Source organism: Polypterus senegalus, chromosome 1 (genome assembly GCF_016835505.1).
Source record: "Polypterus senegalus isolate Bchr_013 chromosome 1, ASM1683550v1, whole genome shotgun sequence".
Classification (NCBI taxonomy): domain Eukaryota; kingdom Metazoa; phylum Chordata; class Cladistia; order Polypteriformes; family Polypteridae; genus Polypterus; species Polypterus senegalus.
Window position 1 is genome coordinate 133,071,117 of NC_053154.1, and position 144,179 is coordinate 133,215,295.

Here is a 144,179-nt window from a genome sequence, read left to right on the forward strand (position 1 = left end):
TGTGTAGAATTCTGAGGAAAAAAACGAATTTAATCCATTTTGGAATAAGGCTGTAACATAAAATGTGGAAAAAGTGATGCACTGTGAATACTTTCCAGATGCACTGTATGTGTAATCCTGTCATGCAGAAAATTATATATATACTAGACATTAAGCCCGTTACAATAACGGGCGCTAGAGCAGTATTGCATAAACATTAGTAGGAACAGTCTATATTAAATGGCAAGGGACCTTGACCTCATTCTGTTTGTTGTCTTCATTTTTTTTGTTAAAAATATTTTTGCAAGAAGCCTAAAGTAAAATATTAAAAAGAAAATAGAAACATATATGACAATACAGTAAGTATAATTAATATTGCCTTAGTGTAAAACTTTGTAACAATCTGTAATACACAATATCTGAAGAAGATATTTAGGAAAGTATTTTTTTTACCTCATGAAATTTTTTAATAAAATTTCATTATAGACAACATTTTTTGTAAATACTCTGTCTGACTTTGGCAACAGTTTGCCTTGTTCAGGACCATCTATAACGTTGACAACAACATCTGTAAAACTTCTAACTCTTGATAATGCAACATATAACTGACCATGGCTGAATACTGTTTCTGGCAAGTAAATGCCAACTTTTTCTAAGGTTTGCCCTTGAGCTTTATTAATTGTTATGGCAAAGGCTAATGTAACTGGAAATTGTCGCCTTCTTAAGGTAAAGGGTAAATTAATAGAGGATGCAGCCAAATCAATACAGGGAATATTCTGATGCTCATTTTCTTTTTCTTCAATCGATCTATTTGCTCATGTTTTTGTTTGTCTTTCAGCCTTTCTTTTGTTGATGTTTACTTGCTGAGCTGACCGTTCTTCCAGGAGATGCTGGTTATATGCGATTTGAGTGTCGGTGTCTTTTGTCCTACTTGACGTGTCCTTTTTTTGGGTGGCATGTTGTTAGTAGGTAGTTAGTAAACATGTGTGGGGCAGTATGTGTAGCGTCTCTCCAGCAACGGATTTTATGTGCTTGGCCGTGACTACCCAATCAGCACTCTCCCCAGCAATGATGTTCTTTGTTTGCTTATCATGCGCGGCCACGGCTACGTGATTGACTGTGTGCCCAGCTTCCAGTGCGTGTGCGTGCATGGTGCCGTGCGCATCTCACCGAGCCCCGCGCATGAAGACACACACACGGACACCTGGACGCACACAGGGGTTTTATTAAAGAGGATATATGAGAGTGAAAGATAGATTTTTTTTTTTTAAACAAGGCCTTGGCAGTGTTTGTGTGGAATTGGACTTGCATTAACAACTGTGGGGGTGTGTGAAATGTGATCATTTTTAAAAGTATACAAAACATGTTCTAAAAAATAAAACGCTATATGCTGGAAATAAAGAAAAATAAATGTAAGAAAAACACCTATAAGAAATATAATTATTCAAAATGATTTATTTTGTTGGCCTAATGAATTTTAATTGCATTAGGATATAATATAATAATTCTGCAGATCTGTCACTTATGACAAATGCACTAAATATCTTCTCATATTAATGCACATACTAAACAATTTTATCTCCTTTTCTGCTTTAATTAAAACAGCACATGTTGATGTGGGAAGATTCATATTATATCATGTATCAAGAATATAAATGAAGACATATTTACTTCATTGCACAGTCATTTAGCCTATAGGCTTATACCTATTTTTTCTAGGTCTATTAGAACCTAGTTATAAAGATTTTCAAAACTGGACCAGATACATTGAAAAGTAAATGTAATGTGATTATACAGGAGGATAAACATTATTTTACTGGATTGGAAATCAAGCCAATAATACAAAAAACAATAAATAGGCAATGTGACCAAGGGATGACACTCCTCTTCCCTTCGTTTCCAAACTTGCGCAGGACTCTACTGTTGTCTCAAACCAGCATATGGAATGGTAAGTGCTTTACTTCTTCCCTGTACCACTGACCAGTGATAAACTGAAAAAAAAGAAAAAAGGATGTAAAAAAAACCACAAGCATTACAGAAGATTAACTTTAAAGAAGTCTGAAGTATAACCTTTATTCTATTCATACATATATCAGTTTATACCAACTCACAGTCAGAGACACGCTCTAGAGAACCACCCTAGGCATGACAGCACTCCAGTACAAGGCCCAGACTAACTCAGCCACATTATCAATAATTATATTTACACGGTTATATTTTTTTTAGTCAAATAACATAACTTACATTTTTAATAATTAAAACTGTCTCATATTGTTACTGGGTGTAATATTGGGTTGTCAATTCTTATGTAAAAATCACTATATTTGCAAACATGTATAACACTAAGCCTGTCAGTGTGAAGGGAGTTATAAAAATGCAAATTGAAATTATTTTTTCACAAGAATAAACTAAAAAGTTGTTTCAATTTAAAATAAAAAACTACCATATTTCATGAAATGTAATGTGTTTGTGGACCAATCTTTATTTATAAAACTGTGAACAGATGATCAACTGATGCAGCAAACCACCCTATTTTTCATTTTAAAATGCTCACAAAATAAATTGACATGGTACAAAACAAAACAAATATTTCATTTTTTAAAATATGAAGAGCTGGATGGTATGTTGATACTTCGCAATGGAACTGCAAAATGCCTATAGGGATTACTCTAAGGTTAGGTTTGATATTTTTCCAAGTCTAATTGATTTCTTCACTAGTCTAGCAGGACAAGATACTATTCTCAATCAAGAATACACTTCTGGGGACCAACTGTTAAAAAGCCTCTAGTGAATAATTGCAAAATCCTTTGCTGCAAAGGCTACATCCATAGGACTCTTCCTGAAACACCCTCCCACAATTTCTCCAGGCAATGCATTTTAAATCGACGTTGCAAAAGATGAACAAAACACTAGACGCTGACAGGAAATAAAGAGCTAAAATTGCGGTTATCCATTCAGGACCTCAGTAGTACAAGGTATCTGAAGATTAATTAATTTGTACATTGTAATGAGCGCTGTAACAGTGGAGACAGACACACACACACACAGAAAATCACAGCTACTGGGGTCCACATCTTTGAAAGGTGCCTCTGCTACGATATCTTTCTGTCATTTTAACTACTGCATCACTATATGACATAACAGCAGAAAATAAAGAGTTCAGGGAAGCATTGTGTTTGGGTATGGAATGTGTTAAAACGCTGCTTTAGTTATTTGTTTGGACGTGCATCAGAAGGTGGGCACTGTGCAGCCTTGCCCATGCAGATTTGTTGATTCAGGTGTTTTGAGTACTGAAATCTGCATCTTCTGTTGCTCTTCATTATCAGCTCTCTTAACAGCAGTCCTTTTGACAGAGAGCAACACACTGTTTACTTCAAAGGCATATTTTGCAGTTAATATTTTCACAAATATAGCTACCGATTCTTTCAAGCTGACATCAACTCCTACAGTATCATCATAATGCTGAACAATAGCGAGCAAGTATGGTAGCTGCAACAATGTATCGTTCATGTTTTCCATTCATCTCTTGATGCCACCTAATGCCAATATATAAAATCTCATACTACAGAAAGTTTTTGCACATGCAACACACATGTATATGTCTAATGAGTTTTTTAGGAAACATTTCCGCTGTAGACTGTTCATCGTAAACAGAAGCCTGTTCTCTGTTAGACCAGGTTAATGAGAGCATCTCTGATCTTTACAGTTCAAAATCACCACCTCTGCTTACAGCCCCACCTTCGTGAGGCACCAGATTAGTTTAGAAACTTGACACTCAGTGAGCTTATCATGTTTTAAATCATTTAAATCATCAATTAGAACAAGCATATGTTGTCCATGTTTCTGAAATATGTTGAATTTCATTGTTGTCTGTAAGGGGATATTTTTCAAAATACTTCTATAAAAATTACATTTACATTAATACTTCTACAGTATATTGAAATGACTTTCAAGAATTCCTTTCTTATTTTGTTCCTTCAGCCACTTGTGACATGTCTTATTGCAGGTGTTGCACTAACTCATGGGTGTCAAACTCCAGGCCTGGAGGGCCGCAGAGGATGCAGGTTTTCTTTCTAACCCTTTTCCTAATTAGTGTCCAGTTTTCACTGCTAATTAACTTCTTTTCCCTCTATTCTAATAGCCCTGTTTTTAAGGATTAAGTCTTCTGAATTGATTTTCTTCTTCATTAAATGACAGCCAAGCAGAAATGAGACATGAAACGAGCCAACAGATGACCTGCTAAATTGGGGCTTCAAACTCCAACCAGTTCCTTCATAAGAAGCCGATTCTTGCTGTTAATTAAACCCGTTATTCAATTTCATGGCTTGTTGCGGCTCTCTTTTTGCCACAGCAGACATTTCCAAAACTGTTGATATTCTTTTTTTTCTAAGAACTCCTAAAATGTTTTGGCAACCTGAAGGATTAACCTTACTGAGACCTTCATCTTTATTGTCAGATTTTGCTTGATGTGTCATTACCGTCCGGCTGCTAATTAAGGAAAAAACAACTAAGGGGCCTGAGTCAAGCTAATTAAAGCCAAGGCTAAAGAACTTAATTACCATCAATTTCTGGTCACTAATTAAGAAGATGGTTAGAATGTAAACCTGCAGCCACTGCTGCTTTCCAGGACTGGAGTTCGACACCCCTGCACTAACTGTATCAACAAATTCACCCAGAAGACACACTACAATATTTTCACATTTATTAAGGAATGGCTGATCCCAAACCACTTCATCATTGAGCAATGTGGGTTGGGTGTTGTGGTTGTAGAATTAATTCAGTCAAAATAAATGCTTTATTTGATTAGTCAGAGACTAAAAACAAAGAAATAAAAAATGTAAAAATTAAAGCAAAATGTTTTTATTATAGGTCTTACTGTGGAATTCAACATAGTTTCTCAACTCAGAAGTGTTGTTGTTTATACTTATTAATTAAAAGATCCTATATACAGAATCTGACATTGACACTGAAATGGTCTGCATATTTAAACAGCTAACAAAAACAATGTCATATGCAAAAAGGTTTGGACAGGTACAGCATCTGCCCTTTCTATTACTGCCAGAACACTGCTGGAGTCTGACACGTCTTCTGTTTCTTTAATGCAGAATTACTCTGTCATGCTTTTCTCTCTTAAATTTACTACTGAATTTTACTTTTCAATGTCTTCCTGTTCAAAGCATCACATATATACTCAGAATGCTGCTTCCACAGGAATAATGTGAACCAAATTTAACAGGCAAACCACAGATGAACTATTCAAATGATATGCTAACTCCTGGTGAATGCACATTTAGCTTTGTGTCAGTTCACAAAGCTGCATCAAAGCATGCATTCTTATGATTCTTAAAAACTCACTCTTTATGGGTTTTAATTCATTACACCTGTAACTGAATTGGCTAATTTGAAACTTTTGTATCAGATTCTGATTGTACTATACCATCATATTATACTTATTCACTCAGGTACCAATTAGTTCATCTTTAAGTATTACATATTAAACAGATTATGAATTCAGATATTCTGAACTGCATTCAGTTTGTGGCAGGAAAAGTGTGTAACTCTAGTTTACTTACTGAAAGTGAGTCACTAAACATTAACATTTGATGCATACAAAATACAGATTTTAAACTTCATATGCATTGTTCTATCAAGGTGTGGATGGGATGAGAAATGGGTTAGGGGTTACTCTGAAGGAACAGTATGTCAAGAGTGTTTTGGAGGTAAAGACAGTGTCAGAGAGAGTGATGATTATGAAGCTGGAAATTGAAGGTGTGATGATGAATGTTGTTAATGCATATGCCCCGCAGATTGGGTGTGCAATTAAGGAGAAAGGAAATTTCTGGAGTGAGTCGGATGAAGTGATGTACAGTGTACCCAAGGGACAGAGTGGTGATTGGAGTGGATTTCAATGGACATGTTAGTGAAGGGAACAGAAAGGATGAGGAGGTGATGGGTAGGTATGGTGTCCAGGAGGGGAATGAAGAAGGTTAGATGATAGTGGATTTTGCAAAAAACATGGACATGGCTGTAGTGAATATGTAAGTTTAAGAGGAGAGAGGAACATAGGGTGACACACAAGAGTGGAGGAAGATGCACTCGGGTAGATTATATCCTATGCAGGAGGGTCAATCTGAAGAAGACTGAAGACTGCAAAGTGGTGGCAGGGAAGTGTAGTTAGGCAGCATAGGATGGTGGTCTGTAGGATGATGTTGGAGATCAAGAGGAGGAGGAGAGTGAGGGCTGAGTCAAGGATCTAATGGTGAAGTTCAAAAAGGAACACTGCAAGGTTGCGTTTAGGGAGGAGGTGAGACAGGCACTGGGTGGGATTGAAAAGAGTTACTAGACAGCTAGGCAACTACAGCAGAAGTAGTAAGTGTGACAGCGAGAATGGTGCTTGGCATGACATCAGGACAGAAGAAGGTGGATGAGTTTAAATACTTGGGATCAACAATACAGCGTTACAGGGATTGTGAAAAAGAGTGCAGGCAGGACGGAAAGGGTTGAGAATTGTGTCAGAAGTAATGTGTGACACACAGTTATCAGCAAGAGTGAAAGGGAAGGTCTACAGGATGGTAGTGAGACTAGCTATGTTATAGGAGTTGGAGACGGTGGCACTGAGCAAAAAAACAGGAAACAGACCTGGGGTTGGCAGAGTTAAAGATGCTAAGATTTGCATTGGGTGTGACGAGGATGGGTAGGATTAGGAATGAGTACATTAGAGGGTCAGCTCAGGTTGAACGGTTTGGAGACAAAGTCAGAGAGGCAAGATTGTATTGGTTTGGACATGCGCAGAGAAGAGATGCTGGGTATATTGGGAATAGGTTGCTAAGGATAGAGCTGCCTGGCAAGAGGAAGGCCTATGAGGTTTATGGATATGGCGAGAGAGGACATGCAGGTGATGGGTATAACAGAGCAAGATGCAGAGGACAGGAAGATATGGAAAAAGATGAGCAGCCAAAAGAAGAAGAAGATTTTAAATATAATTCTAAATCTCAGCATGCCACATTAGTATTTATGTTTTTATCAATGACAATATGGGAGATTCCGACTTAGGACTCAAATGGCTGGCTGCACTAGCTAGAAACAACAATCAGAAACAGCAGTTGGCAAGGTTTTACCTAAGTTAGAATATACCACACCATAATCTTACACATTTGATCTCTGGGAACATAATGGTTTCCTTGTTGATTACCATAATAATGGTTAAGGGCATATAGAAAATGTACCATACTGTGAACCATAAACTGACCTATTATGAAAGCAAGTTTAACTTATAAGTAAGCAATTGATTTAATATAAGGCATTTATCCAGGTTAAGCCATAATTATACAAAAACAGTGTGACCAGCATTGCTTGAACAGAGCACAGACTGAAAAATCTTAAATATTCTGAAATATGTTGTGGTATTTTCAGGTATTTCAAGGAACAAAATTCAATCTACAATTTTTCTAAAAATGATTGGGACTCACTTGTTAAATGAATCATCCTGTAGATTCAGAACCAGGCTATCTGCATTCAGGTAAACCTTATTCTGGGATGATGAAATCTGCAGAAAACACAAAGCATCACTTTTCTGAAATATGTATACTATTCTCCCCAAGAAAGCATTAATCTTATTTTAATATGGAAAATCAAGCACATGTCTGATCCCCCAAAAAAAAAACATTCTTGCATGTCTTAAGGTCTTTTCACTTTGCTAGTGTTTGTTCTCCCTTTCTTCCTTTTACTTCAAATAGAAATGTTATTTTTCTTTGACATAATGTGAAAGCTCCCAAAATATTCCACTTCTTTGAGTTGTTTGAATCAAAATGAACTTAAGACATATTCCAAGATGGAATCTACTTGCTTTTAAGGGAACATATTGTTTGTTGTTTTCAGCTTTAGTATGAAAAGTGCAAGCCAAAATAGAACCATTTTCAAAAAATGAAGATGAACGAGATCTGAATTGTGAAATTGTTGTTCATTTAGGAATGAACTCATTTAAATTCTTCTAAAATATACATAGCTCTTATTTAGCAGTATGTTTCTAAAAAAAATAATGAACATCTTAAGCAAAGGAATACAGTTTTACCAAAGAATACATTGTAAAATAAAATTTTAATAAGATCAACAAATGTTTGTGCATGAATGCAGTAATTATGCTATGTAAACAGATTTAAAATACATCAATTACAGTATTTCAAAATTAAGTTGCCTTAGAATTATGACATCACCATATTACTTGATGCATATATAGTTGGAGTATCAATGTTTATTTAAAAAACACCAATAAATAAAAACTTTCAAATCAGCACCTCAATCTTCAAGATGTGTGTACATAATGTGTTCTATAACAAAAAGAGTAAACTGGCCCTGAAGCTGATACAGAATATGTAATAGTCAAAATACATACAGTAAGCTGCTAAATTCAAATAAATCAAATTAAAAATTAAATCAAACCTTTTCAAAGAAAATCAACCTTATCACTATTTTTAAATTAGGACCTAAAAGCAATCTTTCTCCTTTAACAGGTTGTATGTTCCCGAGAAACATTTCAAGCAAGAATGTTAAATATTTTTACACTTTTATACTTAATATTTTATTTTTTACACTTAAAATATTAAAAAAAAAACCTGTTGAATAAAATGATTTGAACACTTTCAAATTTTTTTTTTTTTTTTGCAGTTTCTAAAAATGTCTAATCAGACAATGAAAACCTGTGGACCTTTTATTTGTATTCTTCACAAACTAGACAATAAATCACAACAACTGTCTACATGTAGATAAGTTACAACAGTTTATAGCTTGTGTAATGATTCAAACAGTAGCACTTTAAAACATACCGTCTTAGCAATGTTCTGGGCAGCTCGGATCCGTCTCAATTTCAAATATCCTGGGTTTTTAGTTACTGCCTCTCCAAGCTATACATCAGAATTAAAATGCAAATAGTCATTAATTTTCACTGAAATTAATCTGAGTACCAAAAAGGAAGATTTAAGCACAGCCAAATCACACTAAACGAATGAATGAGACAATGTTTCCTAACTACAACAGCAATGAGGAGTGTGTACATACTTTTAATTCACTTTGAGAAAATAAACCTATCGCACTCTATATATTTTAAGCACTCAGCTTACAAACTGCAAGTGATTTGAACTGATCTAAACAAGTAAGAAAATAAACACTGCTAAAGTTACACTATGCAGTGTAACATTTGTACTTTTTCTTAAAACTACAGATTTATTTTGATTTTAGATTCAGGTTTATTACTGTGTGTGTGATATAGTGGTGCAGCATTGTGAGTTTGAATCCATGATTAGTTAAGTTATATTTGGAATCTGCACAACTCCGTTCGTACATCTATTTTCTTCCAAGTGTATGAATGTGGATTCTGAATTTGTCCTATATTAGTATGCACATCAGTAGACCCATGACAGATCAACATCCCTCTAGGGCTGGTCTCCGCCTTGCACCCAATGCTGTCAGCACTGGCTAGAGACGTCTGCAAACCAGATTTGAAATAGGTGGGTTCGCGGTTTTCTGTTATACTCCTATATAAATATAACCTGAATACTATTATAAATATTATGAGATACAAATATCTTAAAAGCTTCCCCACATAGGATTGAGTTAATAGCAAATATTTTGAGTTAGTTAAGTTATGCTTCCAGATTCTTTTACAATACATATACATGCATAAATGATTTTGAACTAATATGATCATGGATGTAGTACAGTGGTACACTTTGTTATAATTTAGTATTTCTGAATTTACATATAAACCTTTACCCATTGTCAGGTTTCTTTAAGACAGTAAACATTTGCATTTTTTTAATTTATTTTTTAATCTGCTTTTGAAATAAAAATACATTTGTCCTACACAATTCATGCTTTTTTCCTATCCTACTCTTATGAAATACAAGAAAAAGAAAGTGTCATATATGTTAATAGTTTTGGAAGTGTGGATAAGAATGCAAGCAACTAGTTGTCGTAGACCCTAGCACTGTAGGAGAGGATAGGTTAATTCGTTTCTACACCTTATATATGGCTGACACAATCCTGAACCATATGATAGAATTGCTTATTAAACTGCACGACTGCTTGGGTAAGGTTCTCCAACAATAGGAAGCAGAAAACACCGCTCATATTTCAGAATTGTTCTGAACACAACAAGTGTGGCTCAGGCAAGGAATAATTTTATAGTCAATCCAAGCCCAGGTTAACTTTTTACAAGTTTTTTTTTTTTAAAACTACTTAGGAACTTAACTATGTTTATTAGCTCAATGAAGACCAATGCTGATCCTTCCCAGAGCATGTAGAACTCATTCAGCAAAATTAGAAAATGGAAGTTGTGTATTCTTTAATCAACTACCTGAAACTGAATGACAAGGTAATTTTAAATTTTTTAATCAATAACAATTATAAACTATACTCTGTATTGGACATACAGTAACATATCTGGAAAGGTCTTATCTAGAAAATCAATCATCAGTATCTGTTCAACAAACAAAAAGGCAGCAATACCATTCTGGCAGCTTCTGCTTCTCCTTCAGCTTGGATGATTTTCTGTCTCTGGTCCTGTTTTGCCTTCTCCACATAAAACTGAGCTCTCTGTGCCTCCTGTTGAGCTTAAGTTGCAATGAAAGGGAAAAAAAAGCAAAAGACCAGCTAATGTAAATAAAAACAAAATGTTCACTGTAGATACCACCAAGGTTTTTGTTTTGTTTTTAACCAGGATCACTAATGACCATTTAACCTATTACTTTGGGTTAAGAAGCAACACGAGATCTTCATATATTTCATCATATAACTGAAGAGCACAAAGCTCCCTCAGGTGCTTAATAAATTTTGCTTTTGTACTATTTAAAAATACTATACAACCCAAAATTATAGTGCCTTTTTATGTGTTTAAATAAATTTTGCAACAATGCAACTCTCTGTAGACACTGTCTAACTTTTCATACAGGGAAAAGTATTCCTTGAGCTGGACTTGGAAGCACTTACCAACTTGTTTAGCTTCAACAGCTGCCGTGTACTCCTTGCTGAAGCTAAGCTCTGTGATTGCCACATCATCAAGGATAATGTTGAAGTCTTTGGCCCTCTCAAATAACTCACGGCGTATCAGCAAAGATACCTAAAAGAAAAATGTAAAATGTTTAAAACTAATGTACTGTTATTGTTTACATTTTACTTAAACTGATTACAGTAATTAGGAGATCTAAAAATGACAAAATGTACACTCGAGTTCCAAAAATGTATGCATTTAAACAAAACATTAATTTTAATTCTGAAATAACAAGTATTACAGATTCAGCTTGTCTTGTGCGCAATTTCTGTTTTTTACATAGCCTTTAAAATGAGAGATAGAGATGTATATATATACTGCATATATGTGTATATATATATTCATATTCACTTACTTTTGTTTGCTGCCCCTTTGTAACCATATTTGATTTTTATTATTCCTATCAAAATGATTTTATACACACTGCACTAAAAAACTAATTTAAAATCACTTTGTCAAAAACATGCTTACAACTATTCAGTAATCCTAAAAGGAATACTGACACTCAAAAGATTAATGGAAATTATTTTAACTACGTGTTGATTGTTGCAAGCTACACAGATATCAACAGACAGGCACTAAATGGGGTTTGAACACATTAATAAAAAAAACTGAGCAGAATGTTAAGTAATTAAATGACAGTAAAAAAAGTCTGAAGCATTTTTGGAACTTTATAATCATCTAGTTGGTCTCATATCACTGCAAAACAGTCTTAGTAGGGACATGAAAAAAATTCTCCAAAATATTAGTGAAATGATGCATTAAATTGACTATTAATAATTAACTGAAGTAGTAAATATTTCCATTTTTCAAATTGCCACATTTGGAGTGGGCAGTATGTTGAAGAATCTGTATTTAATTTGGTATACTTTTTCCTTAATACTTAAGGGGAAATTGTCTTTTTGTATGACGTATGGACAGTATAATTAAAAACTCTGTTTTGGTACATACTGGTATAATGTATTTGTATATATTTTTCAGACTGAAATGTATTTTACAAAAGAAACATTATTTTAACAAATAAACACATGATAAAGGTATGTACAGGAGCGCACCTCTTACCCAACAAAATGCTTATTAATGCTCTGCTACAAAAATGTACATAAAATCACTTAATAACCTCACCAGCTTTAACCAACTGAAAAAGCATTTTGTCTCTCACACTGTCACCAATGCCTGCTTCAATCCACTGGCTATAAATAAAAAATCTAACCAGCATAATCCAAGGTATAGTCGCGGAAGTCCAGAGCCAAGATCAGGTCAAATCACATATCACTCTGGACAATATTCTTAAAATATGCACACTCACTTATTATACATAATTTGCATACAAGTACATATACAAATACATTACCTATAAATCATCAATACACCAAAATAGTCATATTTTCCATTTCCTTTTGCATGCAAAGATTTACACATTATGATAGAACATGTTTTACATTTAAATGCGTTTACAATTTATCCCCCAATCTTTAGTATCCCGGGAAAATGAATTTATAAAATCTATACAGCATAAAGACTTTCACCTTGTATACCAGATCAACCAGGATATCCTCTGCTTCTAAGTTACATAAATTAGGTATTCAATTTTAAACCAGTATATTTAAGTTACTATATGTAAAACAGTACTTAAGCAAACATACACAGTACCTGGGCTCTCTGTGTGATGAGCTGGGATGCATTAAACTTGGCAACCACACTCTTGAGAACTTCATTTACAATAGAAGGCAAGACCCGTTCATCGTAGTCTTTCCCTAATTGCTGGTAAAGAGTTGGTAGATTTGTTGCAATAGGTCTGGACAAAACACGAAGGGCTATATTCACCATTTGGAGATCTAGAGCAGAAATGTTAAACAACAAATATGCTTACATTTTTACACTCACAGTTCGTACTTTCAGTTTTACACTGCTGCACCATTTGCACACTGAAGAACTATAAAAACACAACAAACCTTTGAGCAACATATTGGTTTTATACCTCACAAACATATACCCTCCCCCCACCAAAATCTAGGTATACACGGACGGCCAGTATAGTACAACATTTGTAATAAAAGTGGAACATTCCATAGTAAGTGAAATATACCACTGGAGGGTGTTCTTTCTGTGATGAGCAGCGCCTTCCTTGTGAAATTCACTTATTGAAATGACATTTGCTTGGAAACTCTTTTTCTCATCTCCTAGCCAATTCACTATGGCCAAATATAGAAATTACAATTATAATGGTACAAAAAAAATAGTGTTCAATTACATACTGTAATTCATACAGTTTGTACTTATATTTATTAAAATAATAACACTGCAGCACCAATTGCCTTAAGAATAAAATGAACAGGGTTTATAATCTCTAACTTTGCAATGAAATCAGATTTGGTTCAAAAAAGGTTTGATAAAAGTCTGATACTAAACATTGTACAGTTGTGGTCAAAAGTTTTGAGAATGACACAAATATTAATTTTCACAAAGTTTGCTGCTTCAGTTTCTATGATGGCAATTTGCATATACTCCAGAGTGTTATGAAGAGTGATCAGAAGAATTGCAATTAACTACAAAGCCCCTCTTTGCCATGGAAATGAACATAATCCCAAAAAACCCATTTCTGCTGCTGTTGTGAAGATGGCTTCTGGGCGCCCAATAAAGTCCAGCAAGCATCAGGACCATCACTTAAAGTTAATACAACTATGGGATCAGAGCACCACCAGTGCAGAGCTTGCTCAAGTATGGCAGCAGGCAGGTGTGGGTGCATCTGCACACACAGTGAGGCAAAGACTTTCAGAGGATGACCTGGTGTCAAGAAGGGCAGCAAAGAAGCCATTTCTCTCCAAGAAAAACATCAGGTACAGACTGAGATTCTGTAAAAGGTACAGGGAATTGGACAGCCGAGGACTGGAGTAAAGTCATTTTCTCTGATTAATCCCTTTCCGATTGTTTGAGGCACCCGGAAAAAAGATTGTCAGAAAAAAAAAAAAAAAAAAAAAGGTTGAGCACTACAACCAGTCTGGTGCCAAACTAACAGTAAAGCATCCTGAGACCATTCATGTGTGGGGTTGCTTCTCAGCCAAGGGAGTGGGCTCACTCACAATTTTGCCCAAGAATACAGCCATGAATAAAGAATGGTACCAAAACATCCTTCAAGAGACACTTCTCTCGACCATCCAAGAACAGTTTGGTGATGTACAATGTCTTTTCCAGCATGATGGAGCACTGTGCCATAAGACAAAAGTGATAACTAAGTCTAAGTGAGTTGGCAAAACAAAACAACAAAATTTTGGGTCCATGGCCAGGAAACTCCCCTGACCTTAATCCCATTGAGAACTTGTGGTCAATCCTCAAGAGGCTGGTGGACAAACAAAAATCCACAAATTCTGACAAACTCCAAGCATTGATTATACAAGAATGGGCTGCCATCAGTCAGGATTTGGCCCAGAGGTTGATTGACAGCATGTCAGGGCGAACTTGCAGAGGTCTTGAAAAAGAAGGGCCAACAGTACAAATATTTACTCTTTGCATAAATGTACCGTAATTGTCAATAAACTTTGAAACTTATGAAATGCTTGTAATTATAAATACTTCAGTACACCACAGAAACATCTGACAAAAAGATCTAAAAACATTGAAGCAGCAAACTTTGTGAAAACCAATATTTGTGTCATGCTCAAAATGTTTGGCCACGACTGGGACTTTTTCACAACATTCCATTTTATGTTAGATGCATTAGGGGCACAAGGTAGAAACCTATCAGTACCCCAGTCTTCACAAGGCACATTCAGATACACCAAACCAATTTAGACTCGTCAGTCAACTTAACATACATACCTGAAAAGACCCCTGAATAAACTGAGAGAACAGATTTGATCATGATGTCAATGTTCTTTTTTTGCTCACAATTGTTGTGCTTTGTTGTTACTTAGCATCACATGTATAAACCGATAGGACAACTAAGAAAACAAATTTACTTTGAAGGTAAAACTAAACTTTTTGAATGTGTTTTTACAAGCTTGCCAATGACAAATATGCCAAGGGTGATTGTTAAAGTAAACATATATTAAGAGCTAGCTGTGGAAAAACAATGTTCAATTTAATTTACGATTTGAATGAAAGAAGTTCATAGTTAATTCTGGCCTGACGTTATCATAAGTATATGTAACGGCATTGTTTGAACATACTGTTTACCAATTATACCAGGTTAATGCAAGTTTTACAAAAGGTGAATCATCTTAATATAGTGATGTGAAAAAATAAGTATATCCCATGAGAAGACAAGTATTATTCAATGTATATACATATTCGGACACGAGTTCATTTTAACAAAACTGATAGAGACCTGATTTAACAAATAATAATGGAAAGAATTTTTTTCCAGTCGTTTATTCAACAAAATGTAAGAAATACAAATGTCTGCTGTGGAGGAAAAAAAAAGTACACTCCTAGATTCAATGTCTGCTGTTACATACAGTCATGTGAAAACATTAGGACACCCTTTGAAAGCATGTGGTTTTTTGTAACATTTTTAATAAATGGTTATTTCATCTCCGTTTCAACAATACAGAGAGATTAAAGTAATCCAACTAAACAAAAAAAACTGAAGAAAAGTCTTTTCAAGATCTTCTGTAAATGTCATTCTACAAAAATGCCTATTCTAACTGAGGAAAAAGATAGGACACCCTCACATGTATTCCCTCTTAAATTGGCTCAGATCTCACACAGGTATATCACACCAGGTGCACATAATTAGTAGATCGTTACTCTGCATGTTGAATGAGGCTTGCCCTATTTAAACCTCAGACATTTAGTTTGGTGTGCTCCTGACTGTTGAAGTGAGAGTGAGCACCATGGTGAGAACAAAAGAGCTGTCAGAGGACTTCAGAAAAGATTGTAGCAGCCTATGAGTCTGGGAAGGGATTTAAAAGATCTCAAAAGATTTTGAAATCAGCCATTCCACTGTCCGGAAGATAGTCTACAAGTGGAGGGCTTTCAAAACAACTGCCAACATGCCCAGGACTGGTCGCCCCAGCAAGTTCACCCCAAGAGCAGACCGCAAGATGCTAAAAGAGGTCTCCAAAAACCCTAAAGTGTCATCTCGAGAACTACAGCAGGCTCTGGCTACTGTTGATGTAGAAGTACATGCCTCTACAATCAGAAAGAGACTGTACAAGTTTAACTTGCATGGGAGGTGTGCAAGGAGGAAACCTTTGCTTTCCAAGAGAAACATCGAGGCCAGACTGACATTTGCCAGAGATAAAGTTGACAAAGACCAGGACTTCTGGAATAATGTTCTTTGGACAGATGAGTCCAAAATTGAATTATTTGGACACAACAGCAGAGGACATGTTTGGCGTAAACCAAACACAGCATTCCAAGAAAAGAACCTCATACCAACTGTGAAGCATGGAGGTGGAAGTGTCATGGTTTGGGGCTGCTTTGCTGCAGCAGGACCTGGTCAGCTCACCATCATAGAATCCACGATGAATTCTACTGTGTATCAGAAGGTGCTTGAAGAACATGTGAGACCATCAGTTAGAAAATTAAAGCTGAAGCGGAACTGGACCATGCAACATGACAATGACCCAAAACATACTAGTAAATCAACCAAAGATTGGCTGAAAAGAAGAAATGGAGAGTCCTGGAATGGCCAAGTCAAAGTCCAGATTTGAATCCCATTGAGATGCTGTGGGTGACTTGAAAAGGGCTGTACGTGCAAGAAACCCCTCAAACATCTCACAGCTGAAAAAGTTCTGCATTGAGGAGTGGGGTAAAATTTCCTCAGACCGATGTCGAAGACTGGTAGATGGCTACAAGAACCGTCTCACTGCAGTTATTTCAGCCAAAGGAGGTAACACTCGCTATTAGGGGCAAGGGTGTCCTATCTTTTTCCTCAGTTAGAATAGGCATTTTTGTAGAATGACATTTACAGAAGATCTTGAAAAGACTTTTCTTCAGTTTTCTTTGTTTAGTTGGATTACTTTAATCTCTCTGTATTGTTGAAACGGAGATGAAATAACCATTTATTAAAAATGTTACAAAAAACCACATGCTTTCAAAGGGTGTCCTAATTTTTTCACATGACTGTAGGTAAGAAACAACTTCTTGTAGATGTTTCTTGTAATTGCCCATCTGGCTCATAGCATCAACTTTTTCTGTATGATTGAGGATTTTCTTTCATGTGCTGTCAACTTCAAGCTTCCCTTGTACTGCATTTTTTGTGGTTAAAATCAAAGCTCTGTTATGGTCACTCCATAACTCTTCACTTACTATTTCTGAGCCAATCTTTTGTAAAGATGCTTGAGTGTTTTGGGTCACAGTCTTTTTACAAGTTCATCTTCAGCTTTTTCACAGATGACCTCATTTTTCTCAAGTATACTCTGATAAAATATGGAATTCACTATGACTATATAACAACAAGCTGCTCAGGCCCACAGACAGTAAAGCAGTATCAAACGATAATATTCTCCTACCAAGCTTTTACAGCTTTCATGAAGTTCTTTGGGTCAAGTTTATGGCTTTCTCCAAACATGACAATTCACATTGTGTTCAAGCACCTCTACCTTTTGTTTCATCCATCCAGGGAAAACTGTTCAAGCAGTCCTGTTGTTCATCTTGGTGTTGTCCGAGAAACTTTAGTAGTGTATGTATTCTTTTTGTGACAGGAAAGGCTTCTTCCTTCCTGACCTTGCATGTAGAGAAAGTTGTGAATTCTCTTTCAGATGGCTGACTTATGTTCTTTGACAATGATAGATAAAGACATGTCACTTTTAGTCAGCTCTTAGTCTAAATTTGGTGGGATAACTTGGTCATTACAGATATCCAGTGGTTTAAAACGTTCTGCATTTGAAGATTTTTTGGTTTTGGCAAGATGCAGCCACACTTCTCAACTGTTGAGATCAGACCATGGCACAGGTTTCTGATATTTATATAAGGTAAAGCTCTCCAACTTTTTCTCTAATGATGTTCTAATCATTTATACCTGTGTTGGTGCACTCGATACTAATTTTAAGAATTTGATACAGTGATAGCAATAGTAATAGTGCTGTCATTTGACAGAACCATCTTTAAGAATATGGAATCCACAGAACAAGCACAGAAAGGGGGTGGGGAGGGAGACTTTGGGACTGTAGTTAATCTTCCCTTGAAGAGACTGGCATATTAAAATTAATTCTACATTATCTTCTATAGACCTACAGGCATCACTTTCTTTGGCTATTCATGAGTAAAACTACCGGAATAACACCAGGGATCTGCACCGGCAATCGGAAGGTTGCCGGTTCGAATCCTGTAAATGCCAAAAGGGACTCTGCTCTGTTGGGCCCTTGAGCAAGGCCCTTAACCGGCAATTTCTGATTGCTTTGAGTAGTGAGAAAAGCGCTATATAAATGCAAAGAATTATTATTATATGATGCCTTCTACCTAATAAGACTAGGAGTACTCATTTCTAACTAGCCAAAATTAACCTGGACAATCTTCATGAGTTCTGGAGCAAAGATCAATGGACAAATTGGCATAAAGTGGTACTCTGGGACAACACAGAACAAGTCTACTGAATTATAAACCAAAAAAAACAAAAACAATTCCAACAAGTAGGCATGGTGCAGGGAGTGTCAGGGTTTGGGGAAACATTTCTGTATAACAAGCAGGATGACTTGCCATCACTGAAAGAACATTGAAGTCTGCTCTAAGATTTTTATCAAAAGCAAGTGAGGCCATCTGTGTGATCTTGGGCTGATATGCCACAAGAGAATAACATAAAACAAATATATCGATTTTGCAATTATGAAAGGGCCTAGTGACAGTCTATATAAACCAGATGTTCTGATGGAATTTGAAATGAGAAGTTAATGTTGGAAAATTAGGTCAAGTAGGTCTACGAAAAGAAGTGGGCAAAATTTCAAACCAGCATCGTGAGAAACTAATTATTAACAACAATGAAAGTCTTAATGCAGAAACTGCTGCTATTCATAGTATAACAAATCACCAAAGTCAAAAGAAATATTTTTTATGAACATCACTGGGCATTGTATTAACATTAGTAAAACAAGTAAACAGTGACTTAAGTATAAAAATTCTATTTTCTTTTTGAAGAACCAGGCATTTAAATTGCCCAGCTATAATCTGAGAAAATTATTTTTTTTTAATCACTTCCTGTGGGCAGCTTGCACATTCATCCATGGTCTATACAAGTTTCCCCATGGGTACAGTTTGAATATGCACAGGTTAATTGGTAGCTCTAAGTTTGGCCCATAATGAGGGAGAGTATAGTACCCCATCCTGTGCTGGTTCCAGTCTTGCACCTGTTGTTGACAATACATATGCCAGAAATTGGATGAAAAAAAAATTTACTTAGGAAATGTTTACCAAAAAGGGATTAAACATAAATTATGTTTCTTGCTTTGCGAACCTACAGAGTTGCATGAAACATCTGCAGGCTGTCTTTGAAGAATTGCTGTTGCACACAGAAAACTGTATTATGTTACATTGTAAACAAAATACATGATTTGAGATATTTCTTATGTGCGTACAAGGTTCTATACTTTAAGACAATAAAAGCCAAAACTACTACTAAGCAAATACCGTACTAAATAGGCTGTGAAAAAAAGACTCTCTTTAAAGAGAGAATTTCCAAAATCTTTAAACTTGTAATATCTGCTAAAAAACATAACACTTTACCTTTGCTTCCGGTAAGAGAGGAGATCTTTCTTGGTCTAGCTCTTATATCATAAATGATGGGATACTGGAACCATGGTATCCTGAAAAATACATTAACACACTTAAAACTGAATGCAAAAAATAAAGACTTTCATTTGGTTATTCAGTATAAAAATAAGTAAATAGTTTAAAAAGGTTTTATGCAGAGATATTCTGATCAATTGGCCGCCAATGAAAAATCGACCGATTTTCATAAAAAAAGACTCGACCACTTATCAGTAAAACAGCTAATCCCAATAACATATTTTCAGTACTTTAGTTGCAGTGCTCTTTTGTGCAAGGTATTATAGTAGTTGAGCCAAAATGTCTTTTTTTTCTTTCTGTTGAAGCAAACTTAAGGCAAGTAGTAGTTCAATAAAATGATTTGAAACGTAAGTGCATGTATATTTTCGCTTAAGCAGCGATTAATTGCCAATATCAATTAATTGATCATGTCCAAATTATATATATATATATTTTTATATTTGTTAGGTAAATGGTGAAAACAACTGGTTTTAATTAAGACTTATTTCAAATTGGTTCTTTACAAAAAAAAAAAAAAACTAAGACAGCTAGCAAATAACAGTAGCATTTTATTTTCTTTTATGTCATTATGGATAAATATTTTGTACACATTTATTAGTTGAAGCATGCATTTTAAGGAAAATGTATTTATTTTAGCATTTTATGGTCAGTGGACAATAAGCATTCAGAATTTTATTTTGTTAATACAAAATGAACAGTTAATATTATTAATAAAAATACATTTTAATATAGGAAATTAAAACTTCTATTTGTCTGGATATGCACGAGACTAGTGTAAAAAGTTTTTTTTTTTAAAGGGATAAAGAAAAAAAATATGGATTGGTATCGGCCACTTAAGTAACATGAAATCAGTGATTGCTATTGTCCTTAAAAAAACATGATTGGAGCATCCCTATTTTTATGCAAAAGTCAGTCTGATTGCAGGCACATGAGCAGATTGTTTATCACTGGCGTTTACTAGAAATCACTCATTTTACTTTCTGTCCACTAAATACACAAAGGCTGGACGTTAATGGTAGGCATTGGCCACCATATTGATGCAATTAACAGCCATTTTTTAACCTCTGGTTGCCAAGAATATCAAACTAATTTATCTATCGCCCAGTTTTCAGCAGTGGATTGGAAATGGGACAGATTTTGCTCATTATGCATGAACGGGAGATCGGCATATAATCTGCTAAAATAAAAAATATAAGCTGTGCTTCATTATGCAGGTAAAGCAAATTAAAAACTGTGGTAAAGATGTGCCACTATGCAAGGGTGTGTGCACCAGGTGTGCATAGCAAGAACATTAAGTCTTCTTTAGACTAAGCAGAGAGACGTGAAAAAAACAAAAAAACAAAAAGCCTCTGCTGCTATATCTGTTATATGGAAATACGTTAAAATGAGTGAAGATGAAAGATACACTAATTTTAACATTTGCTATAGAAAAGGCTGGCATGATGGAACTAACACAAAGACAGTTGGTGCTAAAATGGGTAAGACATTTTAGATCACACAATAGAATACACGGACTCTCAACCACTTTCATTACACACAAGGTAAAATAGAACTCTTTTGACACATTTGTTCACTTCCGTTTTGACAGATTCTTTAAAGTACTGCAATGTTAATGAAAAGCATTACATAATTATACATTTCAGTAATAATGCTTTATTTGAATACAAGGATTGATATTTTAAAATCCAATAAGGGAACAAGAAAGAAAAATTCTGCTGAATTAGGAAGCTTATACTGGCCACTTGGAGGGGGAGAGAGAGAGAGAGAGAAAAAGCAATATTTAATTTAAAACTGTATTATTTTGCTAAATATACTGCCTGGCACGGAAGGTATCATTGCGTATGAGCATGCACTAAACTTCCTGGGACAGATAGACTAAAGTTGTGCAATCAAGTGACAAGAAGTGAACAAAAGTCATAGGTATGACTCAGTTTAGGGTCACAGGGAACCAGTGACTAGAACAGCAGCATGATGTGTAAAGCAAGAAGCAGCCTACTGCTGCTAACATTGGGAAAGCACATATGTGATAGAAGGTACGTGGCGAAGCACGGTTTTAAATAATCAAGTACTAGAGCATGCAGGCTCCAAATGGGCACAGATGCAAGCATGCCAGCACTTACTCTGGGGTTGGTTTGGGGTTCTTGGTTGATCATGCATTCATGTGCAAATGCAAACAGATCAGTCAGGTGCCTGATTCACACCTTGGAATAGGGAAGAAAACTACACCTGCACCCAGTCGGTAGTATAAAGGAAGCCTGCATGTGGAGAGAAGGGAGAATAAAAAGATTGAGAAGAAATCAGATCCAAGAGAGAATGGAGGTTAGGGGAAGAAAGAGTGGCAGGGTGGTGAGAAGCCCAGTCATCAGGAAAGGATGCAGGTGGTCACGAGTATATCCTGGGGAAATGAACGGCAGACCTGTGCTCAAGCACAAAGATGGAGAAGTGGCATTCTTAGAACAATGCAGAGCAGAGTAGGAGCCACAGATTGTATAGTATCTCCGACTTGATGTGGACAGACTGACTGAGGAAGACTTGCCTGGGGTTCAAGAGGAAGTCCTAAAGACATTTATGGACTGGCGGAAGGACCCCGAACCCAGGAATTAATGGATGACTACACCTGTTGGCACCAACCTCCTCAGGCTGCAAATCTTGGGATAAGCTGAGGAGGCGCCAGATTTTAGAAAAAGGTATTGGACCTCATGTGTATTTTTATAAGAAGAATCTGCCTGGGATTTTAACCTCATTAAGATTTATTTAATTTCAATCTCTGCTTTACACCTTTTAGATTGTAAGCATTAGTAATTAATTGAATAACCTGCACTGCACCTTGGACATTTATATATTTTTTATAAAAGCACTGAACACTTTCGCTTCAACTCCTTGCTGAGTGTGTGTGACATCATTTGCCTAGCTCACCTCAATTCATGAATAGACAGTTCCAGGTTCAAGAGGCTCAAAACTGAACTGAACAAAAGTCATAGATATACATGTAACCTTGCATGTGCTGAGGGGTAAGTTTAACATATACAGGTTATGGTCAAAGGGAGCCCGTGATCATTGCTGCTGCCTGTAACATCAGGCATGTTTATTGCAATCAAGGGAGAACAACCGAACAAAAATTATGGGCCTACATTTAATTTTATTTAGAATAAAGCTTAGTAAACTTGTTATAGATATTTTAATACAGGCAGAGTGGTAGCACAGAGCAGGCATGTCATTAAGATTTGCAGAGATCAGGGTCTTAGCAGCCCCCTGCGAGTGTTGCACACAGTCTTACTTGGATATCCCAGACAGTTGAGGGTGGTGTGGCATAGGGCTTCCTCCTTGAAGCGGCACAGTCTTAAATCTAATATATAAATTAGAAAAGCCTCCCCATTTGCCTTTCATGCTATGATCAGGGACCGAATCAAATAAAACATAAAAAGTTCAGGGAGCTTAATCTTATTGTTGTACATTCTTGAAAAGAACACTATGGTTTGGCACAACAGATCATGGACTAAAGGCTCTAATGACATATCCACAACCCATCCATTTATCAACTCCTCCCCCACATTTCTGACTCATGGCACCAGGGTCTGCTTGGGGTTTGCACATTCTCTTCCCATGCATGTCAGTTAATGACAAGCCACGGGCACACTTAAAACTTTCCAAGTGCATGCCTGATGCTACCAGCAGCTGTAGGAAAGATGTTTGAATACTGGAAATGTCTCAGGAATTCTTCTCAAATGAAGTAAATAACATCATTTCACCATTTTTTTTATATCACCAACCCAAGCCACTGTACAGTCAAGGAATAAATACTAGCCACTGCGCCACCAGATCACACTGTTTAAAGCAGTGTTTCTCAAATAGTGTTTGGCGCGTTTGACCTCGGGGAAGATGCTTTTTTATTTTTCTTTTAAATTTTTTTTGAATTTAGAATGCACTTTAAATCTTTTCTGTTACATTTAATAAAGCTATTCTTTGTTGTAAATTGGTCCATATTTCTTTCTTTTTTATTCTCTTATACGTTAATAAGGATACAGTGTTATGCAGAGGTGTACTTATAACAATTTTATAGACAAATGATACTATTTATAGTCGCGCGGGGGGCTCGAGATGTTTTCTTCTTCCTAGGGGGGGCATGACAGAAAATAATTGAGAAGCACTGGTTTAAAGTATCTATAGTAAGTAGATTAAAACTAAATATATACTTTATTTATAGATTTCTGTTAGTGTATTGAACTTGGCTGTGTGATTGTGCCCTGCAAAAGACAGGAGTATCTTCCACAACAGTTGCTTCTGGTCTTATGCCCATGTAGACACTGGCAGCGCGAGTCAGGAACGTTGGCTCTGCACTACCACTCTACCAATTTTAAAGCATTTCTACCAAACTTACTAAACTTTAATCTGATTAAAATTAAATATATGTCTATAACTTTTGTTCAGTTAATTTCCACTAATTGCAAGCTACATGCTTGCTTCATCTCTTCCTCAATGCATGCCTGATGTAACCGTCATCAGCAGGTTGCTTCTTACCTTATGCCAACTGCCGCTGCAAAAATCACTGGCACCCCTGCGACTCTAAACTGTTCAGGTTTAAATGTACTTCTCAGCAGACGCAGAATTAAAATGTATACCTATCAAGGTTATTATAATTCATGAAAACAAAAATCAAAACTGAAACTATTATTAAAAAAACATTTTCGCAAACTGAAATAAAATAACCTGCGGTGGGTTGGCACCTTGCCCGGGATTGGTTCCGGCCTTGTGCCCTGTGTTGGCTGGGATTGGCTCCAGCAGACCCCCATGACCCTGTGTTCGGATTCAGTGAGTTGGAAAATGGATGGATGGATGGAAATAAAATAAAACGAAAAGGAAAAACTAAAACTAAACAAAACAATTAAAGTAGCTGGAAAGACTAACTGAAATAAAAAATAATTTACTAAATAATTTGTAGCTTTTTACTCTAAAACACAGCATTTGCGGTGACTGAACAAGCTGAATACAGGCGCATAAGGAATGTGAAATAGAAAGTGATTTACATGCTGCCTTTCTTTGCACTTATTGTATATCAAGATGTAATTCAAAAATGTGCTGGTCAACAAAACCTTTACCGTATGGACAGAAAAATCACAACTGAGTAACATTTCAGTTTATTTCTCAGGTGACTGCTTTTCATTGACAGTAATTCACCTGCCACTTTGCACAAGGAGAGATCGTTTTTACTTTCTCATATACGAAGTATACAGAAAGTATAGTAATCATGAAAAAATTCAACCTCAAGATTTTGATGAAACTTGACGTTTTAGACCTCCCCAAGTTTTTTGGAATTATCACTGTGTGTGTGTGTGTGTATATATAAACACAATAACTCAAAAAAGGCAACAAGATAGATGGATGAAATTTGGTAAGTGGTTGTTACATCAAAATTGTAGATCTGTATTAACGTTTGGTCCAAATCCATCAACTGGAAGTAGTACTTTACCTGAACACATACTCTTTTTTTTATTCATACAGCTGTAGAATCTAATTTATTCAACTTTACTGTCATAATAATTGTTCAATATATTATTTTGATTTGATTTGCTGTTGATGGTTCTTTAATGTATATAATATAAAAATAATCATTGTCTTGCAGTTTACTCCTCAAATATCCATCCCCATAACTGAGTAAATAAGAAAGTCTATGGGAGACCAATCCCGATTTTTGAAAATAAAACGACACTAATTGAGAGACTGACTAGGTCATCATACAAAATCAGTGTGTTGTTAATGACCAATAACTTTTGTTTTAAAAACATCATTTAACAATGAAGCAATATAAACTTTGTAAAATTCCTGAGTTAATAACGTCTCTACTGAACTACAGGTAGGCAGGCGAAGAGAGTCTGCCACATGATGAAAAACTAAACATACTATTGTTTTTGTATTTATTCTATCTTTTATTAATTTATCTTTTTTAGTTAATATTTACAGCTCAAAATACCTGACATTGTGTAAATAATTCAGTAGCAGAATTATACTTTAAAAAATGTGCTCCCCTTTTTTCAATGTTTCTCAGTCTCTCCAAATAGATAGTTGAAATATCATTCTTTTTGTTCTTAACATCAGCCATATCATACATATTGCATACCAGGAATTTTTTCCTGCCTTGCATCCAAATCTGCTGGGGTAGGCTCCAGGTTTCCTGTGATCCTACTCTGGATAAACAGGTTTAGATAATGTATATATTGTTCTTAATCTCAGATGCTGTCTATGACGTTTTGTGGCTGTCCACACACCTATTACCTCCTCTTACTCTGCTCATTAAGGGTTTACTTTTCTTAATCCATGGGCTATTCAAGTCTCATTAGCCCTAACATTCACACTACATGCTTGTTTTTCTTTGTCTTTCTCAATACAATTGCACACTGATTCAAGCCTGAGTCCTGATCTTCATCAGCCCCCATGATTTTCATTATCACATCTGTCAGAACACAGTAAAATCTGTTTTCTGATTATTGATGTATTTTCAGGCCTGCAAGTGGCAAAATTCTACCTGTAAATTGTATGTATCTAAGATGGAATCAGATCAATATGGCTGGTATAAAATAAAGCCCAGTTTGGGAGATTTTTAAATGCAATACTGAAGGCATTCATTATAAGCACATTATCTTGGATCAGGATATGTTGTGTACTGTAGACATTGAGTAAAAAAAAAACCCCTCAAACTTTAAAATTCACCTAAATTTAATTTCATACTGGCCCATTCTGGGCAATAAAAGGAAAAGATAAAAAGTGCCAACAGTCGGCGCAGATTTGTTCAGCACAAATGACATAGAAAATATTTAAAAAGTGTAAAATTGTTCATATTCAGCATCTCGTTTTGATTATGCTCGTTTTTACCAGACAAAAACAAAACCAGATAGTAAACCATGCAGTAAGATTCCATAACATTAAACTCATATCCACTCGTCAAGTGTAGAGTTTTGTCTGATTGTGACACAAAACTAAACTCCGTAGGAGCCCCATGCCATAATTACTAAAACTGAAATAGTTATAAAAATAAAACTGAAACATCTTTGTGAAATAAAAACTAAAACAACATGATTAATTAAAACTAAAACGAAACTGAATTTCTAAGTAAGGTCAGAAAAAATATAGAAATAAAAACTAATATAAAAAGGCAAAACCATAATAACCTTGATACCTATGACTTCTGTTCACTTCGTCACTTGATCGCACGAGTGCACATCCTTAATGTATCCCTTACTAGCTGTGTGCATTGTGCACGATGACCCTGACATCATCATACAATACTTTTTGCAAATCAGTGCAGTACTTTTTGGAAAGAATTCTTACAATTAGTAAAATATGTTAAAAGGTACACATTACTTTAGTCTCCACACTCTGCCACCTCCTCCAGCCCATCACTACACAACTCTGCATCTTCCACTGGTACAAAAGACAAGATGACACTCATCTATATTTTATATAAGTCACGGCATGATGAGTTTGTATTTCATAAAAGAAGCTAATGAAAGTACTAAATGATGTATGATGATCTTTAAGTATACCCTTATTATATTTTTTTTTATTTGGTATACACATTTAATTGATAGCAACTTAAAACATTCTGCTACTAAGTAAAAAAGAAAAAAAAAATACCCAGAAAACTTTGAAAAGAAATAAGAAGTGCAGGCTATAGTTTAAAAAACAGTTTGTGGAATGTACTGTAGTTTAAACCTGCAGAGCTGCCCAATTTGATAATTTTGCTAGACAGGGTTCTGGTAGTCGAAGAATAACAGACAGAAGCATATATAAGCTTAAATTTTCATTTCGTCTTTATTTTAGGAATTATGCTCAAGACTCAAAAAGACACGTTTGTTGAAATAGCTAAGTATGCTTTCTGGACACTGAAAATGCCATTTAAAATGTTGATTTTAAAAACAACAATAATAAAAGCAAATTTTAGTAGTTGTTTCCCATTATGTTTAATGAGAAAAGAAATTGACTTTGTTTGCAATGATGAATGCTTCACAGTTTTAATATAAAACAGAAAATCAGATTCAAGAGTGAAACGAGATCAAAAGCAAGATTGTACTTCTTGGGTGCTATACAGTAGAAAGCTTAAGAATGTGTTGTTAGAACACCCATAAACCAACAAGCAGAGCAGTAATGTAAGAAAAAATCTTTCCAAACTAATAATTAAAAATGGTGAAAACACAGATTGTAGAAATGTGCAAAACACATCCAAAACACAAAAGTATTGCAGTATTGCACAGGACTACCTGGCACAATACAAATCCAAAAATAGTTTGGGAGGACTGCGCCTTTACAATTGAATCAGACTTTGCCATCAAATAAGGCTTTTTTTTTTTTTTAAATAGAGACTAGCAAAATACACGTGCTTCGCAGCGGAGAAGTAGTGTGTTAAATAAGTTATGAAAAAGAAAAGGAAACATTTTAAAAATAACATAACCTGATTGTCAATGTAATTTTTTGTCACTGTTATGAGTGTTGCTGTCATCAAGGATTTGATTATCATTATTTCTTTTAATCAGGTTCGTATTTGGAGGACGTGTTGTTTTGAAGTTACATTCCGTGTTTGTCAACCGTTGTAAAGATAACAGGATTCATTCATCGAAGTGCTCACTACACAAATCACTACTCGTGAATGTAAGATGTTTAATAGGCATTCCCGGTATTAACTTGTAATAAATGTACCATGGTGTGACATAAGGGGAGCTGACTGTAAAAAGGCTAGGAGGCGTGTATTTTGAATGAAAACCGAGAAGACAGTGAAGGAGCGGAAAAGTGAGAAGGAAAACTTAAAATAAAGAGCTAGGAAGGTGAATGGAAAGAAGCAGCCAGTGGTAAAGCAAGGAAGGCTTCGTAATAAGGATGGTTTGCTGCACGTAGAAGGTGTAACAATAAGATTGTTAAGCCTTATGATAATGTTCCCGCACAGAGGATTTAGAGAGATGCACCGGGAGAAGTATAATCTGAACCTCTCTACAGTTTTGTTTATTTTCGGGTTGTAATGTTCATCAAATTTACGTATCATCTGGTCCAGTGGCGGACCATGCATTTCACACATAGGCCTTCAGTAGTGCTCCGTCTGAAACAACCCACCCCTCAAACTAATTTATGGTTATAAAAACCATCTTAATATGCAGAAACACAGTTTTAAGAGCCGCTGCATTGCAGATAGATAACTCCTGTAGCCACAATAAATGCCTTTATTGAATAGACAAACCAGGGGTGAACAAGTTCCTTTCTACTGCAGCTACAGCCGCAACACACATAAAAAACATCAATAATAACTCATAAACTTGCAATATTATTTAGGAAATTCGCAACATTTTACTTACCAAAAATTTGAATTTGTAAACAAAATCCAATCTCCTCTCTTTCCTCAAAAACAGTTAATTACTCTGTCATACAGATTATCCGTGCACTTCAGTTCTATCAAAAGGTCACTTTCTATCCCCATCAAAGCTAATGCTGAAAGTCGAACCTGCCCTGTCGTATTTCTGGCATAAGTTTTAATTCGCTTTAGGGCTGAAAATGTCCGCTCAACAGAAGCAGTGGACATGGGAATGGTCACCACCAAATATACCAATGTGTACAGCTGCCCCATGCTCTCATTCACATTTTTCTGACAAAGAAAGTCAAGGAGATCAGTGGGAGATTTTCCTGGCAAAATCATAATGGCATAAATTACAGTCAGTTCTGTTTTTAGCCGAGACAGATCAAAAACTGCACCGTGGCTCTGTGTTAAACTGGAGAAGGCTGCATGCGGGATATTTTTCTTGTATTCCCGAAACTTCTGGGGGTCAAGGAGCGTGACAAACATCAGTTTTCCGTGGTCTTGAAATCTGGTCTGTGTCTGGCAAATAATATTGTCCAGAATCCTGCCATGGAGTTGGCAGTAGTGCGCGCGAGGATCTTGCGCTCGGAGCACCTGCGGTGCGTTCAGTGGCCTCGTAGAGTTCCTCATATCGGCTTCTATCCAATGAATGGGTCTGAATACGTTGCCGTACGCCTGCTAGAGGGCCCTACTGACACCAACTCAAAATCTGATTGGTTAAAGCAACAGTTTAATTGACATTTATTCTGTGTTAGAGGGCCTGCAGAACAGATTGTGAAGGCCTCTCTGCCTGGCAACAAATAATGGCTGAAATGTGATTGGTTAAATGCTTTAATACAAAAATACATGCCTGGAAGCAGCACAATCATCGGAAAAGCTATGAAAGGAAGCGGACAGACTATTTGGAATTATTTAATAAGTATTCATGGACAAAATATAATTAACATCAGTTTGTGATTCAGATATTTTTTTAGGCCAAAAGAGAAGGCCTTGCAGGCCATGACGGCCCACCACTCAAGCTCATGGTTAACTCATCAGATCTTACATCACCGGTCAGTGCCTGACACGATTATCTGCCGCTCTCTCCAATAAGATAACGGAATAATCTGACCTTAGTGTTTTCCTATGCCTCCGGCATTGCAAGTTCTGTGTATAATGTGAACTTGTCCTTCCACATTCTCCATGACTTCGCCAGGTCTTTAGCATCGAGGCTTTATACCCTGCGTCTTCATTAAACTTGTATCTCGCGAATATCTCGTGCGATCTTGCGATGTCCATGGCTTTATTTAATTTTAGCTCAGACCCAGCACTTAAAAGTTTCTCTCGCACTGAAGGAGGGTTTCCGCAGTAGCTGCACTTATGAATATGCTAAGCACAGTCCTTCACCCGCGAATGTTTACCTAATATGGTCAGGCACTCAATTATGTGGGAGGCGTGATGATGCGAGACTCAAGTCCATCTCACACGGCGACCGAGCTGCAGGCTATGGCCATATACAGTATATGTACGTAAGTAGGTCCCAGTTATGACCGTTACACATAGAATTTCGAAATGAAACCTGCCTAACTTTTGTAAGTAAGCTGTAAGGAATGAGCCTGCCAAATTTCAGCCTTCCAACTACACGGGAAATTGGAGAATTAGTGAAGAGTGAGTGAGTGAGTGAGTGAGTCAGTCAGTCATTCAGCGAGGGCTTTGCCTTTAATTAGTATAGATTCAAACTGTGATATTCTAACAGCAATAACTGTGGCCATTCTAATTTTTGGAGAGATGCAATGTACCTATTGAAATATAATTCCATTGCTGACATTTTCTGTAATAGAAGACCACAATAACTTTACTCATTCACTAACTTCATCAATACTGGATGTTGTTGGTAATTAAAGTGATTTCAAGCTTTTCTTTATAGCTCTTACAATATTTAATTTTCAATTCCTCCAGCCAGTGCTAATTACTAAACATGGCAGTGGTTTCTTTGTCAAGTTATTCTGAATTCCTATGTCCAATTTCTTTGATACAATTAAGATTTTTTTTTTCTAATTTCTATCAGCATCCTAATGGTTGATCTTTCATTAAACATACTCATGATTTCACACTAAATATAAAAAGCTAAATCCAACACCTAATCTCTTATATTCCCAAGTCATCAATGCAACATAAAAATCTTAGCCCTATTAAGTTAAAACATAAATGCAGAAACATAAAAGTAAATATTCTTGGCTTTTGGCTAATATTGGCTTTTCTATATAAAAAGAAAATGAAGAGAAATAGAATAAAACAAACAAAAGAAATTATTTGATACCTGTCGGAAACAGTTTCATAGTCCCCCTGAGGCTAACATGGCATGTAGCTTTTCAATTAAAATCACCTATAATAAATTAAAATGCCAGAAAGACCACCAATTGTAACAGAACTGAAATCACACATATGTAATAAAGGAAACTCTTCAATGCACAGTCTTAACATTTTTCACCATACCTGAAGTGAAGACCTTCTGCAAGTACTGTATCCTTCTGAATTCCTCCAATTCTATTGAATATAATTGCTCTCTGTCCACCCTCAACTAAAAAAAAAATGATTATAAAGTGTAAAATTATGTGTTTTGTGAATGGTTTAGGGATACATAAAGAATGATGCAACCTAGAAAGACTTGCATAAATTAGCACAGGAGAAAAAAAAATGTCTTCCAGGAAAATGTGTTATTATAGCAAAAGAGAAATCAAGATTCAGCCTGAAAAAATTTTTACAAAAATATTGTGATCAAAGCGAAGTTTTTTTTTTTTTCTTAATTACATGAGACTGATCAAATAGGTATTTACTGGGGGCAGAAACTGACCTTTGCATATACAATCAGCAGGAAAAAATAAACAGTAGCAAATGGACACTCCGGGGCAGAGTCTGGGAAGCATTAACCTAATGTATTTTTTCAAGGCGAAGTGATAGAAGTGAAAAAACAGCTTTTTAACCACTTTTGCATTATTATTATATAAAAAAATACATTTACTTTTATAAAAAATCACACAACTGACTTATTTTGTGGCCCTCAGAAACAAGTATGGTAAATTAGAAACTTACTGCATTTCATATTAAGAGATAAGAAACACTAAAATAATACAATTATCTAATAATGAAAGCAATTACTTTTTTTTCTTTATATAAACCAGTAAGACATTCTTTCTGGTACTATGAAAATAAATAATTCTATTCACTATTTGAATCCAGTTATCATGGCCACAAGAAGGCCAAAAGTTAAAAGTTGAGAAAGTCTGATAAGATGTGGGTATTATGTTAAATAAGAACAGTACACCATGCATTAACATAGAACTACACTCAACATGTAAAGTTAATGTGACCTGGGCTCTTTTTATCTTAGGATAGGTGCTGCTGGAAAGATTCATTTAGTCTTTGTACTTGGGGCTGGGCGATAAAACAATAAAGATTATTATGGTGAAATAACTTTTCCTCAATAGAAATACAAGTAATGGTCAATAGAAAATCGATAGAACTCATTCTGTCCATGTTTTGACAGAAAACACGAAAAATCATTGATAATGAGAACAGCACTGCACCAAACTGTAGCTGGAATAAAGTTATAGCCAAGTCAGGTTAGGCTGACGATACAGTACTAAACGCAGTAGCAGCTGACAGCTGCACGCGTGCTAATGTTTGGGCTGCACTGCACGTACAGACGTCCACTATGGAATTAACTTGCACTTGTAAAAGGAAAATGCATTTTTTAAGCACGACTGACAATTTGAGCTCATTTACAAGACCTTCTGGCAGAAATCTAACTCCAAGGTGCACGCCAGTACGTCAGGTGTAGAAGCAAGATAAAAGAGAAAATGACAACAGAAAATGTTAAGAAAACCTAGAAAGAAAAAAAAGTGTTACCGATGAAGACACCCCAAAAGATATAGTCCTAGGCTCAAAAGACAATAACATTATTGAAAAGAAGGGTCAGAGGATTCAGTAGTGTGGAGATATTTTGGCTATTTAAAGTCTGACAAGAAGCAAAGTAGCGTGCATTCCAAATAGTTTCAAAAGAATGTTCCCACAACGACAGTCAATACCACTAATCTTTTCTTCCTCAGTCATTAATAGTCAATTCCGAAAACTCTTAAATTACTCAAACAGTGAAGTGCGAATGTTTTCACCTGTTTTAACAGTGCTTGCTTCAAATGGGAGCACAAAAAGCATCCTTGACACAAAATTGTTGCTATTATTAATATAATGGATTGTAGCAGATATGACAGAGGTCTTCTCAGAGTTTTCGATTCAAACATCAGTTATGACAGCACACCCATAATTATTAATGGTCTCTAGAAAGTCACATACAATATCCTCTCTCAGTTTTTGGCATTTTCTACCATGTGCCACGATACAGTTGTTGGTTGTGTCAGTATCTCGTTAAACTTCAGACTTTTCAATTTTGGCAGCCGTGCCAACCAGGTACTGCTCAAGTTGAATATAGCACTCACCAGACACTGTATCTAAAACCCCTATATCCTGGCAAACAAAATCTGCACATTTATCCTGTGCTTTGCTTTTAGTGTTAGTTGCGATTTTTAACAGGTTTGGCAAGAATGGTGGTTCAGTTTGACCCTTCACTACTGCACACGTGTGGCACTTTAACCTGAGGTGAACTGTACATATAACATTTATCACAACAAACAAATGGCATTTGGTTGCCATAGCCATCAATAACAATTGAAATGACTGCCAAATGTTGGAGTTCCCTTTAATGAGTTTTTCAGTCTTATACTGTGCTTTTTTTAATACTGCCTGCTGTGGATGTAAGACAGTCTCCAGGCTCTATTCACACACACACATACTGTCAGAGATGGTTGGGATGGCAACCCGGCCGGGACACCCAGGAGGACCGGAGGAGGGCTTGCGCCTTCCCCAGACCATGCGGGGGCGACCGAATCTACACAAAGAAAAGGATACAGTATACAGTTGGTTTGGTTTTTTTTTTTGAGATTTTGTATTAATACATACTTTTTTTTATTTGGAACTGACCAAAGAATTCTCCTGTGAAACTTGAACACTAAGATTTCAATTTTAGATTTAAGGTTTTAGAATTGAGATTTCATTTATTTGGAATTGACAAATAAATTCATTGTGCTCTTCTGTAAATCCTGAAAATCTTTTGACTGGTCAGAATTGAAACTTTTTAATTTGTATTACCTTTTATTTATTTGGAATTGACCAAAGAATTTAGTTGTGCATTTTGTTTGTGTTGGTCTGTAAAACTTGAAGCTTTTGACGGGTCAGAAGTAAGATTTTAGTTTATTATATATACTTATTTTATTTATTTTTAAAATAGACTTGCATAATGAGTTGCATCATTTGTCATGTTCAACTTGACAGAAAATAAATAATATTAAACCAAAATTAACCTTATGATATCTTCACATCTCACGTAGGAGTAAAAAGGACCTTTAAGCTTGACAGAAATAGTGGTTGGATTTATATCGTGATATATATCAATATTGACTTGTACGAAAAAAAACTGACAAGATGTTTTGCATATCGCCCAGCCCTATTTGTGCTGTATAGTTTTTGTGTAATGACTATTAAGAAAGCATTATTTGAAAGGGATTACCTGTATATGTTGCTTCTTTAACACCATAGGCAAGTGCTCCTGCACCCAACAGTAACTTCAAGCCAATCCCAGCTCCTCTCTGACCGGAGGACATACGACTAGCAATGTCCCGTAGCTGCTGCATGAATCTCTAAAATAAGAATAAACAAATTAGCCCCTATTCTTATGTCAATGTCAATTTATTTACATAGCACATTTAAAACAACATAGGAAAGCTGTGGCCAAAGTGCTTTACAATAAAAAAAAGAAAAAAACATACAATCAACATAATTAACATAAATAGAAATAAAAGAAAATGAACATAAATAAAATAAATAATAAACAGAAGTCAGATTACATAATCACAATGAGGAAACCATCAGTATTACTGAAGGTCATGGAAAGCAAGTGAATAGAAATGAATCTTTAATCTTGTTTTTAAAAAACAGTTCAATTGTAGATGACTCCTTTATGTAATGAGGTAAAGAGTTCCACAGGCGAGGAGCAGCAGCTGCAAAAGCACTGTTACCCTTGGTTTTATACTAAGCACTCTAGATGGCTGGTATAAAGCACACAACTTCAGATAAACAGGCAGGAGCTCTAAGCAATAATCAATTCGAAAACTGACAGGCAGCCAGTGTAAAGAAGCTAATATTGGAGAAACAGAATCAGACTTTCTTGCCACAATGAGAAAAGCGAGCGGCAGCATTCTGAACCAGCTGTAACCTGCATATCAGGGATTTGCTAATCCTAGAATACAGCGAGTTGCAGTAATCTAGGCGAGAAAAAATAAAAGCATGAGTAGCTTTCTCAAGATCCCTAGAAGATAAATACGGCTTGCTCTTACCTAAAAGACGAAGCTGGAAAAAGCGACTCTTGACTACACAATTTACTTGTTTCCCAAAACAGAGGTTACGGACAAAAATAACACCAAGATTTTCAACTTGAGGTTTGCAAAAGACAGAGAAAGAGCTGAGAAGTCCAAGACCAATTTGGGCTTTAGCTGATGGACCCACTATAAACACCACTGTTTTATTTTGATTCAGATCAAGAAAATTAATAGCCATCCACGATTTTGAAAAGGCCATACCGACCACAAGAGGAAAGTGCAAACTTCATTGTGACAACGACCTGCTCCGTGAGGGACCAGCAGCAGCACTCTTACCATGGCCTTACTAAGCTGCCTTAGACCAATTTAGTATCAACAATTAACATAACATTAAATTTGACTGCCTCAAAGTGCTAGACCACCACAATACCCATATGAGGGGACCACCAAAAAAAAAAAAACCTGAATGACCCAATAGCCACGAAAATCTAATTATTTAACCTTAAAACAACAAATGTAGGTGCATTATTTAAAATGAGGAACTAAATGTCAATGTTTGTGTTTAATTTAATAAACTGAAATAAAAACAATGTCAATTCCAAAGAATTTACCATTTTAAATTGCATTCTGAAACCAAGGCTTAACCAACATTTAACTAACCCACTTAAAGGTGCAGGGGCCGAACCCATCCTGGAAAAATTATGGAAGATATGAATTAACAACAGACGAGGTGGAAATGACTAAAAATCCATTGCAAGGAAATCATTAATAGCACTACATACAGCAGGTTCACGTTTTAAATGCCTGTGCCTAATATGCAAACAGTAATAATAATTGTAATGTGTACTTTCAAAGATGCCGATGGAATACAGTCCCCGATTTGTAATTTTTAAATTAGAGATCACTTTTAAGATAATTTCAGAACTATACTTTAATTGGACTTTGAGGGAAAGTCAAAGCAGTGGAATTGTCTAAAAAATGAATTGCCGTTCAAGAAGCTGAAAAAAAAATGGGAGAGGTCCCCAAATGTGAATAGCGCTGCTTCGGCTAGTCGCTCAAGTGAAGTCCCGCTCTGTCTTAGAAGCTTGTCGGCACATCAGCACACGAGCTCTCAAGGCCGACTATTGACCTCACTTCGGCCTGCACTCATAAACTCATTTGAGTTCTACAAATGTTTTGTACAAACCCCCGCATTCTGGGGTGATGTAAGCTTAAAACACAAACTCATGAGAAACTAATAGTCGTTAATCGAAAAACAAAAAACTTTATATTTATATAGGTATGAAGGTTCATCAGCAGTCCTAGGTATTCGGCAGATTAAACGAAAAACGCGAGACGCATACTTAATTCCTAAAAAAAACTCAGAATCATTTTAATAAATATACTATCACCTTGACTCCCACACACCAAAATGATATATTACTTTATATGTTCCTGTTTATGAAATCCATTTTGAGCACTTACACTAGGCTCCTTATTAGCCATGCTGCCTTTCTCTTCGTAGAGTAGTAGTGCACAAGGTCGTGCGTAGGAACTTCCTGTTCTCTATGATGCAGGATTCTGGGAGTTGTAGTACGATGCCGCCCGTCTTCATGAATCGATCTGCGTTGTGCATGTGGTGTGATTTTTTTGTTTCACATATAACATAAACAATGAAGATGAGGTTTCATTTGGCAAATGATGTATACTAATTAAAAAAATATAACGAAAGCGAAAAAATAATTTCCATGATTCTTGTTCCTGCATGGCCAAAATGTTTTCGTCTTTCGACTCTAGTAAATCTAAAGTGAGTTAAGGTGCGAAAGTGAACCCAGTAATTGTACTTTGAACAGACTGAGCACCTGGGCTGTTTACTTAGATACGTTTTTCGTACCGTGTTTTGACGTAAATGAAAATACAAAGTGCATCGAGGCCTTTAATTCGGGCTATCTCGGCTCAGCCTGTCCAGACATCCTACTACGGAAGGTGGTGAACCCATTAATATATATATTACATAAATTAATTCTGAGTGGAGTGGTAAAATGTAAAAGGGGCAATTTGGTATCTGTCAGGGTCGTAGAAGGCACTTAACAAATAGTGTTTCTAGTATGAATAGCATACCAATTTTGTAGTACACATAATTACTGGGTGGGAAAGCATTACATACTTTTTCTTTCTTTCTTTTTTTACATTTTATACAGGATTGCTGAAAAGCTTGCAAACACCTGGCCTTTCAGATTAAATTTAAAATGGCTGCAGAAAACTATAGGAATATAAATCCTGTAGCAGCTGGCAAATCCTCTATGACTTGAATGGCATTTTATCTTTAAGTAGGAAGCATGACTTTCAGGTTCGAAATTAAATCAAGAATAAAGTCAAAAAGGGTTCCAGTAAAAGTTGTTTTAGCATTTTAGAATATTAGGCAAATGTTTAAAGTGATTAAAGTCGGGCAGCGCAAAAACACATTGGTAGCGTGCAACAAGGAGACGGATGTCTGCTAATGTCCAGGCCCAGGATGAGTGCATGATCAATTGCTTTATGAAGAATTGATGAAAAAGGTTGAAGATCTATGAATGTGTTTATCTCTTGACACGGTTCACACAGTCTGAGAAGAAACTTTTATGAAAATGATTCAGTCATGCTTGAGCTTAAAAATGAAGGTAAGGTATTTTCTGTTTAAAAAACTTAAAAATTCACAATTCAAATACAGTATAGCTGTGTGTATTGTTTTTCTTAAAATTAGGTGAGTAAAAAGTTTTTGTTTACTTTAAGACCCCAAAGATTTGTTGCACCCATCTACCGAAAATATAAATTCAATTAAATACATTCAATATTGAAGTACAGTACACTAAACACGTGAAGAGATGGATATTTAAAAGAAGCTTGGAGTGTGTATGTTTGCTGGCTTTTTGATTTTTTTCTTTGTATAAATGTGATGTTGGGTTTAGTTTAGAGCACCTGTGGATTATCATCCCTAAAATTCACAAGAATACATCATCCAGTTCATGATGGGGTAGCACCTATTCAGATAGCACTAGGCAAAAACTAGGAAAACAACCTGTACAAGGTGCACACCCATGCACTCCTACCAATTTACAAACACCATTCAACATAAAACACATGTTTTTGGGATGTGAGAAGAAATCCCATACAGACATTAGGAGAACATGCAGACTCAACACATACATAGAACTGATGCAGGATTCAAAGTTCTTGTTATTATTGAAAATTAACTCTGTGCATGTATGGTACAGTATATGTATATTTCTGTGTGCATATTGCCCACTGGCTGTGCAGTCAGCAGCATAGTGTTTTTGTGTTTCTGTTGTTTGGAATTTTCACTTTTGATTTAACTATATTGTATTTGTAATAGTGTATGTGGTACTGCACTTATGCATATAAATGTGCTTTATAAAAAATACATTGAACAGAATAATTCTTTTTTTTTAAATTTTATTGTAATCATTCCCTACAAATAGATCAATTTTTACAAAAAAATAGGATTGAAAACAAATTAACTCCCACTCCTGAGAAAGAGTGCATGGCCAGTGGACTAAAACTCAAAAATAGTAAAAATGAATAAATTGATGAGTCTATTAGGCGGATACAGGTAAATGGAGAAGAAAAAGAAATGGGGAGAGAATCTATTTCCTCAGTGCTTTAAGAGCTTATTCTAAAATATTATTGATTAGATCCTGCCAGGTTTTGAAAAAGTTCTGCACAGATCCTCTAAGTGAGAATTAGATTTTTTCCAATTTCAAATAATATAGAATATCAGTTACCCACTGACTTAAAAGAGGCAAGTTAGGATTCTTCCAATTTAGCAAGAGAAGTCTGCGTGCCAATAGTGTAGTGAAGGCAATTACAGTTTGTTTGTTCTTCTCCACTCCAAACACAGCTGTTAGTGGCTTAGTTTGTGTTTGTGACACCAAAGCTGTCTGAAGGGCACTTAAAATTTATTGGCCATAATAATGTTAATTTGGTGCAGGCCCAAAACATTTGACCCAGTGAGGCTGGAGCTTGACTGTAGCGTTCACAGGTTGGATCTTGCCCTGGAAACATTTTGGACAATTTCAAGTGAGACAAATGTGCTCGATATATAATTTTGAGTTGAATAATTGTATGCTTTGCGTATATGGAGCTCGAATGAATTCTCTGCATTGCTACTGTCCACTCTTTTCTGATATGTTGAGTGAGAGATCCTTTTCCCATTGTCCTCTTGGATGTTTGAAAGGGAGGGACTGTAAAATATTTTTATATATTGCAGAAATGCTGTCTGAGTCCTCGAGACTGAGCAATATTTTTTCCAGCATAGTGGCAGGTGGGAGATTGGGAAAATCGGGCAGGTTGTTTGACAAAGTTTCTGATTTGAAGATAGTGAAAGAAATGTGCTGCTGGAAAATTAAATTTGGAATGTAATTGTTCATAGGATGCAAAGATGTTGTCTATATAAAGATCTCTAAGCAATTTAATCCCAAATGTTTTCCAGATATTAAAAACTGCATATGTTTGCGGGGGTTGAAAAAAGTGGTAAACAGAATAATTCTATGATGTGCACTTATATGTAAATGTGTTTATACAGAATATCATTCATTGAACTATGGGTTTATGATGTTACAAATACAGTAACTATTTGAATCCAGTTCACTTTTTTGCTTGTTCAGTAAATCCATGCCATCTATGATTTTATACATATGTGCAATATGCAAAAAAGTTGTTTCTGTGATGCAAATAAAATTTGAAAAAGATTAATGTCACACTTTAACAATTTTGTAAACCTGCTGTGCATTAGCACTTGTGGAATGGAGTCTCCTACACAAGTAGCCAAGTGTAGGAAACAAAGAGTTCATTTTGTAGGAACAGAACAATGCCAAAAAGGAATAACTAGTCAGATGTTTTAACATTCTGGTTTTGCTTCATTTTCATTCTGTGTTCCAAAAAATGGCATATTAGGTTGATTGTCACCTTTAAATTAGGCAAGCATTGCCGAGTATATATATGCATACAAAGAATGAACTGGTGTAATTTCAAAGGCTGGCTTTGCATCCAGTGGCAGCAGGATAGGCAGCAGCTTTCATTAACCCTTTCTATAATTCCCTGTAATGGGAAAAGCTAGGTCAGAAATCCAGTTTTGGAAAGAAACCAGGGCTGATTGGTGATTGCTGATTAATTTGCTGCAGCAAATTTGCTTTGAGAGATGTTATTTTTTTGTGTGTATTATGCATACTGTCTGATAGCTATTCCTGACAGCAACAAAGATTTCCAATACCAGTTATTGAAATTCTAGCAGAGTTGCATGCAGATGAGACCTCGCTGTCGCATCGATGGCTTGTGAGTCTCTGCAAAATAAACTTAGTTTTCCTGCTACTTCAGATCTTACCAAATTAGCTAAATGATCTTCATAGCCATAAAATTAAAATATTTATTAAATTAATAAAATCAAGCAAGGAGAGCAAAAAAAAATATATAACTTATCTGCAAATTAATACAAGACCCTAGTACACAACGTTTCTAACAATTTCAAGTTGTGGAACTCATTTACATAATCTTAGTAATGTAGTTTGTCATCCCCAGCAACTCAGCCTTAAATTATCGGTGGGCTTGTGTGTGAGTGAGAGTTGACATTCAATGAACCCTGAGCCTGAATTACACTGCATGCAACACACCTGCAAGTAACAAGGAAACCATGGGTGTTTTGCACTACACAAACAGAAGAGAGGCTCATTTGTCCAACGTTTTGTGTTTTTAGTGTCACAACAGAATGGAAGAACTAAAAAGATTGGCCAAGATTGTGTCTGAATTTGCCATACTTGGGAAAACAAGTGTATAGCCACTGACCTTGTCAGGCAGCACAAAATGCAATAAGCTTGTGATACTCTGTAAATTAGAAAATTTACTGAACATCCATGAGGCAGTCAATTAATGTTTCACACTGCAATTCCTAGTTGTGAAATTTGACATCCTCTAGGCAACTGTAGTCGCTCAGACTGATGTGTCTTCCAGCTAGAAGTCGTGTAGTGTTCTGTCAGCCTTATGTGTAGCTATGTAATGCATATAGTGAATAAACATGTACTTAGTATTAACATACTTTTCGAACAATTTTATGGCTGTTATCTGCTGAATCCTATCAGCAGTCAGGTTCCACCCTCACTACTACCCATTATGCCTCCTTCTCGGCATCACCCAACATTCTCCACATTCTCTCCCATTGATGTTTCCAACCTCCTCTCCAATCAGCCAACTACCTGTCCAACTGACCCTATCCCCTCACATCTCCCCCTTACTCATTCTACACCTCACACATTACACATCATTAACACCTCACTCAGCTCAGGCACATTTCCTACCATCTTTAAACATTCTTTAATAACCTCACTACTCAAAAAACTAACACTCGATCCATCCCAAGTTAACAATTACTGGCTTGTCTCTCACATTTCCTTTCCTTTCTTTCCAAAATACTTGTTTGTTTTTTTTTTTTTTCTAAATAGGTCTCTTCCTTCCTTGCACAGAATTAATTACTCGATACCAACCATTTCAGCTTCAAGTGGAATTACTGATTGTGGTTGACCAAGTACAACTTGCTAGAGCTTCCAACATGTTTTCAGTCCTGTTTCTGCTAGACCTCTCATCTGCCTTTGACACAGTCAACCACGACATCCTCATTGCCACCCTTTCTGACCTTGGCATCACCGGGATGCTCTCAGATGGGTTGAGTCCTACATCTTGGGGAGATTCTACAGTGTGTCCTGGCAAGGAGAGTTGTCAAAGGTGCATCAGACATGCACAGGAGGCCTCCCAAGGATAGGTGCTGGGTTCTTTGCTTTTCTCTCTGTACACCACCTCACTGGGCTCCATCATCCAATCCCATGGGTTCTCTTATCATTACCATGCGTGTGATGCACAGATGTATCTGTAGTTCCCTCCTGAGGATAACACAGTGCCAGCTAGAGTCTCTTTGTGACTTACTGATATCTCAACCTGGATGAAGGACCACCATCTACAGCTCAACCTGGCAATAACCAAGCTTCTTGTGATTCCAGCCAGCCAGTCTGTTCCAATCCCCATCTCTGTACAGCTTGGCTCACTATGACTAACACCTGCGAGGTCAGTCCACAGTCTTGGGGTGATGATTTATTAGCAGTTATCTTTTTCTGAACACATTTCTACTGTTTCCCTTTCATGCAGGCTCACATTGTACAACATCCTGTGACGATGTGGGTTTGGCTCCATGCTCCCATTGCTGTTCATGAGCCCTTGAACCCAACACGGTCAATAGTTATAACCGAGATGAGCTAGACAGTGGAGGCAACAACATAGCAAGGGGATGGTTCAAAAAGTGCAAAAGTGCTTTTATTTAAAAGATCAAAACAAAAACGGTGTTCAAATAATAAAGTGCAGTGATTCAAAGTTCAATAAATAATCCATAAGAAACATGTGGAGGTAAAAACAATAGATAAAACAATCCTTTAAAATCAACGGGGTTCAAATGACGCTGGAAGCAGTCTTCTAAAAACCAATGACAAGTCCGGTGCTCTTTCAAACTAGCGTTAGCGTTAGTGTTTGTGTCTCACCTGCTTCTCCCGTTTGGGCTTTGCAGCAGGCGAGACGCTCTCTGAGCAGCTGCCCTTTTCCACATCACATCCACATGGGTCTAGAGACCTCCCGATCCCTGGCTTCGGTCTGGCATTCATCCCAGTCCTGAGACTTGGTTCACATCCAACGGCCAGGACGCTCACGTTGGGGAATCCACCACCATGCCTCCCGACTCCAGCTGCCTTTCCAGCCTTCCGCGGCTAGTCACCTTTGCCTGGTCACCTCCCGCTACCTGATCACTCAGCGGGAGTGACTTCAACTCCAGCTCCTGGGTGTCGGCCCAACACCCAGGCTTCCTCGCAGCTGCTCACAAGCACTCGTTTGCCCACATGCTCCGTGTGTCTCTCTTTCTCTCTCTTGCACCTACTTGCTCCCTCACTCTCTGTAACCTCCGTCCTCTCTTTTCCTTTTTTCTCTGATCTTTCTCTCCTCCCAACCGACTTGCGCTTCTTTTTATATTGCGAGGGGCCATAGCAGCTGCAGCACATTAGCCACGGGAACAATCACGGATGTGGGCAGTTCCTCACCTGTGCACTAGGTAAGAAATGCCCACACCGAAGATCGCCCGGTGGCTTGCTATGGCCACCACGCCCCCTCACTAAGCCGCCGCGAGTGCGGTGATTATTTATTTTAAAAAAATGGCCTTTGCTAAGCAAGCTGTGGAACCATAACACCACACACCCACAATATCAGACATATCTGACGGAATATGCAGCACACCTTCTGGTCCGGGCTTTGGTCTTGTCATGTCTGGACTACTGCAACTTACTTCTACATGGAGTATCTGCATGTGCTATCAAGCTGCTGCAGATGGTCCAGAATGCAGCAGCCCATCTTGTATTTAACCAGCACATGTTACTCCTCTCTTCAGGATGCTACATGGGCTCCCTGTAGCAGCACACATTATGTTCATATCCTTGTTGCTTGTCTACAGATTAGTCAGTGGGTCAGCACCTCAGTATATGGACACACTGGTGAAGTTCTATGCTCCTTCTGGCCCACTCAGGTCTGCCAGGGAACAGTGTCTAGTGATGCTGCCTCTGTGTGGTATCAAGTCTCAATCCAGACTTTTTTCCTGTGTAGTTCCTAGTTGGTGAAATGAGCTGCCCACCTCCATCTGAACTGATGACTCCCTCAAGAAGCAACTGAAAACCAATCTGTTCCGTGAATATCTGTCTAATTGATTGAGGAGAGGAAAAAAAAAAGCTTGCTCTGTGATCTTTCATATTGTTGGCTGTTTTATTATTACATTATGTTTAATTGCTTTATTAAATTGTTAATCTGCGTTTATAAATTTATTAGTAATTACATCTTTTTCACTTGTGGCAATCAACTTTTGTTACCTGTCCTACTACACTTGCTGAACAAACAGTCCCTAGCCAAATGTTACTCAGTTATGTTTACCTCTTTTGTAAGTAACTTTGGATAAAAACATTTACCAAGCAAATATATGTAAATGCTATAATGATGCATTATTTCACTGACAATATAATGCATTGGCAATGAGCCAAAATGACCGTCATAGTCCATCTCAGCTAAAAATCTTAGCTTGAGATTTTGTAGGATACTTCTAAAAACTTTAAGAAATATGATCTGCAATTTGCCATTGACCCACTACAACTTACACAAGTGCATAAATCTAACAAATTTTTACTTGACATATTTTAAAAACTGCAGTGTATGAAAGCTATTTAGGCCAAAAGGCAAAGCATTTTTGTTCTTTACTAATAAACATAATTATATTGTAAGATATTACTTTATGATATATTGCATTGTGTGTGATTCACCTTTGATAAAATCCATCCATCCATCCATTATCCAACCTGCTATATCCTAACTACAGGGTCACGGGGGTATGCTGGAGCCAATCCCAGCCAACACAGGGCACAAGGCAGGAAACAAATCCCGGGCAGGGTGTCAGTCCACCGCAGGACACACACACACATCCTCCAAGCACACACTAGGGACAATTTAGGAATGCCAATGCACCTAACCTGCATGTCTTTAGACTGTGGGAGGAAACTGGAGTACCCGGAGGAAACCCACGCAGACCAACCCAGGTCTCCTAACTTTGAGGCAGCAGTGCTACCTCTGTGCCACCGTGCCGCCCCTTTGCTAAAATAGGGAGACAAATACTTAAGCAATTAAATTATTTAGAGATCTGTTTTCACTTTCCTATTAAAGACATTTTTTTCTATTTGAGCAGTATCAAAAATGGCACATTAAACCCACTGTGGTTTGATGTTGTATAACAATAAATTGTGAAAACTTCGAAGGAGGTGAATCCTTTTTCTAAGCACTGCAAGTAGCACATTTTCCAATTAGGAACATATGTATCAAACAACAAAACTAATTAATTCATTCATTATCAAACCCAATTAATCTACTTGAAGGCTCAGAGGCCTCTCACACAAAAAGGGCCAGTTTAAAAGTTAACAATTAACCAAAACATATATTTTTGGGAAAACCCTCGTAGACATGTTGACAGTATGCACATTACACACATGGCTCAAAATGAAATTTGAACTTGGGGCTCTGGAGTTACAACCACTATAAACTACAGGAACAATTTGTCTAGCTAGCTAGGCAAGTCCAAGTCTCCAGCAACTCATGCGTAGTTCATCTCTATTATTACTTTTCACTCATTGGAAGGCTTTATTAAGTTTGAAACTGCAACATTTTAAACATGAACTGAATGTTTGTTGGTATGGCACAAATCAGGGATCAGGGAAATGAAGACTTTTCCCCCCCAGAGGCTTTTCTCAGTTGCCTCCATAACATAATTAAAGAGATAATTATTAATTGTGGGCCATTACAACATAACAAGGATGTTAAAATATATGCACTTGTAATAGTCATTCAAATATTTAAAGATTTATAGAGCAACCCTGAAACTTCCATTGGGCTTAAAAATTGCATATGCTAGCGCATGGTCTCTTTGTTACCTTCCACATCTTCTGGCGATTTCTGTTCTGTTGGGAGAGTGACATCCTAACACATTTAACAGAACACAACAACCTCAAAGCTGATTAATCAGTTTTAAAATTATGCCAACCTGAACATGTTCTGGCAACATTTGCATGCAAGTCTGGAACCAACCCTGGAGGGGTCAGTATGCTGATGCATTCACCCACTCTCACACTTACAATGAATTGTTAATCTAACCTGCACATCTTAGGGATGTGGGAGGAACTCCAGTGCACTTGGAATAAAATGCACACAACTCGCCAATGGGTATGTGCAGACTCAGCAGAGGAAAAGAACAGGGTGCTCAGGATAAACCCAGGATGCTGGATCTGTGAGACTACAGTACTAACCACTGTGTCATTCTTCACAGAATAAGGTAAAATATTCTAAAAATAATACAATATGAAATAAAAATGAGTTATTTAGCATGGTATCATTTCACCTATGATTAGAAGAAGGGAAAAAAAAAACAAACAGGAAATATACAATCATGGCCGAAATTATCGGCACCCCTGGAATTTTCCCAGAAAATGCACCATTTCTCCGAAAAAATTGTTGCAATTACAAATGTTTTGTTATACACGTTTATTTCCTTTATGCGCATTGGAACAACACAAAAACAGAGGAAATAAAGCCAAATCTGACATCATGTCACACAGAACTCCAAAAATGGGCCGGACAACATTATTGGCACCTTTTCAAAATTATGGGTAAATCGTTTTATTTCAAGCATATGATGCTCGTTTGAACTCACCTGTGGCAAGAAACAGGAGCTGGCAATATAGCAATCACACCTGAAGCCAGTTAAAAGGGAGAAAAGTTGACTCCACCTTTCTGTTGTGTGTCTGAGTGTGCCGCTCCAAGTATGGAGAACAGAAAGAAGAGCAGAGAATTGTCTGAGGATTTGAGAACAAAAATTGTGGAAAAATATCAACAATCTCAAGGCTACAAGTCCAACTCCAGAGATCTTCATGTTCTTTTGTGCAGCTTTGCCAAGCTGTTCTGCATACTCAGGGTGCAACAGTGTCAGCTCGAACTATCTGTCGACATCTGAATGAAATGAAACGCTATGGCAGGAGAGCCAGGAGGACCCCACTGCTGACACAGAAACATAAAAAAGCCAGACTGGAGTTTGCCAAAATGTACTTGAGGAAGCCAAAGTCCTTCTGGGCGAATGTCTTGTGGACAGATGAGACCAAGGTAGAGCTTTTTGGTAAAGCCCATCATTCTACTGTTTAAAGAAAAAGGAATGAGGCCTATGAAGAAAAGAACACAGTACCTACAGTCAAACATGGTGGAGGTTCTAAGATGTTTTGCTGCCTCTGGCACTGGATGCCTTAACTGTGTGCAAGGCATTATGAAATCTGAAGACTACCAAAAGATATTGGGGCGCAATGTAGGGCCCAGTGTCAGAAGGCTGGGTCTGCGTCAGAGGTCATGGGTGTTCCAGCAGGACAATGACCCCAAACATACCTCTAAAAGCACCCAGAAATGGTTGAAGACAAAGCGCTGGAGAGTTCTGAAGTGGCCAGCAATGAATCCGGGTCTAAATCCAATTGAACACTTATGGAGAGATCTCAAAATTGCTGTTGGGAGAATGTTCCCTTTAAATCTGAGAGACCTTGAGCAGTTTGCAAAAGAGTAGTAGTCGGAAATTCCAGTTGAGAGGTGTCACAAGCTTGGTTATAGGAAGCGCTTGATTTGTTATTTTTTTCCTCAAAAGGGTGTACAACCAAATATTAAGTTGAGTGTGCCAATAATTTTGTCCAGCCCAGTTTTTGAATTTTGTGTAAAATGTCAGATTTGGCTTTTTTTCTGTGTTTTTTTGTGTTGTTCCAATGCATATAAAGGAAATAAACGTGTATACCAAAACATTTGTAATTGCAACAATTTTCTGGGAGAAATGGTGCATTTTCTGGGAAAATTCCAGGGGTGGTGATAATTTCGGCCATGACTGTACAACCTAAAGAAAAAACTGTTACATTCTTTACTTTCCTTTGTGACCTGTAGGGACACCACTGAGCTGACTGAAAAAAAACAAAAAAAAAAAACCCCTCAAACACACCAAAACAAGTTCTGGTTTAATTAATTTCATTTAACAGATACCTTCACAGGACTTCTTTGTATCATTAATAGACTCTCCCAAGCACAATGTTTTCCTCTCCCTGTCTTTATCCCTGCAGCTCCCCCAGTAGCACCCATGGAACCCAGTAGGACTGTCTTAATGGGACTGCAACTCCCAGCCTGCCCTGCAGGTACCATGCAGGAACCACAGCCAAGGGAGACTGTCAGCTATTTTATCGGGGGAACAAATAGTTAATGCTGGTGATCTCCCCATCTCCTTGCATTAAACTGGCCTCCCAGCCAGGTAAGGACCCTTGCACCATCCCTGCCAGAACATAAGCCAATGCTTGGTGCCCATGAAATACCCAGTGACATCTGGATACATTTAAAACATTAATATACCTTGTAGGCATTGGATGTACATTTCCAGATCCATGTATTTGATCTGATCACATTGTGATAATTAACTTTGTAACACTCTGTCTCTTGGAAATCATCTTAACTATGTTCAGGTGACTTTAGTGTACCGTTTACCGTTTTGCATTCCAGTCTTCTAAAATATAATCACAATATTTTAAATTAGTTATCTGTAGATTCTGCATCACTGATGCCACTGACGTACTCTCACACACAGTGCCTTTCATTTAAGGGATTACTTACATTAACATGGATCGACCTTGGACTGGAGTTCTGCTTCATCATCAGTCTTTGTCTTTGCTGAAAGATGCCTTATGCTACTGCACCCAACTTCAAAACAAAATGTCTTGTACCTACACAATGTAGACTCATTTATTATATAAATTTAAACTTAAATGTAAAATATACTTTTTTTTTTTACACTCATAAAGGATGGACTGCTGCTTTCATCTGCGGAACTACAATGCAATGTTATTAATTGATCACTGAAAAGCAGCATAGGACCAACAGGAGATCCAACTACATAAAGGTGACTCTCTCTTCCTTTTGCGTTGCTTTGCTTATGTAATTATATCTCTTGATTATTTTCAAATAGTGCATTGTAAAATTGCTACATAAAATAGACAGGCAGCCACAAAAGTTTCAACCTAATCATTTATACTTGGATGTGTACTTATTTATTGATTTACTTTAGCCACTGGCCAGTTCAATGATTCTCTCGGTGTCATACAAAGAATCAGTGAAGATAAACATTTCTGGTTATGTACTTCCAGTAAAAAAAAAAAAAAAGTTACAACAAAACTGTAGGGGTAATTTCAAAATATTAAGGTACTTGATATATTCCAAAGAACGCAGTGTTCAAAGATTAAAAAAAAAAATTCAAACATAAGGGCGTCATTGCATCAATAACCAAAGCGTCCCAAGCCTGATCCCACAAGGTTTGTTGCTAGGGCTGCCAGTTTGCTTTGTTAACTGACTGTCAAGAGAATGAGCTGTGGAAACACCACACGTATGTCACAGATTCCAGCTCTGCAGAGTTTTCCCATCACTATTAAAACTGCATCTATTGAATCATAGTTTTCAGTAAATTATCTATAGAGAAACACACATTCTCAAGAATAGAATTCTTTAACTTAGAAATGGTAATGCCACACAAACTGGATAGAACACAAGATGCAGTGGCTATGTCATATAAAGCTAACCATTCAGATTTATTGTACTTTATTTTTTGCTTGTTAAGATTAACCAACCAAACATTCATATCCATATAGTATTAAACACCAGGATCATCTGTCCTTAAAACAGAACAGTAGCAAATAAATGTTATACCACTTAGTATCATAATATCCTGCATACAACTTTATAAAGTTTTTTTTTTTTTTTTGAGTATTAAAAAGTAATTAGTGCTAACTAGTGCATAATAAAGGAATGCAAACAAGCTGTTGACATTAAATGCTGTATTTTAAGTTAAATATTACGTTTAGCATATATTTAATTGGTCACCCTGGGGTTTATGTAACAATTAATTAGCTACTCAGGAACAGTTAGCAAGGTCACTCAATACTATTCATAAACATACGAGGAACACAAAGCTATTTTGATTTTTCAGCCAACTCCTTTGTATGATATACTTTTGCACTGCTTCCTATTATTATCTTCACAATAATTTCCTAAACTGGTTTTTATAAGGTTCCTGGAGCCTAATTGATGTGTGTCATTACTGTATAATGTAGCACATGCAGGGATCTAACAATTGCTGCCTGGCTCTTTTACAATTGTATCACTGTAATGGCAAATATTTGAGTGCTACAGTGAGAAGAATTGATTTCCATTTGGCAAAATATGCTTCAGCAGTTAAAAAACAAAAATGTACTATAAAATCACTGCAGATTTTGTGAAGGTGTTATGAATGCGTACTATATGCCGCATAACCAAACAAACACTCACAGGCATGTATCCGAGTTAAGTTTTCCTCCTGAAATTCCTTAACCCACAATACTGTGCACTGCTTTTCTAAACCTGTATATCCTAATCAGGGTCCCGACATGACAGTGCGCATCCCAGCAGTAACAGAAGCAGGGAAGGAACCAACTTGACTGGAATGCTGGTCTCCATATAAACACAGCTACAGTTACTGACAGTGGAAAAGCTGTGGACAAGATGACTTTGGAATAGGAGTTTAAACTAGAATTGCTTAAAGAAACCATTGTGACCAAAGTGCAAAGCACATATAAATCACAGAGAATGCCCTAAGTCAGACTGAAGGCAAGTCCACCCAAACTGAGGGAGAAATACTGTGTAATCCCTTACCCCTGATTAAAGTGAAAACACAGAATTGTACACGAGTCACAGGGGATATGTTTTGTCACATTACATGAGCAAATTCACTTGCTATCATTCTAAAAGTTAGTTCTTTCACATTTATGAGCTTACTGCTGCACCATTTATCTAAAAACATCAAGAGCATGACCAACCAAGATAACATGTTTAAATTAAAACAAATCAAACAGATGCACTAATGGCAATTAGATATTTAACAGAATATCTAAAAACTGTCCAAAGTTTTATCCTCACCTTTCTGGAGCAATATTCATGTTGCAGTGAATTTTGATTGTATTAAAGTTGTGCCTGGGTATTTGAATTGCATGTCTCACTTCAGTTAGTGATGGAGCTTTGTAAGGAAAATGTTTAGTGTGTTACTTGTTGTTTCTATAGGTGGTTCAATAATCTGGTACTAGAGAATGACTGATAAAACAACACTAAGTTTTATTATTCCAAGAAATGTAAAATCTGTTATGGCTAAAGTGTGTCCAGACAATCCATGGTAAGATAATTAGCTGAAAAATATTTTCTGTACAAAAAAATGTAACATTTGGGGCATCTATGATAAAGAATCAATACAATAATTTCAGCAAATATGATTAATGGATTCATTATTCCTGCTTGGTTCAATTAATCCCAATTTTTTTTCCCCCAAAACACTATACATGAAATTAACATGAACAAGTGCAAATGTGAATGTCATACCATGTAGAAAAGTTTAAAGTATCTGTTCTTTGATTGAGCAAATAAGGAAATGCTCTTTATTCTGCATTCCAATAAAAGGCAAAGACTTCCTCTGTACTAAATTATTTGTTTATCGACATAAATGATGAAATAATTTAAACATTTCCATTTTCAAATCATAATCCATTAGAAAATATTATAAAATGTATATTAAACAGCACTGTTTGTATATGCAATGACAAATCCTTTCAGGGTTCTTGCTTGTCTATTATAAAGAAAAAACAACTGTTTGTTTCTCTCTGAATTGTTAATTCATCATTACTTACATTCAATGATAACACAAACTAATTTACAAAAAGTACAACTAAGGAGTGTACCACATTTTGCAGGCCAAAGTAAAGCTGCGACTGGATGCAAGAAAAAAAAAAAAATTAAAAAAAATGGAAAAAAAAAAAATCTTTAAAAATATTAGTATACGCAATGAAGCAGTGTAACTTGTAAGCTGGGAATTGAGCTTTAGGAAAAAAAGGTGAAAAAAGTACAAATACAATAATTTACAAGGTTGGTCATGATGAGCAATCCTGCCTGTATATACAGAAGTCTCTTTTGCTCATTTGGTTCTTGCTAGTTATTTCCATATGGAAAAAATGGTAGCATGCCAGTGAAATCCTCCTCAGATTGCTGATCACAAAATCAAAGCAAAGTCTTGCAGACATGAGATGGGTCTTCAAAAGGAAAAGGAGGAATAATCCCAAAATAAAAGAACTCCCAAGATCCTTCAGACGTAGAAAAGTCGCACCCTAGAAGTGCTTACAAGGAGATCATCATCAAAAAATTTGGTCTCAATGACAACATTACCACTGTTAAAGAAAAATAAAGATAACGGTTATTATACTGTTAATCCATTATTTTGTGCAAGTGGTCTACAAACAAATTGTTACAGCAACAGTGTTTGAAATTTTTCCATATTTTTTGTGCTTTTTACATTATATACCTTTTTTTAGTGTCATTAAGATTAATTTGTTAAAGAAATGGTCCATCAAAAAAATTATAATTTTTGTTTCTGCACCCTGTCCAATTTGTATTGATAACTAAGAATAAAATTTTCTCTCTTGTTTTCAATGGGTATGGAGGTAAAGTTCCTGATACTATGGGCTGTCGTATAATCCAAATGTCAGGTATCCAGTTATGCTTACAATGTTCAAAATGCATGTATTTTTGCCAAAATATTAAGCCATTTTCAAGACAACCTCTCATGCATGAAAATGAAGCATGCTCAAGTAAGACTGTGTCCTCACTCACGGGTTCGTCCAGCCCACTGATAGCTCAATCAAAAGCTACCATGGTGCTTCATTCATTATCAGCATTGTACGCTGTGGTCTGAGTTGGGCAATTAGAGATTACAAGTTAAAGAAAAGCAAGAGGCCACTTTTTCATGTGAAAAATATGCCCTGTAATTGTCGAGTTTTGGTTCAATTTAACTACTGTTGAATAATTCCGAAGTACTATAGTTTCGGAGTATACAAAGTAGCACAGCAGCCAAGTAGCAGGTCTTTACTTTTTAAAAGCTTGATCTTGTTTGTGCATGCTTCATTTCGAGTTGGATTGATACTACAATTTTGACTTTGGTATCGATACCAGCTTTTAGACCCCAGCATCGGTAACAAAATGGTTCAGAAGCAAATAATGGATAACTCCCAAACCACCCCCCATCTTAATTCAGTCTCACTGGTACACTCTGCCTAGCTGCATGCCTCCCTGGTGGGCTGTGCCAACGCACCACACTGCGCACCACTTCCATCTTGATATCAAGTGTATATCAAAGCAGTGGGGGGTTGGAAATTGCCTGTGAAGTCTTAATCTTGTTGAAGAAAAAAGTGGCTGGTCCTCCACAAAGTCTCAGTGGTATGGGTTTGAGTGGAAAGCTTTACTTACAGTACCGAAGATCTCCAAATGCTGCTACCAAACCATTTTACATTTTGGGGTTTTTCTCTACTTATACCATACAACACTAGTTTCACTGTTGTGCAATGGTAAGATTTTCTGGAATTTATGTTTTGCTAATATAATGTCAAATAAACTATTTGGGACATAATTATGATGGAACTCCTTACATTTGGATCATGCAACAAAAGTGGCAATCTTTTTCATAGTTATTTTGATATTGTTTGCTGTTGCACTATTATTGTCCCCATTTTTTTTTTTTAATCCTGATTCTCTATGAAAACTTGGTGAAGTAAGTAATTGATAGAAAAATAATTATTTTGGTGGAGTATTTCTTTAACCATTCCTTACATACTTGGGTGTACTCAGACTAGGCTCGTTTGTTCCGTACCGTGCCCAAGCACGATTGTCCCCCCTACTGGCCTGCACTCACACTGCGCTTAACATTCTGGGCCCAGGCACGCTTTCATCATCACCATGCAACTTCATGTAAAGCCAAAATAAAATGGAAACACAAAGTGAAAACATGCATGTCAAAATGGTTTTACTTATTTTGTGGTTGTTTTGGAGTTGTATAGGGAAGAATAACGCTCTACTCTCTTACAGATTTATTAAGTGTGCAGCGCAGTGTTTTGCTATTAATCATGTTGCACATACAAGAAAGTTTTTACAGAGACAAATGATAAGAGCAATTTGCAGCTTTTTCTGCCAACTACAATTCACATTCATATGTAAGACGAAAATAAAAACCTGTTTGGAACTCAAAAGGTATTGAATGAAATGAGAATTGCGCTGACTTGTCTTATCACTAAAGTCATTGTCTGTTTTCCATGCCGGGACATGTTTAGCGTTCACACTGTTCCCAAATGCTACTGAACTGTACTCTAGCCCAGCTCTTCCAAGCGGGCCAGCGCATGGTATGGTGGGTATGGTATGATTGGCCCAGCATTAAGCGATCACACTAATCAAATGAACTAGACTTTGCAGGGTTACATGCGTAACGTACTTAAGCACGGAACGAATTGCCAGTGTGAGTACACCCGGAATTTTATGGTAAGCTATCCTTAAATTTCAAAATATGAAGAAAAAAAAAAAATCTTACGTTAAAACATTTGCTGGCATCATCTGTGATTCTGGTGCTGCTTCTATCAAAGACTGCCATGTGTTTGTGGAATTTGGAATTACAAAGCCAAATTCAAAGAACCACTCTGAAAAGAAAACAAAAAGGTTACTGAACCAGAAATTTTTCTGTATGATTGCAATTGTAAGACATTTCATTAGCTATAACATATATAAACCAACTAGGACTTTATAGGCATCCTATGACTATTGTGGTAAATGATGTACATCACACTGAGTAAAAGAGAAAAAGGCTTCAAGATGTACACTGATGATCAGCAATTAAGCCAAAATGCAGATAACATTAATACTGTCTGCGCAGGCTACATAAATCCTAGTCTGCTCCATGGTGGAACTAAAGTTGAAAACAAACCATGGATGAAGCTAAAACAAAATCTCTGCTTTTAGGTTAATAAGCTGGGTCCCTCTCACACACCTAATCTGTGTGTTGGTACTGACTCTAAGCAAAGAGTGAGTGAACAGATACTTTTCTAAGACCTAAGTCTTCTAAGACCTGCAGCTGTTGCAACCAAATCCCAGAATGAAAGAATTACGATTTTTTTTCCTTCAATGCATCCTGACATTTCTGCAGTATATGATCTAATTATTTGTACTCCACAACCATCTTTCAATTGCTCGCTCCAAACCCTGCCCTCCACACAGGCAATGATATCAGACATTGCTGATGTTTTGAAATGACAATGTGATTTTTTAATATATGGCGCAGCCGTATTTCCAGCTACATATAAAGCATTTATTCAGTAAAAAGTGACAATTCTCTCTGTTTATGTGAAATAATAAATGTACTCTATGGGTGAGTTTTTGGTTATTCTATTCTGCTGCTTGTAAAAAGCTATGTGCATATGTGAGACACCACTCTCACAAGTGAAATGCTTAGGAAAACCTTAAATCACTTCATCTCCACATTCTGTAATAATTTTGCAACTAATGATACTTAGTAAGAAATCTTGTTGTGCCCCAAACTAACCTATACTCCATGGGAGACAGAGCCTTTAGCTCTACAGACTTTTGAATGATCTCTTTCAAACAACATCTTAAAACACATTTGTTACCCTAACATTCTGACCTTACTTTCAGTTTAGCATCTGGATAGACAAGGTAAAGATTATTTGTGCTTGTATCACAAACTATGCTATTTGTACATAGATTTTTTTTTGTATATCATTGTGGTTATTTTATTCTTTTCAATGCTTTGTATATCCTGTATTTATCTTTACTTAGTGTTTTATCCAGATATTTGTATCCAATGTTATATATTTCCTGTTGTTCTTTATGAATTACTGTGAAGAGCTTTGAACACTTTATATAAATAAAATATATATTATTATTATTAAAAGTTACACTTTATTTTTTTTATTAATTCTATAACCACTGGTAGTGTTCCAGAGAACTCCACACGTATAAATGCATCAATGAGGGTGGAATTGACTTTATTAATGAAAGAGAACACAGTATTGTTTGAATCAAAAATCATTAGAAAACCTAAGAAAATGTAACAGTGTAAAATAAAGCATACAATAATTAACACAAGGTTTAGACCCACTAAAATACCTAAAATGTTGCTGCAATACTATGGCTGCAACAACTAATCAATGCTACTAATGATATTGATGATGAAAATAATTGCTAAAGAAGTTTGTTATTGATGCATTGCTTTGTTACAGAAGGGACTGAATTTCAGTGTGGAATTATGGGTATCGCACCTTATTAACTCTGAATGCTTTAACTAAATAAAGCAGGAAAAGTCTGCTGCACTTTCAAGGCCAAAACATTTAGTGATTGCCACTTTTACCCCTATCGAATTAGCTGAAAAAATACAGGATTTTTTTAGTCTGTAGTGTCATGCATCTGAGTGAGCTTAATAGATGAAATTTAGTAACCCTAGTAAAACAAATCTTCACATTCATCCTCCCATTGTTATGAACATTGTTACAGTTATCTGTCCAACCCTCCATCCATTTTCTAATTGGCTTATCCAGATTAGTGTCATTGGACACCATTGCCTATACCAACTGCACTGGCCATGAGACTGGATCCAACCTTAGACAGGACAGCACTCTTGCACCATGTTCACAAATCTATACTAATAAAAGGCAAAGCCCTCACTGACTGACTCACTCATCACGAATTCTCCAAATTCATGTGCAGGTAAGAAGGCTGAAATTTGGCAGGCTCATTCGTTACAGCTTACTTACAAAAGTTAGGCAGGTTTCATTTTGAAATTCTATGCGTAACAGTCCTAACTGCAACCTAATTATGTACATATATACAGGCCATAGCCTGCAGCTCGGTCGCTGTGTGAGGCAGAGTTCTGTCCCTCATCATCACGCCTCCCACGTAATCGAGTACCTGCCCATATAAGGCTGTCCGTCAGCGGCAATCCAATAGAAACACTCTGCTGCTAAATATTCAGACGAAGATTAGATGGTCAGGGTGGTGTTTGGCACAAACTAAGCGAAATTGCGAGAGAAACTTTTAAGTGCCGGATCTTAGCTAACGTTAAATAAAGCCGTGGACATCGCAAAAATCACATGAGATAGCACATGTGCTCCGAGTGGCTCACGTGAACTGACTTTACAGGACTGGGAAAGGTAAACCCGTGCATGCAGTGTGTGATGTCTCAGACACACTGCTTCTCTGCTGCGAAGCGCGGGTATGAGCTGACATTAAATGAAGCCGTGGACATCGCGAGATCGCACGGGATAGCACAAGCACAGCTTAGAAGCTTTGATATATATATATATATATATAGATATATATATATAGATATATAGATATATATATATATATATATATATATATATATAGATATATATATATAGATAGATATAGATATATATATATAGATATATATATAATATATATATATATATAGATATATATAGATATAGATATATATTACACACATACACAAATATATATATAGTATATCTATACTAATAAAAGGCAAAGCCCTCACTCACTCACTGACTCACTCACTGACTCATCACTAATTCTCCAACTTCCCGTGTAGGTAGAAGGCTGAAATTTGGCAGGCTTATTCCTTACAGCTTACTTACAAAAGTTGGGCAGGTTTCATTTCGAAATTCTACGCATAAGGGTCATAACTGGAAGCTATTTTTCCCCATATAATGTAATGGAGTCTTGAGTTGGAGATGGCCGCGGGGGGCGGAGTTTCATGTGACATCATCACGCCTCCTACGTAAGTACGTAGAGCACAAGGAAGAACTCCAAACAGCGATCAGCACAAAACGCCATTTCACAATTGAGAAGGCAGAAAAACATTATGAAGCAAATGATGCATACAAGCATATTCATAAGTACAGCTACTGCGGAAACAAAGCACGGCGTGAACCGTAAGTTTATATTAAATTAAGTTCATAGGCTACCACTAGCGTTTGTAATTTAGTGCCTGCCCATATAAGGCCGTCCATCAGCGGCAATCCAATACAAACACTGCCGGTAAATATTCACGTGTGAAGGACTGTGCTTATGCAGAGGAAGATGAGATGGTCAGGGTGGTGTTTGGCACAAACTCATTGAAACTGCGAGAGAAAGTTTTAAGTGCGGGTCTTAGCTGACATTACACGAGATGGCACCAGTACAGCTGGGAACCTTCGATGCAAGAACACCAAGCGGCTCACGTGAACTGGCGCAGTGCACAGACAAAAGCAACAGTTCCAAAGAGTGCTGAACAAAACCGAATTACACAATTGAGAAGGCAGCAAAAAATATGAAGCGCCTTATACATACAATCATATTCATAAGTGCAGCTACTGCGGAAACAAAGCACACGGTGGAAAAAGTGAATGTCCTGCTAAAGGAAGACAGTGTAAAAAAAACCCGTGCATGCAGTTTGTCACATCACAGATAAAAGGAAGACGAGCTGTTTATTGATGCAGTAAGGAACTAATCGATGAATGAAACCTCTTATCTTTACAACGATTGACAAACACGGAATGTAACTTGAACACATCCTACAAATACGAGCCTGATTGAAAGAAATAATGATAATCAAATCCTTGATGACAGCAACATTCAATAACACTCACAAAACAATTACTGTATATTGACAATCATGTTACGTTATTTTTAAAATGTTCCCTTTTCTTTTTCATAACTTCTACTTCTCCACTGCGATACGGGTATATATATAAATGTATATATATACCCGATCTACAATACATACTTTAGCATAGACAAGCCACACGCTGGCTAATTGTAGAGTCTTAAGCCTCTAACGCCGACATTCGAGGTTCGATTCCGAGAGGGATGTACTGACTATGTAGCGCTACCGATTCATTTTACCTTCGATCTCCTTGGTTTGGGACGTATGAAAAATATTAGGTTAACGCAGAATCATGTTACGTTATTTTTAAAATTTTCCCTTTCTTAGCACAAGCACAGCTGAGAAGCTTCGATGCATGTACTCCATAAGCGTTAAAAATAACGCATTTAATCACACTTTCAATTCCAAGCAAACGGGAACTTTTGTCAATGCATGATTTCCTGGTACATCCATTACACTGATGCACACATCACAGCTACAAAAATGTTAGAGTCGGAATAAAGCGCGTTCCTACGACTGATCATTTCGACTTCCGAAGCCTTAATAAAAGCATGGTTTTGTGCACACTGAAAAGCAAGCAAAATTAGATGCATTACAGAAAGCGGACTTTGTGGCTCTTACTGGGGATCATTGGACTTCCGTGACCGTTAGTAATTCTAAATACATCTAATTACAAAATGTTCAATGATCACACTTTTTAGCCTAATGTACAAAATAATTTTAGCTAATGTTACTCAGAGTTTAAAGAGTAAGCTGGTCAAATTACCTTTGATGTTTCTGACTTATTTTTTTAAGAAGAAAAACTGCACTTTATGGTGAAATTTTGGTTATTATTATTTAAAGACAATACTATCTATACTAATAAAAGGCAAAGCCCTCACTCACTCACTCACTCATCACTAATTCTCCAACTTCCCGTGTAGGTATAAGGCTGAAATTTGGCAGGCTCATTCCTTACAGCTTACTTACAAAAGTTGGGCAGGTTTCATTTTGAAATTCTACACCTAATGGTCATAACTAGAAGGTATTTTTCTCCATTAACTGTAATGGAGTTGAGCTGGAAAGACGTAAGGGGGCCGAGTTTCGTGTGACATCATCACGCCTTCCACGTAATCACGTGAACTGACCGTCAACGCAGTACGTAGAAAACCAGGAAGACCTCCAAAAAGCGCTTAAGAAAACATGCATTATATAATTGAGAAGGCAGCGAAACAATAAGAAGCGAGCGAGTGACATATACTACCATATTCATGAGTGCTGCTAACTCGGGAAAGAAAGCAAGGTGTAAACCTAAACTTTAAATTAAGTTCATAGACAGGCTACCGCTGGCGTTTCACATGCCCACAGGTAATGCGGGATACAAGTTTAATGAGAGGACGCGGGATATAAACGAGAGTTTTGATCACTTTGTAACTAAGTTAAAATTGTAGGTGAAGGGTGTGCTTATGCAAATTCCGAGAGACTGTGTTTGTGGGGGATTGACGGTTAAGGCGGGTGGGGGAGTCACGTCATCATCTCCCCTCCCATTTATCTCATTTTGCTCTGAGCTGAGCTCAGGCTAACGGCGTCTTCCGAAGCAACTTCGTCACACTGCCACCAAATACTCACAGAAAAATCCACAAGTTAATACACACGCTGTCTCTAGAGAGTTTCTCCACACTGAATCCTCCAGGCACTACTTACAAAAGGTTACATTGACAATCGTGTTATGTTATTTTTAAAATCTTTCCTTTTCTTAGCACAAGCACAGCTGAGAATCTTTGATGCATGTGCTCCATAACGCGTTAAAAAATAATGCATTTAATCACACTTTGCATTACAAGCAAAGGGAGCTTTGTCAATGCATGATTTCCTGGTACACGATTACATTGATCAGCGCATCCCGATTCATTTTACCCTCGCACCACCTTAGTTTGAGAAGAAGTATGAAAAAATATGAGGGTAACACAGAAAAACAGATCACCAATTCAAGCTTTATGAATAATCAATTCGCCATCAATAATTGTTTTGGCAAAGCCATAGTCAGTGTAATCCTCCTTCCATTTTATAATTTTTCCGCCACTAGCCATGATTAAATGAATGGTAAAAAAGTAAGAGCGAAGCGAGGGTGATTTATTCAGGCAGGCAGGCGACAGCTCAATAGCTCGAATTTGGATATAAGTAGCTTCTATTTAGTCGCCAGAAATATCTTTGTTAGGAATGGAAGTTGAATTTAGTCTTTAAATTTCTATGGTAAAGAAAAAGTTATGCAATGATGACTACATTTAACTATATAAAGTCAAAACTTGTATATATAAAGTCATTCGCAAATATATAAAGTCAAAACTTGATTATATAAAGTCAGCGCTGGAATATATAAAGTCAAAACTTGAATATATAGCATAAAGTCATTCCCAAATATATAAAGTCAAAACCTGAGTATATAAAGACGGCGTTGGAATATTTCGGAATATATAAAGTAAGCACTGGAATATATAAAGTCAAATCTTGAATATATAAAGTCAGCATCGGAATACAGGCTATAAGCGCTGCAATATATAAAGTAAAAACTTCAATATATAAACTCAGCGTTGGAATATACAAAGTCAGCGCTGGAATATCCATCCATTTCCCAACACGTTGAGTCCAACCACAGGGTCACGGGGGTCTGCTGGAGACAATCCCAGCCAACACTGGGCGCAAGGCAGGAACCAATCCTGGGCAGGGCACATGCATCATTTTCAAAACATTAACCGAACAGTGTTTTTTTAATTTATCTTTCTGAATACGTTTTTGTTAACTTAGTTCAGTTCAGAGTCGTTTTAATCAATAGATTTTGACTTTCACTTTATGTATTCAGGAGTGAGTTTATATACTCCAATGTTGACTTTATATAAATCAGGAATGACTTTATAAATTCCGACACTGACTTTATATATTCAACTTTTGACTTTATATATTCAAGTTTTGACTTTATATATTCGGGAATGACTTTATATATTCACAAAATCAATTTATTTGCCTGTTTGGCACCCCATAGTATATGTGTGTGTGTATATATGTACACATGTATGTATGTATGTATGTGTATATATCTATACTAATAAAAGGCAAAGCCCTCACTCACTCACTCACTCACTGACTCACTCACTCACTGACTCATCACTAATTCTCCAACTTCCCGTGTGGGTGGAAGGCTGAAATTTGGCAGGTTCATTCCTTACAGCTTCCTTACAAAAGTTGGGCAGGTTTTATATCGAAATTCTACGCGTAATGGTCATAACTGGAAGCAGTTTTTCTCCATTTACTGTAATGGAGATGAGCTTCAACGCCGTGGTGGAGTTTGTGTGACATCATCACGCCTCCCACGTAATCACGCAGTACATAGAAAACCAGGAAGACCTCAAAAAAGCGCTCAAGAAAACATGCATTATATAATTGAGAAGGCAGCGAAACAATAAGAAGCGAGCGAGTGACATATACAACCATATTCATGAGTTCTGCTACTTCGGAAACAAAGCACGATGTAAACCTACACTTTAAATTAAGTTCATAGACAGGCTGCCGCTGGCGTTTGTAATTTAGTGCCCACCCATATAAGGCCGTCCGTCAGCGGCAATCCAATAGCAAACTGCCACGGGTAAATATTCACGGGTGAAGGACTGTGCTTATGGAGAAGAAGATGAGATGGTCAGGGTGGTGTTTGACACAAACTCAGCGAAACTGCGAGAGAAAGTTTTAAGTGCCAGGACTAAGGTAACATTAAATACAGCCATGAACATAGCACGAGATGGCACGAGCACAGCTGGGAACCTTCGATGCATGTACACCGAGCGGCTCACGTGAACTGGCGCAGTGCACAGATAAAAGCAACAGTTCCAAAGAGCTGAACAAAAGCCGAATTACACAATTGAAAAGGCAGCAAAAAATATGAAGCGTCTGATAAGCATATTCATAAATCCAGCTACTGCGGAAACAAAGCACACGGTGGAAAAAGTCAATGTCCCGCTAAAGGAAGACAGTGTAAAAACCCGTGCATGCAGTGTGTCAGGTCTCAGATAAAGAAGAAGACAAGCTGTTTATTGATGCAGTAAGAAACGAATCGATGAATGAAACCTGTCATCTTTACAACGATTGACAAACACGAAATGTAACTTGAACACAACACATCCTACAAATACGAACCTGATTGAAAGAAATAATGATAATCAAATCCTTGATGACAGCAACACTCAGTAACACTCACAAAACAAATACTGTATATTGACAGTCATGTTACGTTATTTTTAAAATGTTCCCTTTTCTTTTCTACCTTTTTAACACACTACTTCTCGCTGCGATACGCTGGTATATATATATGTATATATATATATACACCGATCTACATACTCGAATAATGGATACTTTATTCGCCATCAATGATTGTTTTGGTAAAGCCATACTCAGTGTATTCATTAGATGAGCGGTAAAAAGTAAGAGCGAGGGAGGATGACTCATTGAGGCATGCAGGCTGTAGTCTTGGCGTCAACTCTATCTGAATTGCGATCACATTTGAAAAACATATCTTTTCAAGTTCTATTTAGTCCATATGTGTCAAACTCAAGGGCCGCGGGCCACATCCGGCCCGCGAGATCATTTTATATACTGTATTATTGTTATTAATGGCCCGGGTATATGAAGCGCTGGTAACACAATAAACTACAGATCCCATAATGCAGCGCTTCAGCTGCCTTGCCGAACACTTACTGCGTTAATCAAGTCTACCTTATGATGCTGCAAGTCATTGCGAAGCTAGAGTTATTGCGCACTGAGTTTGCATGGCGCTTTGGTGACTTTGAAGAACAAAAAAAGTCCGTCTACATGCGGCTCGAACCTTGTGCATGTTTGGTAGCACATATCTGTGTGAGAAGCTCTTCTCAGTGATAAAGACTAACAAAACAGCACACAGGAGTCGCCTCACTGGTGAGCACCTGCAATCCATCCTGAGAATCTCCACAACACAGAACCTCACACCAAACAGAAACGAACTTGTGGCCAAAAAAGATGCCAGGCGTCCAGCTCTAAAATGACATATGAGCAAAGACAACTGAATGATTTGATTTGTTATTGCACGTAAGAGCGGAGTCAACCGTTTTAACAAACAGCGTATTGCACTGATACGAAATAGCTGTGTGTGTATATATGTAGATATGTATGTATATGTATATATATGTTTATATATGTGTGTGTGTATTTATGTATATATATATATATATATATATATATATATATATATATATATGTATTTGTGTGTATATATGTGTGTGTATATATATGTGTGTATATATGTAGATATATATATATATATGTATGTATATATGTGTAATATATATATATATATATATATATATATATATATATGACAACAATACTCATCACTCACAACAGTGACAAAACAATTACATTGACAATCAGGTCCGTTATTTTCAAAATGTTTCCTTTTCTTTTCATTGCTTCTTTAACACACTACTTCTCCGCTGTAAGCCTGGTATTTTACTAGTATATATATATATATATATATATATATATATACAGTAATCCTCGCTATATCGCTTTGACTTTAGCGGTTTCACTCTATCGGATTTTAAATGTAAGCACATCTAAATATATATCACGGATTTTTCGCTGATTCGCGCTTTCTGGACAATGGGTCTTTTAATTTAGGTTACATGCTTCCTCAGTTTGATTGCCCAGTTGATTTCATACAAGGGACGCTATTGGCGGATGGCTTAGAAGCTACCCAATCAGAGCATGTATTACATATTAACTAAAACTCCTCAATGCTATAAGATATGCTTCCCGCGTGGCGTTTGTTTTGTTTGCTTCTCTAGGTCTCTCATTCTCTCTGCCTGACGGAGGGGGTGTGAGCAGAGGGGGCTGTTTACACAGTGGCTGTTTGCCTAGAAGATAGGACGCTCCTCTACAAAATGCCGCTTTATCGCGGTGCTTCTGTATACTTAAAAGCAGGTATTGATTTTTTGATTGTTTGCTTTTCTTAGCGCTCTCTCTGACATTATCTGCTCTTCACGGTGCTCCTTTGAAGATAAGATATGTTTGCATTCTTTTAATTGTGAGAAAGAACTGCCATCTCTGTCTTGTAATGAAGCACAGTTTAAACGTTTGACTAAAGGGTGTTATTTCATGTCTAGAGGGCTCTAATAATGTTAACAGTGTGGGAGAGTTTATAAGGGCTTAAAATACACAAAAATAACTACACAAACATATAGTTTCTACTTCGCGGATTTTCACCTATCGAGGGGGTCTGGAATAACCCTTGATCGAGGAGGATTACTGTATATATGTGTATATATATATATATATATATATATATATATATATATATATATATATATATATATATATATTTTCACACATACATATATACACACACACACACACATACATACAGTAATCCCTCGCTATATCGCGCTTCGACTTTCGCGGCTTCACTCTATCGCGGATTTTAAATGTAAGCACATCTAAATATATATCACGGATTTTTCGCTGGTTCTTTTAATTTACGCTACACGCTTCCTCAGTTTGTTTGCCCTGTTGATTTCATACAAGGAACGCTATTGGCGGATGGCTTAGAAGCTACCCAATCAGAGCATGTATTACATATTAACTAAAACTCCTCAATGCTATAAGATATGCATCCCGTGCGGAGCTTGATTGTCTGCTTATCTCTGCCTCTCTCTCACCCTCTCTGACATTCTCTGCGCCTGACGGAGGGGCTGTGAGCAGAGGTGCTGTGTGCACAGAAGCTGTTTGCCTAGTGGATACAGACACACCTGTAAGAAATGCCGCTTCCAAAAGCACACATATTCATTTTTTGATTGTTGCTTTAATCTCGCTCTCTCTCTCTCTGATGTTCTCTGCGCCTGACGGAGGAGATGTGAGCAGAGGGGCTGTTTGCACAGAGGCTGTTTGCTTAGAAGATACTAACGCTCCTCTAAAAAATGCTGCGGCAAACTTAAAAGCACAAGTATTGATTTTTTGATTGTTTGCTTTTCTTTGCGAGCTCGCTTTCTCTCTCTCTCTGAAATTCTCTGCTCCTGAAGAGAAGAATATCTATTTGCATTCTTTTAATTGTGAGAAAGAACTGTCATCTCTGTCTTGTCATGGAGGACAGTTTAAACTTTTGACTAAAGGGTGTTATTTCATGTCTAGAGGGCTCTAATAATGTTAACAGTGTGGGAGATTTTATAAGGGCTTAAAATATATAAAAATAACTACACAAACATATGGTTTCTACTTCGCGGATTTTCATCTATCGCGGGGGGTTCTGGAACATAACCCCCGATCGAGGAGGATTACTGTATAATAGATATATATATATATATATATATATATATATATATATATATATATATATATATATATATATATATATATATATCTCTTTGGGGTGCGAGCAGCTGTTGCTGGGCGTGCCAGAATCCATCGAGGAAGAAAAATGAAAAACATTATTTGTACAAATACTTAATTTATCTATCCATTCCTAAATAATTAAATGGGCAGGCTATTTCGTATCAGTGCAATACACTGCTCGTTAAACAGATGACTTCCGCTCTTACATGCACGTAGTGCTGCGTGGGCATTATGAACTATCGTATCTGTTCAAGTTCTATTTAAATTTTAAATATAAGTCATTTTCATTTAATCGACAGTTAAATTGTCGTCATTGCATAAAGTTTTCTTCACCATAGAAATGTAAAGACTAAATTCAACTTACATTCCTACCAAAGATGTTTCTGTCGACTAAATAGAACCTACTTATATCCAAATAGAATTTGAAAAGATATATTTTTTCGAATCTGAGCACGCATTTTAGATCGACTTAACATGCACTACATCGAGCCCCGTGCTTTTGTGGTCTCGGCTGCCTGCCTCAATAAGTCACCGTCGCTTTGCTCTTACTTTTTTACCGTTCCTTTAATCATGGGCATCTCTACAGTTTTGTTTATTTTCGGGTTGTAATGTTCATTAAATTTACGTATCATCTGGTCCATTGGCGGACCGTGCATCTCACACCTAGGCCTTCAGTACTGCTCCGTCTGAATCAACCCGCCCCTCAAAAACTAATTTATGGATATAAAAACCATCTTAATATGCAGAAATACAGTATAAAGAGCCGCTGCATCGCAGATAGATAACTCCTATAGCCACAATAAATGCCTTTATTGAATAGACAAACCAGGGGTGAACAAGTTCCTTTCTACTGCAGCCACAGCCGCGGCACACATAAAAAACATCAATAATAACTCATAAACTTGAAATATTATTTAGGAAAATCGCAACATTTTACTCACCAAAAATTTGGATAATTTGTAAACAAAATACGAAAATACATGCCTGGAAGCAGCACAACCATCGGAAAAGCTATGAAAGAAAGCAGACAGACTATTTGGAATTATTTAATAAGTATTCATGGACAAAATATAATTAACATCAGTTTGTGATTCAGATATTTCTACTCATGAATATGCTAAGCATAGTCCTTTACCCGCGAATATTTAACTTATATGAGCAGGCACTCAATTATGTGGGAGGCGTGATGATGAGAGACGCAACTCCGCCTCCCACGGCCATCGAGCTACAGTATATGGACGAAAAAATAGGTTCCAGTTATGACCATTATGCGTAGAATTTCTAAATGAAACCTGCCCAACTTTTGTAAGTAATCTGTAAGGAATAAGCCTGCCAAATTTCAGCCTTCTACCTACACGGGAAGTTGAAGAATTAGTGATGAGTGAGTGAGTGAGTTAGCGAGTCAGTCAGTCAGTCAGTAAGGGCTTTGCCTTTTATTAGTATAGATATAGCACAAACTCAGTGAAACTGCGAGAGAAACTTAAGTGCCGGGTTTTAGCTAACATTAAATAACACCATTCACATCGCACGGGATAGCACAAGTACAGCTGAGAAACTTCGATGTGTGTGTGCGCATATATTATATATATATATATATATATATATATATATATATATATATACATATACATATACACACACACACACACACATATATATGTATATATAATGAAAGCTGTTATCTTTACAACGGTTGACAAACACAGAATATAACTTGAATACAACACATCCTTCAAATATGAGCCTGATTGAAAGAAACAATGATAATCAAATCCTTGATGACAGCAACACCCATAATAATCACAAAACAATTACATTGTCAATCAGGTTATGTTATTTTTAAAATGTTTCCTTTTCTTTTTCATAACTTCTTTAACACAGTATTTCTCTGCTGCGAAGCACGGGTATTTTGCTAGTCTAACTATAAAGGTGACAAAATGAAGTGTTTTAAATGTTCATTTCCAAATACAAATTTACTTAGTATTTGTAAAATTCCGCATTGGCCAGACAGTTACATGTCTCAGTTTATAATGCTTTGAAGCACAAGGAAAATTTCTCCACTAATACAAGGTGTGTTAAGGGAACAACATAATTGCAGAGACAAATTGTTAGTGAGTCTATTAAAAATGTAATTCATTACAGTAAACAAAATTACCAAACACTAACTTTCTATTGTTGGTTGGAAGCCAAAATAAGGTTTTTAGTTCTTAAAAATTAAAATGTTACTAAATTTGTTAAACCAAATATAACACATATTTGAATGGTATAGGAATAAATGATAGCGCTGCAACACCATGTCCTCACATGTTTAATTATTAACAATATAGATGTTGAAGTTAATGAAGAATGAAGTTAAAGTTTTATCTGTATAATATAATAGACATATTCTGCTGCATTTCATCTTAAAATTGATATCGTCATCATATGTAAATACACACTTTATAAAGTGGTGCAGATTGTGCAATATAACTGTATCGCAAGTTTACAGTGATGTAATTGTACTAATAAGTACAAACAGTTCTACAAAGAGCACTTGATGGACTGATTAAGTGGGTTTAGAGTTTTTTGGGATGAAACTGTTTCTGAACTGCAAGGTCAGTACAGGAAAGGCTCTGAAGCTTTTGCCATTTGAGAGCAGTTCAAATAGGCAGCATGGCTGAGCCAGCATGTGCTTGATGCTGTATACCGATAATTCTCTTTTCGATCAGTTGCTGTAGATCTGTGATTCCACACTCAGATGCAGTGACATTAATACTCCGAGTGCTGCAGTGAGAGTAATATGGAAAAAGATGATCCGTTGTGGCAACCATTAACGGAAGCAGCTGAAAGAAGAAGAAGAAAAAGGTGCAGTGAAAGTAACAACGCTAAAGCGGGTATGGTATTTGGAATACTTTGGCTATTCCCTGGACCATTATGTTGTTACAGGTTAATTACAATCAGATGCCTTAAACTAATAAACAATATGCAGTTAGTTTCAGTATATATGATAAAGCCGCGTCAGGGATGTGGATCTAAAAAAGAAAGGCTAACCACACAGGAACGGTAGCACTGCTTGGACACAGAGTGGAGAACTTGCGTATGCTAGGGTTGGAGCTACCGTGAAAATGTGCGTGGCTTTACGGCAAGTTTAGGTTTTATATATCGTGATTTGAGCGTGGAAACGTTCGTACACAACATTTTTGTGCGTACGCAGCGTTTATACATGAGGCCCCTAGTAATTTGCATTTCTAAAACAAATACCTGCACAAGTCTAAATAGGCCAATTACTCTGCAGTTAAAAGGGAGTGCTTGCAGACCTTACCAAGCTGTTGCACCTGCCTGATTGTCAGGAAACATGACCCCAACAAGACAGCTGTTTGTTGGAAAGGTTTTTAAAACTCCTTCAAGAAGGTTATTCAACACGAAGTGTGGCAAAGGATGTTGGTTGTTCCCATTCAGCTGTGTCTAAAATTTGGAGCAAGTAAAAACAAAATGGGAAAGTTGGAAAAGGGAAATATACAGGTAGACCATGGAGGACATCAAAGCATTCCAGACAAAAAACTCAAATATGCCTGGAAAATAGAAAATGCACAACAAAAGAAATGAAAAGCAAATGGACAGAAAGAGCAGTCAATGTTTCCAACCACACTGTAAGAAATTGGCTATAGGAAATGGGATTTACATACAGGCATAGCAGGCGAGGGGACGCTGGGGCACGCAAGTTGCTGCCGCTCCTCCCTGTTAACAACACTTTTCACAAAATTCGCCTTAATTCTACACTTCTCAAACTTGTTTTATTTCTTTTATTGTACGTGTAGTTCGTGGATACAGCCGACTTGAATTGCATGGATTTGGCTTAATATTTATGGATTTGGCTTAATATTCATAGATTTTATGGACTCTACTTTGACTGGGAACAGATCCACAGAGTCTGTGGATCGCGGGACGAGACCTACGAACATTTATTTGTACCTGGAGATCTATGACCTCGGGACGATCTGTCTCCGTGATTATATTCGCTATGCTGATCTGCTCCTGATTCATTTTACAGTACTCTACGACTGGGAACTGATCTAATGTTCATACTAACCTGGCTTATGGCTCCGGGGCGATCACGCCTGAAATTACCAAGCGTTACTGTTTGTGGCTATGTATTGGAACCTCCTGCTAACTCCTCCTGCTATGCTTTCTGCTGCTTTGCTATCGCCGCTCATTTCATCTACGCTACCACACCCGCCTGCCCTACCGGTTCCGCTGTGCTGTGCTGCTTCTCAGATAAGTATTGCCCAGTATCATGCTAAAATACTCCCATGACAAACTCCTTCTTATTAAACAGTTTGTCCAGAGCAAGTGGTCTGACTGGAACATCCTAAAAGACGCCGGTATTTTGCAGCACCTGAAATATATACATTGCGGGTCAGGTCGCTGCCACCGCCGGGCTGCGAATGAAAAGACAACCAGCAGCATTTGCTCAGGAATAAGCCTTCCTTCTCATGGCCCTGGAAAGAGAAGTGTCAGTGTGCCAAATTTACATTGTGTGGAAATAAACCCTAATCACGGCTCTGTGCAAAAAGAAGCCTCATTAACTAATATTGCACTGTTTAACTCAAGATCTCTTAATGGCAAAGCATTGGTGCTGTCAGAATTCATCACTGACACCAAACTTGATATACTGTGTTTAACGGAGACTTGGCAAAAACCAAACGAATTGACGTCTCTCACGGAAGCGACTCCACCTGGTTTCACTTTCCATACAGAACCTTGCAACTCTAGACAAGGAGGTGGGCTAGCGGTAATTATTAGAGCAGACTTAAACATCAAACGAATCCCAGTTGACTGTCCACTGTCTTTTGAGTGCCTGGCTTTTAAACGAATAACGGAAACAGGTCCTGTCTCACTCATTGTTCTTTATCAGACCCCAAAATACAATGCATCCTTATCTGATCTGATTGAACTTTTTACCCACCTAAGCTCTTACTCTCAGAGAATTATCCTTCTTGGTGATTTCAACATCCATATTGACACTACTACATCTAAACTGAGAAATTAATTCCTATCCTTACTAGACTATTTTGACTTGACACAACATGTTGATTTTCCCACCCACTCTGGTGGTCATATATTGGATCTGATCTGCACTTTTGGACTATCTGTTGCCAAAATTTACAGCACTGATTTGGGAATTTCTGACCATAAAGCAATATTTTTCACTGTCTCACTGCCTTTTCCTCCTCTTACCTGTAAACGACAAATTTCTTACAGAAACCTTAAAAATATCTGTCCCTCTATCCTTTCTGGATCCATTTCTGATCTTTTGAAAAAGATGATTGTCATGTACTTGATATTAGCATCAATTTGAACAACTGTTGAGCCACTGGATGCCGACTCTAGTGATTGTAATGAGTAGTAGATGCAGACAGTGATGCATATAAAGAAATCTTTAAACAACATGCAAGAGTACTGACTAGTAGTATTTTTTTCTTATTTATGTTAATTCTAAACCCATAAATATAGCTATTACACTTGGTAATGGTGAATATGGCAATATAAAGTATTGTGTCATGTGCACGAAGACTTGCTTATTATTGAAGATCATCCCTTAAAATTCTCAGAAGACCTTGTTGTTTGTGAATGTATATGGCAAGTGATTCAATAGCAGCTGCAAATTCTGTTGCATTTGTGACAGAGGGCACCTATTATCTTTTTGCGGTCAAAAGCAAAATATTCATAGTTCACATCATCCACATAAACATTAATGTCCTGTGGTACATTACAATAGTTTTAAGTCATGCACATTAGCTGGTTCCAGACCTAAACATACACAGTAACATAACTGTGTAACATAACTCCACTGAACTCTAGGGTTTTTTCTGCATCAAGATAGTAATGGTTGCATTAAATTTTCTTTTGTGCTTCTGTGAGCTTTGGTTGTATCTTAAGAGCTACTCATCAGAGCAGAAGCACATTCTAGTGGATTTTTTATTGTTAATGAAAGAATGAATAATGCCTGACATAATTTTTTTCAGGTAAAAGGTGCTCTTAATGTTTTTCACTTCCCTAGTACTAACAGACATCTATTAGTGTTTGTTTTTTTAATTAAATTTGAATGCATCTCCGTCTTGGCCTGCACCTTTCCTGATCTGTAAAGATCTTAAATTACAGAAAGCTTCAAAAAATCCACCCAGCTTCTCTATACATCATGTTGGGGCATCATAAGTTTATCAAGAAAATCTTTGGAAAGAGCCCGACTGTCAGTGGATTCAGACATGTAGGACATCTTGAAGCATTCCTTAAATATATTTGTTTCTTTGCATTCAATGCTTTTAATTCCCTCTGTAATACCGATTACCACAATTACATTTTGCGATTCTTTTTTATGTACCCAGAAATTTTGTTAGCCTTTTCCTCATGGTCATAATAGGAGTATCCTCACTTAAGTATCGGTAGCTTTATTTTTCCTGTGACCAATAATTTGAATTTTATTTGAAATGCTAGTCTTATTTTTATAAAGCATGATATGATCTTGTATATTCGTGATCAATTTTAGAGATATTAGTAACTAATCTGATGTCTTTCTGACTTGAAAATTATTTTTGTGTGAAGTGCAATAAATTATTCACTCCCCTAAGTAGGATATACAGTAAATACTTCCCCAAAGTGTTTTGGATGTTATCTCTGGGGAAACTTTGCTATAAAAAAGGCCTTTCTGTTTAAGTGTAAATAAGTAATAAATTCTTCATCTGCTATTAATAGATGGCTATTTCAAATTACAAGCTTTAGGAAAATAACATCATGGAGAGAATTGACAGAGTTTTATGAATAAGGGTAAAGAAATCTACAAAGGTCATAAAACTTTGAAGTCCTTAAAAAAACAAGAAATTATCAAGGCTACTGGTAGACTGATCCATGTAGTTTGACAGGATTTCATTTATAATTAAAATCTCCCACCATTATAAGCATAGATGCAGCATTCTGCATAGATTAACTTTTAACATTTTATCAGCACAGTGAAATAACAAATTGACCTAAGAAATGGGGCTGACAGATCAAACCGCACTATACGAATATTATTAAAATTTAAAAAAATATATATATATTAGTCAAAAACAAAAGCTGACATTCTATTGTCAAAGAACAAGATGGGTCCAGCTAGAGGCATTCACATCTCCACAATTCAGGGGCTCCACTGAATTGCCACTTTCACTGCATATTTATGTTACATGGTTTGCTTATCAAAACACTCCCAACAACCCTAATCCTAACCATATTGTAACTCAACATGCCTTCTCAACAGACCTGAGCTCTGGACGTTTGTAGCTAGACTGTATTGGGCAGAGCTTGGAGGTTACAGCCACTGACTGATTTACTTACCTTGACGACATAGTTTTTTTAATCCCATTCTGCACTTTGATTAGCAAATGTACTCAGAGCTGGTTTTCTAAACATCTCCTGTGCCCTAAAACTATAGTTTAGCATCTTATTCTGTCCCATTCACTCTTAAACCTGCAACTTCTGACTGTCCATTAATACTGCCCTTCTCATTAAAGCAAATGAAAAACAACTCATAATTCTGATTTTCCCTTTATTACAGGGCTTTAAATCCTCCTCTTTAGAGCTTCGTTAGCACAACATACCATGGCCCACAAATAGTCTCCATTTTACATGACTGCTGGGTTGACACATAATGCCTAAAAAAAATGAGGTGTAATTAAAAATATTCTGGCCACGTTTATTAAAATATTGCTATATATGTAAAAGTAAAAAATGTTGACAGATTGTGCTGTCCCTGATTTAGTACCATTACAATTTTGTAAACAACACAGGAGCTGCTTTTCCAGGTGAGTTAACGAGTGTCAACAGAGTTTTTATTATTAATGCCACAATATAAATGGCTCCCTGCCACAACCCGCTGGACACCTCTCAAAATAATAAAATAAGTCTGCCTTCAACCTGCCTGCCATTAGATTGCTATTTTACTTTACATGCTATTCTCACTGTTTTGCTGTCTTAATAACTGACCTGCGTTCCTCCCAATCTTAAACCACTCCGCCTGTGCCTTCTTGGCAGCAAGACGTGTCACAATGTCTGCATTACAGTACTCTAGTAGAGTGTTGCAAGCAGGACCCATGCAGCAGTGTTATTACCCCTTCAGGATTTGCAGATGCATGAGTAAAGAAAAGTAAAAATTTAATAATAATGTAGCAAAGAATGGGGCCAGCATGAGCAGCTTATAAGAATTTCAGCTCCTTTTTTTTGGCTGCTATTATGACTCACTATCCCGAGAAAGACTTGCACACCCAACCATCAGCACTAGACCCAAAAAAAAAAACAAAAAACAGATGGGCTGATACTTGGGATTTTGATGGCGCTTATATTTAAACAACAATTACCAGCTACAAAATAAACGTACTGTTAGGATTTTTTTTTGTATTTGTGCCATTTCTGTTCTTGCTGTGCAGCTGTACCAAAATACTAAAGTATAAAAAAATCACTTACAAATATACAAGCAAGTTTGCATGTATTTAAGTATTTACATATTTTTAAGTTGAATATTCAGTCCTTACTTTTTGGCTAATTGGACAACTCTACTAAGATGTGATACCACTTCTTTTCTTTTGAATTCAAGACTGAGACATTTAACAATCTAACTTACAATACAGTGATTTGTCCATATTATTTAATATACTGATTTTTTTTATTTAAATGTCAAGCTGTTTTTTCTTAAAATAAGATGCCTTGGATACAAAACCCTGAAACTACTGGTGCTTTACAGGAGTTGTCCAAATATTAAATAAAATTAATGAGACTTGCATTCTCTCTCTCAATCAGCAAAAACTGTCTGTTAGCTAACTGAATGTACGCTATGAGATAAGAAACATTATTTTTTGTAAAAATGATAACAGCAACCTAAATTGTATATTAATACTAGGCTATTGGAAACATGAAAATATAACTAATACTTAGTAGGTGTTAGTTGTAAGTGTACAAAAACATAGCAATCATTAAAATTTAAATTGTGACATTTCATCTCCATAAGGTGAAAATGGATTATGAATTTTGGCTAAACAAAGTTTGATTACTATTAATATTAAACTGCAACAATAGAAATTCAAACAGAAAAACTAAAGGAATAAAAAAGAGAGGTTGAAGAAAGACAGTTGAATAAGTAATATGAATATAAGACAATCCAAATATGAAAACAGAAAATAGGCAATGGCAGAGTAAAAGAAATCATACAATTTCACATCAATTAATGCAATTATCAAGGACAATACTGGAGATTAACTGTATTATAACTGCACTTTAATTTTACTTTTTCATTCCTTTTTGTCCCTGCTATATTCTTTCCTTCAATTCTATGATAAACTGTCTAGCATGTATCTGCGCACACATTTATATTTTCCTTACAAACTGAATTTTATATTTTTTACCTTGTTCCTCCTTATCTGTTGTATTCGGTTATGAAAGTAATGTAGCAGAAGTACTGACTAAAGGATCCCCCATGTCTCCAGGTGTACAATATGTGTATATCTGATATCCTTTAAGCAGTGACTGTGTGCAAGTTCACTATTTTTCAAGTCAAAGTTATTTCTTTATAATTATGGTATATATTCAGTTGCTACATAAAATTGTATTCTAAATTAAAGCATTTTCAATAAATTTTAAAAATACTTTTGTATGATTAAGTGATATAATACTGCGTAGCAGGCAGTAAAGTAGCAAGAATTGAACAGACATTACAGGCGTACATCCATTTCCTGAATGGGAGAAATCTAGTATGGCATATCTGCGTGTAGTTCCCAACTTCAAGCCCTGCATCCATCCATCCACAAGTCTTCCTAATCTACTTATCCAGGGGAGGTTGTGTAATTAGGTATAATCTATCCCGGTAAGCACCGGGCTCAAGGCAGGAAAAATCCCCAGAAAGGGTGCTTGAAATCACTGTGCATCCCATTTCATGGCCTATGTAAAATAACTACATAGATTAGATTTTATGGGGGATAGTGAGTGGTGTTGCTTTATTATAACTCCAAGGCGGCAGAAAGCACACAACTAAGCAAGTAATGTATCATTTCCTTTGAGAAAATTGCACCAAGAATCCGTGATAAAATAATTTACTTCTAGTTTCCTTCTTTTATCACAAGGATGCCTCAGAAGCAGAAGGAATCTTTTCTTAAATCGAAAACTCTGTTGCTGCAAAGTGGATGTACTTGGTTTTAAGTTTTAAGACTTTTTCTATCATGCATGTATGTGAGGTTGTAAGATGCAAAACAATAAAACAAACAGTCATTTTTAAATTTATAAAATAAAAACACAATTATATGTGGAAAATTAATATATACCATGATTGTGAAGAAGTAATTTTGACTTTAAAAATGCATAACCTATCCTTTAATACAACTGTAAACAGCTCTCTTTTGATCCATCTCTGAGGGCAAGTCCTGAAAAATACACATCTGATTGTTTTCATATACATCTTTTTTTTCTGGCCCTGTGCAATAATTTTTCTTCATCCTAAAACTTTTTGAACTTCGTGACAAAGGTTTTACAAAAACATTTATGTTGTAAGTAGTAAGGTCTTTCACTTTCCGGTTTTACCTTGTAACATCTCCCAGAAATTTAGCAAAGAATTCGATATTGGGATTGCTAGACTCTGTCCACAAGGTACTCCCAAAACTCCAAGATTATTACATCTAGCACGATTTTGGTCATCTGTTAAGTGGTCTTGGATTTCATTAGCTTTTCCATTTCAGTAAACCTTTCCATTTTCACATTTATCATTTTAGACTGCACTGTGGTCAGTAAGCACTTGCTATATACACTTAGACTTTTTCATTCATTTATATCTATTTCTAGTTCAATAATTAGGTCCCTCTGATGATTCAGTTTATAAATATTCTCTAATTGTACATGCCTAATTATTGCATGAGACCACTCTAATTTGAACCCGGGACAGCGGATCCGTGAATCGGTAGCATTAGTCACTGTACCTCTTTATGCATATACAATAACATTTATTTATGTAGCACATTTTCATACAAATGATGTAGCTCAAACTGCTTTACAAGATGAAGAAAGAAACATTTCTAAAAAATAAAAATGTAAGATTAGGCAATACTAAATAACAAAGAATAAGGTCCAATGGCTGGGAGAACAGAAAAACAACAACAACAAAAACAACTGAAGAAAAAAAAAAAAACCTGCAGGGGTTCCAATGCCATGAGACCGCCCAGCTCCAACTGGGCAACATGTATTTATTTATATATGAAAACTTTTAAACAACCTCCTGAAACTTATCAAGAGATAGAGGGAATGAATTAACTTGTCATAGAAAACCAGTTGTAAATTTTGGCAAATAACTGCCCATTTGGTAATGCAAAAAGAATACCCATTTACTAACAAAAATAATATATGCAAAACACAGTATATACAGCGCAAAATCATTAAAATTATATTTACAGAAAAAAAACAGAACAGATTTAACATTTCTGGGAAATAATACATCAGTTTTGTCCGTTTTAAAAGACTATACAATTCTTTCTACCACTGTAATAAACTGACCGTGAATAAAAAAAGCAAGAAAAGAGACTTACCTTCTAGGCATTGCCCCTTGAAATATACCTTTTGTTCAAGCCTAAATTTTTCCATTTGTTCTGCAGAGGAGAAATTTAACTCTCTAGAAACTGCTTTGCATTTCAGGATCTTTTTTGGAACTCGAGCTATTAAAAAAAAAATTACAAGTAATAATTACAAATATAATGTGGAAAGAGATGTGTAACATTACAAAACATGATGATGAAACATGACAAGAAATAATACAATATATACAAACAGAATGACGTGCTATCCAAAGTTTGTTCCTGCCTTGCTTCTGTTGTTGCAGGGATAGACTCAGAAGCCCCACCATGAACTGGATTAAAACATGTTTGAGATGTTTATGCTAGTTCTGTTATTTATGTTTTAATACTGTGTCCAATTTAATAGGAGGAGGGGTTGAGAGTACTTCAGGTGTGCTGGGTGTCCGTTTTCTACTGCATAATATGAAGTAATTTTTAAATTCATTTTTATTGCTGGAGAATGGTGCAAGTTGGTAAAGTGTCAAGTAAGAATTTCACTGTACTTTGTATAAGTGATAATACTACTAGTAATAATAATAATAACCTTGGAGCCAAAATAAAGGAAAAAAGAAAATTATCATAAAATGCTCAAACTTGCTTGCTTTATTTCAGGGTGCAGGGGTCAGGGAGTCTCCCATCAGCAACCAGTCTGCTAGATTAAATATTCTGTCCAAATACATAAACAACTCCATGTTGTATTGCATGTAAGACAACATACTATTTGGCCTCAATCACTAATATAGTTGTACAACACTATTTTGTTAAAATAGGGAGGTTGGAAGCATGCACCGATTATAGCGCGTTGCCTGCACCCACCACACAATGAACCAAACAGCCAGGTTAGAACTCTTCATTATTTTATATCTTTATTAGTTTAGCAAAGCAATTGTCAGAAGATTAAGCAAATAATACACACTTGCCTTTTAACCATAACTTTGATACAGTCTCTACTAAAGTATACATCACAATAATGACCTTGCAAAAACGTTGATTCTGGAGAGAAAATTTAAATGGAAGGTATGTAAAACACTCTGAAACAAGCTTTTGATTCAGGGTTGCAGGCGGTTGGTGTAATGGAGTAAGAGGTTTCCTAGCAATGAGATGCTCGAACAAAGGTACCAAACATTATGGCTCTCATTGTACCCTGGAGGAGGGGGGGGAAAAAAAAAAAAACTTACATGGCATTCTTCTATTGAAAAAGCAGTTTTAGTTTTTATTTTTATATATATATATATATATATATATATATATATATATATATATATACACACACACACACACACACACACACACACACACACACACACACACATACCGTTTTACTTGTGCATCATGCGCCTTTGTGTAAGACGCATACCCTAATTTTTACAAAGAAAATCGCAAAAATCGTTTTACCCCGTGTATGACGCACGTTGTGATTGTATAGGAAGCATTTAGAGAGAGAGAGAGAGAGAGTGAGAGAGTGAGCAAAAGAGCCCAAGCAGAATTACATTTCCTCGTGTATGACGCGCACCTGATTTTCTAGTGCAAATTTTCGGGAAAAAATGTGCGTGTGGTACACGCGTAAATGAGGTATATGTATATTGTCACACGTGAGCATGGGAGGCAGCTAAAGGGCTTAAGTGAGGGCAATTCTGAATCTGACCGGGATGTGGCAGAGTGCACGGACTCTTTTTCTCGCTTTCCTGCAGACCACTCACAGGAAGTTCCAACTGGCCCTGTTGAGGTCACTTCCAGGTCCAGACCTATAGAGGAAGGCCTTGCCAGCTCCAGCCCCCTTGATGTCACGTCCGGGCTCAAGCCTACGGCTGAAGACATTTCCGATCCCAGCCCCCTTCACGTCACTTCCTGCCCTAACCTTTAACACTACAATTACCAGAGCCAACGAAAAAACTTGTAATTCCGGACCACCTTAAATACCTTTGCACCTCTCCATTAGCCTCTTTTGTCTTCTAAATGTGTCAATAAGCCCAAGCAGCAAACAGCCTTATACCATTCCCCCACCACCCCCCCCCATAATCCCCATTGCCTCAGAATGGCCAAGAAGTTCTCCCAGTTCCTGCCTTGATTGATTATCTGGGAGTGAGCTACTCAGAATTGTAAGGGGAAATAACTTGATGTGCGTTTTGTGTCTAAACAATCTACAGTGCATCTGGAAAGTATTCACAGCGCATCACTTTTTCCACATTTTGTTATGTTACAGCCTTATTCCAAAATGGATTAAATTCATTTTTTTCCTCAGAATTCTACACACAACACCCCATAATGACAATGTGAAAAAAGTTTACTTGAGTTTTTTGCAAATTTATTAAAAATAAAAAGATTGAGAAAGCACATGTACATAAGTATTCACAGCCTTTGCCATGAAGCTCAAAATTGAGCTCAGGTGCATCCTATTTCCCCTGATCATCCTTGAGATGTTTCTGCAGCTTAATTGGAGTCCACCTGTGGTAAATTCAGTTGATTGGACATGATTTGGAAAGGCACACACCTGTCTATATAAGGTCCCACAGTTGACAGTTCATGTCAGAGCACAAACCAAGCATGACAGAATTGTCTCAGGGCAGAAATCTGGGGAAGGTTACAGAAAAATTTCTGCTGCTTTGAAGGACCCAGTGAGCACAGTGGCCTCCATCATCCGTAAGTGGAAGAAGTTCAAAACCACCAGGATTCTTCCTAGAGCTGGCCGGCCATCTAAACTGAGCAATCGGGGGAGAAGGGCCTTAGTCAGGGAGGTGACCAAGAAACCTATGGTCACTCTGTCAGAGCTCCAGAGGTCCTCTGTGGAGAGAGGAGAAACTTCCAGAAGGACAACCATTTCTGCAGCAATCCACCAATCAGGCCTGTATGGTAGAGTGGCCAGACGGAAGCCACTCCTTAGTAAAAGGCACATGGCAGCCCGCCTGGAGTTTGCCAAAAGGCACCTGAAGGACTCTCAGACCATGAGAAACAAAATTCTCTGGTCTGATGAGACAAAGATTGAACTTTTTGGTGTGAATGCCAGGCATCACGTTTGGAGGAAACCAGGCACTGCTCATCACCAGGCCAATACCATCCCTACAGTGAAGCATGGTGGTTGCAGCATCATGCTGTGGGGATGTTTTTCAGCGGCAGGAACTGGGAGACTAGTCAGGATAAAGGGAAAGATGACTGCAGCAATGCACAGAGACATCCTGGATGAAAACCTGCTCCAGAGCGCTCTTGACCTCAGACTGGGGCGACGGTTCATCTTTCAGCAGGACAACAACCCTAAGCACACAGCCAAGATATCAAAGGAGTGGCTTCAGGACAACTCTGTGAATGTCCTTGAGTGGCCCAGCCAGAGCCCAGACTTGAATCCGATTGAACATCTCTGGAGAGATCTTAAAATGGCTGTGCACCGACGCTTCCTATCCAACCTGATGGAGCTTGAGAGGTGCTGCAAAGAGGAATGGGCGAAACTGGCCAAGGATAGGTGTGCCAAGCTTGTGGCATCATATTCAAAAAGACTTGAGGCTGTAATTGCTGCCAAAGGTGCATCGACAAAGTATTGAGCAAAGGCTGTGAATACTTATGTACATGTGATTTCTCAGTTTTTTATTTTTAATAAATTTGCAAAAACCTCAAGTAAACTTTTTCACATTGTCATTATGGGGTGTTGTGTGTAGAATTCTGAGGAAAAAAATGAATTTAATCCATTTTGGAATAAGGCTGTAACATAACAAAATGTGGAAAAAGTGATGCACTGTGAATACTTTCCGGATGCATTGTATATAAACAAATCGTTAAAACAGAAACGTTTTTCATGTTTTAGTAATAAATGACAAAATGTACACATGAACTTTATAATATGTAAAGGCTGATGGCCAAATATCAAATAAACACTTCCATAAAAAGGGCATCTACAATATAACAGCTTCCGTGGTGCAGTGGTTAGAGCTGTCGACATAATCCAAAGGTCGCGAGTTCGAAACCAGCTCACCTGCAAATTTAATGTTTTGAGTAGTGAGCTGCTCTTATTGTTATTATTATACAGTACAATAAAAACATACATTTCATCTGTATCTGTAACAGCCGCTGTATATTTATAGGACTTGTAAAAGTTAGCGTTTTTTTGGTTTTTTTTCCACTCTTATTTTCTCTGTCACGATCATGATACAACGTCCCGTCCTGTACTGTACTGTACTGTAAATGATACTAATGAGACTAAGAACTTGTCCTGTGGTGGTTCATATTTTTGTTTAACCACATTTGGTAACGTCTTAGGAGAACAGACAATGTTAGGTCAAACAAGTATTTTTTTTGTAACAGTCCCTGTATTGATCATTAAATGTAACCTGGGCTACAAAGTAGAGAATCTGTCATATTTTTCACATATAGGCTATTGCATTCATGTAATCATGGTGTTGAAGAGTGGCGACGCATTGCACAGCGATTAGCATATACAAGAACTTCACAAGTAAGAACTTCACTCCGTACACATGACAAAAATTACATAAGTTAAATATTTGTTTATCAGTGTGTGCCTCTTTTAACATCCATATACTTTTCTTTTGCGAGTTATTCTGCAACAATATTAGGATGGTGCTATAGCCTTAAGGAACAGAAATTTACTGTACATATTCATGCTGGGTTTTTCTCCATTTTATCATGGACATTGAGGAGTACATTTTAATACAGACTTTCTGGTGGTTGAAATTTGGATAGTTGTGTACCAATTGTAAGTGTTCAGTCATTTTTATAATCCCCAACATTATGTTCAGAATAATGGACTACGAACTTCATACATTACACTTTTGCCTTCAATACATTTTGCAATCTCTGTATATTTAGATTTTTTTGTCTGCACAATTAGATACGTATCTTGCTATTACTATTTACCTATACCACTAATTCATTATTAGAGACATTCATATTATATTTATGTTAATAGTTAAAGGTTATTTTTAATTATTTTGTTTAGGGATACTGAAATGTTCCCTATTTGATTCACAATTTTATTTTCTAGCAGCTCATTTTTTGATTATTAATGATACAGGGAGATTCACTCGAAAGAGGCCCCAAATATTCTGTAATAACTCTCTCTAGGATGAAGCAATCTGAATGAGACTGAATGAGGAGTCTGAATGTCTGGGCTTGCGAGTGTCCTGGATAAAGACCAAGATCCAGGCCTTTAATGACCTGTTGGGCACAGCCATCAGCAGTGTGTCTGTTTACGGAGAGAGTGTTGACTTTGTCGAGAGACTTATCTTGGCAGTGACTCTTCCTATGAAGTCAGTAGACGGATTGGGAGAGCATTGGGGGGGAGGGGTCATGAGGTCGCTGGAAAGGGGTGTGTGGCGCTCCCGATATCTATGCAAAAGGACGAAGGTCCAAGTCTTTAGAGTCCTGGTGCTTCCTGTCTTGCTATATGATTGTGAGACATGGACACTATCCACTGACCTGAGACGAAGACTGGACTCCTTTGGTACTGTGTCTCTCCGGAAAATCCTTGGATACCGTTGATTTGACTTTGTGTCGAATGAGCGGTTGCTCATGGAGTTCCGAATGAGGCACATTGCCTGCATTGTGAGGGAGCGTCAGTTAAGGCACTATGGCCATATGGCGCGTTTCCCCGAGGGTGATCCAGCTCGTAAGATCCTCATTGTTAGGGGCCCGAGTGGCTGGACCAGGCCAAGGGGTCGCCCACATAACACCTGGCTGCGGCAGATACAGGTTCATTTCTGGAGGGTGGGACTGGACCGTGTGTCTGCCTAGGGGGGTTGCCAACCGGGATCCCAAGTTGTTTCGTCGTTTAGTGGGTGCGGCAACGCACTGTACCAGTGCATGCTTCCTGACTTGACTACTTTCCTAAATCTGGCACATATTTATGTGCAGCCGTGTATATTAAAGATAACCCAAGTCCAAAGTTTGTAAATTGTACAATGAATACAACTGTCTAGATGTAATTCTCTGAGAGAATTTCCCTGTTACATCTTACACACCGGTCTGTACTGTAGTAAAACGTGCAATACCTAGAATAAAGCTGGGCAGTCAGTTGAACTGGATCAGGTAGACTTCAACTTGCCTGTTTCTTAAGTGTCTGTTTTCCATACCTTCATTGGCAGATGGATTTAGCTTTAGACAAATACATATATATATTACCAGTAGGGGTACCTGGCACTGCCAAGGGAGAGGGCACAAATTAAATTTCGAATAAAAAATTGCCTACTATCTACCACAGTGTAAACAGTGAATTAGTACAAAATTTTAGTTAAGTTTGATGGTGTACATTTGTATTATGGACAAACACACAATTCAGTTTTATTTAAAAGATTATTACTAGAATTCAGACAGCCTAATTTTGCATAAAAAAATTATATTCTTTTGTTCTTCATGCTGTTTTTTTGGAATGGTATATTCAGTAATGGGAACTATATAAAATAAAAATCAACTTCATTTATAGCTTTATGTTTTAACTGTGTCACACGTAGAAAATGATCAGCGTACTATGTCAAAATAAAATTGACTAAAAAAAATATCAATATGCATCATCTATTATCCTTTCTAGTCTTTACAATATAGTCAGCACATCATATACAAAATGAATATAGGAGCCATAACAAAACAGCTTAGATACATTTGTTTTCTACAACCTTGTTTTAATAAAACACTTAGAACTGTTGTACTATATTTTAACGAATGTTCCCCAATTCCTCATAAAAATATATTTTGAGGATTTATTTATTGATTGCAAATATGAGACAAAATGTATAAAACAAACATGCTACAGGTACACATATAGTTTAAACAGATTAATTACCTTCATGTTCCACTCCTGGCACTGAAAGATCTTCTGTTCCCTGCCAAAGAACTTTTCCCGTCTCTGCATCTCTGAGGTTCATCCAATTTCTGAGAATTTGTATGAAGGTACCATGACAAAAATACTTAATTTTGGTAAAAAATTTGAGAAAAAAAAAAACACCACTGAAATGTGACAATTATAAAGAACATTATTTATGCCAGAAATTTAAGTACAGTGGTGTTTAAAAGTTGGTGAACCCTTCAGAAGTTTCCATTTTCATGCATAATCATGACTTAAAACATCACTGGATTTTCACAAAGATTCTAAAAGTAGATATGGAGAACCCAGCAAAACAAATGAGACAAAAATGTCACACTTGGTCATTTATTTATTGAGGAAAATCACTGATGGAATAGAAATGAATATGTAAAACCATGGCTATTCAATTGTTTACAAATTACCTACTTTCAGCCAATTACATATTTTAGAAAACTATGATGTTCCTGCAGTTGGTTTATGCATGTTATGCAACTCATACCTTAGAAAGAAAGCAAGCAAGCTATTACTGTAATTTTCAAGCACAACAATAGCAATGCTCCCATTATTTAAAAGAATATGGGAGACTACTATCTTTCAACAAATGTGAAGTGAGGTATGGGCCTTTTGAAGGTTATAGCACTGATCGCCACCATTGAACACAGAGTGCTCTTATTCTTTTTCATCTGACTCTGAATTTATGGCAAATTACCCCATCCCTCACCATTACAATAAAAGATAAAATGGCTTTTGAATCCATAAAATACATAATTCTGACCTTGTTATAAAGATGTAAATTATTCTCATCTTAAGGAACTTAAAGTGCTAGAATCAGTCTAGTTGCCCATCTATGGACTTTATTTATTGCTGTTATTTCTTTTTTGTAATATGAAGAATAAAACAAACATAGCACTCCAAATTAGGCTTCACAAGTCCATTACATACTGTAGCTTAAACATTATCTGCCTTGACTTCTACTTTTCAGATTTTAATGGCTTCTATACATTGCCTTCATATAGAAACTTGAAGAGTCTACCAAGACTAAATACTTTTCATAAGGAGTGATTTCACGTTTCAACCTTTCACTGTATGCATATATTCAATTCTAGCATTTTTACTTTTACATTAATTGGTATAATGTTTCAAATTCCATTAAATTAAATTAGCACACTTAATGACCAACTGACTCACACATTCAACATCTGTCCATAATTTGATGATACCACATTTGGTGAAATCCTTAAATGCAAGTAAATCAGCATATAACAAACTTGTATTAGGAATGGAAGCAGCATAGCACAAGATAGTGACAGATAGTAGTCTTCAGATCTAGATCTAACTTGTGATTGAATACTGGGTCAGACATCATGTTATGTTTCCCCATTTTCTGCCATGACTGGTTGATACTGTTCTGGATACTCTGGTTTTCTCACACATTTCAAAGAGGTGTGGATTAGAGATAACTGTCAACTCAAAATTAGCCCAATAAAAGTGAGTGTGTGTATTTGTGTATCAATGTATTCTGTGCCTGAAACTGTCTGAATAGGTTCTGGTTCTCTAATAACCTTGTAATTGATAAAATGGTTACATAAAATGGAATGATATATTAAGAATAAAAGGAAATTGGAGCTGAATTTTTTAAAATGTTACTTGACAGAGCATGGTTAATTTGCCCATGACAAATTTTAAAAAAGGTAGATAGTGTATGTGTATATTCTTTGAAACCAGGCCCAATGCTGATATTGCATAAGCAAAGTAAATACTCCAGAAATGTAATAAAAATTTTCAAACAACTGACAAGATTTAACTTTATTTCTCTTTCTGCATTGAATTAAAATTTGAAATTTTATAAAAGATGACACATTTAATTGAAAATTAGTACACTTAAGAGTCTGCTACTTGTCAAATTACACACATCAGTAGGTACATGAACCCTCGTGGCATGTAATCAATATAATTTACTTTTCCTTTTATGCAGAACTGGCAGTCAACATAAAGAGATATTCTGCATCTTTACTATTTCATACTGAAATATTTATATATGTGTGCTTATCACTGCCATCTCCAGGCACCTGGAACCCTTGGTCAGTTCCAAGTTGTTTTTTCATTAGTTTTTATGTCTCCCATGTGTTTGTTTAGGTTTTTAGATATGATGTACAAGATAGTAAACAAGTTATTAGTGAAAGGCAACCAATAAAAAAAAAAAAAAAACAGTGATAGTTTAATAAACAGCTTTCAGTGAAGATACCGAGATTTTTAATATAATCAGAAATTGCTACTGTTTAATGTTTCTTTGAAAGTAGACAAATAATTACTGCATATTATATAACCACAGGAAAACTGCAACAATTGAAGAACTGACAGAAAACATTAGCTAATAAGCTTATGACAGATTCATCCATGCACAAATGAATTACTCAACTTGGAAGCATATTTACAAAATTAGTGCCTACAATACATGTAACGTACAATTACATCAATTTGGCAGAAACAGAAAAACAGTAGAGCATTACACACAAAAGTATTATTTCCAACAACTATTCATTCTTTGTATTCATAGATTTTCTATTTATTTAACTGTATTAGTAAACACGCCAGATCCTGGACAATGCAACTACTGTGTCCACTTTCCATTACCCAAAAGGTTATTGTTCATAATGTTGTTCAAACTGTACAACTTGTTTATTAGTATAATAGCTCTTACAAACTGATTCCTATTTTAAGTGATTTTTTTGTGATTCAAAAATTGTAATATATTCAGATTCTATTTGTTAATCTTTCTGGGCTTTGCATGATATAACATTATTAGGCTAAACAATACAGATAGAGAGAATGAAATAGTTTAGCTCGTTTAAAATGTAACTCCAGTGTGACAGCTTAAGCACAATTAAGCACACATACTAAAACATTTCATATGGTATAATGTAGCTTCAGGCCAAATAAAACAAGACAATTCTCTCTTATTTTGTTTTGATATCTCAAATTCACTCCAACATTTAGAATGTTATATCTGGTTGTTCCAAGAATGAAAACAATGGGCAATTTTCACTGTTGCATCTGAAAACTTGAGGTACCTACCCCTATTGTCAACAATAAGCCCTAATCTGAACCTCCTGAGCATGTTCATCATAAATGATTGCTATTAATTACATATATTTGATATATATGGACATATAGACTCAACTCAATAATTGGGATTACAGAACCACAACTTCTTTGTTCAGATCCTGTAATATTACACCACAGTGATATATTACTGTGTCTACAGATTCACCTGCCAAATACAGTACTCTTCTGTACCCAAACTGCAAAGTGACACAATCATTTCTTAAGGTGTACCTTCTCTTTAATTTGGGTCACTTAACATTATCTTTTAATGATGTGTATTACTGTCGAGTCTTGTTTACAAAAACAAAAATGTCCAGAATCTCTATTTCAAGGTAAACTTTCAAATTAAATAAATGACAATGATAGTTGTTAGCCAAATTCCAAATATGTTAACAGTCCTCCCTAAAAATGACATTCTTGTAATCTGAAGCTATCAAAAAATGTATGCCTCAGATGGCTTCATCTTATACTGCTGCAGTGTGAGGCTGGTTCAGAATCTCTCTTAGACCCAAATAAATCCAGCTAGTTAATAATTTAATTTGAATATTTGTCTTACAGAATTGTTAAAGCCTGCTATAGATGTTTCACCTTAAGACATGCTGTGCTGTAGATGTGAGTACAATAACTGCATGTTAGCAGTTAACTGTACGCTAAATATTTAAAGAGGAGATTCACTGTTTTAAGCAATAATTATTGGAAGATTTTCCAGCTTTCAATTTGTTATACTTAACCAACTAGTTCAAACAATGTCATTTACTGTATGAAAAGACAGTGTGAAAAAGTAATTCCTATACTGGCCAAAACTTTTATTATAGAAGTAGTTATGTTTCTAAGTCAGCTTAATATTTTCAGATATTGCAGACTTCATTAAACTGTTTTACTCTTGTAAAGAAGATGGCATTCCTGTATTGAGTATTTTCTTTTCACTAACATTTTAAACGTCAGCCAGTGATAATCAAATCAATTCTCAAGAAAAGAAAATATATTCCTCCAGCCAGTCAACTACTACTTTTGAATAATACATACTCTTGACTTTATGATAGCCTAAACACAGGAAGTATGTCCAAGTCCACATGTTAAGAAATTTCAGTCATAGTTCAAAGCTAAATTGAAAACTCAAATGCTCAAATTCATAACGGATTCAAATTCCAGCCGGAGCACTAGCATGTGCAGGATTTCTCCAGATGCTTCCAATATAGTGAAACTTATCAGTTAGGGTTAGGACTGCAGTCAACAGCAAACTGGAGTATAACAAAATGTGTACAATAAATTGTCTATAATTGACATTTTAACAGCTCTTTATTTTATTTTCTCATATTGTGCCAAATAGAAGAGTTCATGTTCCAACAATATTTATCCATTTTTCCTCAATACATTTTGCTCAAGAAAAAGCCAACAGCTTACAATTTCAGTACATAGCTGTGATTTTAATTGTTATAATCTGGATGACAGTAGAGTTTGTGATAAACAGTTAGGGAATGAGGCTAATGAAAGAATTTCTTTTTGGTACTTTTTATCCAACAGAATTTTTCTGGTTGTCATTACCAATCCATGGCATTAGTAATCCATGGCATTTAGAGTTTGCCAACATAAATAGGTTTCATATTTCCAAATGGGTTTTAAACTAACTCCGCAATTACTTCGCAACAATATTTTTAAGAAAATATACATTTTCATAGCTTACTTTCCACATTCTCATATGAGTTACCTACTGTGCCAACAGATGACTATTACTGCCAGCTGGTGTCACCAGGGCCATAACTACACATTGCCTTTTGCACTCTGCAATTTCATTACATTCAGAAGAGATCATTACTTTATAAAAATATACTGGGTATCTTACAATGCCAGTGTTCTACAGACACCAAATAAGATAGTGATTGCCAGGTGCTGAATCAAGACAAGGCCAATGATTTTTCTCTCTGTAATATATTGATCTTCTAAATGCAAAAATAATTGGTACAACGCAGCATTATTGCCAATCTCTCACTTTCACATCACTTACTTTATTTTTGCCACCAAGTAGTCCTTATGTATGCATCGTCACTATCAACAACACTGGAATCCAATTAACTTGTACAGCTGCAGGCAACATGCGAGTAGAAGAATGTTTTTTGTATTCTTTGCAGAGTTACAGAACACTGTTAGCTGTATGCTACATTTCTAGATTATCTAGCGTTACTATAGTTTTTTTATATTTTTGTTAATACTATACTCTTGCCTACCCCCACCTACAAACTATATGAAGTAGAATATTATAAAACATAATATGTGGACATTTCTATATTGAAAATGGCAAATGATCGTATTACCTGTATAACAAACTGCTTCACATAAAGAAGCAAGAGTTGAATACAGTAGTTAAAATACACAAAAAATAAAGAATAAGAATATTAATTTTAAATTCCCTCTGTCAAATTTGTTTTCTTTAATGCTTATTATTAGCTTTTAAAAAAAGTTTTGTTTAACATACAGGATTACACAAAAATTTCGACATGTTAAAATTAAGAAGACTTAAGTGGTATCGAGAATTAATCTAAGATACTATAATACTTTTACATAAAAAGACAATTAGCATTTATTGCTCCATAAAATTTTTTTAAAACAATATGTTTTAATTAATGTAATCAGAAAAATGGTATTAATATAATCTGTAATAATGTATGAAATGTTACTAAGTATATAATAACATAACCCTAACTAATTTTACTTTGACTATAGTGGAAAAGAACATATTTATTTTATCTGTTGACTGACAAAATACTGCTACAACTAAAAATCTAAGCAGTTTTAAATAAACAGAATAAACTGAGCAAATTACATTTGTTTTCTAACCAGTAAAAGTGGTTTAGGGTATTATGAAACAAAAAAGGGCTTTACAATGCTTGGTCCTCACTGTCTTCAGCACCTGGTAGAGATTCTCTTCACCATCTGTGTCCTTCACAATATAGTGAATTTATCTTATTATTTGATTGTGCAAACATCAATGTCAGCAATAGTTATAGTGTAACCAAAGAACCAAACATATAAAGCAGATTCCTTCCCTTCCCACTAAAGCTATCATATTGTTCATATTTGAAGAAAAAAAGGACTTTTTTATTTTTGTTCCATAAAATACAAAATGCATATAAAAACTTGAAAACATGAACAGCCAAACTGTCTTAGAACTGTATTTTTAAATTGTTTCCTTTGCAAAAAGGGAAACAGTACTTTACAATATAACCAAATTTCAGAATGTTATTCTTATTTCTGAAGCATGTTATTCTTTTAATTGGTTAACAGAAACAATATCTTATTCATTTTTAAATACTCCCGTTTCCCCAATAAAATATTGTAACTGTATGTCCACTACAGCAAAAAGGGGCATACATTTTCTTTAATAAACTTTGCAGTGTTGTATCAAAATATAAATGAATAAGCTAGCATGCAGGACATACCTGTAGCTTATTCGGTTTTTGCTCAATACTGTATATTTTAAGCTTAACTCATAAAAGCCACACTGAATATACTTCACCTGCCCAAATAACTGTAAGGTGCTGCTTACAGGCATATTTTTATAGTGTGCTTTATTAATATACTAGTAATTGGTTGCATCTTATAACTATTCCTTCCCACTGGCTAACAACCAAAGTATAGGTACGGTTTTAGGAATTCTAGGAATTTTAGGAATTTTAGTTTTAGTAATTCAGAACTGTGGTCCACAAGCATGTCTGCTGACTGATTTGTAATATCTGGATGACATATAATGCATGCAATGCATTTTTCAATAAGAACATGTCCAATTCAAAGAGTAAATAAAGTGTTAACTCAGCTGAGGGAAAGAAACCCAACTTAAAGCAAACAAGAAACCAACAAAAATCAAACAAAGTGGTAAATACAGAAGAAGCATAATGTCTTGTGTATAACTGGCAATAAAGATCACTTTAGCATTGCCCATTAAAATTTAGACACACTCCCTTGGAAGTATATATTTTACAAGCTACAGTAGTGAAGATGACCTGCTTCCCATTATTTATGGGAATTACCTTGCTTATAATTTTCTGTACTACTGAGCAACCACAATTCCTACCTGTACAGGCTAAATATACTACAGATGAAGAGATCAACTTTATCACCTACTGGGACACATCTTCCGAAACTAACTTAGATCAGCAACCTTAGATCAGCAACAGTAATTACCTCTCATGTGTAACCTTCCGCAATAAAGTTGTGAATTTAAGGATCTCTAAAGGCTAAGAAAACTAACACAAAAACAATACAACTCTTTCATGATTGTATTCAATCATGCACCCATTTTGATCTGGTATTACCAACTACCAATGCTATAATAAGGTTAAAATACAAAAAGTAATTAAAAAAAAAAAACAAAATTAATTCTTCCAATACTATCAAGGAAACAAAATTAATTTATTTGTATAATTATAAACCCTATTACAAACTTACGCTTTTGCAATTAAATTTCCATTTTAACATTCCTTGCAATTGTTACTATATCATCAGTACAAATTGCTTTAATTTTGGAAACAACAAAATAACTAAGAGCTTTTAACATCCATTAAAGGGTAAACACACAGTATATTCCTGAAATGTATGGGTTAATATAGGAAATACTTTTAATTTTATTATTGCAAGATTTATCAAGTTACTGAAGCTCAATTGAGATACACGGAAGCTGAAGTCTTTCTTAGCACCACTAGGTGTTAGAGAGAGCCTAGATCTAGACAGAATGCCAGACCTCTGCAGCAGACATTCATCCATTGTGGGCCAAAGTTCAAATCTCCTTTTAACCTAAAATGATCTAAAAATGTTTTTAGTAATTTAAATAATACATATATTAGTGCACAGAATAAGTGCAACATAATTATTACACTTGAAGTCTTTCTAAAGATTTTCAATTATATAACAATGAAAGATATTTGTACTGCTTTACAGCATCTGCAATGCACAAGTATAAATTCTATAAAAAGCACACAATCTCATATATAGCATATATACAATAGATTATGTAACCATTTATGACTAAAATGCACTGTTTTCAAGGTATACACAAGTATACAGTGAAACAATCTTTGTGTGTTGCTAGCATCTCACTTTATTGAAAGACTGGTTAGTAGCATTACAGGTATCTTCCCATAACCACTGAGCTCACTTTCCAATAAAAGTATAGAAAATAAAAACAATATATAGTACTACACTTCCTTAATCCTAGGGAATACATTACTCCTTAGAGCTCAAGATAATACTGAATGCCATCAGTCAGAGAATATAATGTAGAAATTCTGCATAACTGACAACATTGTCTGAGATAATTAAATATATGTAGCCATAATTTATATCTGTCAACAGATGATTCAATAATATAAACTAAAAAAATATAACTAAATTATTCAATAACACCTTTACCTATCAACAATCATATACTTCCCTAAGGAGAGAAAACAAAATTATTGCATTCCTACATAAAAACACAATCAGGAAACCAAACATGCAGCCCTATAGAATGCCGTTTGGGCCTTAAACGTTTAGGGAATACTAAAAACATACTTTAGTATGTGCTGTTGATATTAAAGTTGGATCTTTAAGTATTTTTTGCATCTGCATTAGTCTGTTATGACAGATGGGAGTATTTCATACATTCTTCTAAACCTACACATTCCAAAACAGGTCTATAGGGAGTGAGAGCCAATCCCAACAGTAACTGTGAAAACACTAACTAGTCTTGGATAGATGGCTGGAAACCTTGAGTACCTGGTGAAATTCCACATAGACATGGGAAGAATGAGCCAACTTCATAAAGATTTTGCACAGACCTGGATATACAGTAATCCCTCCTCGATCGCTGGGTTGCGTTCCAGAACCACCCGCAATAGGTGAAAATCCGCGATGTAGAAACCATATGTTTGTATGGTTATTTTTATATATTTTAAGCCCTTAGAAACACTCCCACACTGTTTATAAATATTCTCCTCACAGTTATACAGTAAATCCTCGTTTATCGCGGTTATTCCGCTCCAGCCAGATAAATGAATTTCCACGAAGTAGGATTCTTTATTTATAAATCTAATATTTTCGCAGTTAGAGCATAGAAAACCTGTTTACGACCTTCTAAATACGTTTTTTAACATTATTAGAGCCCTCTAGACATGAAATAACACCCTTTAGTCAAAAGTTTAAACTGTGCTCCATGACAAGACAGAGATGACAGTTCTTTCTCACAATTAAAAGAATGCAAACATATCTTCCTCTTCAAAGGAGTGTCGTCAGGAGCAGAGAATGTCAGAGAGAGAGAGAAAAGTAAACAATCAAAAATCAATAGGGCTGTTGGGCTTTTAAGTATACGAAGCACCCGCGATAAAGTGGCCGCAATGATGGGGTCAATGTGAAGGTAGTCTTTCAGCATTTTTTACAGGAGCCTCCATATCTTCTAAGCAAACAGCCCCTCTGCTCACACCCCCTCCGTCAGGAGCAGAGAATGTCAGAGAGAGTGAGAGAGACAGAGAAAAGCAAACAATCAAAAATCAATACGGACTGTTAGAGCTTTGAAGTGTGCGAAGCACCACGCGGGAAAAAAATCATATATCATTGAGGAGTTTTATTTAATACGTAATACATGCTCTGATTGGGTAGCTTCTCAGCCATCTGCCAATAGCGTCCCTTATATGAAATCAACTGGGCAAACAAACTGAGGAAGCATGTACCATAAATTAAAAGACCCATTGTCTGCAGAAATCCGTGAACCAGCGAAAAATTCGTGATATATATTTAGATATGCTTACATTTAAAATCCGCGATGGAGTGAAGCCGCGAAAGTCGAAATGCGATATAGCGAGGGATCACTGTAAACCTAGAATTCTGGATGTTTGAGGCAAAATTACTAACCAATGCAGCTCTGGGATGACCTGCATGTCCTACAGCAAAAATGAGTTACAATTCCACTTTTTGTCAGATTTAAATGAGGAAATAGGGTCTGCAGTGAATCCCTCAGCATTTACTTCAAGAGTTCAATTTGAATTGAATTCAATTGATAACATTTGGGCTCTCCTACATCACAAACACTTCACTTTATCACAGATCTCAAAGGTAAAATAGTCACTAAAATACAAGAATTCACAAGACTTACACCTGTGTATAAAACTCTAAGCGTCTTTCATTTGACCAGGACAGAGGGGGCAACACAGATTATTCAGACCCTTACTGGAATTGAAGAAAAAAACAAACTTGCAACAGATTTCAAACATTCTGAGTAAAAGCATAAACTGAACACTCTATTTAAAAAGTTGATGGACTTATATTGAACTCAGTTTTTGACAAGCTCAAATCAGTTAAAATAAATAATGCTACAAGACTGAGTATATTAACATCAACATAATAATAGCCATAATACTCTTTCTAAAATCCTACAATTATACAACCAACAACTTACTGTATATATAAATAATTCTTTTTAAGCCTACCACTAAAACTGCTTTGATCTATGTGGTTATGGAGCACTATACAGTTGTATCACTTGAACTAATGCTCTCTGATGTTGCCTATGTGATTCCTTGAAACATCAATCTCAACTCAATAAACCATACCCAGGAACATGAATAGCATATAGCATTATCAACATCTGGACTTCTATAGGCCTGAAAATTGGCAAATCGAAACAAGAGTACAAAGGGACTATTTTATAATGGTTGTTTAAATTGAATTTAAAAAAAATATAAAAGGGCTTTTGAACGGATGCTATAAAATGAGACTCTTGTACTTGAAGTTTTATTCAGACAAGCAAAAGGGTAAGGTAACCCATATCCAAAATTTTGCCCAATTATATATATATCAATTCAGGCTTTTTTATTATCAGTCTGTGTACTATCTACCAACAATTTTAAATATACTATAAGATCACTTACAATATAAAGGAACAAGGACTTCTACAGGTTACTCCTATACATGCATATTACTTCATTTTATTTCATTTTACATTACTTAATTAGCTTTATGCATGCTAATTAACCTATTTAATAAATAATTAATTTATGCTACTAAAAATACAGGTCTGCATCACAAAATATCATGCAGAATCATTATAAATGCAGTTCTGATTCTTGACAACAGATGTTTAAAGGATCCCTCCTGCTAGGCACTCCATAGTGGAAGGCAGCATGAATCTGCTGACCTCTAGAGAAAAAGGAACCTGTTAACGTCACTGATACAAATGCATAATGGTAATTAGTCCTTAGGGTAATGGTTTCATAACAGTAGGATGCACTAAACACATTGAAATTAATGCCTAAACACTTATCAAACCATTTCCAATGTAAAAACTTCAACAGATTTATCCACAAATTGCCTCTACAAATGTTTTAACATGGCCTTTCAGTCAGCATAAATATTCTATACCAATAGGCATTGACCTAATGGGTGCTTTTATTCAAATCCAAATGGAAACAAACGTATATATTATTTACAACAGAATATCATACTTTCAAAATAGTCACAGATCAACTTTAAAATGACTTTATTTTCCTTTTTTGGTTTTTAAGCTTAAATGTTAATCAGGGAAACCATCCCTAGACTGGACTTAACTCCAATGAATGGCACACTTGTGCATATACTTCCACCAGGCCATCTCTTAGTGTTACCAGTCATTCTAACAAACCATCTTCAGAATGTGTAAGACAACCTACATGAACACAATGAAAACATGCAGCTTAATACAACAAGCCCACACCAAGCGAGTGATAGTAACTGTATTACTTACTGATTCGCCACTTTCTACTCAGTCACCAATAATGTTTTGCTTTATTCAGTTACATTAGGATATTCTGTGCAGAGTACCTTAAGAAAGTAATACAGCACCAGGCTGTCACATATAATAACTAACATTTTCCACAAACTGTATTTGTAATTTATGCAGTGATATGTCTACTTTGCAGAGAGAAAATGAAATATAGGTCTAGTTTTCAGAAATGTTTCCTATTAAATCTGATCAGAATGTGTAATTTATAACAAACACTTAGAGCTTGTAAAACTAATCAGTAATCTGTATTTTAACTTACAGTTTGTAAAATAAAAAGCTTATTATCAGTGCATGTAAAACTTCACTGTTACTTTTACGTTGCCATTTAGGTTAACTGAAAAGCAACACAACACATCACTGACTGTTATGTCTAAATGTAAATCTTTAAAGACTTTCTATTTCATTAATGAGTTCTTTTGGCAAAAAAAAAAAAAAATCCTCTTAACAACTGGCCTTTGGATGATGATTAACATAATTGCACAGCTAGATTCTAGATATAACTTACCTTTCAATCAAGTATTTTATCATAAATTAATAGTAAAATCGTATTTTTGCCTGTATAACAGTTAAGTGGTAAAGCTCTACTCCGATTTTCCTTTTGAAGGTTGTACAATGTAAACAAAGTAAAAGTAACAATAAAGGGAAATAAATATTTTTCTAAAGAATGAGTTATGCAAAGTTTTCTATAGCTAAAGGAAAGATCACAAAGAAACTAAACCACAAAAGTGCCCATTAAAAATATTTTTTTATTGAAATATATTTAATATTAACCAGATGATAAGTCCAGCAGAAACAATATGTGCACAGTCAGAAAATGTACTATTAGTTCTTTACTCTCTTATTTAAGATCTTGAGAATTTACAGCAATTGTTTAAGCACTGTCAATTAAATTAAGACCTAATTTTTTAAAATCTCTTCACTCTTAAAATGCCTGGATTTTAAAAGAGGATACTGTTTTGCAATACCTAATTCATTAACTGCCATGTGATTCATTTCAAACTGCATCAATAAGTTTTTCAAACACATACATTATATTGTTCTTGTGCCGACAGTGAAAATCTTGAGCATATGTATGTTATTCTTTTAAATCTACATGGTATTGTTTGTGACCAAGTAAAGAATACTTAGAGTGAAATATGATGGCTTTGTTATAGAAAGATATAAAACAAATTTTCATTGTAAAGGATCTAAAAGCAAACCTTTCACAGCATCTGTCAAACAAACATACACTTACTGAACAAAGCAAACATTCATTTACTGGACACATCTCTTTGTGGGCCTTTGACAGCCTCAAGGCTGCAAATCCCCATCTTTGCAAATCAAGGATTTAAGAATTACCAGCCTGGAAACTGCAGCCTTGGCTTGAACTGTCTTCCAAAGTAAGGTCACATATATAACCAACTGCTGCAGCCAAGATACATCAGTTTGCCAATACTGCGATCAATTTACAATCTTTATCAAGCCTATTCAGTTAAAATGAAATACATTACAGTTAAATGACTAATCATTTAAAAAGTACTTAAACAATTCAACATATACACCTGCCTGTTCAAAAAAAACACAAATATTTAATAAATGTAGATATGACACGTACAGTTTTAAAGGCTAGCTAAATAAATTTAAATAAAAAGGCAGGCATCAAATATTAATTCTTGTTACCTTTACAGTGCAACAAATACTGTATATGGCTTTTCAATTCTGAAGCTTGAAAGATGTCCATAGTAACTTTCCTATTTCTATGACAGTTGAGCCAAAACACGCTTTTACTATGTAATCAGGAAACAACAGAAACGGACAACACATGACAAATTACATCCGAAACCAGTACAATTTCACATTTGGTAAAATTGAAGTCTTTCTCTTTCTTACATATTTCGTGAAGTTTCTCAGACGTTTCCACGATAGCTAATGAAGCTATATAATCCGCTCTTTACAGACGTGTCGCTCTAATCTGCAGTGCTCGTCTATTAACAAAAAGATTGCAGGAAAACATGGTTCTCCCTCTCAAAAATATACAACCATGAGCACAGTGGTGAGAGGAGAGCTACAGTAAATACTAATGTGATTTAATCCTGACACCAGATTTCTACATGCAAACTCTGGACAGCTCCCTCAGTGCAACCCGCTCAACTACAGGTTACGTAAACCACGAGGACACCGAGGCAAGGACAAAAAACTAAACTGAGGAGTAGAAACTAGACAAATCGATCAAGTCGTGGAAAACATTACAATAAATCACAACACCTTTATGCAGGAAAAGGCTGGGACTCCGCAGTCCCCATTACACTGACAAAAGATTACCAGGAAAAGTTTGGTTGTCTAAATGATCGTTAACTAAAATAGAAGTAATTTGGCAATCCGATGGGAACACTCCACGGTTTAGCATAATCAACCAGGCAAAAAACACCCATCTGCCGTGCATGACAGCTACATTAATAGCACTCTGCTGATCTGCAAACTATTAGCATGCAACTAAGACACCTAACAAAAACCTCGAATTTTACTTATTTGTACAGAGGCCTTGCTAAAATATTTTTTCTTTCTAAATTAACCGTCCACAGCAGTCGGTTCAAAATTGAGAAAAAGTGAAAAAGGATACAATTTAAAACCCTTCAGAATCTCCTTGGCTCTGTCTTCGTGTGAAGACATCATTTCAAGAACGTCCTCCTTTATCCCTGCAATGAAAAATAACGAATGAATTTCAAAACAAATTTACATTTGACGACGAGTGAACTTTAAATAAAACGTAAGCGCAGGTTCTAACGCTAAAAAGCATCGGTTTTAATCTCAACCGCTACACTCCTCCTGCGCGTCACCTCAACCTACCCTAAGATGCACAGTCATAACTGGCATCGGGAAACTCCAAACGTATCACGCTAGAGAGCGCTTGGTGCAAGAAGGAACCAATCATGGGAAGGTAGGCGGGAAAACAGGGGCGCGATGGTTGGTTGAGAAGTAAAGCTTCAGCGACAAAACTCACCGCCCTCCGCCAATTCTATTACCCCCCCTCCGCCTGTTCACTCTACACACAACGTCACTTGGAGACGGCTGTATGGCAACGTGTTGGAGACAAAGTTCAGAATGAGCAGCATTTTGGCTCAGAACATGACTTAATAAATCAATCCATTTTCTTTACCACGGCATTAGGCAGGTATTTGTACAGGATTATTAGGACAGCTGATGGTGTCAGACATCTCTTGTCAGAGGTTCTTTTCAATTTCATATGTTTAATCAGTTTTATTTCTAAATAAAAACTGATGTCTGAAATTACGTTTGAGAATGAACTTTTCATTTATCAGGTTTAACATAAAAATTTCAGGTTCTTGAATTTATTTGGAGCTTCACTTTATCACATTAATATTCTGTCTCTTGCTAACTCTTTTTAAAGTATACTCGTATATGTCTTTCCTAAGGAGCCTTCTTTTCTTATGATGAGATCAAAATATTTTAACTGATGTTTTTTGTTGGAATGATTTTAGGGTGTCCTTGGATTAAAGAAATGTCCATTTTGTAGTCAACAGCATGTACAACAGTCTGCTCCAACACCACACTTAGTTTTTTCAATCTTCTTCTGACAATCCAACTTTCATAGAGATATGTTATTAGTAAGAACACCACTGCTTTAATTATTTTGTCCATTGTTGTCAATCCATCGTTTCTAACTAACACAAGCCTGCCCGAATTTCTAATTGTTTTTACTTTTAAAGGAGACAAATAACTTCTTTTTTATTATTGTCACCACCGATGCAGATCTTTGAGTTCAGAAATTGTGAAAAAGCCATTCCATCTTGATCACTTACTTTGACAAATTTTCTTGAAAAGTCTTTTCAAATATTCCTTACATTTAGCAATTGATGAAGTGTCATCTGTATATAGATCTTCATTTTTTATTGAAAATATTTCAGTCAATTTGAAATTCAAATTGTGTTCCTTTCATTCTTCATTGGATTCTGCTGTCTTAGTGGTATGGTGCATTCTCTACTGTATGTACTGCATGTGGCATGTTATCTGTGAGTTTGCTTGGTATTCTGCTAGGAATGTTGTTAACATTGTACAGCTAAAATACTTCCGTAAAATCAAGTGACTTCACTACATTGCCCTATTATTAGTGAGTGCATACCTGTGTTTTAATATACCCTAAGTATGCTTGCAAGGAGTGTTTCTTCTTTGCACTTTTTGATGCATTGTTAGAGATCTTTTTACTGATTAATTCAAGTCAAAGTCAAAGTGAACCTTATTGCCATCTCAACCATATACAAGTATACAGGTAGACGAAATTGCGAAGCTCAGGGTTCACAGTGTAACAATATGACTTGCAAATAATACATCAAAATTTTAAATTAAAACACAAACAAAACAAGACATTGTGCAAAGACAAGACAAAGAAGGAGTAGCAATACTGACGTGAAGTTAGCAATATGAACATTGATGTAATGTATGGTATTTGCAATCTAGATACATAAATACAGTATAATCAATAGATATGTAATATAATAAATAATAGATATAGATAATACAGAAATTATCAGTGTATGATAATAGTTGTTCAAGACATGTGTAAACAATGACAGGTCAGATGTTTCACAGCAGATAGATATCAAGAGTGTCAAAATACTTAAAGGCCAGTGTGAGATTTTCAATTCTTTTTCTACATCCACATTCGTCTTTGCAGGAAAGTGGCTTGCATGTATTTGAAAGTGGCGACTAAATGAAAACCTAAATAATACTAACAAGAATTTATTTGGCCTCATTTTATTTTATACCATATTGGAAGTGTTATAAGGTTGATTCTCAGACTGAAAAAATGTTCATGTCAACTTTTGAGTAATAAATACAACCCAGAAACATATGAAGCATTGCTCACTTGCAAACCTTTAACATAATCTAACTCTTTACTGTGAAAAAATGTGAAGTGGACACAAAGCATTTCGGCTCTTGTCAAAAGGAACTCGCTAGGGCCTCTATGTCCTCAGACATCTGTGGAAAGCTTGCATTTTTCTGTCTGTTCTCTGGAACTTCTACAGGTGAACAGTAGAGTCTATCCACTGGCTGCATCATGCTAGTATCGCATCTGTTTAACTCAATATCATAAGGCCTTACAGAATTTGATGAAGGTGGCACAGAATATTACTTGAACCCAGATGCATCCTGTTCAGGACATTTAGAACCCTCACTGCCCTAGAAAGGCAAACAGGATTTTTAAAGACCTCAGCCATCCTACACAGCTACTTTTCTTACTGCTTTCAGCTCGTAAATTGTACAGGCAAAATTGGCACTCATAGTTTGTATCCATAGATGGCAAGGTTACCGAACAGCCACTCATAATAATGAATGCTCTTAAAAATACTGTAACTTAACACCATTTATGTATGCATGTACATAACATGTTTTGAAGAGTTTGATGTAGAAGAACTCAAGTGGCCTGTACAGAGCCTTGACCTCAATCCTGCTAAACACATCTGGGGATGAATTGGAATGCAGTTTGTGAGCCAAGTCTTCTCATCCAACATCAGTACCTGACCTCACCAATGCTCTTGTGGCTGAATTGGCACAATTCCAACAGTCACACTCCAAAATCATGTGGAAAATCTTCCCTTTAAATTAAAAGCCGTTACAGTCACAGACCTGAGGGTATCAACCTCCAATGTTAATTGCCCATGGTTTTGGAATAGGATGCCCAACAAGCTCATATAAGTATGATGGTCAGGTGTCCACAAACGTTTGACCATATAGTGTACCAGGGAAATAAAGTTATCCATCTCAGAAAAAGAAAATGGATAAGGGTGTAGGAAATATATGCCTCAGCCAAGAGAAGAGTGATTTGTAATATCCTGTCCATGACATGGAGAGTGGACAGATGGTGCACTTTTATGAAATTTTCAGGAAGTTCCCCAGTCCTCAGATTGAGTTGTGGGGAACTTGTTGATTGAGGTAGCCCCCATAAGATTAACATACAATGGATTCAGAAAGTATTCAGACCCTTCATTTTTTGCATTCTTCATTGTATAGTAGATTTAATTTTTAAATAGATACATTTTCCCTTTTTACCCATCAGTCTACACTCAATAACCCATAATGATAAAGTGAAAAATGTTAAATTTATTAAAAGTCAAAAATTGTAATCTCTCATTTATATAAATATTTAGTCCCTTTGCTGTAGCACCCAAATTGAGTTGCATCCTGTTTGCTTTAATTATCCTTGAGGTGTGTCTAGAACTTATTTGGAGTCACCCTGTGACAAACTGAATTAACTGGAGTTAGTTTAGGCAGCTACAGGGGGATAACACTGCTCTCGGTGCCAGGTAAGGTCCTTGCTTGGGTCATCCTCAAAAGGATCTGTGATCGCTTGCTCACCTATCAGCAACCATAGCCGTCTGATTTTACACCTAGGAAGTCTACCATCGACCGCATCCTGGCACTGAGGGTTCTCGTGGAGCGCAAATGTGAATATCGGCAGAGTTTCTTTGCAGACTTTTTTCGAATTTCATAAAGCGTTTGACTCAGTTGATCAAGCTGTCCTGTGGGACATTCTGGGACTTTGCGGGATCCCCTCAAAGTTGCTAGATATCATGGCCAACCTGTACCACTGGTACTGTGAATGCTGTGCAAAGTGAAAGCACAACATCTGCATTTTTTACAAGTTGATTCTGAGGTTTGTCAGGGGTGTGTTCTTGCTCCTACTCTGTTCAATCCTTGCATGGACTGGGTGTTGGACAAGATTGTGGGGTCCATCGGCTGTGAGTCTTCTGTTGACGAAGAAAAATTCACTGATCTTAATGCACTGATCTCTAATTTGTTGAAAATCCTGTCATCTTCATGGAGTCAATGGAGGCTGTGATCAGATCTCTCGAGAGACTGAGCGAGGAGTCTGAGTGTCTGGGCTTGCGAGTGTCCTGGATAAAAGCCAGGCCTTTAATAACCTCTTAGTTACAGCCAGCAGTATAATATTTTTGTCTCATTTGTTTAACTGGTTTCTCTTTATCTACTTTTAGGACTTGAGTGAAAATCTGATGATGTTTTAGGTCATATTTATGCAGAAATATAGAAAATTCTAAAGGGTTCACAAACTTTCAAGCACCACTGTAACTTGGAAAAAGAACACAGAGAAAGCTCACCTATACACCTACACAGATTAGTACATAACTGTACCAATGAACTGTTTAGCTAGTTAGAACAACAAATGTATTTACCAGTAGGAATTAAAAAAAAATACCTTTAATAATATTTCTTAATTAAGAACATCATCCTGCCTTAATAGACAGCGCAGTAAAGTATTTAACTTTGCGTTCTCAAAGGAAATAATGTTGACTTCTTAGCCATGGACTTCCCATGGACTTTCCCTAGTTTCTCATGATGTTGATTCGTGGAGGTGAAATCCTTTCTTTAATAATCTATTCTTTCTTTCTTAAACTTTTCTTTAATAACCTACTTATTATCCTTTGGTGTCATATTGTTTCCTAATTTCTCTTGGAGGAGGTTGACAAGGGGACTAACTTAGATGTTGTATCTTATTTCATGTAATTTCTGCATAAAATAAGGCTTAAGGGAGTACTATTGTGCCCAGTCATTTAAACCTGAGGTTGAGCAAAAGGCAGAAGCAAGTGAAAAAAGAAGAAAAGTCTGAATGTGAATACTTTGAGTGATTATCAGCATGCATGATTTTAGAAACTATTTCTTAATATAAATAAAATATACTATATAATTATTACCTTTAAGGATATCCATTTGTATCCGTTTTGGCTTACATCTGTCTCAAGAGACAATCTAGTTTTGCAATATGATAAGTCCATTTGTAAACAGGAACTGCCTACTCTTACAATACAATCTGAATGTAAATGACAGTCCTTGTTGTGGTTTTCCATAGGTGAAGAGTTACTCTGGCTGTAAAGGGGAATGGGCTTACCTCTGCTGTTTGAAATCTTTTGCTTCTTCCTGCAATTTGTACCTTTTCTGTTGCTGTTTCCAGTGCCAGAAATGATGGGCTGCTTTCACATACTGTGATCCACTGCAATGATTTCCCATGTTCCAGTGTCAATATTACTAGCCTAGCAATTTTGTGGTGCAGTAGATGTTTAATTTTGTGGAATAGGTCTGACAGCAGGTATGTTGCCACCAGTCAGATCATCATGTAGCATCTAGAAATTCTTTTGGCTGACATGACCAAACTAGCACGGACACAACTGGTGAGGCGGCCTTCTGCTGTTATGCACCCAAAATCTGGAATAGCCTGCCAATAGGAATTCGCCAGGCAAATACAGTAGAGCACTTTAAAACACTGCTGAAAACACATTACTTTAACATGGCCTTTTTATAACTTCACTTTAACTTAATACTGATACTCTGTATGTTCAATTCTTCATAATAACTATTCATGGTAGCTCTAAAATCCGTACTGACCCCTACTCTCTCTTCTGTTTCTTTTTCCGGTTTCTTTGTGGTGGCGGCCTGCGCCACCACCACCTACTCAAAGCATCATGATGCACCTACATTGATGGACTGAAAGCCAGAAGTCTACGTGACCATCATCATCAGGTCCTTCGATGAAAACGCTAAATACAAAGAGAAATCGCCTTAGTCAATGGGTGGGCCTCTCTGGTAGTGTCTTAAATTGGTCTGAATCCTACTTGGCAGGGAGAAAATTCTTTGTTAGTTGTGGTAATTACAACTCAAAGAAACATGATATTCTATATGGTGTTCCACAAGGCTCTATTCTGGGTCCGCTGCTTTTCTCAATCTATATGCTTCCGTTAGGTCAGATTATCTCAGGGCACAACGTGAGCTACCACAGCTATGCTGATGACACACAGCTGTACTTATCAATAGCACCTGATGACACCGACTCTCTCGATTCACTAACACAATGCCTTAGTGGTATTTCTGAATGGATGAATAGTAATTTTCTCAAACTAAATAAAGAGAAAACTGAAATTTTAGTGATTGGCAATAATGGATTCAATGAGGTTACCAGAAATAAACTTGATGCATTAGGATTAAAAGTTAAGATGGAAGTAAAAAACTTAGGGGTAACTGTTGACTGTAACCTGAATTTTAAATCACATATTCATCAGACCACTAGGACAGCATTTTTTCACTTAAGAAACATAGCAAAAGTTAGACCTCTTATATCATTGAAAGATGCTGAGAAATTAGTTCACTCTTTTGTTTTCAGTCGACTAGATTACTGTAACGCACTCCTCTCAGGACTACCCAGAAAAGACATAAATCATTTGCAAAGAGTGCTAGAATCCTAACTAGGAAAAAAAATCCGAACACATTTCTCCAGTTTTCATGTCACTACACTGGTTACCTGTGTCTTTCAGAATTGACTTTAAAATTCTGCTTATGGTTTATAAATCCTTAAATAATCTCGCTCCATCTTATATATCAGAATGTCTGACACGTTATATCCCAAATCGTAACTTTAGATCCTCAAATGAGTGTCTCCTTACAATTCCAAAAGCTAAACTTAAAAGAAGTGGTGAGGCGGCCTTCTGCTGCTATGCACCTAAAATCTGGAATAGCCTGCCAATAGGAATTCGCCAGGCTAATACAGCAGAGCACTTTAAAACACTGCTGAAAACACATTACTTTAACATGGCCTTCTCATAACTTCACTTTAACTTAATCCGGATACTCTGCACGTTCAATTCATCATAATAACTATTCATAGTGGCTCTAAAATCCGTACTAACCCCTACTCTCTCTTCTGTTTCTTTTTCCGGTTTCTTTGTGGTGGCGGCCTGCGCCACCAGCACCTACTCAAAGCATCATGATGCACCAACATTGATGGACTGAAAGCCAGAAGTCTACGTGACCATCATCATCAAGTCCTTCCATGAGAACCCTAAATACAAAGAGGACTGTTTCATTTATGTTAGGTAGATTGCCCAGAGGGGACAGGGCAGTCTCTTGGTCTGGAATCCCTGCAGATTTTTTTTTTTTTTCTCCAGCCGTCTGGAGTTTTTTTTTTTCTGTCCACCCTGGCCATCGGACCTTACTTATTCTATGTTAATTAATGTTGACTGTGTCTTTTATTTTTCTATTCTTCATTTTGTAAAGCACTTTGAGTTACATTTTTTTGTATGAAAATGTGCTATATAAATAAATGTTGTTGTTCTTAGAGTCATTGATTTGACATGGGATATCAGAATGTTTCTAATCTTATAGCTTGCTAAATGCAACACTCATGATCTTTAATACTTGTTTCAGTGATGCAGTGTTTCTAGTCAGCTTTACAAGTTGGTTCTACAATGTTCCAAGCACTTAGCCATTTCTAGCTGAAGCTGCTCACTTGAGGTGGCCATTTGTTGGCCAGTGGGATATGATGAACCCTCCCATCATTGGAAGGAATCCATCATGTACTAGGCCAATTACTATTGGGTTATCACTCATAAATACTTACTTCTGTGATCTTTTGCCCTGTAATCAATGATACTGGAGTTACCTCTCCAAGGCACAATCCTAAGTAAGTTGAATGGAGAGCCTGGGTTTCCTTCTCATCCTTGTCTCTGTGATCCGAAGCAGTGTGTAACATTTGGCATTAATTTTGCAGCAGCAGCTGTTGGAAGGAAGAATAATACACAACCCAGCTCCCTCAGAGATCCATAGCAAGTGTGTTTACTTTTGCCTTTCCCAATGGTTTCACAAGGCAGTGAGGCTTTTTACCCTTAGATGAGACTATGGTTCATGTGCATCAAGGATGTAACTATTCACCCTGATGGATCATGTATGCCATAAATGTACTGGTGAAACTACTTACTAGTCCCCAATCTAGTGAGGGGCCTTATAGGAAGTAGTTGTCATCTGTCACTATAATGAACTTAAACATAGGGTTTGATGTGGAAAGGCTATGTACTGATAGGGAAAACGTATGTATTCTGCTCTGTTTTTGCAGTTGTGCAAGCAGCATGCTTGTAAATGGAGAGGCTGAAGCAACGGGTGACAAGCACATAGGCAACAGACTACAGTATACACATCATCCAACGAGTATTTCACAGACATGGATATCCATTATAATTCCATTTTTTCTCTTCAATGTTTATTTGCATATGTTATTAAAGAGAATTGAAAAGTTTTAATTGTGTTATGATTTTTGCCTTGTCAGTGTTGTTCTGTTTCATGCATTGTGACATTAGTCAGAGTTAGAGATTAGAGTAGAGATTAGAGTTAACTATTCCAGAAATTCAATGTAATTACTTTCATTGTACTAATAAATTATTTATATTGTAAATGTTTATATTCTAACGTTACGGCTCCTTTATGACTTGACAGAATTGTGTCATATCAAACACTGATATTTGATTTCATGCTGTTGTCTTTGTTAAATAATATAAATGTGGTGTGAACAAAATATTAATTTAATTAGTGATGCTTTCAATCTCATATCATCACATTAAGTATCATTAAGTGCTTAAACATTTTTCTGTTTGTTACTTTTTACAATATTTAATGAGATAACATGCTTAATCTATTCATCTTTCCCTCTGTCTATCCAGTACCAAATCTACATAATCTCTTTTAGGGTCACAGAGACATATTTATAATATCTCTCTATTATAAAAGGAAATCCTCGGACGAGATATTCTTGGAGATAATTTCAATTCCCGCGAGAGATAATTTCAGGTCCCGTGAGACAAGACTTTTGGCCAAGAGATTTTGACAAGTCCCGCCCTCCTCACAAACATTTACAACCACTCCCATGGTCCACTCACTTCTCATTTGTGTGAATGCTATTGTCAGACACAGTTCCTGCGCTTTCAGCTCCAAGTAGGGTCGGAAATAAAAGACAAAGAATAGAAGACAAAGTAGAACATCTTAAAGAGGTTCAAAAATGTTTGACGCAATACACATGCAGAGCAGGTTAGAGATTATGAAAGTACTAAAATTCGAAAGTCTCAAAAAACTGATAGTAAAGATTGCTTTAGCACTAACAAATGGAAATTATTACTCAGTGAAATAACAGAACAGTGAAAAGAGATCGAATATATGGACATAGGTGATATGACAGAAGTATTCTTCTACTTCTACTATACTATAAAAGCGGTCGGGATTGTCCTTCCGTCCCATGAGTGCTACGTAGGCGCAGAGTTTCACACACGCCCCATCCATTTTGCAATACACAATGGGATTTGTAGTTTTGTTTTTCCAGGTAAAAGATTATTTTTTACTCCAGACTGTGCGATATCTTCTTCTTCTTTCTTACTATATAAAAGCGGTCGGGATTGTCCTTCCGCCCCGTGAGTGGAAAGCGTAGCGGTATTCCGCTTATCACAGACTTACTACTTGCAGCTTGCGTGCGGCGACATGATGTGAGCAGAGTTCTGGTGCTCCCATCGTTCCCTTGCTTTTGTGCACGATGCGCTGGAAAAATAGACAAAATTATGTCTCTGGAAATAATTAAAGTTGATGGAGTACAAATGCCTCACTGCATAGTAAATATCAGGTGGGTTCAAAAGGGCGACCTCAATATAGAAAAAAAAGTTTAAATTTCATCACAAAAATAACAGAAACTATTAAAGTATTAAAGTAATACCGCTCAAATGCAATATAACCAAATTAATGAGTCTGTATAAAATATCAAATTGATCTACATATTGAATTGCCTTAAGAAGTGGTCAATTTAAAAGTCGGTCGCCTTAAAAGGTGGGTGAGCCTAGTGTAGATATTAATTGGCTTTAAACTTTAAGTTATTAGACTTGTCTAATTCAAATTGCCATCAGGGAAAAGTAGTGCTACTTCCCAATGAAGAGGCCCAAGAATGAAAAGATTTGTTGTTTGGTGAAAGTGAAATCCACATATAGAGGGGCCAGAACACGAAGTGGCTGGCGCATAGTGCAGGCAGGGGGTTAGTCAAGCGAATCGAGAAAAGAGCGAAGCCCCCTAGTACTGTTAAATTAAAGGAATTATTACTGTTAGAGAGGTATCAATTATAAAGAGATCACATTTAAAGGTGCACCTCCCAGCATGCACTAGAGTGTCTATTATGAGATGTTAAAAAAGCGAAGAAGGTGCACGAGTGCCGCAATAGTCAATTCCGCATTTGTTTGTTATAAGTAAGAATCAGCAGTGTACCAAGTTAAGATAAGTGTGTGTTGATGACCAGAGGTGGGTTCGTTTGCATTTTACTTGTATTTTATGTTTTATATGTTAAGATGTAAAGTTGTTTAAATGTACAGTACTGATTACGTTATTGATTTGGATTCTATACTGCCAGTAAGCTAGTGCTTAATTTCAGTAATACTGCCATCTAGTGGACTTTGGGTACTTTATCAATAAGTTTTATGTATTCTTTTTTATTGTAGACCACACATACAAATACACCTATACCTATTCGAACACAGTTGTATATCTCCAAATAAATGAGTTCAATTTCAATCTAAGCTGCTGTGTGGAAATCTCTGCATCATTTGCCAGTGTCCTGATCGACACTCTGGAGTAAACCCTATAAGTCCTGAACATACTAAAGATAAAGTGGTCCTTTGCTACAAAATTTGGTCCTTCGAGCCAGAAAGTGTGTTTACAACGGAAAAAAGATGTCAGAGTAACAGTGACCGTCCTCGACGCTTGACCCGTCCACCAGCCTATCTTAAAGAATTTGAAGTTCAGTATCCTGGTCAAGTTCCTTTACCATCTGTGGCCCATACAGCACGCCCATCACCTGATAAGGAAAGGTATCAAGAGTATGCCAATAAATACTACATCCCAATGAAGTCAACAAATCACTTTGCAGCCTCATCTCCTACCAGTCAGTACAGTTCCTATGGAGGAGAGAATAGATTGCACACTACAGTGGATCAGTGGGATGTACAAGATGTGAAAACACCTTTACTTCAAACAGAAGATGCTTATTTCTTACCACTGAGATACAACTTAGTTATTCACGACCTTGAACTTGAGAATTAACAGTTAAGACAGACTACACAGTCCATGAGAGAGGAGATCAGGCGCTTATGGGAGATGCAAGTAGGCATTCAAGAGCAGTTAAAAATAAATCAACAACTGCCCTCAACCCACAGGCAACTGACCCAAGATCAAGTTCCCACTGTGCCTGCACCCAGAACTCGTATTAGATCAGCAAAGATTGCCTTTAACTTTGATCGAAATACTCCACCACTACCCGCATAGACAAGTGGCAGATAAACAAGAAAGCACCTCTCTTCATGACAGTGAACCTAGTACAGGCCGAAACTTCATTCATCATAGACCATCAGGAGAGCAGCAAGCTCTTATGGTTCCAGAACCCCCAGGCATTCAATACGTATGTGAAGAATCTTCTCCTATGTATGGATCTGTAAACCATTGTTCCCCACAACCAAGTTATTTGTTGCATACTCCTATTAGACAATATCAAGATCTTCGGAAGTCGGAGCCACTAGAACTGACTCAAACCTATTCAGTACCACACGAACAGCACTGTTCTTATCCTCCCATGTTGCACTCTGCTCAAACGGGACAGCAGCACAGGGTTATTAAGCAAGAAATGACGTATAGAGGTCCAAAACCAACAATTCCACATTTCAGTCATAGGGATCCCAGTGAGTTTGCCCGTCTCAGATTAGCTCTGGTGAACCTACTGCCAGAAGATGCCACCGAGCTCTTTAAATATCAGGTGTTGTTGAATCATCTGAAGCTAGAACAACAACAACAACAACAACATTTATTTATATAGCACATTTTCATACAAACAGTAGCTCAAAGTGCTTTACATAATAAAGAATAGAAAAATAAAAGACACAATAAGAAAACAAAATAAATCAACATTAATTAACATCGAATAAGAGTAAGGTCCAATGGCCAGGGAGGACAGAAAAAAAAAACTCCAGACGGCTGGAGAAAAAAATAAATAAAGTATAAAAAAAAAATAAAGAAGAGGCACGTCTAATAGCTGACTCATTTCTGAGCTCGGTTACTCCCTATACAGACACAATGGCAGCATTAACAGAAAGATTTGGACAACCTCATCACCTAGCTTTGAGCAAAATAGCCACAGTTATGGACTCGCCTGATATTCAACCTGGTGATGCAGCAGGATTTGAAAAGTTTGCCCTTCAGATACAAGCCTTAGTGGGCCTACTCCAAACTTTAGGTCCAGAAGGTGATATCGAATTACGTTGTGGCTTACATGTCGCTTGTTTACTAACCAAATTACCTTCGGAGTTGCGATCATCCTTTGGAAGACAAATGTGCTACCAACTGGGCACTATACCCTTCTGGATCTAGAAAAATGGCTTAAATTTGAATCTTGGTGCCAAAACTATGAAGGCCAGACCAGAGGCAAAGGACACAAGGATCGAGCGATGCACAGACCAGACAACAGAAGAGATATAGGAGCTAAAACCCGACAGACCACTATCTTTCATGGCACAGAGCAATCTTCAGTGTCACCTACATTGACATCATCAGCATCCATGTCACAGTCTACAAGTAAGAAGCCTGAGAAGAGCAAAGTTTTCTGCCCATACTGTGATAGCACTGAGCATTACCTGAGTCAATGCTCTCAATTTCAACAGCTTAATAAGGAGCAGATAATCAACTGGATTAAAACTAAGAATAGATGCTGGAGGTGTGGACGAGCCCATCAAGCTGCTCAGTGCACACTGAAGAAACCATGTCATCTCTGTAACAGGAAGCATCTTCAAATCCTGCATGAAGTAAACGATAGATCACCAAAGGAAGAAATTTGTTTAGTGAGTTCTACAAGTGAAACTCTGTACCTAGATAAACCCGAAGGCTCCAGCCGTGTCCTCCTTAAAATAATCAAAGTTCGTCTACAACACCAAGATAAAGTTTTAGACACTTATGCTATTCTTGATGATGGATCAGAGAGAACAATCCTGTTATCTGATGCTACCCAGAAACTAGGTCTGAAAGGAGAACCAGAGGATCTAATACTAAGGACCATTAGACAAGTTGTGAAGACACTGCATGGTGCTTCAGTATCCTTCAGAATAGCTTCAGTTTCACAACCTAACAAGAATTATCTTATCACAAGAGCCTTTACAGCTGATCAACTGTCTGGCAGAACACTCATACCCAATAGCAGACCTACAGCAACGATACAACCACTTAAAGGGTCTTCCACTACAACCTGTTCATAGAGCATGCCCTCTCTTGTTGATTGGAGCTGATCATCCACACTTGATCACCCCTATTGCACCTGTGCGCCTTGGACCACCAGGGGGTCCTGCAGCAGTTAAGACCAGATTAGGGTGGACATTACAAGGTCCAGCACAACTACTTAAGGAGAACCTACAACCACAGCAATGCCTTCATATTACCCTCACCCCTTCAATGTCTGAACTTTTCAGAAATGTTGAAAGACTCTGGCAAACAGACATCATACCTTACAGAAATGAGAAACTCCTAACAAGGTATAAACAAGATCAAGAGGCCATAGATCTACTGCATGTGAAAACGATAAAGGTAATGGAAGATGGTGTAAACCACTATGCCACACCACTGTTACGAAAGAAAGATATGCCTTGTCTACAAGCATACCAAGAAGTTGTTATGCCGAGTTTGCGAAGCATTGAAAGACGTCCGTCAAAGGACTCTACAAAGGCAGCTGCATACAATGAAGAAATTAAAAAACTGGAGGAGGCTGGATATATTATTAAGTTACCAGCAGAAACAGTCACCTCCTCTGAAGAATCTTGGTTTATTCCTCACCATCTGGTTCAGCATAATGGTAAGAACCGGGTTGTATTCAATTGCTCCTTTAAATATCATGGACATAGCCTGAATGAATACCTGCTCCCTGGGCCAGCCCTCAGTCCGTCCCTATTAGGAGTGCTCTTACGTTTTAGGGAACATCCTGTAGCAGTAGGTATCGACATTAAAGGAATGTTTCACCAAATCCGCCTTTTACCTGAAGATAAACCTCTTCTCTGTTTTGTATGGTGTAATTTGAAAAGTAGCATTTCCCCCCTTATCTATGAACGGCAAGTACTTCCCTTTGGCACCACCTGTAGTCCTTGTTGTGCAAATTTTGCTCTTCAACAACATGTAATGGACAACACTGAATCAGGGGATGAGATCCGATCCTTAGTTGAAAGGAACTTCTATGTAGACAACTATTTGCAGAGTCTACCATCAACCCAGAGGGCAAAGCAACTGATAGACAAACTAAGAGATCTTTTGTCAAATGGTGGATTTGACCTTTGTCAATGGACTAGCAATTTTCCCAAGATACTAGAACATCTGCCACAAGAAGCTCATTCAATCAGTACAGAACTCTGGTTGTCTCAGGATCGATCAGATTCCACAGAATCCACTTTAGGCTTGAAGTGGCATTGTTCCTCAGACACGTTCAAGTACAAATCTCATCCAGTGCAGAAGACAACTGTTACTATGCGCCACATATACAGAGTACTCGCCAGTCAGTATGATCCTTTGGGGTATATTCTTCCATTCACCACAGGTGCCAAAGTCCAGAAATTGTGGGATAAACAAAGAGACTGGGATGACCCTATGTTGCCTGAAGATCTATTAAGAGCCTGGAATGCATGGGAAGGAGAACTTCACGCTCTGGATAATATTAGTATCCCAAGATGTTATACGCCTGTTGATATAGACTTATTCCGTATTACCAGACAGATTCACATATTCTGTAATGCCTCTGAACAAGCTTATGGGTCCGTTTCTTACCTAAGAACCGAAGATAAAGATGGTAATATTCATCTTACCTTCATTATGGCCAGATCTAGAGTTGGACCAAAGCGTGGACAAACCATACCAAGACTAGAGCTGTGTGCTGTATTAAATGGAGCACAGGTAGCTAAACTCTTAGACAATGACAATTACTTTAACAATAAACCAAGTGGTTCTGTGGTCTGATTCCACAACTGTGTTATCCTGGCTTCAGTCTGAATCCTGCCGCTTTAAAGTATTTGTGGGAACCAGAATAGCCAAAATCCAAGAATTAACAGATCGCCATTCTTAGAGGTATGTGGACTCCAACAGGAATCCAGCAGATGATATCACACGGGGTCGAACACTAGCTGAATTGTCTGTACCACACAGATGGAATCAAGGCCCATTATTCCTTTATAAACCTGAATCAGAATGGCCAGTAAGGCCGAATATTACGGTTCCAGAAGTTGAAGCAGAGCAACGGAAGAGTGTCTTCTGTGGTAGTACTGTGACGTCTCCTCTAATTCCTAACCCTAAGGAATACCATACATGGAGGGAACTAGTAGAAGCTATAGTTCAAAGAAGGGGTGATCAAACCAGTCCTACCGCTGAAGACAATCGAATGTCAGAATTTCTTATCTTTCAAAATTTACATTTAGACAGTTTTCCTGAGAAATATATGTTGCTGAAGAATGGAAAGCCTATTCCTGCCACCAGCCGACTTCTTACTTTAGCAACAGAGTTTGACACATCATGTCAGCTTATCCGAGTTGGAGGGCAATTGCGCCGTATTGAAGAGATTGAGCAGTTATCAATTCATCCTATTGTTTTACACCCTCACCATCCAGTAACTAAATTAATTATTCAAGAATATGATGCCAAACTTCATCATCCATGTCCCAAGAGAGTGTTTGCCTAAATCAAGGAGAAATGTCTGGATCCTAAGAGGCAGAGAAGCAGTTTGCAAATTCCAACATACTTGCACCAATTGCCGTAAACAGAAGGCAAAGGACCTTATCCCTAAGATGGCAGACCTACCCCTAGCAAGATTGAGGATTCAAAAACCTGCCTTTTTCAGCACTGGCATGGACTGCTTTGGACTGTTTCAGGTTAAGATAGGTCGGCGTTGTGAGAAGAGATGGGGCATTATCTTTAAGTGTCTCACTACCCGATATGTGTATTTGGATGTTCTTACTAGTATTGACACAGATTCCTTCCTAATGGCACTCCGAAAGTTCATAGCTCGAAGGGGCACACCCTACGAGCTACTGTCTGACCAAGGCACAAATTTCCATGGTGGAGAGAGGGAGTTAAGAGAAACATTTTCAACCTTTAGTTCAGAGCTTCAGAAATTGCTTGCAAAGCAAAAAATCAGTTTCCGCTTTAACCCACCAGGAGCACCACATTTTGGTGGTGCATGGGAGATAGAAATTCGGTCTGTGAAACAGGCTCTTTACACCACAATAGGTTCACAGTCGGTGTCTGAAGAAGTCCTTAAAACTGTTCTCATCAAAATAGAGGGAATCTTGAACAGTAAGCCTCTGGGGTATGTGTCATCAAACATTGCCGACTTGGACCCAGTTACACCTAATTTCCTGCTGATGGGGCGGCCTGATAGTTTTCTACCACAGGTTGTCTATCCCATAAATGAGCTGATGGGGCGGCGGAGATGGAGACAGAGTCAAGTGCTTACTGAACAATTCTGGTCAAGTTTTGTCAAATACTATCTACCCAGTTTACAGGCCAGACAGAAGTGGCAGAAGGAGCCTCAAAACCTACGAGAAGGAATGGTAGTCATGCTCGTTGATCCTCAGCTTCCTCGAGCACTTTGGTTAATAGGCCGAATTGTTAGAACCTTCCCCAGCCCAGATGGTCATGTAAGAGCTGTAGAGGTGAAGGTGAAGGATAGACTCTATACTAGGCCTGTTGCTCGTCTTATTCCCCTTCCGGACATTCAACATCAGGACTCTGATACTAATAAATCATAAGTTTAATATTTTTTTTTTCTGTTTGAAATAAATAGCAAATATGCATAGCATATTTGGGGGCGGCAATGTTAGAGAGATATCAATTATAAAGAGACACGGATCACATTTAAAGGTGCACCTCCCAGCATGCACGAGAGTGTCTATTATGGGATGTTAAAAAAGCAAATAAGGTGCACGAGTGCCGCAATAGTCAATTCCGCATTTGTTTGTTATAAGTAAGAATCAGCAGTGTACCGAGTTAAGATAAGTGTGTGTTGATGACCAGAGGTGGGTTCGTTTGCATTTTACTTGTATTTTATGTTTTTATATGTTAAGATGTAAAGTCGTTTAAATGTACAGTACTGATTACGTTATTGATTTGGATTCTATACTGCCAGTAAGCTAGTGCTTAATTTCAGTAATACTGCCATCTAGTGGACTTTGGGTACTTTATCAATAAGTTTTATGTATTCTTTTTTATTGTAGACCACACATACAAATACACCTATACCTATTCGAATACAGTTGTATATCTCCAAATAAATGAGTTCAATTTCAATCGAAGCTGCTGTGTGGAATTCTCTGCATCATTTGCCAGTGTCCTGATCGACACTCCGGAGTGAACCCTATAAGTCCTGAACATACTAAAGATAAAGTGGTCTTTTGCTACAATTACATTAAAACGTAATACATTATTTCAGTATAGTATGTAATTGCAAAAAGCGATCAGCTTAAAACATTATGTATGGGAGCTGAGTTTTACTATTCTGTGTTCAGTAAACATTTAATAAAACATTCTAGCCTTTAGTCTTATTTCAGTTTTTTACTTAAACAGCTTGTTAAAACATTTATGAGGCTAATACCTCTATTGTGAATTGTGCCAATGCATGGGCCATCAATGTCAGTCATTATAGATAAGATCAATATATATAAATTATTAGTATCAAGTAATTTGTATAAATTAGGAATCTGTCTATAATATATATAGTATAATATAGTATAATATTTTATATATATTGTCAAGTTTGGTTCATAGAGATGACCAAAAGACTGGAAGGCAAGGTTTCCATGTGACTCAGAAGTGCTCCTGACTTGCAATGTGGTGACATCAAAAGCAGCCCCAGGTTTTGCTTGAAAAGAGGGCAAACATCTCACATCGGGGAGTAAGAGCTGGGAGGCAGCAGGCAGTACTCTTGGAGGAAAGAAGAAGAACTTAATTGTATTGTGTATAGTGACTAAACTTTTTAATGGTGATTATTGGATGGGGGATTTTTATCAATAAAAAACTTTTTTTTATAACAAAATGTTGTTGGGCTCAGAGGTTCCCCTGGTGGTTACTCTCTATAGATATAAAAATCAAGGGTTGTATAATACTAAACAAAATCCAGGGTTGTACAGCAAGTGAAAACATGATGTTCACAATATTAGGCAACCAGTGCAAATTCTAAAATAATCCTAAATGTTAGTCAATTTAATATTTCAGGCTAGAGACTTAGTTTAAACTGTCTGGGCTTTTAGTTGAGACTAAATATTGCTCACTGTTAAGCAATATCTAATAGCATACTCCCCTTTTCCTGCTAGTCTATCTTATTTAAAGGTTAAAAGAATTCTTTTGCTTTGCAAGGGAATACAGCAATTGTAACAGATTGTGTAAGTGTTGCACAGTTATTATTATGGTATATCAATATACTTCCTTTACCCAAGGAAACAGTCAAAATCATGATTACAACTGTTTACACATATTTTTTTACACCTGAAATATAAGTCAGTTAGGCACTTGCTCAGGGTCATACAGTGAATCAAAGGCAAAAACTGAATTGGTAACCTAATAGATTAATGTACAATATCACTGCCTATGTATTTACAACATCTGTAGACAAAAAGTAGGGTAAAAATTAAACATTGATAAATGAGAAACCTGATAGTGTATTGACATAAATTACTTTGTGAAGTTCACTTTACAACTTTTTAGTTATACTGTATGTGTCTCACTTTCTAATACACAAAACTGCAGCAACTGTGGTTAAGTATACAATATCCATCCATCCATCCATTGTCTAACCCGCTGAATCCAAATAGGGTCACGGGGGTCTGCTGGAGCCAATCCCAGCCAACACAGGGCACAAGGCAGGAACCAATCCTGGGCAGGGTGCCAACCCACCACAGGACATAAGTATACAATATGTCACTGTTAATTTAATTTTGTTTGTCAAATGTGGTCTATTTCATTTGATTATTTGACAATATAATTGATGTGTACAGCATTGTTCAAAGCTCCTGGCTAGTGTGGTGTTTGCATGTTTAGTAGTGTTTTTTTGCCAGATACCCCAAAGGTTTTACTCTAACATGTAAAAGATGTGTGTATTTAATTAATTAGTTACACCTACTGCTGCTGAGATCCAGTCCCTCTTACCCTGACCTGATTTAAGTATTTTTAATAACAGATGTGCATAAGTATGGATAATCAACTACTAATAGTAAAGTGGTAATAAGTACCTTTCTGTTCATAGTTATGACATAATTATAGGACTTTAAATACTTATCTTTAGCTAATTTTTCAGAACCTTTTTTCAAAGGGAAGGGTAAAATATAATGCTTTTTTCAAATATGCACAAGAAATACAATAGTTGTGAATGCTAAATACCTTTATTGTGTGGAGTCGGTATGTTTTGTTGTGGTGATTATGTAATTATCTTAGAATGCTATTCAATATGAAAAGACTCTTATTGTTTAAAAGTGTTGTCACGTTAAGATCAAATTGGCCTCTTCCAGCGAAAATGTGGACTTAAAATTGCACATCCATGACAGATTCATATATATGACTTCTTATTTCTATAACTACAGTACTGTCAAATTACAGTAAATAATTTGGTCAGTGCCACACTGTGAATCGGGAATGAAGCTGAATATGAAACTTTGTGTGTTGGTTTCTGTGTCACTGGGCTAAATACTAATAGTCATTTTTTTTAGTTAACTAAACATGTATTTAGTAATCTTGTAATTGGTAGCATAGTGATCAAGAATGTAGCATTGCAACCTCTCAGTGTTTGAAACCCATCCAGAGTCTCATGTAGGGTTGAAAAGAGTCTTTTTACAGTCTCCCAAAAATGCAGTCTTATGCTAGTTAAACTCGTATTTCCAGTTTTTTCCAGCATCCTGTATATAATTAGTTTCTGTCTTGTACTATTTGCTGTGGGGACAGTAACTGGTTTATTGTGCCAATAAATTAAAACAGCCATGAAAGGATGGACACCTGTCCTAATGTTGGGTGTCTGGCCACACTTTTTCTACAGTGCCCATGTTATTTTTAGTTTCTTCATAACTAGTAACAATGAGAATGTTCAGAATTTATATTTATCTCTTTTTAACTTATTAATCTCTGACATCTTTAACATGGTCAGCCTTTTGTCTTCATTTGTTTGTATACTGGTCTGTTGCCAATAGCAACAATACAAGTAACGCTTGTGCAAATTATGCTGAGTACTATATGTGTAATATTTTTATGTATAAAAACAACACATTAGAAACATACAATTTAAAAGTTGATGGTCTATATAGTCAATACCAAAATTGCTTTGTAGGACAGAATACAAGTAAACGAAAGGTGGAGTTTCACTTTTTGGCCACAGATTTTATAAAAAAAAGTGATGTAGGAAACATTGTGTTCAGAATCATTTTTAACATTAAAGTTCACATTTTTGTTCTTTAATTTAGAAGTTTGATTTGAATTCAAAAAGTTACTTTGAAATCTTACACCTGTAAGTTAGTTACATGATAATACATATGGTAAGTGCTGTTCATGAAAAGTAATGTAGAAAATAAGATACAATAAAAATATTATTAGTTTTTAAATTTGGAGTATTTAAATATGCTGAACAAAAACTGTAAATAACCTTAAGCATTCTTAGCATGAAATAAAGTACCAAAGGAGTGTATACAGAATACTGTGCCTTCCTTGACCTTCTGTTTCTTTAAGAAATAGGCAATTGTTAAAATATGTGCATGATCTTAGTCCTAAACACTCCTACTAGGAAGTGTCAACGTAAAATGGTAGCTGGTTTCTGTAGATAAAACGTTAAATGTTTTATAAAAAAAATTATTTACTAAAATCCCTTACATTCTAAATGTTTTAGTCACTTCTTCCTTCACTCATTCATTTTACTTTCCTTTTATTTAATGGCTATGGGGAGCTGTAAACTATTGAACGTAAAGCCGGAAGGAGCCCTAGAGAGGTTCCCAGTCCATCACTGAGCATGCTCATTCATGCCTGGCCATTACAGAACCTCCATTAAAGGTAACCTGCATATCTATAAAATGTTAAAGGAAAACTGAGTAGCTTGAGAAAGGCCACAAGAAGATAAGGAGAATTTCACTGGGATGTGGATTAAATGATCGACCACAGTGCTGTCAGGCTCTGTATCACCACATTATTTGAAAGTAGTTAATATCTGTAATAAGCAATTATTTATTTATCCCTTCAGTTTATTTATTAACATACTGCGTCATGATTCTCAAAGAAACAAAGAAAGCCTGTGAATGCTTGAGCTTTATCAAAGCATGTTGTATTATTAAAAAAAAATATTAATTTGCTCATTATTCATTACCAGTAATGGCACAATGCCCTATAATGTGTAGTGAATACGCTTGACTTGATACTCTTTCTCTGTACGTTTAGCATTCATTTGCTCAGTGGTTGATGCGCTTGCTGCTTCTTGAGCAGCTCTTCTCTCTCCACTCTAGTGGCCCACTTCTTCTCTTCTTTTGGCGCCATCTTTTTGTGTTAAAACTGGTTAAATCGGGTTTTGTGTTGCAATTACTTACATAATTACGTTTTCCTTAATTTTTCACTTAAGCTGGCACTTAAGTCTTCAATCTGCCTCAAGAATGATTTAACCCTACTATTACCCTAGGGTCGGTACCGACCCGTTTTCAAGTTTTAAATGCATAAAAGTACCACATACATTTTGTTTACTGCATCAAGGCTTTTTCCATTTTTCTGAAACTTCCATTTAAACAAAAAAAAAAAAAAAAGGTAAATTATTTCTCTAATCAGAAATTCACTGCCTGTGGTCTTACCGGGTCGGCCACGACCCAGGGTACAATAAGAGATCATAAAACAATAAATACTGGCCAAACTTAAGTTACAGTATAAACACACTCTCAGCTCACTCTGGCCCCACACCCCCACACAACTCTGTCAGGTAGCAGGCCTCTCCCATCCCCCGAGCTGTAGTCAGGGGCTTATCTCTTCACACCTCCCCCGAGTAAAAAAACAGAGACAGCCCAGACAAAACAGACCCAGACCAGTTCAGTTTGGTGATTGTGACTGGAGAGAAAGCATCTAATTTGCAGAGGTAAAAATGGCCAGATTCACAGCACTCCAAGCTCTGGATCATATCCTAGCTGAAGGACAAGTTACAGAGTGGCACAGCGACACTGATGAGGTGGACTCAGAGGAGGAAGACATTGTGGAGTGTCAGTCAGAAGACACAGACACAGAGTCTGAGGAGGAGATCACCTCTGAAGCAGTTTCCCCACCAGCTGAAGTACTACAGTCCAAGAATGGCAGCATCTCCTGGAGGTTAGTACCACCTGACGAGACTCAGGACAACTGGCAGGGCAGCTGCTGAAAATATCATCAGAATGACTCCTGGGGTCACAAGGTTTGCCATAACAAGGATAAGTGACATCAAAACAAGTTTTGAACAGTTCATGCCATCATCGCTGAAAAAAATAATACTTGACATGACAAACCTAGAAGGACAAAAAGTCTACGGAGACACATGGATTGACTTTGATGAAGAATTCCTGGATGCTTATATTGGAATTCTTCTTCTTGCTGGAGTATACTGATCCAGCAATGAGGCCACAGCCAGTCTCTGGGACACAGCAACAGGCAGAAATATTTTTCGGGCCACGATGTCACTGAAGAGCTTCCACATGATCTCGAGAGTCCTCAGGTTTGACAACCGAGACATGAGAGCAAGACGTGACAAGCTTGCTCCCATAAGGGATGTCTGGGAGAGATGGGTGCAGCGCCTGCCTTTGATGTTCAATCCAGGGCCAGAGGTTACCGTAGACGAGCGTCTTGTGCCTTTCCGGGGAAGATGCCCTTTCCGGCAATACATGCCCGATAAGCCAGCCAAATACGGGATAAAAATCTGGGCAGCCTGTGAGGCAAGAACAAGCTATGCTTGGAACATGCAAATTTACACAGGAAAACCTGAAAGTGGCATCCCTGAAAGGAACCAGGGAAGACGTGTAGTCCTCGACTTGACAACTGGACTGCACTATCAAAAAAAATAAACCTGTGCTGCCCGTTGAAATTTTTAATTTAAAGAACAGGGCACCACTGTCTTCAAAATTTGCCTTTACAGACACAACCACTATTGTGTCATATTGTCCAAAAAAAAAACGGAGTGTGATACTCATGTCCACACTCCACAAGGACACTGCTGTGTCATCAGCAAAAGAGAAAAAGCCCATCATTATTTTGGATTACAATAAAAACAAAGGAGGGGTGGACAACCTGGACAAGCTGACTGCCACCTATACATGCCAGCGCATGACCAGGAGATGGCCAGTGGTATTGTTCTACAATATGCTGGATGTGTCAGCCTACAACGGATTTGTGTTGTGGACCCAAATCCACCAAGGGTGGAATGCAGGGAAGAATCTAAGGCAAATAATGTTTCTCCAAGAACTAGGGGATTCTCTTATAAAGGGACACATTGAAAAAAGGGAACGGGTCCCCCGAGACCCAGCCGCTGCAGCTGTGGTCAGAGAGCTGCAGACCACGGCAAGCACTCCGTCCACGTCAGCAGGAAGACGAAGAGCTTCAGCACCAGCATCCTTCCCTTTAGCCAGCCCTGCCACAGCCACAGACCCAGACCCAGAGAGGCTGCGGATTCCAAAAGAAAGCGCTGTCAGGTCTGCCCAAGCAGCAAGGACAGAAAAACCAATTCCATGTGTGCCAAATGCAAGAAATATATTTGCAAAGCGCACACTAAAAATGTCACTTACTGTCCTACTTGCACATAGTGTAAACATACAGTAGCAATCCTGCTCCTAGAGAGCTACCACCCTACCACCGTACTACTAATTCTATTGGTTTGATTGTTTGTTTGATCTACATTTTGTAATTTATTTTGTATTTTATTTTGTCTTACTTGTTTGGCTTTGTCTTTGTGATTGAATTAAAGTTCAACTTTTGGAAAAAAAATACTTTTTTTGCCTTCTTCTTGAAGTAAATATATATGGGTCAAAACCGACCCTAACACCACAGATGTTACTAATATTAATAATATTGATATTGATAGTAATATTATTAAAATAAAAAATTGTAATTTTTTTTTTTTACAGTTGTGTTCTAATACCCCTCAGTAATAGTCAGGTAACATATAAACCTTTGATTTATTTGTATAATTCTCCTGAGGTTTATTTTACCAATTTTTTTGGACTGGGCCGTTTTATTGACATCATACGTCTCATCTTCAGAGGGCCACACCAAAAATTTTAAAACCAAATTTTAAAATCTTTTCATGGATAAGGAAGCCTAACAAGGTAACCAAGAGGTAAGGAAACAAACTGGATGATAAAAAAATGTTTGAGGGTTGAGGGAGGCTGATTTAGGACACGGGTCGGCACCGACCCGACCGGCCACGCCAAGATAACAGATGGGTGGAAATGCTAGGATAATAGTAGGGCTAGGATATGAAGAGGTAGGCGAAGTGACAGCAAAGGCGTTAGGGAAGAGAACAATGCCTGGACGCATGTGGCGTACGACTGCCCTGCTGCCAAGAGTTGATTCTACAATAAAATAAAATAAAAAGAGGAATAACCTTGGAGGTCAATCATCACCCGAAAGCGGATAGTAGACATCACATAGTATATTTGTACCAAATATCAGGTAAATAGTTCAAATGGTTTGCGAGCTACAGGTGATTTAAAATCCTGGACAGACAAACAGACAGCTACGGTAGCGTATTATATAAGAGCATTGTTCAAATATTTTTTAAGTCAGAGGCAAACATGGATTTTTTTTCTAAATCAAATTATTCACATTGCTGTGTGAAACAGTTAATAGGAATTATCTTGAGGATTGTGATAACAATGTGGTGAGCTAGGCTGACCAAGCTATGCTGTTCTCTTCAAACATATTTCAAGGAATTCCAAAACTTTCCCAGGCCAGATGACATTAACCATCCCTAGAGCATGATCTGGATCTATCCTTGAATCTTGTTATAGTTAGCAGTGTCTTGCACACCTTCTGTGGAAGGCACAAAAACAGCATTGAAAACTATATGTCCTAACGATCTTAACTGGCTCTTGTTAATCAGGAGAAACAATGGTTCAACTTCCAGGTCCTCCCATGTGGGCTGAGTTCCTTAACAAAATTGTGCCCAGCAATCCTGTGCTAGAACCTCATTTTGGACTCTTGTATTTTCCATCTCGGAGCTTGTGGCCATAAGTAAAGGTGGATTTATTCAGTGGTTGGTAAGTAAAAAGCTTTGTCTGATGACTTTACTCCAGCGTCACCACCTTGGTGCAGTACAATGTCTTCAAAATTACTCCGTCTACACTGATCCATTGATCAGTCTCACAAAGATCTCTTCCCTCAGCTTCTTACTCCTAATCTGCAGAAAACTAGCAACTCTTTTCTGGGAATTAACAATGACATTAGATTTGGAGGTGCTGATTCACAGACACATCTTACTCTCATGTGAACCATTACAAGGTGGGCCAGAGATCACAGTCTGATGAAAGCCAAGAGGACAACATCATCTGTAAACAGCAGAGATGCTATTACAAGGGACCTAAACTGCAGACATTCCAGTCCTTGGCTATGCTTTGATATGCTGTCTGTTAAAATCATGAACAAGAAAAGGGACAAAACACATTCTTGACATGTTCAAATGTCCACATTAAATGGACTTGACTTAGTAGCTACTACAGAAACATAGTTCTTACTCCAGAAATATATAGGTCAAATTGCACACAGCATCAGAGCACAAAACCAACACATTTCAAGAAACCCCCACAAGATACTAAGAGGTACATGGACAGTATATTTTTATAAATCACATGTACAGGTAGATGGCATTGTCAAAGTTATGTCAGTCTTTATTATTTGTATATGGGAAAAGATCTGATCTGCTGTTTCCCAGCCAGCATAGTATCTGCATTTTTCTTCCTTCATCTGAGGCTCAGCAAACTGTTATGACTTGAATGGAGTGAATGTTTTTAAAGGACAAGGACACAGGTAAGATAAACATCACATTCAAAATAATAGCAGAGGTCTTAACTGACTTTAAATAAATACTACAGAAAAAGAACTAAACCCAATAAAGAACACTATGATGAAGTTGAGAAAACATGCAAGTTTCTAAGGCCTAAAATAAATTCACAATACCAACTAACCACCGTAAAAGCTTTTGAATAAGTCAGAATCTTGGACAACCTAGAGGTGAATGATACTAATTTTTATAACATCTCTATGGTGAAGTTATGTGCTGCATCTTCTACTTGTCCCATGGCAGCAACCAAGTGAAAAGCAATTAAAAAAATTAAAGCTAATCAACAACTGTAGAAACAAAATAGCAGTGCAATATAATAAAAAAAATACTTGAAATATTTTTAATTAAGTCGAAATGAAACTAAAAGTGAAAAAGGATAACCAAATGAAGTCATACAGTAAAACACATAATTACATTGTGAAAAAAGGAGATAAACTGAAAAATACAACTTTTGATCATTTATAACACTATTGAAGAGATTTTCCATTCCAATACCAGGTGTAGTGTTTCTCAGGGAGGGTGAAAATTGCGATCCGTCAATAATTCAAACACATCATTTTGCCTCCTTTTCATACTACTACAATATTAATATCAAATATTACATCAATATTCAAAGCTAACTAGTAAAGTAATTTGTAGTAAAAAGTAAATTATCATGGAAATTCTTTTAATAGTGTTCACATTAAAATAGCTATATACCGTAAGTACTTCTAATAATAAGTGCATTTTAAAAGAAAGTATTTTGAAAACAATTTTTTCTAATACAAGCAAATTTGTTTTATTTGCGCTAGGATTATCTGGTGAAGGACAGTGTAACTAAATTGGACAATAGTAGTATAAAATGTTAGCTATGATGTCAATCTCAGACATTGGGTAAAATGCATAAAACATGTTTATTTGAGAAAAAGGTCAAGATTCCTTCACTTTTTGAGGATGGCCTCATCTTGCTGAATCTATTTTTTTGTGACTAAATTTTAAAAATTAAAGTTGCTTTTTTAACCTAATCATTTTTTAAAAAACATTTACACAATGTATGGGGAAGGATAATGTGTGTGTCTTCTATCCTAGTGACACTAACAATGGTAAGATATTTTTATATTATCATTCTTAATTACATTTTAGTGATAATTAAATTACAAATAAGAATTACACTTCTAAAGCAGTATAGCTGATTGCAAATAACATATCATTTATATAGTCTCCAATCAATTAATTTTACTTAACTATTCTTCTTTTATTCATTCAGTCTAATGCAGACTCTTTCAAGTAAAGTATTGTGAATGGCTATAGCCTATCCTAGAACTTTGTGTGCAACACATAAATCAATCATGAATGGTTATGCCAAAATTCTAAAAACAGATTTTGTAAGTTTATATGCCTTTAAGATTTTAGGGATTCTATTAGTACCATTTGTATTTACTGGTTTGTTGTCTTTTATCAGTATAAATGCTGCAGCTTTTGACATTAAATAATTTGTAATACAATCTTTTAAACACTTTATATATGTTGTTTAAAAAGGGTACTGAGTACATTTTAGAAGTATATGAAGTTTCAGTAGCTTGTCCTGGCAACAATGAGGCTGTAAAGAGGGTGGCCTCTCCAGGGCTTGTTCATATCAGGTCAGTTCAGAGGTACAAGTTACCCTGAGCAGCATCCCCTGTTTTGGGGTGTTTAATGAGGAAGACTACAATACATGGAGAAAAACCCAAGCAGACATATGGAGAACATACACATTCCACCCTGACTAAGACTGGGCATGGAATTCCAGGCTGCTGGATCCATTATACAACAATACTACCAATGACACAATGGTTCCAACTACTTAATATGTGTTTTACAGGAGTTAAATACAAAAAATGAAGATGAAAAGAGCAGAGCTGGAGGGCAATGGTTGTCACTGATGTCTCACAACTTCAGTAGACTGGGCTTGAATACTAGCTTGGTCATTGTTATGGTGAAAGATCCTTGACAGGCAGGCCAAAATCTAAAAATTTCTACTAAACTTAAAAAATAGAAAAATTACAAACTAATTATTTAGGTAATTTAGTAAAGAATTGTTAAATTAACCAATTACCTAGAAACAATATTAATAATCATATAATCCAGAGACAGGGATCAGCAATTTTAAAATAAGGCTAAATTAAATATCTGCAGGTTGAGTATCCCTAACTGGAAATGCCTGGGACCAAAGTATTTCAGAATATTAGCATATACATAATTACACTTCTTGGGAACACACGTGATCAAGCAAGGAATTACAGCCAGATATCTAAATGACCACTCACACATATAATAATTCATATTGTTATTATAATGTATGTTGACATAACAAGCATATTAAACTTCAGAAGTAATGAATATGATGTACATATTCAATTGTAGCTCCCTTATAAGAGCTCCAATGCTGCATATTTGCATTTTGTCCTTTTATCTGCTACTTGTTGTCACTTCTTAGGGAAATGGCTGACAGGTCAGACATATCAGCTAACCTTCCCTCCAACATGCCCACTATGCTGGAACCATTAACCAACTGATGAGGTGCTACATTAAGTTTTTGTACAGTGTGGGTGTACATACATAAAACATAACATGTTTTTGCCAATATAAAATGGTAATTTGCAGCAGTTCAGGTTTTCCTATTATAATCGGAGCAATTTACTGCACTTCTGTTGCAATAGTGACACCTAGCACAAACGAAGCTGCTTTTGTTAAGAGTAAGTAGTGATATTACATTAACACAAAAGTGGTCTGTGATGTCACCATGAGTATTTTAGAGCATTAGAAGGATTTAGATGAATACAAGCCATTAAGCCTAACAAAGATTTCCATTCCTGTCCACTTAATTTTTCCAAAATAACATCAAGTCACATTTTGAAGGTTCCTAAAGTCCTACTGTCTTACACACTACTTGGTAACTCATTCCATGTGTCTGTGGTTTTCTGTGTAAAGAAAAACTTCCTAATGATTCTGTGAAATTTAACCGTAACAAGTTTTCAACTCTGTCCCTATGTTTTTGTTAAACTAATTTTAAAGTAGCAGTCTTAATCCACTGCACTAATTCATTTCATAATTATGACACTTCAATCAGGTCACCTCTTAATCTCCTTTTACTTAAACTGAAAAGGCTCAGCTGTTGTAATCTTTTCACATAAATTATCTTCTTTAGTCCTGGAATCAGCTGAGTCACTCTTCTCTTGGCTTTTATTAGCACTTCTATGTCTTTTTTGTAGCCTGGAAACCAAAACTGTACAAAGTACCCCAGATGAAACCTCACCACTGCATTATAAAGATCCAGCATAATTTCCTTGGACTGGTACTTTACACATCATGTTATATACCATAACATTCTGTTAGCCTTCCAAATGGCTCCTGAACACTGTCCGGGAGTTGATGGTGACAAGTCAACTATGACTCCTAAATCCTTCTCATGAGATGTACTTTCAATTTTCAGACCCTCCCATTTTGTATTGAAATCTAAGATTTTTTACTTCCTACGTATAATACTTACGTATATTTAGTTATACAGTATTAAATTTCATCTGCCACAAATCTGCCCAAGCCTGTATGCTGTCCAAGTCCCTCTGTAACGATTTAATGGATTCTATATAATCTGATAACCCTCCTAGCTTGGTATCATCTGCAGATTTAACCAGCTTGTTATTTATATTTATATGAAAATCATTTATATATTAAAAACAGTAGCTGCCTTTCTCAAAACCTTTCCCAAAAAAGTCACAAAAAAAACCCCATGTTTTTATGAGTTTTCTAAACTCGGAAGGTAAATCCTACCACACTTCCATTTTAAATACCAGCAGTATGATGATGCAATATGCAGCAATGTCATAATTGTGTGACTGACAATGGAACTGGCAAGAATAATAGAATGGCTTCCTCCATCTAAATGGTTTCAAGGTGGCAGAGAACAAAAGAAACACAGACAAAATGGTGTCATGCTAATATCAGGAATATAATGTTAAATGTTTTTAAATATCAGAAAATACAATAAAAATGATCAAAAAATCGTAACAATAACTAAATAATCAAGAACTCCAGAAAGTATAAAAAAGAAAGACCCTCCCAGATTGAATTATTCCTGGAGTAAAATTCCTAAATAACAGAGGATAGGAGACTAAGATGAAACACCTAATTACATATAAGAGGTAAAATTCTGAATTTTTCAGATCTGATTGCTTTTCATACCTAAACGGGGACAAAAATTTAATAATTCTCCTAAATAGAAGTAAAATCAAACAGAATAGTATTCTTATAATATTTCCAAAATTTTAAAAATACTGACCTAATATAAAATTCCCAGAAATAAAACAGCACAGTCACACTTAATATTCCTGTTTTTGCACAATGCTGCCTTTACCTGGAAGTCCAAATAGTAGAAGTACAGGAAACCTGAACAGTGAAAGCCTTCAAAGCAGAAAGGGTCAAAAACACAAGGAACAATGATCTCGTGAACTAATGTCACAACAAAGAGCCAGCAAGATCTCTCTGGTAATCGAAATCCCAATAAGAATCCTAAGGTGGAAGGAGACCCTGTCCCAAAAGACTCAAGATACAATTTAGGGTAACTTTAACTTTAGGGTAATACTTTAACATAGAAGCTAAAAAGTGCATATGTAAGAACCATTTTGTGAGATTACACACATAAAAAAAAAGAAGTGCAATCCTAATCGATTTCAGAAGAGCTGCATTTGGCCACTTCATTTCATTCCTCTATACATGAGAACATTTCTACACTACAGCATGGTTAATTGAACCTTGTTTAATGAATGACACAGTTGCAGTCTAGCTTTAATTGTGATTCAAACACAAAATTTGTGAATGTTTCTACTAAGGATTTAGACAAACATATTCTCATTTTATATCATTAATATGTCCAATTAGATAAATGATAAAATGTTCAGTTTCCTTATCATTATGAGCAAGAATAAAGTGATGAGGAGCTTTAACAGATTAAAGATATAATAACAAAGGCAGAACTGAGAAAGTAAAATGTGTAGCCTGTAGCTGTATGATATGGTGGGACAACTAGGGACTGGTGATGTTCATGTGTAACATGTAAAGTAATGCCTGCTGATGAAAAATGATTTTCCTGCAGAGAGTAGAACTTATTATGACAGTTACTGGAAACTGTAGACATATCTAATGATAAGCCTGCTTTTCAATCAGTGAAAGTGGTTATCATAACAGACAAACGCTAGACAGATGTCAATTCTCTTCCAGATCCAAAGCATACTTGTGAATTTAAGATGGATTCCACTGTGATAAATTGAAACAGGTCTGCTTAAAGCTCTATCTCACTGCTAGAATAATTGATAATTATTCTGTTTGGTTGCACTAAACACTGAGTGCATCTCTGATAACCAAAAAGTCCAAAAACTGTTTCTGAAGACCATTGCTGGTTTTCTTGACTATATTTTGAAGTACTGTATACTTCTAAATAAACATATCTCTAAGGATGGGAAAAATATATATCCTTCCCTCAGGAAAAATGCTGATACGAATCTGTGAAAAAAGCTAATTACTTTCAGCTTAATTTTATTGGCAAATACATGCAGAGGGCATGCTTTCTAAAATCGGAATCATTACCACTTAGAAATGGATATATTTAGTAAGCTGTTTTTTCGTGTTTCTTCTTGCATCCCACTGACTGCCATTTTTCTTGATAATTCCAGAAATGTCAATATTATCCTTTTAAAAAATGTCCCCACAGCATATCAGGTGATATGTATATGTGTATGTGTACATGCGTGTTTTTGTTGGTTTTATTATTTTATTATCTGTACAGTGTCCTTTCTGTGTTAAGGAAGGCGCCTTGAAATAAAATGTATTATTATTATTATTATTATCCTAACATATTTCCTGTCTTACAACTGATGCCAAGAAAGGCTTCAGCCCTGGTGACCATAATCTGGAGGTTTGATGGATGATAAATGAACTTTAAGAAGTACAGAAACATATCTTGCATTTAATGAAGTCTCCATATTTAAATTCACAATGCAATTGCTTTTTATACCACTGTTTTACCTGGAGCGAGGGTCTTATTATTATGCAGTATGCACAACTAAATTAAACTTCATATTTTTCCTCTGTTTTAATGGCTATTTTCTGTGTTTACATAGGTTATCCAGTTGCTTCTCATTTCTTCTCCTGTATCCACAGTCTGGGACATCATTTGGGGTTGAGATCAATTCTTTTAATATTGTCTGACATCACAGGCAACCACAGCTTACTTGGCCTCACTCACACCCTCCATTTCCATCGTGGAGCACCTGTTCACAAAGTCATCCTACATTTTGTCTTTCTCTCTATTTGCGCAAATTACCTTAGTCTGCTTTTCCTTAGCACAACACCTACTGCCTTTCCACCAAATCCTTCCCTTAACTCACTCCATGATACGCCAAAGATCTATCTGATATTCCTTATCTTTCCTCCTTTGTCATATTTGAAGTTCCATCCATCCATCCATCCATCCTCTTCTACTTATCCGAGGTCGGGTTCAAGGGGTAGCAGCTTAAGCAGAGAGGCCCAGACTTCCCTCTCCCCGGCCACTTCTTCCAGCTCTTCCGGGAGAATCCCAAGGTGTTCCCAGGCCAGCCGGGAGACATAGTCCCTCCAGCGTGTCCTGGGTCTTCCCCGGGGCCTCCTCCCGGTTGGACGTGCCCAGAACACCTCGCCAGGTAGGCGTCCAGGAGGCATCCTGATCAGATGCCCGAGTCACCTTATCTGACTCCACTCGATGCGGAGTAGCAGCAGCTCTATTCTGAGCCCCTCTAGGATGACTGAGCTTCTCACCCTATCTTTAAGGGATAGCCCAGACACCCATGCGGAGGAAACTCATTTCAGCCGCTTGTATTCGTGATCTCGTTCTTTCAGTCACTACCCAAAGCTCATGACCATATGTGAGGGTAGGAACGTAGATCGACTGGTAAATTGAGAGCTTTGCCTTATGGCTTAGCTCCTTTTTCACCACGACAGACCGATGCAGAGCCCGCATCACTGCGGATGCCGCACCGATCCGCCTGTCGATCTCACGCTCCCTTCTTCCCTCACTCGTGAACAAGACCCCGAGATACTTGAACTCCTCCACTTGGGGCAGGATCTCTCCCCCAACCCTGAGAGGGCACTCCACCCTTTTCTGGCTGAGGACCATGGTCTCGGATTTGGAGGTGCTGATTCTCATCCCAGCCGCTTCACACTCAGTTGCGAACCGATCCAGAGAGAGCTGAAGATCACGGCCTGATGAAGCAAATAGGACAACATCTGCAAAAAGCAGTGATACTTGAAGTTGTGCCCTGATAACCAATAGTCATCACCACTGAGCTAAATCAAATCTGACAATGAATTAGAATCAACAATTGTATTTAGTATAAACCCAACCATTTTTCCCACATTAAATGTACTGTATAGTGCCCTCTACACTGTTTGGGACAAAGGCACATTTTTCCTTGATTTACCCCTCTGCTCCACAGTTGAATATTACAAATCAAACAATTCAGACATAATTAAAATGCACATTAATCCAAGAGTACTGTATTTGCTTACATTTTAGTCATATCACATAAATATGACAACACGTTTTATAAATAGTCCCTCCATTTCAGGTCACTATATTATTGGGGACAGTTGGCATCACAGGTGTTTGTGATTACTCAGGTGTGTTTCATTTCTTCATTAGTGCAGACCTAAGAAAACTAGGCTTGCTTCTGCCGTTTGGACTCTGTAGTCTCCATTGTTCAACTTGAAGACTAGTGATGTTCCAATGAAAGTCAAAAAAGCCCTAATGAGGCTGTAAAATAAGAATAAAATCATTAGAGATATTGGTAAAACCTATATAAACTGTTTGGAATATCATTAAGAAGAAAAAACAAACTGGTGAATTCAGCAGTTACAAAAAGCACTATGGTAAAGAAAAAGCCCCAAACAGCTGTCCAACAGATCAGAAACAGACTTCAGGAGGCAGATGTGTATGTATTAGAGACTACTATCTACAGGAGACTTCATGAATAGAAATACAGAGGCCGAATAATGCACTGCAGAATGCAAACCACTTGTTAGCAACACAAATAGTATGGCCAGATTACAGTCTGGGACAAAGTGCTTAAAAGAACCAGCAGAATTCTGGAAAAAGTTTGTGGACGGACGAGACTAAGATTAACCTGTATTAAAGTGACAATATGAACAAAGCCTGGAGATGAAAAGGAACTGCTCTAAAACCAAAGCATATCACTTCATCTATTGAAAATGGTGGTGTGAGTGTTATGGTGTAGCGGCTAGAAGCACTGTGCCTCTAAAGACACAATTCACATGCATTTCAGTGTGGGAGGAGGCGGGGTGATGAGGGAATAGGCAACAGTTATATATAGTAAAACGTGCGTTCAATAAAGTCAGTAGTTTTTGCCTGCATTAAGAACATGTCGTCGGGGATGTTTTATCTCCTCACAGTGCACTACAGTGCTGACCCCAACGCTCTTGGACGATTCCAGAGTTACATTAATCATGTTTGCCAATGTGGTGGCATTAAAGTTACCAGAGTTTTGGGAACAGCCAGCTGCAGAGTAGTTTGCCCAAGCCGAGGCACAGTTTGCATTGCGGGACATTATGGCAGATGACACGAGGTTCTACTACGTCGTTGCAGCTCTACAACGTCCAGGTTGGTGAGTCTGCTTGAAAATCCCCCGGACACAAACAAGTATGTAACTTAAAGGTATACCTTTTAGAGGTATACGGCTTCATGGAGTCAGAGCAAGCATGGTGGCTACTAACATTGCCTGGCCTCAGAGACACAAAACTGTCCACATTGATGGACCACATGTTAGCTTTGCTAGGTAGCCATAGGCCCTGTTTTAAATATTTAGAGAGCTGTTTCTTCAATAGATGCCGGAACAAGTGCACACTGTCCTGCCCAACGTGTCCATCATTGACTACCAAGAGTTAGCCAAGATGGCTGACAGCCTGTACTCTGCTTTGCAGAGCTATCTTCCATCTGCAACTCTCATCAGTCCCATTAGCAAGTTCACATCTTGAACTACTCATCCCACTCCTGCCACCATACAGACAACTGAACTGTGTTTTTACCATGCCCAATTCAGCAAGAACGCAATGGAATGTCGCCCTCCTTGTAAGTTTAACCCACCCGGGTTGGTCAACAGTATCTCATCAGAACCTGTAGACCACCTATTTTTCATAACAGATGGCCAGTCCAACCGCCATTTTCTGTGTGATACCGGCTCACAAGTGAGTGTGCTTCTTGCATCACCTATTGATGTGGCTTCAGGGAGAAAAGGGCCCATTTTGGAGGCTGTTAATGGCACTAGGATCCTCACCTACGGAATGTAGCACACAACCTTATGTTTTAGTGGAAGGCATTTCACTTGGACATTTGCCTTAGCCAAGGTGGCCAGGCGGCTAATGGGCACAGACTTCCAGTATGCAAACGGGTTGCTGGTTGAGGTTAAGGACCATCACCTTGTAGATGCAAAGGACTTTGCCACCCTTTCCTGCACACATAGCAGTATCATTACCTCCGCCCTGTAAAATATGATAGCTACGACTTGCGACTTTGCCCGCCTTCCCAACAAGTTCACCCACCTATCAAAACCCACTTTTTTCCACAGCAGAAACCAAACATGGAGTGAAACACTACATTTCTACTTCTGGTCCACTGATCCACACCCACACCCGTTGGCTGGCCCCTGACAAGCTGGCTATTGAGAAGACTGAATTTGCTGACATGAAGCAGCTAGGGATCATTCACTGATCCAACAGCCTGTGGGCATTACCCCTCCATATGTTGCCTAAGCATACCCCTCCATATGTTGCCTAAAATAGGTGGAGGTTTCCGACAATGTGGGGATAACTGCCGCCTAAACGATATACTGTCCCAGTTCCACACATACCACCGCTTCATTCCTCGGGCAGCACTCATTATAAAACCTTTATATGAGGCACTATAGGGCCATTCTGAAAAGTCTCCTGTCACGTGGTCCAAAGGCCTGGATGAGGCATTTACGAACACCAAACATGCTTTTGCTGACACAGCCATGTTTGCACACCTGCTGCCTGCTGCTCTATCTTACAACTGATGCATTGGACCATGCAGTGGGGTGATATTTGAAAAGTGGACTGATGATGCATGGCAGACATTGGTGTCTTTCAGCAGACATTTACGGCCTAATAAACACAAGTATAGCACTTTCGACTGGGAACTACTGAGCTTGTACTTGGCCATTCGACATTTCTGCTTCTTGCTTGAAGCCTGGCCATTCACTGCATTTGTCAACCACAAACCACTTGTTCTTGCAATGTCCAAGGTCGCTTGAGCCGTGGTCTTCCCGACAGCAGTGACACTTGGCTTACATATCAGAGATCACAGCAGACTTTCAGCTTGTCGAGGGTAAGAACAACTTGGCTGACTGTCTCTCTCGGCCCACATTAGCAACAATAACAACATTTATTTATATAGCACATTTTCATACAAAAAGTAGCTCAAAGTGCTTTACATAATGAAGAATAGAAAAATAAAAGACATAGTAAGAAAATAAAAAAGTCAACATTAATTAACATAGAATAAGAGTAAGGTCCAATGGCCAGGGGGGACAGAAAAAACAAAAAAAACTCCAGATGGCTGGAGAAAAAATAAAATCTGTAGGGATTCCAGACCATGAGACCGCCCAGTCCCCTCTGGGCATTCTACCTAACATAAATGAAACAGTCCTCTTTGGATTTAAGGTTCTCACGGAAGGACTTAATGATGATGCTTTTAATCCATCCATTATTGTTGGAGCATCATGATGCTTTGAGTAGGTGGTGGTGGCGCAGGCGCAACCACCCATCCTTCCATCCATCCATTATCCAACCTGCTATATGCTAACTACAGGGTCATGGGGGTCTGCTGGAGCCAGTCCAAGCCAACACAGGATTAGCAGCCATACACTCTGGAATTAACAACTCCCAGCCTGCATAGACCAAGCTGAGGACCTAGAAGTCCAAGCTCTTCACTTGACAGAAACCGGCCTGCAGTTATCAGAGGTGCAGTTAGATGTCAGCACTGCCAAGCTCCTGTGTAATACCAGCACAGGTTACCCAAGCCCAATTGAACGCAGCAACTGGAGACAGTGCATCTTTGACATCATACACAGCCTCTCACATCCAGGACAAAAGGCATACAAACATTTGGTGGCAAGCAAATTTGTTTGAAAGGGCCTCATAAAAGATATTCACTGTGTTGCTTGTCAAAAGGCTAAAATATTTCGCCATATTAAAGCCCCACTGACATGTTTCCCTGTGCCTGTTCCCCATTTTGACCATGTTAATGTGGACCTGGAATGGCCCCCTTCCTCCTTCTCATGGTTTTACACACCTGCTCACTGTGGTTGACAGGACCACCAGGTGGCTTGAAGCTGTCCCTTTGAAGTTCACAACTGTAGTTATCAACACTTAGGTTATACGGTTCTGCACTCTATCCCACATCACATCTGGCTGAGGTGCATAGTTTACTTCACAGCTCTGGGCTGCAATGGCGCAAGACATTGGGACGACCTTGCACCATACCACTGCATACCACCCCCAAGCTAATAGCCTTTGTGAGCGATTTTAATGGTCGCTAAAGTCAGCCCTCAAGACCACCCTTTCCAATGAGAGCTACGTCGACTGCCGTGGGTGCTGTTGGGGTTACGTACGGCTCCAAAAGAAGATTTGCAAGTCTCGTCCATTGAACTGGTGTTTGGCTAACCTCTCCGTGTGCCCAGGGATTTTATCCCGCAGAGTTCTGCCCCCTGGATTGCATCCTGACACCAATCTCTGCTCCCAGACACAGCAGTCACCTTCTAGCCAATACCTCCTGCCCAGCATGGCTGTCCTCACTCCTGACTTCTATGCCACCTGCAATCAGCAAAGTTTGTGTTTGTCCGGCATGAGGCACATCACAGCCCACTGAAACCACCTTATGATGGCCCTTTCCGAGTCCTGGAATACGGAGACAAAATGTTTGTACTTGACATGGGTGGCAAACAGCAGATGGTCTCTGTGGATCACCTCAAGCCTGCACACTTGAATTACTCTGAGGATTTTGACTCTTTTCTGTCACCTGTTGGTGACCTGGCACCTGCTTCCCCCAACACACCTGTACCTACTGGGCATTCAGATGTTAGTTCTCCAGGTCTCGTCACAACCCCGCCTAACCGCACTTGGACAGGGCACATTGTGCACGCCCCAACAAAGTTAACGTTGCCTGTGCATGTGAATTCTGGGGGACCTGTGTATTGGCTGTTTTAATATACCCACCATTGCTATGTACCAAACATTGTGGTGCCCTGAAAAGCGGGGAACATGTAGAAAGGGTATTGTAATTTCTACATGGTGTGACCAAAATGTATGACATACATTTATCTAAGGTATTTAAAATACTCTAAAATGAAGATTTTGGGTGGAATTCTGAAATTAATGTTCTACCATGTCATCATAATTTAAAACAATAAACTGAACATGTTAAAACAGTAAGACTTGACATACAGATTTACCATCAGTAGAGTAGATACAAAAGAAGCAATAATAAAGAAAGTACTTTACAAGAAACTGGTGCTTTATTTGAGACATAAATATTATGATTATCAGATCTTTAGGAAAGCTCCATAGTCGTAATGCTATAATGGTGTATGAGTGTTCACAAAGAATTGCTTTGTATGGATTTGGTAAAAATGATAAACAATTGACTTCACATGTCTGTCAATTCACATGTAGAGAAGCAAGGCTTCACTCAGATCTTAATTTGGAATCCTGAGGTGGTTCATCATGTGGTGGATGCAGCAATGCACTGTATCTGTGCATGATCCCATCCTTATGTCAGAAATAAACTACTTTCAAATGATAAAAGGCTTTTTGCAGTAGGGAATATGCAGTAAGACATATATGCAGTAAGGCATATTTGGTTTAAGTTTAATGCTGAAAGCAGAACAAAATGCAAATAAACACACAGAGGCCTGGAAATGAAATCTGGTAAGCAGCAGTTCCTGTATCATACTTCATAAAAACAAAAGTAAAAATTTGATTTTGGGTCATCCAATTGTTTTTAATGAAATGCCACACCCCTGAATGAATGAAAGTAGAAGACACCTGTAACTAAATTGGAGTTTTAAATTGATATCTTCAAAATACAGTTTTACCCCCCATTCACATACCCCCTTCACAAATTCCACCTCGTGCCATGGATGACCTAGCAAGAAGTCATTATGGTGGGAGCCTACGATAGGATTCTAATTTTGTTGCTAGCACCAATATCTACATCATGATTTCTCAGCTATAAGTCTTGGTTTTATAAATTTTGTTTGAGAGTGAAAGAACAGCAATGGTTAACCGGTGTCATTTAAAAAAAGTACAAGATAGTTCAGATTTTGTTAATTTACATGAAGAGATAGCATTTTTGTCAGTGTAGCCTAGGAAAAGGTGTGCTATAGTTTTGTACCAGTAAGGCTCCTTGAGATGTTTTATACTATATAATATAACTTTATAAAAGCCATTTTAAGAGAAAGTGATCTAGTTTTGCATTTGGTTCATTCTGTACTATTCCTTATTATCTTGTATTAGTTTGTATTGTTTGTTCTATAAAACATTTGATGGTAATTGCTGTGAAAGTTGCTATATAAACTAAAGCTTGATAGATTGGTTAGCTGCTACATTTTTTTTCTGCTTTGCTTTTTTCTATCAACACTTTTGAACAATTGATGAACTGGAGTGTGAAGGGAAATCTAATCAGGTCTTCAAAATTCTCAAAAACATCAATAAAGTCGTTCCAGCATAATTTTTCAGTTAATTAGTGAATTACTAAATTGAGTACATCTTTTAAGAATCCATTGAATGAGATATTAGGACAAACAATACATCAAACTTGCAAGCTTGATGAATAGAAGGATGTTATCTTGTTTTTAAAATGTTTCTGCATACTGTTTTTACTTTTGTACTCTACCATTATAATGCCTACAGTATTACCCAAGATTAAAGTAAATCAGCAATTATAGATGTAAATTTGTATCTTGGCCAAAATACAGCACAGAGTTTACTTTCTACATGACAAGTACATTCTTTCAGTAAAACAATTTTTGATGCACATTATTAAGACTACTTCACATATATTTACAGTATAATGATTTTGTGTTCGCTTCCTGGGTCCTCCTTGCGTGGAGTTTCCATGTTCTCTCCGTGTGTTGCGTGGGTTTCCTCCGGGTACTCCGGTTTCCTCCCACAGTCCAACGACATGCAGGTTATGTGCATTGGCGATTCTAAATTGTCCGTATTGGGTGCTTGTTGTGTGTGTGTGTGCACACCCTGTGGTGGGCTGGCGCTGTGCCTGGGGTTTGTTTCCTGCCTTGCGCCCTGTGTTGGCTGGGATTGGCAGCAGACCTTCGTGACCCTGTAGTTAGGATATAGCGGGTTGGATAATGGAAGGATGGATGATTTTGTCCATTGCCTTCTTTTAAGGAATAGTTATTGTTTAACTTGTTGCTTTAAATCACTGCTATAGTTCAATATTGTTTTTTGGCCAGCATTCTTCTTTTCTTTACTGAGTTTACCACCATTTTTAGACACTTATTTTGTACTGGAATCAATTTCATCATACAAGTAACATCAGGAAATTTCATGTAATGACATTCTTATCCAGAAGGTGTTTAATCTGTGACATACTCCTCCTGGTGTTTGCTAAAAAGATACTTCACGGTGTTAGAGTTGGTTTCCTGAAATATTTTTCAGGGATAAAAGACGTGTTTATTTTGACTTTTAGGTTACATTTCTGGCTTCATGTTTTTGGTTTCAATTTGATTTCCTGGCTTTCTGATCCTTGCTTTTTATTTTGACAGCCTTATTCACTATTCTGTCTTCTTGTTCTTTACAAATCACTTCACTGTCTTTTTCCTACCTGATGTATAACAATGTTAACTTTGTTAGCCACTATGAATCTTCTATAATTTAAATATTTTGTGTCTTTCTAGTACCATCTTCTAACCACCATCTTTAAAAATGATATGACCTCACCTGATGTAAAAATTTTGTAATATAATAATAATAATAGTTGTCCTGCGGTGGGTTGGCACCCTGCCCAGGATTGGTTCCTGCCTTGTGCCCTGTGTTGGCTGGGATTGGCTCCAGCAGACCCCCGTGACCCTGTGTTCGAATTCAGCGGGTTAGAAAATGGATGGATGGATAATAATAATAGTAATAATTTTGTTTTTTGTAACCAGCCAAAATATTCCCAGCATTTTGAGTGGAATATAATTTAAAAACTGTACTGTATAAAATAAGGGAAGCAATTGCCTGTGTATTGCCACAAAGGGGAGACAAAACATTACACAAAGTACATTTGAAATTTCTCTTTCCTGCTATATCTTTTACCCATATTATTTAGAATTGAGTATGTCTGGTATTCAGTTTAACCATTTAGGAAATTAGTAGAATGTGCTTGTTTTATAAAAAAATATGTCATTTTGTTATTCTTCTTGATTTTATATCTCAATTTGCACAAAGGTCAGTGTGAATGATAGCCTAACAAATGAATGGGCCTGATCTCTACTTTTGTTAGTTGCTATATATTGCTAGCCCCAAGTCTTGATTACACTTAAAACAGTATATTCAGTACTGACAAGCTCATTGTATATGCATGTATATGTAATTGCAGGAGCATGTGGGAAATTTTTCAGGTCAAGTGTGCTGAACCTCTTATAAATAGGTCAATTCTGGTCAGTAAGTGAAAATTTTACATTTGTGCTGGACGGCCAGGACCCTTACTTGGCCAGGACACCTTCATAGTGAAAGGACCGGGGGAGAGAGCGTGCCCAGGGCATTATATCCCTCGAATTGCTATGTGGCTGCCGCCCTGGTTTGCTACAGTGTTACAGATTCCCACAGGGCACACTGGGAATTGGAGCTCTTTGGCTCAGCCCTGTTGGGTTCTGGGGGTGATGATAGAGGGTGCTGCAAGAACTGGGGAGTCCTACTTTTTCGGGCACCCACCTCACCCGGAAGTGCTTCTAGACCACACTTATAGGGCACCAGAAGTACTCCCAGGTGTAACATAAAAGAAACCCGCTGCCTCAACTTGGAGAGCCACAGTTGGGAAGAAGGAGAACAAGGAGCTTGCCTGGAGGAGTGTAGGCAGAGAGGAAGAGAGAAAGAGAGAAGAATATAAAGTATTATAGCATGCTGTGCACTCTTCCCTGAGGCATTTCCCAAAGAAAAGCATTGTTTGTGCTGGACTTGTGTCTGGGTCTGTCTGTGTCGAGTGTTTGGGAAGCTGAAGTGCCCCCTGGTGGCCACATATTATTTTACATTATTGTTTTTAATTATTATTCATTATTTTAATGAACACACACTAATCCATAAATGAATGCAATATAATCACAGCCACAATTGAGGATATAACAAAGGTTTTTGTTAGTAGTATGTCATGATCTTTCCCCACATTTACACCTGTGTACCTGACTAGCTTAACCATATGGTTTGTGTAAATCATGTGGCCACCAGGAGCTCATCAGCAAACACTGCCCTCAAGTATGGTTCCAGGATTAAATTCCAATAATTTCAGCAACAGTAGTTTTGCAGATGTTTAGCTGGCTAGGGGTGGTGAAATCTAGTCTAATCTAATCTTTGACAAAGCTTTCATTTTACTGGTTGATCTTTCACTTCATCCTAAACTATTGTCATGAGCTTGTATTGGTGACCAAATACGCGAGAGTGCAAATTCATATGACTAATGAGGTCATTGTACAGGGTTCCTGTTCTCATTCTTGAAAATACTGTGAGAAGCTTAGCAATGCAGAAGGAAAGAATATACACTAACTACCAATTGTCATAATTGACAAGAACATTTGAGAAGGTCTGAGCATGTAGTTAGAATGTCCTTGGGAACTTCCCTTGAGTGTAGTCATAGCTCAGTGGGAAAAGGTCCACTGTCAGAACTAGGACATGCTGGAGGGATTATAAACTATCTCTTAGCTTGCCTGGGAGTGTCTGGTAAATCCCCAGGAAGAACCAGAGAAATAGGGTGGCCTGGTTTGTTCCATTCACTAAGAGTGAGTAAGTGAATAGGTTTTGAGTTCCTCTCTCATGTACTGTATGTCAATTAACCCATTTACACTGCACAGTTATGTGCATGATCTTCTATCCTCCTACTTCAGGCTACATGACATTCCATACATTATTCTTACTGACCTTGTGCAGTGCGGCTGTTGTTATTTTTCCCTGGATAATCGTATTGTGGTTTAAGTGCCTCTTTCATGCCATGAAATCTTAGGCTCTCCATTAAATTCTTCTGTCCCCTGTTTTTAACTACAACTCAAAGCTCAAAAGTTAGAAAACAATTGAGCTGTACATGAAAACAGGCAATTTGTATAACAATGTTGTAGTCTTAGAAGCAGACAAGAACTTTTGACGAATAATTAAATATTCATCTTCAAATAAAATACTCTGTTCTGCTTTTTCCTTTCTCACCCTTTTTGTGGGCTATGTTATTAACCTATAAATCTTTCCTGAACATTTGCGTAACTGTCAAGTTAAGAGGCTATTATGAATGGCATTGCACAGTCATTAGGTGCAGTACACAATAAATCAGAATGTTGCAAGTAGCTTTTTCAGCAGCCATATAATTTGAGAATATTTAAATAATTCATCCATACAAGATAAAAGGGAGATGCAAAATAATTTAAAATCAATAATGCAAAAAATCAATGGGCTACTTGCACAAGTAGGTGTAGTATGCTTACTCATCATACTAATGGCAAAATAAATGAGTTAACCAGTTGTTAAGATAATTAGATTAGTGAGCATCCAATCAATACATTCTCATGACATCAAACTCTAAGCTACAAAATGCTTACATTTAGTGTCCTGTAGTAATAATGACTTTTAAAATCACAGTAATTACCCATGTATTGTGTTGTTTAATATAACCCATTCAGATGCCCATTCTTCTCTTGTGCTTCTCCACTGCAAAAATCAACAGTGGCTCCTGGCAATGTGGAACTGTTTCTTTAGTCTTGTTTGCCACCCTGAAACAATTGCCATTATTTTGTAAATGTTTCTTACTTATTTATTATTTGTAGCTGAATGTTTTTGTGTGTGCTGTGCAGTTTATTGTTTGTTCGTGTGTTAAAACACAATAACTGTAAATGGTAATTGCTGTCCTCGGCCATTCAATTCAAAATGCTTTCCCCATTCACGTAGAATCACCTGCACTCAAAGTGAAAAAATATACCTTCCAATTCATGTGTTAAATTAAAAAAAAACAGCATTGCACTCTGCTTATTCACTAAGTGAACAGTAATACTGGAATCTGTTTATTTTAAGAGAAAATGCTTAGAAAACTGGCCAATACATTCAAACAGTTTAATGGAAAAGTGTCAAAAGAAATATAGCCAAAAAGTAAACGAAAGACATCATTTTCCAGCCTGCTTAATCCAGGTCATTGCCATGTTCTTATTAAGTGGTTTCCACACTGCTACTCAGAATTAAATTGCATTTTTACCCAATATCCATCCATCCATCCATTTTCTAACCCGCTGAATCCGAATACAGGGTCACGGGGGTCTGCTGGAGCCAATCCCAGCCAACACAGGGCACAAGGCAGGAACCAACCCAGGGCAGGGTGCCAACCCACCGCAGGACACACACAAACACACCCACACACCAAGGCCAAATTTAGAATCGCCAATCCTCCTAACCTGCATGTCTTTGGATCATGGAAGGAAACCGGAGCACCCGGAGGAAACCCACGCAGACACGGGGAGAACATGCAAACTCCACGCAGGGAGGACCCGGGAAGCGAACCCGGGTCTCCTAACTGCGAGGCAGCAGTGCTACCACTGCACCATCGTGCTGCCCTTTACCCAATATCTTTCTGATTTTGGAATTATGAATATTTAAATTAGATGAA

General features: G+C 37.0%; 2 protein-coding genes across 3 annotated transcripts; both read right to left on the reverse strand.

Moving 5' to 3' along the window:
• Nucleotides 1–1,703: 1,703 nt before the first annotated feature.
• phb2b (prohibitin 2b) lies at nucleotides 1,704–37,053 on the reverse strand. Of its 2 annotated transcripts, none has more exons than XM_039758509.1 (10): nucleotides 36,959–37,053; nucleotides 34,687–34,816; nucleotides 31,560–31,644; nucleotides 19,688–19,767; nucleotides 12,677–12,861; nucleotides 10,963–11,092; nucleotides 10,483–10,586; nucleotides 8,802–8,879; nucleotides 7,449–7,525; nucleotides 1,704–1,970 (listed from the first exon to the last, which is right to left on the reverse strand). In XM_039758509.1, the coding sequence occupies exons 1-10, from the start codon at nucleotides 36,977–36,979 to the stop codon at nucleotides 1,937–1,939; spliced, it is 924 nt and encodes a 307-aa protein (XP_039614443.1). In that variant the 5' UTR covers nucleotides 36,980–37,053; the 3' UTR covers nucleotides 1,704–1,936. The 2 variants fall into 2 exon arrangements, with proteins under 2 accessions (XP_039614443.1, XP_039614452.1); XM_039758518.1 differs by lacking the exon at nucleotides 36,959–37,053 and adding an exon at nucleotides 36,886–36,958.
• Nucleotides 37,054–49,709: 12,656 nt separating this feature from the next.
• Nucleotides 49,710–99,187, reverse strand: pde6d (phosphodiesterase 6D, cGMP-specific, rod, delta). Its single transcript, XM_039758531.1, has 5 exons — nucleotides 98,954–99,187; nucleotides 84,444–84,532; nucleotides 77,639–77,764; nucleotides 54,570–54,675; nucleotides 49,710–52,383 (listed from the first exon to the last, which is right to left on the reverse strand). Exons 1-5 carry the CDS (start codon nucleotides 99,004–99,006, stop codon nucleotides 52,302–52,304), a joined length of 456 nt encoding a protein of 151 aa, XP_039614465.1. The 5' UTR covers nucleotides 99,007–99,187; the 3' UTR covers nucleotides 49,710–52,301.
• Between the last annotated feature and the right edge of the window lie 44,992 nt (nucleotides 99,188–144,179).

Bases quoted from the DNA above. Each gene is read 5' to 3' on its own strand.
- phb2b (XM_039758509.1), bottom strand. From the start codon at position 36,979: ATGGCTAATAAGGAGCCTAGT. The intron at 12,862-19,687 runs GTAAAGTGTTAT...TTTCTGCTCTAG, and splicing joins CTCTCTTACCGGAAGCAAAG to ATCTCCAAATGGTGAATATA. The intron at 8,880-10,482 runs GTATTGCTGCCT...TCTGATGTATAG, and splicing joins AAGCAGAAGCTGCCAGAATG to CTTGGAGAGGCAGTAACTAA.
- pde6d (XM_039758531.1), bottom strand. From the start codon at position 99,006: ATGATGTCTTCACACGAAGACAGAGCCAAGGAGATTCTGAAGGGTTTT. The intron at 77,765-84,443 runs GTAATTAATCTG...TTTTTTTAATAG, and splicing joins GCCAGGAGTGGAACATGAAG to CTCGAGTTCCAAAAAAGATC. The intron at 54,676-77,638 runs GTAAGTCTCTTT...TTTTCTTTTCAG, and splicing joins CAAGGGGCAATGCCTAGAAG to AGTGGTTCTTTGAATTTGGC.